Here is a 144,148-nt window from a genome sequence, read left to right as displayed (position 1 = left end):
CAGCACCATGTGGCAGTCCTTACGGGCACTGCTGGGGCCAGTGGGGGACAGAGTGCGGCTGGCAGCGGCTGGCCATAAGGGAGCAGCTCTTGGCATTCAGGTCACGTGGGGAGCACTGACAGTTGGGTTTTGCTTGGCCTCAATGTAGGCAGCTGTGAATCCTATGATTGCCAATTTAATGGAGATATCAACACAAGACTTTATTACAATTCTCTATTTTTTTAATGTTTATTTTTGAGACAGAGAGACTGTGAGCAGGAGAGGGGCAGAGAGAGAGAGGGAGATACAGGCTCCAGGCTCTGAGCTGTCAGCACAGACCCCAACACAGGACTCATGAACGGTGAGATCATGACCTGAGCTGAAGTCAGACTGAGCCACCTGGGGGCCCCACAATTCTCTATTTTAAATCACGGCCCAAACATGGGCATCATTTTACTAGTGAGAGCTGCAAACAAACAAATTACATCAACAAGTCCTAAAAACTGACAAACAGTTGGATGAATATTTACATTGCAGCTTATATTGTTTGATAAACAGTTTTATGGTATATATGTACTTACAATTTTGTATTATAGTAAAAAACACGTATCGTAAGTTTACTTTTGTCACCATCTTTACGTGTACAGTTCACTAATGTGTTAAGTATATTCACATTATCGCATAAACTCTAGAACTTTTTCATCTCGCAAAACCGAAAACCTATACCCATTACACGATAACTCACTATTTTCCCCTCCTTTCAGACCCTGACAAACACCATTCTACTTTCCATTTCTGTGAATCTGACTGCTCTGAGACACATCATGTAAATGGAATCACAGAAGACAGGTCTCTCTGTGACCGGCTTGGGTCATTCAGCACAATGTCCTCGAGCTTCTTCCACATTGAGGTGGTGGCAGGATCTCCTTCTTTTTCAAGGCTGAATGATATTGACATAAATCTTTTAATTTGGAGAAGAGAAACCAGTTTTGAATTTGTGATTTATGTTTATCTTTATTAAATATTCTGCACACCATCCCTACATACATCTTTTTTTGATACATACACAGAATATTTGGTTGTATTTGCTAAAAGATCATTTTCTTTCACGAAAAAAAAAATGCATCTTTTAAGACAAAATTTATAAGCTCTGATAGAACTGGTTTTCTCCTAAGTAAACTATCAAGGAACTAAAATGAATAATTTTCAGTTCAGTGTCGTTATTTCAAAGTATTTCATCCTAAGCTGATGTTGTGTTAGAAGACTTGCTCGTAGAACAAATCATGTATAATTAAAAGAGAGTCGTGATTCCAGAGGATGGAAAGATGATGCAGGTGTCATCATGGATGGTTCTTCTAAGAAACAACTTTCTTGGTGAAAGGAATTACACAAAGTCAGGATTCTATTATTTGAATTCTTTAATAGTATTGTTCAAATGGATGATGTTCCTTTAATGTGACCTTGAGACAAAATTACATCTATTTTGATATTTTTTTGGAGAAGTTATAAGAAATAGGTATTGGAATGAAGGGAACAAGCAGTTTCCTGCAATGTCCTAAATCATAACGCTAAATCTTAATCTTATGGCCATATAGGGTAGGAAGTATAAGAAACGAATGATAAACAGAACAGTTTAACGAATGATAAACAGTACATTCAAAAATGTTTCCATGAGCGATTTAAAGATTATAATTAATGTTCAAATAACCCTGGACCAGGTAAAATAAAAATAAATCAAGTATCAGAGTAGCACAGCAAAGAAGAGCCAAGCACTACTGGAGTTATGTCCATAGCGTCCCCATGTAACAGGGAAAGCCAGCAGTAATGCTGGTAATTTTATTTACTTATTTATTTGCTTCTTGTTGGTTTTACCTTTAAAGGAGATTTTAAAGGCCATACTAAGAATTCACTAAGACTGAAGTCATTGTTTCGATCTCAAAATTGTTCACATTCCCAAGTCTTGGAACCTAACTTGCCCTGTATAACTAGAATAAACAAAAAATGTAGTCTAAAGGCTGACATACCACTTACCTGTCAAGACACCTTAGAATAATAGTAGTCTTTCCCTGGAAAGTGAAAAAGAAAGAATACTGTGTTCATGTCATCCACATGTAAAATTTTGTTATTCATAATTGCGGCCAAAAATAGCTTTTAATCACTCAAATGATAAATTACCTGGAAACCAGAAACTTTCAGAATTGTTCCTAAGTTTGATAAGTGGAAAAAGTTAACTGTCAACTTTCCATCACGGTGTAACTACACTGCTATTATTATAATTATAAAGTCCCGCAGATGACAAATACTAGCAAATCATACCTCACTTTAGTGGTCAACTTGGCAGCTGTCTGAAATTTTCTCTCTATTCATCAAGGCTAATTACTGGTTAAGCAGATGATTAGTGTCTTCTAAAATGTTTTAATTCCAATTGTTGAAGTGGAAATAAAGAAAAAAGGTAACATACAAATAAAGGACATACTGCAAATATGTTCAAAGTAGGCAACCCAGATCCTGGGTTAGAGTATTTTTTGTTTGTCCTTTTATTTGGAGAGAATATACTTTTTCTAAGTTTCTTGTTAGGAGTCAGAAAATGTAGGTTCTGGCCATCTCTGCCACACAAAAGTTAACCTCAAATTTGAGCCAGTGATTGGCTCGGTGGTTTAATCACTTTTTTTTTTTAATAGTAAGACTTAAAAAAAAAAGATCTCTTATAAGAAAACAGATAAAAAGTGCAGCAGGGAAAGTTCTAATGGAGAAAGCCTTTGGGTTCCCCGGAAAATAGTTTGGAAAATCCTGGACTCACAAAAAACATGAACATTTGACTAGGTATAGCTTTTTTTCCCTAAAAATCTTTAATTTTTTTGCCAAAAAAAAAAAAAAAGATCACAAATAAATTACTCTGGATTACATCTGGGATACGATCAAATTGAATGACTTTTTTTTTAATAATGGTAAACATAAATAATTGAAATAGGCCAAAAAATGTATACTATTGAAGGATGTTTGCTGGCAGGTGTTCTTTCAAAATAAAAAACTAGAAACAACCTAAATTTCCCCAAAAGGGGACTGGATAATTTAATTATGACAATCCTTCAATGAAACAGCACGCAGCTATTAGGAATGATGATATAGAAAGATACTTACTGACATGGTAAAACATTTACAACAGACTAGCATAACACTGTTTTCAATTTTAAAGTATCTTTCTTGCTTCTTTGAGAAATACATACATACATACACATACACATTCACAGAGTCAGAGAGAGACACAGAAACACATACACAAATAAAGAGATCCCAAGGGTTAGCACTAAGCTAATAGTAAATGTGTCTAGGTGATGGATTTGTTAATAACTCATTTTTTAAATTACTATTTTGTTTAAGTTTATTTATTTAGAGAGAGAGAATGTCAGTGCAGAGCCCAACTGGATCTCATGAACTGTGAGATCACGACCTGAGCTGGAATTAAGAGTTGGACGTTTAGGGGAGCCTGGGTGGCTCAGTTGGTTGGGTGTCCAACTTTGGCTCAAGGCATGATCTCACCACTTGAGGGTTCAAGCCCTTCATCAGGCTCTGTGCTGACAGCTCAGAGCCTGGAGCCTGCTTCAGATTCTGTGTCTCCCTTTCACTCTGCCCCAGCTCGCTCATGCTCTCTCTTTCAAAAGTCAATAAACATTATAAAAACATTTTTAAAAAAGGAGTTGGACATCTAACTGACTGAGCCAGCTGGATGCCTCTGGTAATTTTTTTTTTTAGAGAAAATCAGGATTTTCTAATTTTCCTCACTGAACATGAATCACATGTAGCATATTTTAAAAGTTTTAAATCAATGAAGACTGTAGTACAGTGGCCACCTCTTATCCATGATTTTACCTTCCACGGTTCCAGCTACTCATGGTCAACAGCAACCTGGGAGCAGCGGACCCTCCTCCTGACACACCGTCATCAGGTCAGGAGTGGCCCAACACTACGGCACAGTGCCTACACCACTCACCTCATTTCGCCTCGTCACAAGGATATTTTACCATCTCCCATCCAAGTACTAACCAGGCCCAACCCTGCTTGGCTTCCGAGATCAGACGAGATCAGGCACGGTCAGGGCGGTATGGCCGTAGACTTACCATCTCAGTCATCATAAGGAGGGCGAGTAAAGTACTGCAAGCTATTCTGAGTGACAGAAAGGCCACATTCACATGTATATTGTTATAATTGTTCTATTTTTAGTTATTGCCATTAATCTCTTACTGTGCCTCATTTATAAATTAAACTTTATCATAGGTGTGTATGTAGAGGAAAAAACAGAGTATATACAGGATTCAGTAGTCTCTAAAGTTTTAGGTATCCACTGGGGGTCTTGGAACATATCCCCCACAGATGGGGGGGAAGCTACTGTACCTAAAAATTATTGTATTCTATGTACGAGAAAGCACAGAATCAGAATTACTGTCTTTTAGGATTGGAGGGAAACTTAGATCTAACTAGATAATTTTCTCAAATTCTCATGGTCCCATAGTGTTAATTTAAATTTTGATTATAATTTCATGTAAATGTACTATTGGGTGGCAATTCCAAATAAATATAAACTCAGCTCTGGGCATTGAAATACCATTTTAGACTATCATTAAAATATGATCCAAATTAAAAAAAAATCACTAGTAAACTGCTGCCCTCTGAGACTCCTAGGTTTCCTGTTCAATTAACACTGACGAAGTACAAGTTCGTTCAGGGACTATCAAAATGAATCCCATCTTCCCTCTCATTACCTCAGTCACATCGGAAGTCTGGTCTTTTCTTCTAATCCGTGATCCCTGGAGCTCTAATTCCATAATCCTCCACACATCCCTTCATCTGGCACAATAATCCCCCCACTTCTCCCTCAAAACTCCCAGTATCAACCTCTTCCTCAGAATGTTCTCTCCATCTGTTGGCCTTGCTTAAAACATGGCTGCTTCTGAACCACTTCCCTGCATTCTTGTTAAAGAAGACGATTGTTTCCTACCGCCCCCTGTACTTCAGGGCCCTCCTTGCTCCCCGGTGCCACCTTTAAACAATTATTCTACTTCCCTCATTTTGCAAAAGCCTTACAGGTTTATACCAGTCTACCATGACGGCCGTTGTCATCTCTTCTGACTCAGTCTCCCTTTCTCTCTCAGCTGCTGTCACTAGTCTTGCTAACTTCACATCCATGTAGGCACAGGCAACCCACCTAACTCTGTGCTTCTGCCTCCTAAGACCCTTTCCTTCACTCTACTCTGCCGCATGTCACTTCCAAGGTTATATCTTGAATCACTTCACCGCTGGAAATTGCACCACTTCCAAAATCACACACGCAAACAAAACACATTTCTCCAACTACCTCTTTAGGAATCCCCAGAGTAACCACTTTGAGGCCTTAGTGAGAGGCCTCAAAAGTCCACTGACCTGCCAACATTTTTCCTTCTCCATCAGCCCCCTCCTACCCCCACCCCTCTCCTTTTCCATCCTAGAGTCCACAGTTTATTATTACAATCACCCTTGGAAATATTACCCCTTCCTCGGTTTTCTCGCTCCTTATTGCACCCACTTGGCAAAAACCAACTTTGGTAAACCCAATCACCTTCCTGTCTCCTCCGCGCCTGTGCCCGTGCCAAGTGAGTGATGACGTACAAAACCTATACACACTGTGCAGACTGGCGTCACCTAAACTCTTAATCCTCACCATCAAAACAGCAGTCAACAATGACAAGCAATCCTGTAAAGTTTGTCAGGTATGTTCTCTCTCCCATTTGTGGGAACTGCTGTTTCATACATTTTTCTTGATTTATCTCCTCAGAACACCCACTTGACCCTCTTCACCTGAACTCCCTCTCTTTCCTTACTTCTGTTCCTCAGGCTCTAGACATCTCGCTCTCTTAAGGAGGCTTGCCCAGTCTCCCCACCTCTTGGGCTGAGTGAAGAGCCCTTGTTTCCATCACAGATTTGTCTCACGCTGTTGCTACTGGTGATCAAGTAATAGCACCTAAGTTCCCGCCCAGCGAGTGCATGTCCTTCTTTTCTGTTCCCCCAACAGTGGGGAGAATACCGGGCACGCAGGAGACGTTCAGTGAGTGTCCACTGCATGGCCACACATCTGGCAAAAAGAGAGAGGAGGCAGCGAGTTTCTTTGGGGAAGGGTGATTACTATTAGCTGAACAGCAGAAGCGTTAATTGCTTGCCTCTATTTTTCAAAATAATGTGTTCTGTATAAAGCACAGAATCAGATACGTTTTCAAGAATATCCTCAAAAGTTCTACATATCTCAAGAGAGCTTGCCAATCTTCAAAAGCAAAATTAGTTTTAATTGACACAAGTGAAAATAAACAAAAAAGAGCATGTGTATGCCCAGTCTCCTATTTTAAGAAATGGGTGGTTCTTCCATAAACAACAAAGAAACATGAATGGTCTGTCACCACCACACAGTCCAGAACCACCGGCGCAGAGAGAGCCTTCTGAGCGTGAGCATCGGTGCGCGGCGGCGGGTCACCAGTGCTCTGCGCAGGCGCCACCCGAGAGCTACGGAAGCAGCTTCTGACGCACAATACTTTTTGTGACAGGAATTTACTTGTACCAGAGGACTAGTACTAGTTATTTGACTCATTTATTTAAATCCGCCTATTTATCTATGTGGCTGTAAGCAGGAAGTTGGTAAGGTGCTACATCCAATGCAAAAATCACTCTCCTCACAATAAACTCGAGAGATGAAATGTTTACCTACTATATTTGGGTTAACATTTTTAAAGTATAATGAGACCTATGAAAATTTCATTTAAACTAATTAAAATAGTTCCGATTTTAAAAAGTGGGCCAATAAGAAAACTTGGTAAAATACAGAAACTGAAAACAAATGAAAAACAGTGATTTAAATTTTACTATATGCATTTCTATTTTTTATCTTTGCATTTTTACAGAGCTGAGATCGTATTGTATATAAAATTTCTGTCCCTTTTTTCCTTTTTTTAAAATTAAAAAAAAAATGTTTACTTGTCTTTGAGAGAGAAGGAGCAGAGAGAGAGAGGGAGACACAGAACCCGAAGCAGGTTCTAGGCTCTGGGATGTCAGCACAGAGCCCAATGTGGGGCTCGAACTCAATGAACCACGAGATCATGACCTGAGCTGAAGTCAGACACGTAAACAACTGAGCCACCCAGGTGCCCCATATGTCCTTTCTTCAATTAACATTGTCTTTCTTCCTTACATCACTAACAACTCTTTCTGCAGTTGTATAATATTCCCCCCCTTACGATAATGTTGATATTCTATACAATCTCTCCCAGTGAAGGATGTCCATCTGGGGCCGGGGGTGGGGGGTGGTTCCAGGACACAGCCCAAGACAGAGGAGTGTTCTGGCTACCTGGACACTGACATCACCTGGTAAAGAAATAGCCTTGCTGATGCAGAGCTTAGATCCAGAAAGTTTCATTTGTCAATATGCCCTTCAATGGAAGCATGAAGCACAAAAATAAAAGCGTAATATGAACCCCAAATAGAAACGAATCATATTGCCACATAAATTTCAGCCTCTTGGATCTGTAAGCCCGACCTTTTGTAGACAGTGTCACCAGCAGTTCTGCCTTCCTGGCGAGAACTCTGTGAGCCAAGCAGAGCTGAATGAAGATACATCTGTTCTTGCTCGGTATGGCCACTTCCAAAAGCCTTTTGTGTCCTTGGTGAAATGAAACAGAAACTCACAATGAGTGGGGAGAGGTCTCTTCCTACCAATCAGTGGTCCTGGGGACAGGCTGCCACATTTTCTCCATGTTTTTCACAATAACAAATAACCTTTTGTCATTACATCGTTAGCATAACTCAATTATTCCTTAAACAACAATCGTAAAAGTAAAGTAACTAATTCCAAAATACAAATCTTTTATCTTAATATGTAAATATTAAGATACTGACTTATCAACTTAGGTGCTGACTGACATTTTTCTGACTTGGATAGTTATTTTTTAAATATTTATTTATTTCAGGGAGAGCACCGTGGGGGAGGGGGACAAAGGATCTGAAGCAGGCTCTGCACTGACAGGCTGACAGTAGTGAGCCTGATGTGGGGCTTGAACTCATGAACCAAGAGACCATGACCTGGGCTGAAGTCTGACACTCAGCACTCAACCGATTGAGCCACCCACGTGCCCCCCTGACTTGGATATTTAAATGAATCCTGGGGGCACCTGGATGGCTCAGTCAGTTAAGCATCAGACTTCAGCTCAGGTCATGATCTCAGGGTTCATGAATTTGAGCCCTCCTTCGGGTTCTGTGCTGACAGCTCAGAGCCTAGAGCCTGCTTCAGATTCTGTGTCTCCCCCTCTCTCTGCTCCTACTCGGCTCATGCTCTGTCTCTCAAAAATATAAATGTTTAAAAAAAAAAAGAATCCTGGTTTTTATACTCAAATGAGATAGAAAAACTGAATGTTTTCAAATTATGAAATAAAAACAATAGTCAAAAATGTTTAATTTTGTTTACTATTAATTTTTCTTAGATTAATAAGTATTTTCTAGTTCCTGCTAAATATAATAGTAGCTAAGAGTGAGTTTACCAACTTCAAATTCAATAGCTCTGATACCATGAATTTGAGCAAAATGTCTAAATATTATTTTTAAAATTAGTTATTATAACATTAGATGATAAAAACAGTAAATAATTAATTCATTTTATTTTAAAATTCTTTTTTCTGGATATTTTTTAATCACATGTTTTAGTCAGAATGTTCATACGGTGATCAAAATTATTTCTTAATTAAATTCCCCCTTATGGTGCACAATATTTAAAGTCCTCAAAGGACAAAACGTGGTGTTCCATGTGAAATCCGCTCTCTGTTCATCAGAAGGACGTGCTGTGCCTGTGCATGTATCACCCTACGGATCTGGGCTGACTTCTCCTAATTGTGTGGTGACAAATGACATTACTAGAGTCGGGGATGATAACCCAATTTACCTCAAGTGCCAACACCTTCCTGGAATGTTATGGATCAGAAGTCATTTTTAGGCTCAGTAGAAAAGGGTGCTGTGATCAATAAAATGTGTGTGGAAGCTGTGGAATTAGTATTTGCTATCTCTTAAAGAACCCTGGAAAGCATCTTCCTACAACCAGATTGTGGAAACTGGAAAAGGACAAATTTAGAAGTCAAGACATTTCCTCCCACTTTTCTCCTATCCAGAGATTGAAGTTTGGGAGGAGAGTGGAAGCTCTGGGAAGTAAATGCTAATCAATGACTACGTTTTCTGGCCAATACCCTGAGAATACTTGATTACACCTGGTAAGAAAAGAAACCTATGTCAAGAGGATCATAAGACCATGCCTAGACACTTGACCATCTACATCTGAGTGGAGAGAACCAGAGAAAAACATGCAGATAAACTGCAATGTCATTAGGTATGACATTAAGAAAAATTTTAAGACCCTAATGGAAGAGGGCCCAAGTAATTTACAAGAGAAAATAGCCAAGACAAGGCCTGGAAATAATATTCACAGGAACAGATGCACAAAAGTACAGGTAATAAGAAGTGCAGTATTACCACAGGGGAGTAAACAACCTCATAAGAATTACCAAAACTGTGGCATGAGACTTATGAGTGCAACATATTAAATATTTTTTTAAGTTTATTTATCTAGAGAGAGAAAGAGAGTGGGGGAGGGACAGAGAGAGAAGGAAAGAGAGAGAGAGAGAAGCCCAAGTAGCCTCCACACTGGTGTCTGGAGCACAATGTGGGGCTCAAACTCACAAATTACGAGATTATGACCTGAGTCAAAATCATGAGTCAGACGCTTAACTGACTGAGCTACCCAAGTACCCCATGAGTTCAATATATTTTTTTGAAAAAGATTTTTTTTAATGTTTTTATTTATTTTAGAGAGAGACAGAGATAGCATGAGCAGGGGAGAGTCAGAGAGAGAGGGAGACACAGAATTTGAAGCAGGCTCCAGGCTCTGAGCCGTCAGAAAAGAGCCCAACAAAGGGCTTGAACCCATGGACTGTGAGATCATGACCTGAGCTGAAGTCAGATGCATAACTGACTGAGTCACCCAGGTGCCCCAAGGATACCAGTTCAAAAAGTGCCTCCATCAGTTGAATGGAGTTTTCTGTCACTCCCAAAGGAAACTATCCAGACTCAATAGAAACTAGAACCAAAGAGAGAGGTTAAGTGACTCATTCCAACACAGAATTCTATACCCAGATAAACATTCAACCCAGAGTGAGGGAAAATAAAGGAAGTTTTAGACATGCAGCATCTCATAAATTTTACTTCCCATGTAACACTTTCCCAGGAAACTACGAGAGAATGCGCTCCACCAAGATAATTGAGTGAAGCAAGAATAGGGAAGAAACTGGATCCAGGAACTGAAGTTCCAACTCAAGAAAGAGGCAAAGAGAATCCCCAAGATGTTGGGGAAGGGTGGTGGCCATGCAGCCGCTCCTAACAACAACAGTGCAGACTAGTGCAGTGGGTTCAAAGACGGCAGGACTCTGGCTGGGGAGGGGAGATTGCAGATGGTCGGATACAACTGCCTAGATGAAAATTGCACTGAATGTCTGGGGGCAAGGGTGGATTGTGGAAAGAATTAGCAATACAAACCCAGGGAGCCAGCTGCAAGGATGGTCCCAAAAGATCCCTACTTCCTGGTATTCACACCCAGGTGAGGTCCCCCATGCTGTACCAGAGTTGGGTCTTTGTGACCAATAGCATTTGGCAGAAGTGTTGGCACATCACTTCCAAGATTAGGTTATAAAAGGCTGCAGCTTCCATCCTGGATGCCCTTTCTCTCTTGGATTTCTGGCTCTCGGGGAAGCATACTGCCATGTTGTAAACAACCCTATGGAGAGGCTTCTGTGGTGAAGAATTGAAGACTGGTCAATAGTCAGCAAGGAGCTGAGGCCACTAGCCAACAACCAGGTCAGTGAGCTTGGAAGCTGATTCTCCAATCTAGCAGAACTGTGAGATGACTTAGTCCCAGGTGACAACTTGACTACAACTTCATCAAAGACCACGGAACTAAGCTGCTCTCAGATTCCTGACCCTCATAAACCAGGTGAGAGATGTTTGCTGTTGTAAAAGCTGCTAAGTTTTAGAGTAATTTATTATGTAGCAACAAATAAGTGATGCATATTAAAACTGAAGTACATCTAAAAGCTAAGCAAATAAATGAACAAGGCATTTTTACACTTTTGGGAAAAGTTACTCAAGGAAAAGAAAGTAATCCACTTGGCTCAGTAGCACACAAGTTTTAGAAATAATAAATTAACACTGAATATTGATTTTTTTAGCCCAAAATTATAATAAGAATTATGTTGCAGACTAGGGCTAGAGGTGAGCATTTAAGAAACAGAACTACAGACTTTGTCCTGAGAGCGTGGAGCCTGGTTGCGATTCTCTCTCATGCTTTCTGCACCTCCCCCATTTGTGCTGTCTCCCTCCCTTCCTCCCTCCCTCCCTCTCTCTCTCTCTCAAAATAATAAATAAACTGTTATAAATAAATAAAGGAGATAGAACTAGGAGCACCTGGCTGGCTCAGTCAGCAAAGCCTGCAACTCTTGATCTCGGGATTGTAAATTTGAGCCCCACGCTGGATGTAATGATTACTTAAAAATTAAAAAATCTCAAAAAAAAAAAAAGAGAATGAAATACTCTTTTATTATCAAAAATTCAACAGATAAGGTCTAACATTTTTAGCTATTTCAGAAATTAAGCGATCAATTAAGGAAAAAAGTAAAAGATATTAAGGAGCCTGCTTTAAGAGAGGCTTTTAACAATGTGGAGAAGTTTGTTACTTTACTTTATGTGCCTTTTGATTATCGTTGAGCTTATAAACCGCATATGTGAATCACCCTCACAAAAATAATTAAAAATAAAAACAGACTGTAACAAAGGGCCCGATCTTAGAAAATTAGGGATAAAACAATGTAAATGAAAAAGGTTTACAGATCTCAAGTTCAACCTTAGTGGATAGGATTACATGATCATTAGGATTTTTCTATGCAGTAATAGGAGCACAGCGTCTAGAAAAAGAGAAGGCACAGACCTAGTTTACTGCTGCTAAGCAAAACCTAAAAAGCTTTGTTCCCTCCGGAGAATAACCCAGTAGAATAATTCCAGGTGAGAATTACTAAAATCCTGACAGAACATCTATGACTGATACGGAATCCATGACACAGAGGCAGAACTGAAGGAAAAGAAGATATTGACGCTGAAACAGACTCAGGGGACCAAAATGGTTGCCTCTAACTATTCGAAGGGCAATTTAAAAATACTTAAAGGTGTGACAAGTAGAAGAGAAATCAGAATTATTCTTATACTTCTATAGATCAGAATTAAGACCAAGGATTAGGCCCGGAGTTATAACGTTGGAATTAGAAATACCAAGTTTTTTTGTGTACTTTTGTAGGTCAGAGTTAGGAACGTAGGATGGTCCAATGAAACAGGTTTTCGAGTAACTAGAAACTGACAACATGAACCAGCCTGCTTTGTGAAAGAGAGCTCCCCCATTGCTAGAGATATTCAAACCACAGAGCTGCTCTTTAAGTTACTCGTAAGCTTTCTGAGGTGCTGGAATCCCAGGAGAATCTAATTTCCCATAAAAACGCACTGATACACAATCACACACAAATCTGCATACATTTCTAGAGAGTTCCCTGGCCCCGAGAAGTCCCCCCATGGGCTTCGCCGCTGTGGAAGACTAGGGTAGTACCAGGTTTCCTTCAGTTCCTAGGACGCCAGTTAAGTAAAGGTTAAATGTATGATATTCTACAAGGTTCATGTTTTTATTATCTCTATGCCTGTTTCAGTTGTACAAGTTACCAGAACTATCAGTCATCAGATTAGTATTTTTTAAGTAGTTTATTGTCAAATTGGTTTCCATACAACACCCACTGCTCTTCCCCACAAGTGCCCTCCTCCATCACCACCACCTCTTTTCCCCTCTCCCCCTTCCCCTTCAACCCTCAGTTAGTTTTCAGTATTCAATAGTCTCTCAAGTTTTGCATCCTCTCTCTCTCCAACTCTCTTTCCCTCTTCCCCTCCCCTGGTCCTCCATTAGGTTTCTCCTGCTCTCCTGTTAGACCAATGAGTGCAAACATATCTGTCCTTCTCTGCCTGACTTATTTCACGCAGCAGTCATCAGATTAGTATTTACAGTGCCTCTGGGTAGTCTAATTAAAAACAAGTGCTCCTTCCTCCCGGCTGCAGTGGCTCACCCTGGAGCACAGGCTGAGGCTAAAGTTAGTCCCCATTCACCTCTGTGCAGCCCCCGCCCCCCTCCAGGGAGGGTACAGCCAGCAGGTAACCACAGCACAGAGAGCGGTCATCTGGTTGAAGAGTTGAAGAATCCAAACGTTTACCAAAGTATTAAAATAAATTTGACCACTGGTTGCTAAATCATCCTAAGACTTCAGGGGGAAACAAAGTAGGAAAAAATGCATTACCCCATTTTTACTTCCAATGAAGAAAACAGATTTTTCTCCAATTTCAACTCCATCACCTTCATCTCCACTGCTTCCCCGTTTTTCCACTTCCGCTTTTGCAATTTCCCAGAGAGTTTCACTGTGAGAGGCAGAAAAACAAAATTCAAAGAGAATCCTTCCCAATATCTAGCTCAAGCTCAGGGAAATTTTATGTTAGTTAAATTTATAAAACAAATCAACATCCTTTTCTGGGGGGCAAGAGGCTGATGAGCCTCTGAGGATTGGCCATTTTCTTTGTACTGGTTCATACCCGACACTGAATAATAAGCAGCACCTTTGCCACAAAAATGTGAGGCTGCCTTAGTTTGGATTTCCGGCTGAGGCCGAAAGCTGTATACGTTAGCTTCTCAGACATGTACATGAATGTAAACAGAATTCTAGAAATCTGAAAACCACCAACGTCTAGAAAATGGGGAGCCAAATAACCTTTGCTTTCTGAGACAGTTCTTTTTTGTTTTTTAAATTATATTTCTGGCTCAAGATTCCGTTTTAATATATATAATATAAAGAAAAAAATTACTTAAAATCACATTTTGAAAATCATCCTTCCGTTCATCTCTCTACAAACATATGTATTTCCACGAATAAGATTCTACCTTTTATTAAAGCAAAAATGAAAAATGGAGTCTTGAACTAAAAAATACAAATGCAGACAAGATCTAATGCATTCTAAGCCAGAATCCGCTGCTTTCTATGAGGCAAAATTACCCAACCTCTCTGGATCCTTCATTCCTTTCATTAATTCAACAATTATTTACTGAGCACCTAATACAGGCAAGCGTTTGTGCTTTTCCCCAGGCTCACTTCTGTTTCTTCATTTCAAAACTGCCAAGTAAAGAAAAATACAAACCTTATAAGATTGTCACAATTGATTGTTAAAATGGGATACTTTGTTTCATTTAGGGCTTGATCTATATAGAATTATCTAAAATTATTGGGAGCTCATAATAATTATTATTCAAGAAACAGGGATGAAGAAAGGCGCTATACAAGACCAATATAGGTTTCCCTAAGTGCGCTAAATGCATGCATTTCTTTCACACGTGAATCCCCAGGAACTCAGCCCAGGCCTCTCTGCTCTTCATTTACACACCTCCCTCCCTCCCTTCTTTCTTTCTTTCTTTTTTTTTTTAAATGTTAAAAAATGTTTTAAATGTTTATTTATTTATTTTAAGAGAGAGAGAGAGAGAGAAGAGATTGAGAGAGAGAGAATCCCAAGAAAAGTCCTACTGTTAGCACAGAGCCCAGTGACACGGGGCCCCCTCCCGGGAACTGATAGCTCCTGACCTGAGCAGAAACCAAGAATCAGAGGAATAACCCACCGAACCACCTGGTGCGGATCACACCATTCTTTCAACCTGTGATGATCTGCTTGCCGAGTTCCCAGCAGAGAGGCAAGCGGGTGGCACAGCCATCGGTCATGCCACTGGGGGAAACTTGTAAACCTATAACCGTAACCTTACAACTGCAACCAACTATACCCCCATGGGAAGGAAGCTGATAATTTTCCACATTACGGTTCATAAATTCATCAGAGACCAGGCCGTGATCCACAAGCTGAGAAAAACAGATTCACCCTGCTCTGTGCTGAACTCCAGAACCCCTCTCTCCCTGACGGCCATATAGAAGTTTGTTCAGAGAAGGTTTAGCGTCATCTCGAGAGCAGGAAATTAAATCTGCCATCACAGAACTGAAGAGCTCAAATGTATTTTACAGCCCCCTTTAAATGTCATCTTACTCTTCACACAGCTTTCTCAAGTTTCCCTCATTTATTGTTGTTCTGAACCCCAGCGCCAGGAGAGGAGACGGGGACATCTCCGAGAAGGAGGCTTTGTGGTCTAATTCACCGCCTGAACGGCTGCGTCTAGAACATTCCTTGGCCTGCAAGAAATTTTTACTAAGTGAATGGTTGCAAGTTGAATGATCTTTCAAAATCTTTTCTACCTGGGAACTTTTCTACCTGCTTGTGGCCGCACCCGCATGTTCAAGGGTAATTCCTACGGATCCCTGACCATCCGGACAGAGGTTGCAGACAAAACGGACTCACAATTGTTTTCCACGAGCAGCTCCCGCCCAGATTCCTCTCCCTAAATATACCCGCAGCTACCCCCCATCTCCTGCCCCTTCCTGGCTGGGATGGGGAAGAACGGAAAGCTAGGCTATGGAGGGGAGCGGAAGCCGAACGCAAGCACGGCTGCGGGGATACCTGGGCATCTTGGCTCCACCACCCCAGTGTCGTAAACTCAGCGTTGGGACCCGTCTAAGATAAGGAGGCCCGTGATCTCCGAGGCGGGCGGGATTGCGCGGACTCTTGGGTTGCCATGGGAGCGAGTCGCAGGCTGGGTTGCGTGCACACGAGGTGCTTCATGGGAAATGTAGTTCTCGGCGTTGCTTTTCAAGTCATGCTCAAGGGCTTGAAGCCTAGGATGTGACAGAACGAGGTGACACGTCTGACGAACCTGTGACCTAAAAGCTCTGGACTGAAAGTGTTCTTTTACTTAAAACATATTCTAGTGAGTACTGGACTATATGCCGGAGATCTCTGCTCTCTCTTCAGTTACTTTTCTCTCTCCAATAGCAATGCTTTGGGAATGGAAGCTGAATCAAATTCCTGAGCTGTTTTCTAGCGATTTACTAGAGGCAAGGGTATTTGTGATATTAGTATTTTCCAACGTTATGTTTGTTAGTTGTTTCGGGTTTTATGCAATAGCACGCCATTTATTAATAAGTTAATAAAGCAAATGCATCCCCACAATGCTCCATTTACTTTATCTCTGAATCAATAACAAACATTGAGTTATTACTACATGCAAGGCTGTGATACACAGAGTACGGAATGAAGTGATGAGTACGACAAGATCCCTACTCTTGAGAAAGATGTTCACAACTAAATATAATAACCCAAAGGAAGCCAGTGACATAAGCCATCATAGAGAGGTACAAAAAATTACAGAAGAATAAGTAATTATGCCGAAGGGAGTTGTTGAAACTTTCATGGCAGTGACGGTATTTGATCTGTTTTGAAGGCTGGGTAGACCTGGCCTCTGTAGCCCAGGAAGTCTTGAATATTTGAAGGAGATACACTCCTTCCTCTCTTCTGCCATTTGGCTTGATGTGATGGATGGTTCAAGAGCATGGGCGTTAGAGCGAGATGGACTTAGACTTATGTCTTCACTAAGCCACACTGGCCAAGTTGCCACAGTGGGCAGATTACTCAATATCTCTGAGCCTCAGTATCTGATCATGTAAACCAGGGGAAATTTATGAGTTTTAAATGAAATGAATATATATAAAATGCAAATTGTGCATGGGATACTTTATAAGTGCTTCATGCTTATTATTATCTTGTAAGCTACTGATCAGCAACTTTGAACAAAGACAAAGATCACATTCTTGGAAATGAAGCAGATTTTTAAAAATTAAAATAAATGTTTATTGATTTTGAAAGAGAGATGGGGGGGCAGGGAGAGGGACAGGGAAAAAGGAGAGAGAGAATCCCAAGCAGGCTCCACTCTGTCAGTGCAGATTCTGGCCCCAGGCTCAATCTCATGAACAATGAGACCATGACCTGAGCCAAAATCAAGAGTTGGATGCCCAACTGACTAAGCCATCCAGGCGGTGCCTGGCAAATTTTTTAAAGGGGAACAGAAAGGCATTTGCTTGAGATGAAATCTTTAGAACAAAATCCTCCCAACACCTAGATGCATTTTGAAGACCTAGAAGACTACAGTTGCACACAGAAAGGAATATGACAGGAGTGTGGTTCAACAGAGAGAGGGTGATCTCAGGTGAGATTGGTACATCTATCACGGAATCAGCATCTAACTAAATTCTGGACTGAGCTTGCCTCTAAGCTTATGAACTGACGTCGGACAGACTGTAATAATTTGGGTTCTGGAACTTTGGAACCCCTTTGCATGTTAATTAGGAATCCCTGTTGATGTGAATAACAAATGTGGTGGCAGCTAGTATTTTTGCTTGCTATGTGCCAGGCACACTACTAGCATTTTTAGGAAATTTTTTAATGTTTATTTGTTTTTGAGAGAGAGAGAGAAAGAGACAGAGTGTCAGATGGGGAGGGGCAGAGAGAGAGGGGTAAAGAGAGAGACAACGAATCTGAAGCAGGTGCGAGGTTCTGGGTTGTCAGTCCAGAGCCAGATACAGCTCGAACTCAGAACCTCGAGATCATGACCTGAGCCGAAGTCAGACGCTTAACCAACTGAGCCACCCAGGTGCCCCAACACACTATTAGCAGAACTAGGATTGGAGGTTGAAGAAAAGTGCATGGTAACAAGGAAGGTAAAAGTTGTCTCACTGGGCCTTGATCACCAGTATTAGCTCAGAGGTGAGTCAGTGGATTCTGCTGATCTCATTGAGCAGATGAGTTCTTTTTTTTACCCTTATGCCTCCTGAGACTTCATATTCAAACAAAGAAAGTGACCTTCCTGGATAAATGGAAACTGTTCTTTATTTTTTATTTTATTTGAGAAAGAGAAAGAGCATGAATGGGAGAGATGGGGAGAGAGAAAAAGAATCTGAAGCAGGTTCCACATGCTTGGGACTCAGCTCCATGCCCCTGGGATCATGACCTGAACCAAAACCGGCAGTTGGACACTCAACTGACTGAGCCATCCAGGAGCCCTGAAAATTGTTCTTAAGGCAGAAATATATAAAGATTTGCACTCCCCTACTGGACCACTCTTAAAAGACTCAAGGATTTCAATGGTGGTGATAGAGGAGAAGACAATATTGTGGTGCTTGCTGGATGGAATAAACAACCGTGCAGAAGAATAAGGATGTGTGCAGAGTGAATTTGGTGGATTGTGAATAGTTGAGGTCCAAGCACATAAAGTGGCTAAGGTGGAAGAACAAAGTGGGCAGGGAGATTGGGCTAGCTGAAGTCTCTTACAGTCTGGATTTTACTGTGTTGGTTATGAGAAACTGAATCAGATTCTAAAATAGGGGTGTTCCGTGACAGGACCGGAGTTTCAGTGAGATGATTTTTTGCAGCTGTGTGAAGGATGTTTTGCATCTGGAGGTCCCTATGGAGGCTATTAACAATAGCCCAGACAGTGACAGAGGTTTCACATTTTTCCCTTGTTTTCAAAATTATATAAGCTTCTTGCAGAAAAAAATAGCATACAGAGAAAATGAAGCACACCCCAGAAGTAATAACTGTTAAACACTTTGGTGTATTTCATGCTAATCTTTCATCTTACAGTTAAGATTTTACTGTAAAGTTACCTAATGTTCTGATTTTTAACATGTATTTCCCCATATCAATTAAAAAATTCTTAATGTTTATTTTTGAGAGAGAGAGACACACACACACATACACAATACAAAGCAGGCTCCAGGCTCTGAGCTGTCAGCCCCGATGCGGGATTCAAACCCACGAACTGTGAGACCAGGACCTGAGCCAAAATCAGACACTTAACCAAGTGAGCCACCCGTGTGCCCCTCCCCATTTCAATTTTTAAAAATCCATCATAAACATAGCTTTGGTGGCTGCATAATATTCCATGATATAGATTTCTTATCACTTACTTAAGTACTCTCCTCATAATGAGCATTTGAAGTGGTTCAGAGTAAACACCTAACATGAGTTGGGCCAGCTAGAGTCTTTCTCTGGGAGTTTTCAAACTAGAACTGGGAAAATGAAGCCACGCCCCACATCTGGAGAAAACTGGCATATTTCTGCCAAATGAAGAAACTATTTTACAGATACATGACTTAGAATTATTTTCTCCCATTCTACAGTTTTCCTTTTCACTCTGTTGTTTCTTTTGATATGCAGAATGTTTTAAAGTTTGGAGTTGTCCCAAACTTATCTATTTTTTTATATCGTTGTCTTTGCTTTTGAAGAGTTGTCTGATTTTAAGAAAGCCACCAATATAACCCTACCAGCACCCCAATCACCCCCACCCCCACCGATTAGATTATGTTAGTGAAGCACGGAAAGGAAGGGTACCCTGTATCAAGTGCTGCAGTGAACATTTGTGTCTTGTTTGGGATTTATTTGCTAATAGATGTTGCCCTATAAGTACGTTTTTGGTTCCTATTATTAGGCCTAAAAATACTTATAAAGCATATGATAAAGATTTTGGATGGGTGTTGATTATAAATATGCCTCCAGAATCACCGTGACTATGTATGATATGGGTAAAATTAAGTTCGACAGGTCAAGTTATGGTACAGAGCAAGTGTGTATCACATCTCCTGACCCCACATTCTACCCAGGTCCCTTCAACTCTTCACTGTAGGACTTACCTCCCCACGTAAGTGCCCAAGAGAAGCTTGAGTCCTGGTTCACTGGACTATGGATGAATGTTCCGTCATGTTAAATATCTATGTGTGGACTTTAATTTGGAGCTTAAAGTAATTCCGATAGCAATAAAATTCCTTTCTTCTTTCAGGAACAAGAGAATAGGGAAGAAATGTATGAGGAGATACCATTTCTACCAGAGCTGGTTAGCAGAGAAGCTTCTCCACGCTGTTACACCTCCTCACTTACCTTCCCTTGGTCCCCATATTCCTAGAGCTGTTGATCCCAAAGAATCAGCCCAGAGATTCCTCACTGAGGCAGTCCAAATTCCATGGCGGCTAGGGGAGAGGTGGACAGGTGGAATATGTCCTTGGCAAGCCAGGAACACGTAAAGTGCTTGTCTAGAGAAATATGATTATCTGTGGTGGCTAATTCCACAGGATTATACCATAGTGCAATTATGGGTTAAGTGTATTGTTCTAGGAACCTGGCCACTATGTATTTTTTTTCCTTTGGAAAACCATTTTTGGATAGTCAACTTAAAAAACACATTTTCAGAACAAAGACTCTTTATAAGTCGTGACTAACTTTTCTTGTCAACTGAGAGTTAAATTCATTTCCAAGCCATGACATTACTTGGCTATAAGAACACATACATAAAAGAACCAGAATATTTAAAATAAAATTTTAGAATACAGTCCGTCAATTCAGCTGTATGAAATCAGCTACGTATGGACATATTATGAAATCACAGGAGAACCCCATGATTTATACGTATTGTATATGTGTCAATATGCACACATACATCTTTAGGTTACAATTTGCCCAAACAGCTTCCTTTTATATGGATAAAACAAAGCAACACTGAAGACAAAGCATGAGTGCAAGAGAAGGAGGGAATAACTACCATTTTCACTAGTAGTACACCTCAGCTTTGACAATGAAAACATTAGGTATTTCTCAAAGATTATTCAAAAGATAATGCTCAAAACGGGTTTTGTAAATCATTTATTATGATTGAAAGGGAAGAAAATGATAGGAGACAAATATTACAATTAAACATGTAATGTTATTCTCTCGTAACCAATCATAATAGCATACTTTGAATTTTTTAAATGGCTATATAAGTAATTTCCCAGAAAATGACATTTTCACATCATCAGTTAAAGAAAATTGATTTCTTTCCATCAAAATATTTTATCTCTGTTCTATCAAAAATAAATGCCACCATTTAAGCTGAGCCTTCACTACTTGTTCACATGGAAGATTTGGAGGGGGGTGTGCTTACCCGATGGTGAACCGAATATTGCCGGAGAACAAAGATCTCACACGTGTGTAAGCTCTGGTCAGTGTCTGGCTTGCCAGCTGGGGATTACTGAACAGTTTCCTGGGAATTAAAAAAACTCTGTTGTGTGTCAGCCAACAGATTCCCAAGAGTCATCCCAAACTGGTAACTAGTTTATTCTCAAAAATCGATTTGCTTATGCAGTGAGTGATTGTGGCTCAAAAGAGTCAGGGGAAATAGGAAATGGAAATCTATTTCTAGGATGTTTTTTGACCTTCTTTTTGTGATTCCCAATAAAGCGAAAATCTTAGCTGAGCGGTGTTATTTCTTGGCTCTGCCCCTTTGAAGGATGCTAACATGAGATGGACTATTTTTAAAAGGCTTAGTGTGACAACAGTCCATTGCCATAGGGAGAAAGCAGCAAAGAAGAAACTATGAAGGCCCTGCCCACAAATTAAATCAGCAGCTAACATTTTTTTCAAATTGGTTAAAAAAATACCACACACAAAGTGATAAATACATATCCAAAAAATAAATACAAACATTCTCTACATAAATAAAATTAAGTATACTCATGATTACTATTGCAATGAAACAGTTTTGTAATAGAATTTTCATGTCTTATCACAGTTTCATTTTGATCCTGGATACTAATTTGTTTTGACACCAACTGGAATGAACTGACCACAATGTAATCCAGCAAAGTAACCCATTTCTAGACTCTCTCTCCTACAAGTTTACCTCCTTTGACAGAAGAATGCTTTCTCTTTTCTTTGAAAAAATACTTTTGGGAAATCTGTTAAACCCATAATTAAAAATGACTACATGAGGGCAAAATTTTAAGAATGTGTTTGCTTCCAAAGATGTTATTTAACAACATAAGGTCAGGATGACCCAGCATCAAATGCAGTGAAAGGTGGGCAATATTCCAGGGAACTCGGGCTGTCCAGTAACGGCCAAGGAATGTGAGGAATCACTGTCTCCTTTTAAACTTTACACTCCAGTGATCTGAAAAGGTGACAGGGCATACTTTCTAATACCATACAGCAGGCTCCGGTTACCTAACTCTCCTTTTCTCACAGTGAGTCATTCCAATCAAGTCCCAGATTTACTGCACTCGCTCTAAAAATAAGCCCCTAAACAGCGCCCTGCAGCTGTTGCCCCCACTGTATACTTTACTTCCTTCCAAACACCGTATCATTAATTAAAAGCACATTTAATTACAGTACTTAATTTTTTGGCAGTGCGCATTTCCAAATAATTAACTGGCTTGCCAAGTGAGAGTTTGGTATCTCCCTCTGCCAGAGGTTTTTTTTGGTTTTTTTTTTTTTTGGTCTCTTCCAAAAAAAAAAAATGCCACACCGCATGTGTCTGATGGTGAGGGACAAAAGGGGTGGAAAAAATGACGAATTCTAACCCACTTCATCTGCGAGAATATCGGCATGTGGGCAAACTTCGTGTTTATGGTTGATTAGTAGTGTTCATTTGAATATTTAAGAGTCAAATGAGAGAGAGAAGCCCCCACATTTTTGAACTTTGGAACACCCGCGTGGGGGCGCCATGCTGCCAGGGCGTCAATGCACTTATTTGCAGCGGATGCAGCCACTGCCTGGAGGACGGGAGTGAAAGTTGGGATCCGGAGCTTTCAGAGCAGAGTGGGGCCTTTGGTGGGTCTGCTGCCCGACGGCAGGGGCGGGCCCCCCACTGTCCTGGCTTCCGGCGGCCCCCGGGCCTGGGCTGAGAGCAGAGCTGGCGCAGAGAGGTGGTGGAAGGCTGCCTTTTGCTGATGGAAGTTGTTTATGTAACTGGCGATCAAAAGAGTGATTTCGAGAATCTAGAGCAAGAAAAATAGAATTGTTAATGCTCAGGAGAAGTTCTCGTCACTTCCACAAGGGGAAAGGGCTGGCCGTCTCCGTGTGCCAGTGTCGGGGCTACCAGACGCCCTCCCCTCCAGATCCGTGAAGCACTTACAGGCGCAGCGCCATCAAGGCACTGCTCTCCCGCCGCTTAAGCCAGCAGAAGAGCGGATCTTAAAAAACAATCAAATGGAGCGGCAGAGTTAAAAACTGTGACAGTTGCACAAGGCTGTCAATTATCTTAAAGCCACATGTGTGCATATGTGAATTAAGAACTTTGGTGCATAATATCAACTTTTTATTGAAACTAAACGAAGTCCTGGGTAGGTCTCAATCTCCTGCACTTACTGGCCTTTGCCTAAATGTTTGTCATTAAAAAAACAAAAAGTGTCAGGGGGCGCCTGGGTGGCTCAGTTGGTAAGCGTCAGACTTTGGCTCAGGTCATGATCTGACGGTTCATGGGTTCAAGCCATGTGCTGTGCTGACAGCTCAGAACCTGGATCCTGCATCGGATTCTGTGTATCCCTCTCTCTCTCTGCCCTTCTCCTGCTTATATTCCATCTCTCTCTGTCTCAAAAACAAATACACATTAAGAAAAAAGTTTTAAAAAGTGTCAGATTCTAAAAAAGTAGTCTCTTTTAGTTGACAATTTTAAGACAGTTAAAGTTTTAGGGAACTTGATGCTTCATTCTTTCTCCTCAAACTGGGATTACATACTAAATGTAGCCCTTGTATTTATTGTTTTTAGTTATAGATGTTAAAACTATAAAAGACAAGTAAAGTCTTAATTATAAAACCTTTCTCTTCCCACTGAGTCCATAACTTGAATTACCCCGAATATGTATAAGGAACCTGAGAACAACTTACATCAAGACCACTTCTTTTCTTTTCTTTTTTTTTTTTTAACATTTATTCATTTTTGAGAGACAGAGAGAGAGCACAAGTTGGGGAGGAGCAGAGAGAGAGAGGGAGACAGAATCCAAAGCAGGCTCCAGGCTCCTAGCTGTCAGCACAGAGCCTGATGCGGGGCTCGGACTCACTGACCATGAGATCATGACCTGAGTCGGATGCTTAACCAACTAAGCCACCCAGGGGCCCCTTGAGACCACTTATTTTGAACCTTCTGTACACCAGGCACTGGGCGAAGGCATTTTAACCATTCCATCATTTAATTCTTAAGCCAAAAAAAAAGTAGGTAGCATCCTGTAATTTTTTTAGATGAAGAAACAAAGCTTAGCAAGATGAGGTAAGCCAGAATTTGGACCTAGGATTACTGATTATAATAAGTCTGTTTTCCCATTTGTCACCTAGTTTTCGCACAATAAATGTGTTAGCATAAAAAAACTAGTATAAAAATGTTGGTAGAAAGGCTTCTACTCACCTTGGGTTTTGCCATGGCAAAAAGTAATTTCTCTGTCGGTTTGTCCTTTGAATGTGTACTGTGAATGACTATCATAAAATCATCTTGATGACCTCCAAAGGTCATTAGACTCTTGTACACATAGCTGATTATTAACCTCTTCAAAGAGAAGAAAAAGTTAATATCTTATATACTCTTTACTTGCAAAGAAAGATGAGAAATGATTAATAGATATATTTCAATTAAAATGCTGATATTAATGAAACTAATTTAACATTATATAGTAACTATACTTCATTAAAAAAGAAAATACTGGTATTAATTAATTATATTTAATACAAAAATTATTTTCTAAAAGAAAATCTGTTATGATTTAAAATAGATAGTAATGTACTAATTTTGTGCAGGCATCACGTATGTTTATAATTAAAATATAGCTTGATTCTGAAGCTAATAACTCACTGCAGACAAAATAAAAAATACGAAAAGAAAATAAAAAGGACCTATCTTCCAGCCTCCAGTAAAAGACCACTGTGAATACCTTTGTAAATGTTCTTTAAGATCTCTCTATATATTAGGTTGAACCATGTGAAACCTATCCTTTTTTTTTTGAAACTGATACTTCGTAAGGTAAAAAATGGTCAGATATCAGCAAATCCAAATGGTTCACCTGATATATAGATTTTGATACATAGAAACAGAAAGAGTATCATGCATATTGTGCAGGATTCTGTTTCTTTCTGAATTTCACAACAAATTAGAAATATCTTTCCATGACAACGAATATGCTTGTATAATGTTATTTTAAATGATTTTATAATCCTTTATTTAACTGATTGCAGGAAATTGAAATCATTTTTTATTTGTTCCTATCTTAAACAATACTTCAGTGCATATTTTTGGACACATTTCATAATACACATACCTAATTATTTCTTTAGTTGTAAATCTCAAATAGAGGAATTTCAAAAAAGTAAGGACAATTTTGAGAATATTTCCAAACTCTCCTCTGGTACAGTTATACCCAGTTACATTCCCAGGACTGTAGTCTTGCTAACACTAGATATCATTATTCTTTTATTTAGTTTTTATCTGTTTGAAGAAAGAGAGAAATAGAGAAGGGGAGGGGCAGAAGGAGGGAGTGAGAGAAAAATCCCAAGCAGGCTCCATGCTGTCAGTGGGAGAGCCCGACTCCAGGCTCGATCTCATGAACCATGAGATCATGATCTGAACCAAAACCAAGAGTTGGGTGCTTAAGTGACTGAGCCACCCAGGCGCCCTACATTATCTTAACGATTCTCATTTTACACAGGACACAATCTTCCTAACGCTATAAATGAATAGTTGTTTTATGAATACAATTGTGGTTGCAATTTAGTCATGGTATTTAGTATTTTCCTCATATGCAATTTAAAACCATCCAATCTTGTTTTAAAAGGTTAAATTATGATCACAGTTATGTTTGTAAAATGACTATTCATTATAGTATTAGAAAGAACATTATCGGGGTGCCTGGGGGGCTCAGTCATTTAAACTTCCAACTTTGGCTCAGGTCAAGATCTCATGATTCGTGGGTTCGAGTCCTACGTTGGCAGCTCAGAGCCTGGCGCCTGCTTTGGATTCTGTGTCTTCCTCTCTCCCTGTCCCTCCCCTTTTCGTGCTCTGTCTGTCTCTGAAAAAAAAAAAAAAAGTTAAAACAATTTTTTTAAAGGAAGACTGTTAATGGTGATGAGCAAAAGCATATGAAGAGATCATTACCTTCTGTGTACGTACCCTGAGCAACACAAATAATTGACTAAATGTGAAATTTAATCTTACCATGGAGTTGTATTCCAAGATGCTTAAACCATCCTCATGGATAGCCAGCCACATGAAAGTATTTCCGAGTGGCGATGGACTTACGGGCTGTGAAGAGATGAAAATACACCATATAATAAATGCTAAGCAAAATCATATAAATAGATTTTAACCAAAATGCAGTGCAATGTTTGCAACAACAACAGCAGCTTATTATTATTATTAAAAATATCTCTTGGGGGAGAAAAAAAGAAGAAAATAAGACCGACAGGGGAACAAAACCTCTCCTGGGGCAGAGGCAGTGTCTTCTAGCGGCAAGAGCAGACAACCTGACAGCAGGAGCCCCGGGCCTGCGACCCTGATCTGCCGCTCGTTAGCTGTGCAACTGGGCGAGCTACGGAATCTCTCGGAGGCTTGGTTTCCTCATCCTTAACATGGGCAACAACAATGTTTACATCTTATTTTTCTTTTGTGTTAAGAGGCTAATAGTTAATAAGCTTGTAGGTTTTCCATGGAGACCAAAATCCTAGTGAAACAAAATACATGTGCATTCTAAGGTGTGTGTAGTGCTATTATAAATGCACACCTTTTCTGAGAGTTTATGAAATCTGTTATTCAATGACTAATAACGAGAGAATAAAAAGAAAACATGAAACTGTGTGATGCATGGTAATAAGAAACACCAAATTTTCTACTAAATTCCTTATTATAAGAAACAATAAAATTATATTAATAAAAAGAATCTCTCACCACTAAGCCCCAATTAAAACCCACGAATATTTTGGAGCATTCCACAATGATTGCTTAACAATAACTGAATTTAAAACTAACTAAAATTCTAACAGAAACTTAACCACTTCTCTTAAATCTTATAAAAGTATGCTGAGACCATAGAAAAGTAACTGGGATGAATCTATTGTATCTATACTATATTTGTATATGGTAAAAGTTATCAGACTCTCATTAAAAACCCTGGGTTACTATCTATTGAGAGTCTGGTTGCTAAGGATAGGAAAGCATTAAAAAGATGTTGGGGTGCTTGGGCGGCTCAGTCCATTGAGTGTCTGACTCTTGATTTCAGCTCAGGTCATGATCCCAGGGTCGCCCTGCATTGGGCTCCACACCGTGTAGAGCCTGCTTGGCATTCTCTTTCTCTCTTTCCCTCTGCCCCTCCCCATGCTCATGCTCTCTCTCTTAAAAATTAATATATATATTAATTAATGTATATATAACGAATATACTATATAATAAATAATAAATAGTAAAGAGTGTGTGTGTGTATAAAGGCTGTCATTTAACCTCAGCCATTGAACCCCCTAGTCCTTTGACAAACAAAATGTTGTTTTTATTGTCCTTTGGTCAAACAAAATATGGCATATACATGCAATGGAATATCATTCAGCTTTTAAAAAGAAGGTATTTTGACACATGCTACAACACTGGATGAACCTTGATGACATTCTGCATAGAAAAATAAGCCAATCACGAGGATGTGGAGAAAGAGGAACCCTTTTGCACTGCTGGTGGGAATGCAAACTGGCACAGCCACTCTGGAAAACAGTGTGGAGTTCCCTCAAAAAGTTAAAAATAGAATGGCTCTACAACCCACCAATGTACTACTGGTATTTATTCAAAGGATACAGGTGTGCTGTTTCGAAGGGGCGCATGCACCCCACTGTTAATAGCAGTGCTATTGACAATAGCCAAAGTATAGAAAGAGCCAAATGTCCATCAACAGATGAATGGATAAAGAAGATGTGGTATATACGTACCAGGGAATACTACTCAGAGATGAAAAAAAATGAAATCTTGCCATTTGCAACAATGTGGATAGAACTAGAGTGTGGCACGCTAAGTGAAATTAGTCAGAGAAAGACAAATATCATATGATTTCACTCATATTTGGAATTTAAGATAGAAAACAGATGAACATAGGGGAAGGGAAGCAAAAATAATATAAAAACAGAGATGGAGACAAACCATAAGAGACTCTTAAATACAGAAAACAAACTGAGGGCTGCTGGAGGGGTGTTGGGGGGGATGGGCTAGATGGGCGAGGAGCACTAAGGAGGGCACTTGCTGGGTGTCACATGTAAGTGGTGAATCACTAAGTTCTATTCCTGAAATTATTACTACACTATATGTAACTAACTTGGATTTAATTTAAAAATAATAATTTAAAAGAAAAAAATAGAAAAAGAAGCCAATCACAAAAGGACAAATATTGTATGGTTCCTCTTACATGAGGTTTCTAGAGCAGTCAGAGACACAGAGCTGGAAGCAGAATGGCAGTCATGAGGAGAGGTTGGAATGTTATTCAATGATTTGAATAAGGAGAATGGCGGTTATGAGGGGAGAAGGGAGAATAGAAAGTATGGAGGTTCAATCTGGGAAGATGAAGAAGTTCTGGAGGTGGTGAGGGGAGCATAATAATGTGAATGTGCTTAATGCCACAGAAGTGTGCACTTAAAAATGGCTAAAATAGGGGAAAAAGTTAACATGGTGTATTTGATAGGACCACCCCCAATGGACACTAGTAAGCAAACAAAGCAGGTGTCTGCGTCATATAAAGAAAGTGAGTAAAGAAAAGAGGCCAGTCATGCAACATGCAAATACTACATCATTATTTAATAATATTTCTGTGCTAAAAAGCACAAAACATATAATCAAAGAAAAATATTTAATATTCCTTCCAATGCTGAAATTCGAGTTAAAATTCAGTGTATAATGCTGATCTACAGTTTAAATCTAGTCCTAAAAAACATATTTCAACTCCTTGCAAATATATTAGTTTCACAGATGTTTAAGCACAAGGACTTTATCACCCATTTACTCACTAGTATACAGATTTCAGTACCAGCAGCAATATAATTTCTTACATCACAATGATACAGTCACTCATGGAATTAGAATAAGAAGATACCCTAGATTTTACTTTTCTAGTCCGAGTTGTCACAGATGATAAAAACTGAGGTTTGGAGAGGTTAACTGACTTGCCCAAAGTGGCACAGCTGTTCAGCAAAAATGCATTATTGATATTTATATGCAAAGCATAACAGTGCACACGAGCAGAGGATTTCAGGATCGGCGAGTCTACACCCTCAAGATGTCTACAACTTATTAGTGAGGACAGACCAAACACACACACAAATATAGCACAAGACAAGGAGTATTTAAGGAGCCAGAGAGATTATAAAGTGACATGCTTCCAAAGAAAGAAGAAGAATTCACAAAGTACAGTTCTTCCCTTGGGGAGTGCACTAGCCACCCGCTGGCAGGGCTCACCTCTCCTTCCTGTGCCCCATCCCTGTCACTCTTAACCGTGTTCACTCTACAGTACTTGTGTGCAGGCCTGTTGCAATGCTGGACTGTGGGTTCCTGGAAGTTTGGGTACAACCCACCTAAAACCATGGGCTTATGTATCCCTAGGTACATAATGTTTGGCAAATAGAAGTCACTACATACTAAAAAAACGAGCAAACAAGTGAGAGAGTAAATGATGAATGGGTGAGAGGATGCACGAACGGGGACAAGAAGGTGGAGTTCAGCTGCTGCCTTCCGTCTAAATGATGAGCCTGTGGAATGTAGGTGACTTAAGGTTGGGGACAAGAGGGAGAAGCTGGCGACACTCCTGTCCTTTCCTTAGGGTCTGCATTGTTTTCTGTTCTTTAATTCTTTAATTTATTTCAGAGAGGGAGAGTGTGAGCAGGGGAGAGGGGCAGAGGGAGAGAGACAGAGAATTCTAAGCAGGCTCCACGCTCAGCTTGGAGCCCAATGCCGGTCTTGATCCCATGACCCTGGGATCGTGACCTGAGCTGAAATCAGAGTCAGATGCTCAACAGACTGAGTCACCCAGGTGTCCTGCCTTATTTTCTTTTTAAAAGCTGACTATACAAAATTTGAGGTCACCGGGGTCACTATTTTACTTTAGCATAGAGTCAACTAAACAGGTGAACATTTCTATTCTGCATCTGCCTCCCATCCTTTCTTACTTTTGCGAGAAACAGCTTGGCACCAAAGAACGGCCACTTCCTGGCTACTGTCAAATAAATGCGCACACAATCAGCAGCACTGTGTCCCCGGAGGGCCATCCATCTAGTTGACAGTCGCTGGCAGAGCTGCCTAAGAACAGAACAGAAACAAAAATGCAACAGCAGAAACCTAAACAGTGTATCTTTTTCCCAAGGCAAAGCTCTCCTTGAGCCAATCCTAGGGAAGCCTGGGGTACCAAGGCGTCACCCAGGAGGAGCTGTGATCCGGTGACTCCCATCTCGCCACTGTCTACCCCTTATCCTTTTGGGACATTCCTCTCACCAAATCCTCATACTATTAGTGCTTTCGGCATGACCGAGGTTCCCCACCTCCGGCCCCGTGTGGGGCAAAGTTAAAAAAAGTCTGATAAGCTAACATCGAACCTTAGTATAAATTAATTTAAAAAGTAATTTCTCATTGGAATAGCTTCAATTTTTAAAGAGAAGTACAAGAAATTGAAACCAAAGAATGAATCCCTAAAGGGGAATTTTAGGTACTACCACCCCTGGTTTAGAGAGATGTTGGCTCCAAGGGAGATGCTTTAAATAAAATCACAATGGTGACCGCTTACTTCTACAGAGACAAGAGACTGATCTTACGTGTGTCTATTTTGGAAAATTCATGGTGAATTGGATTTCCACTATTTTTCAATGGAATCAAATTTTCTTTGTATATTCTCTAAAATCAAAATTCCAAGTCTGTTGAATTTAATTAAAAATTTATATTAAAATATCTTGTGTAAGAAGTTTGTTTGTTTTTATTTTGATTTGTTTACAATAGAATACCCCAAGAGATAAAAATTTTTGGTAAACACTTCATAAAATTAAACACAGTACTGGCCATTTTTTTCTTTTTATTCGTAGGGTTAATTTGGACAAGAATGAGTAAGATCAAATGGAAAGTAGATTTTCTAACTTAAGGTAAACATTTTTTCCTTAAAACTTTAAATATAGATTCTCAAGTTTCTAGGGCCATCTTAAATAAAAAGATCAATACCTCTTGGTATTTGATGGTATTAAAAAATCTTAAGAAAATCATCACGTATAATTTTCATCTTTAAAATTTTAACAGAAAAATATCACCAAAACTCTACCCTTAAAGAGTCACAAGAGCTTCCTTACCTTAACTGTTCTTCAGAAGAGTCATCTCTGTACCTTTTAGGATAAAATTTTTCTATGACTTGTTTTAGAGTTTGATTTGTTTTGCACTGATTAGTAACATGCCCTGCTGGAGTTGAAAAGGGTCTTTCAAAATCTCCAATCTCCACCTAATTGGAAAGCCAAAAAGAAAATAAAGGATATTGAAGAGTTTTTTAAAAAATCAGTTTCATTGTTTCTTAACATCCTTTGGAATTTATAAATCTACTTGTCATGATTATGTGATTATGGAATTTATAATCATACATAAGTATTAATAAAATCTAAATTCCATTTGAATTCTAATTTAGAACAAAATCTATCATTCAAACATTTCAATTCCATTTCTACATAAACCACTTTTGGTTAATGTTGCCGTCTAGTAGTATTTGCTAAGGACCACTAATATTATTAGCTATAATGGCATAGGATAATTTTTGTTTTTAGGGTACTATTTTAATTGCTAATAATAAAGAAAAATGGAAGCTATTAATAAAAGACAAAATAGTTATAAAGCTATAAGAAATCTCAAAAAAGTAATTTTTGTACTTCTTAAGGGTCTCTACTGAATATAATGCAAGTAAGAATTACATTCTCATTTCTTTCTAGATTTTCTGCATAAACGGTTCTGTGTCCATCCCCTTATTCTATTATTCTGAGGAGAGGGCCCTGTATTTCCCTTTCATCTTGAATGAAACAATATTCAATCCTTATCTTTATTAACAGGCTACACAGATGCTATTCTCTACCTACCCGCCCATCTCTCTATCCACTCATCCACCCATTCATTCATCCAAACCTATACGAAGTCTCCATTATATGTTTTAGATGAATTTGAGGAAAGACTAGAGAGGTAAGACTATATGTACACCTAGAAAATTCTGAAATTCTGAGAGTAATCATTTGTTTCTGCTTCACACCACTGACTGTAGCCTCCCAGAGGGAAAAAGCCCTCCCTACTCATCTTTGAAAGGATCCAGTATTGTCCTCAGAGAGTCTTTGTGAAGAAATTTAAATACACTAATCTGAGATCTGTAGAAGAAAAGCTATTTCTGCTGAAGGTTTGAATATCTGTAGGCCCTTGTTGATATTCTCCATCTTGGGAAATTCTTGGAGCTGATCGTTAATCATTGTCATGTTGATGTGAGTCATACTGGGAACTCTCCGAGTTGATTTTCAGTTATCCTGCAGACCTGTGTGCGCTCATTCTGTGCCACACGGTATGCCAGGTGCCCGAGAGGGGACACCGACCTTGGTGATTCCACTGTAGGATTCCCTAAGAGGAAAGGTTGCCTTGACAGGCCTATGTTTGTAACTATAGTGTGTCCAACTGCCCTCTCCTTGGGGGACAAAGCTTGCTCTGAGGTTCACAGGCAGCTATGCTGAGTGGGATTGGATGCCAGGTGAGGACAGTAAGAAGCTTGCTCTGGGGGTTTCCGGACGTTTGAAGAACAGATGGACAGCTTGTATTTGGTGTGGAAATTAGGGAAGGAGGAGGAGAGCTGAAGAGCAGGGCCGAGCCAAGGAGCCAACAACTAAGAAACTAGGTTGCATGAGGAATACTGTCTCAGTTGACATCACCGTGGTTGCAGCAATTCAGAGTCAAACTGTAATTATAATGCCTGTAAGTTTTAAGGTGTTAATCATAGCAACGTGAATTCAAAGAATTACAAGATCTATTGTTTAAGTCAATGTAAAAATTAGATTCTTACCTTTACAAAATATTACTGTATATAACACAGAAGTTACCTGAGCTAAAAGAGCTGCCATTTCTAATGCCAGGTCCTTGTTCAGAGGAAAAAGTCCGTTTATTATTTGATCATTTGTCTGATACATTAACAGCAACTTTTCTCTATCAGTCTCTCCACGGGCTTGCATTGAGAAATACAGTCTTAAAAGAAGAAAAAATCTTTCGTTACAGGCTATTAAAAAGGAAGAGAGGAAAGACAAATCCACAGGACTGATATAGGGTTATTCTAAGGTAGTTTTCTAAATGATATAAACTTAGAGCATGATTCTCTGTCATCTCTCTGTTTCATATTAACATTTTCAGCAAACAGAGGAAAAGCCGCTTTGAGGTTGAGGAACACTTCTATGCTATTTTTTATGCCCTAAATACCCAGTCTTTTCCTGAGGAAGGACCTAAGGTGCTGAGCGAAATTAAATATGTCCTCCCTTGTAAGGAATGCTGAGGTAACCCTTCATTTCAATGGGCTGTATAAAAGCAATTTTCTTTCTTTTTTTTTAATTAAAAAAAATTTTTTTTTACTTTTGAGAGGGAGTGACAGAGCAGGAGTGGGGGAGGAGCAGAGAGAGACACAGAATCAGAAGCAAGCTCCAGGCTCTGAGCTGTCAGCACAGAACTCGATGCAGGGCTCGAACCCATGAACCGTGAGATCATGACCTGAGCCAAAGTCAGCCATTTAATCGACTGAACCATCCAGGCGCCCCTATAAAAGCAATTTTCAAAACAGTCATGATCTTTCCTAAATATCTTGGAAATAACAGGGAATAGAAAAATGAAGATTTGAATTCAAAATCAACATCAGGGGTGCCTTTGCCTGGGTGGCTCAGTCGGTTAAGCATCCGACTTTGGCTCAGGTCATGATCTCGCAGTTTGTGGGTTCACACTCTGCATCAAGCTCTATGCTGACAGCTCAGAGCCTGGAGCCTGCTTCGAATTCGGTGTCTCCCTTTCTGTCTGCCTCTCCCCCACTCATGTTCTGTCTCTCTCTCTAAAATAAACAAACATTGGAAAATTTAAAAAAAGTCAACATCAAGTTGGGGGGTGGCAGTTTTCCTGGGGGAGGGTCTAAAAGATGATTTGTACATTTAAATGTTTTAACTTGTTTTTCTTTGTGCCACATCCAGGTAAGCATCTTTAGGAGCTGAAACATAGTTTACATGTTGTTATTATTACTTGTTGAAATAGGTGGGTAAGCAATACGCTGCCAGTGGAATATCAGCAGGACAACAGAGCGACAGGAACAGAGATTTAGGTCCAGATTGTGTTAGGAATGTGCCCAATTAGCTCTAAGTGGATTTTCAGCCTTTTCTTCCCAATACCCTTGCAGGAGAGGACACGCTGGCATCAGTTACAATATCCTTCACACCGATTATCTCTGTTGGCAGGGACCGAGAGGAGGGCAGGGAGTCTCAGGGAAGCGGGGTGGGTGTGCTCTGAAAATCTTGTCCTTCCCAAGGTTTTGATCATTTCCCCACCCACCACGCTTGGGAATCACCGGCCCGTGCAGTCATTCAGAGTGGTCTCTGGAAAAAAACCAATCCCAAGCCCTACTCATCTGTGACTGCATGATGATAAACTGTTAACTCACAGAAGACGATGGCTGGGCAAGAGAAACAGATTCTAAATTCAAAATGCTACCAGGACGCCTGGGTGACGCAGTCAGTTAAGTATCTGATTCTTGATCATGGCTCACCTCATAATCTCACAGTTCATGAGTTCGAGCCCCACATCAGGTTCTGCACTGATGGTGTGGAGCCTGTTTGGGATTCTGTCTCTCCTTCTTTTGGCCCTTCCCCTGCTTATGCTCTCTCTCTCTCTCTCTCTCTCTCTCTCAAAATAAATAAGTAAACTTAAAAAGAGAGAGAGAGAGAACAAAATGCTATCCCCAAAGTGATATAAAACAAAAGGGAATCAAGTTTAAGAAGAAAGCCCTCTCTTTTTGGCATAGCTTATTTCCTCCACTTGAAGTCAAGAACTATGTCTTACTTGGGTTTAAGTAAGGTTCTTAATAAAAGTTTGAACTGATAATATAGGTAGAGGGAAAAAAGGGCCAGATGTGCAAGCAGGTGCAGGCAAGAAGACCTAAAATGCATTTTCTATTCTTTCTGGCATGCCGGAAAGACGGATCCTGAAAGAGGAAATGAAGCACTATGAGCAAAAAGGGGAAAGCACTCCCAGGCACGTATATAGGAAGATGATGTGTACAGTCGTTGACTCAAGCCTCTAAAGAAGGAGTCTGGCCTCCAATGACTGTACAGGGACTTGGAGAGAATGCGGAGACGAAACAAAGATCCCAAAAATGATCAAGAGTCAGAAACTCAAATCCAGTCTTGGACAGATGAGGTCCCAGGGGAATGCGATATGAGTGTCCCCAAAACGACCAGCTTCCAGGCACTCCCCGATCCTAAAGAGGCCTGCAGCAGAGGAAGTGGGCTTCTGCCTGCAGGCAGGGCTGGGTCAGACAGCAGGGGATCTGCAAACGTCCACCTCCTCGCTTGATACCGGGAAGCAGACGGGCTGTGGGATGGAAATGTTCAGGACCAGTCTGACACCTGGACACTGCTTCTGAACGCAGGAGGGCTCTCAGCACTGCTGGGGAACTCTTTGCCTCCAACTGGGTCCGTATTTCATTCCTAGGAGCAGACTGTGGTCTGTCTCCTCTTGTTAACTTACCGAAGGAGCAGGCTGTCTTCACCTTCCATTTACCTTCCCTTCACTCCTCCATCCACCATGGTCTCCTGTTAACACTACTGAACTGCAGTCGTGACCTCTAGCCCCTTGCCTGCTGCCTCGATGGCTATCATCTCAAGTCATCTGCTCAGAAAGGACCAGTCTGCAAAGCCTTCCTCTATGGTCCCACAAAGTCCTGTACATGTGCCTGTTATATTCTGGCGTGGTCCCACAATGGCTTGCATATACCCATGTTATATTCGTGGTAAGAGCCAAGATTGATGGGTATTTACTGTGTGGCTAGATCCAAGTACTGTACATGTGCCAACATACAGTCCTTCAGACAAGCCCTCGAAGTAGGTACTGTTTCCATTTCACAGAGAGGGCACAGAGGTGGTAAGTGACTTACTCAAGGCCACACAGTAAATGGGAGAGCCAGGATTCTAACCCAGGCAGATTCTCTCCTGAGGCCCTGTTCTCCACTACTCTGCTCTACTGTTTCTGTGACAGCATTAATTACACTGCTAAGATTTCATGTCTGTCTCTCCCCATAAACCCTGAGCTTCTAAAGGGTAGGGGAATCCTATTCACCTTTGGACCCCCAGGGCTCCCACGAGGCCTGGCACTGGCACATACTGAACAGATGTTTACTGCATGAATGGGCAAGTGCATGGTAGTGAGAATTGCCAAACATGGGAATTATTTGCCAAAAAAAGCCTGAAAAATCCCATTCTGTAGGCTGGGTAGTTTCCTCCACCTGTAAGATGGAGAGCATAGTGATACTGGTCTGAGCGGTGTTGTGAGGATTCTATGAAAAGATGAAACAAGGAGCTCAGCACTGGGCCTGGTGTGTGGTAAGTAGTCAGTGAATGTTGGTTGTTATGATTACTAATTACCATTATCTTATTAGGGTTCTTCTCTAGGGGCCTTTAGAGTCACAAGAGTCTCTTCATTCTGGAATTTTTTTTTTAAAAAGATATAAAAAGGGTTTTTTAAATCTTTATTTTTGAGAGAGAAAGAGAGAGAGAGAGAGGGTAGGGGCAGAGAAAGAGGGAGACACAGCATCCAAAGCAGGTGCCAGGCTCCGAGATATCAGCACAGAGCATGATGCGGGGCTTGAACTCATGAACTACAAGATCATGATCTGAGCTGAAATAGGATGCTTGACTGACTGAGCCACCCAGGCGCCCTTGTTTTGCTTTGTTTTGACTTTTGTTTTACGGTACAACAGCCTTTACTGTTTGCTTCAGGAAGCAGAAGGGCACCAGGGGCAGTTTCAAAGCCTACTGTCTCTGTCTCCCAGAAAAGCCAGTCTGGAAATTTTTTAGTGAACATGGCTAGAAGAAATTGGTTAAACTAGATGACTTGTCAAGATGCCTCTTGGCTTAGTAGCTAGTAGGTACAGGTGGTAAGGGCGACAGAGATGGGAATGTTTATCTATGCTCCAGAAAGTAAGAATTAAAAAGCAGTACTGAAAATAATCTTCTTAAAACTTATTTATTTGAGAAAGAGAGAATGCACTAGCACGAGTGGGGGAGGGGCAGAGAGAGAGGGAAAGAGAGGACCCCAAGCAGGTTCCATGCTGTCAGTGCAGAGCCCGGCATGCGGCTCCATCCCGTAAATCGTGAGATCATGACCTCAGCAGAAATCAAGAGTCAGATGCTTAACTGACTGAGCCACCCAAACACCCCTGAAAATAATCTTTTATTTCATAAGGGGTGGGGGAAGGAAAAGTTGTTTTCTTCAGGGAAGGACCCTTGCCAGTTTCAGTTTGTTAAAAACATGTCAACTTTTGCAGTTTCAAATATTCAATAAGAAAGCAAATTAAATAAGCATCTTAAGCACAAATAGAATTCAAACATTAGTTTCCAAACGGTTGTCTATGAGAATAAATTCAAATGCTATAAATTAGATCTTTAACCTCTGAATAAAAATGATTAAAATTCCATAACTTACTAAATATAAATACAAATTCCATGATCGAGAGCTGGTGTTTAGTTTCGCTTACTACAGCACTGCGGGACAGATGAAGAATCGAGTCCTTGGCTGCATGATAGTTCACAGCTGGTCCCTCTTCTAAGTGTGTCAATGGAAATTAGGGCTCATTGTCTAAGCTATTTATACACATATGCGAAGCGCAACCACATTTAGAAACATAGTACTTTCTCATAGCTGTGGCGAGCCAGCCATTTCAGACTTCTGTTAAAAATTAAACCTTTTGGTTGAGTTGCTTTTTTTCCTGATGTCAAAGATATTGTCATGGGACTTTTTTTTTTTTGACAAGGCAATCTTTATTATGTATTATTCATAGCTCTCTTTGTCCTTTCTAGTGCCATTTGCTAGCCTTGGATTATTATTCTTGTATCTGTTTCAGACTACCTTTCTGCATTTCATTCAAATGTAATTTGGGTTCCAACTGTAGATATCACAGACAGAAATTAGTACGTATTAAGCATTCATAAGGTATACATTATTAGGAATAGTCTTAGACATGGAAATGATTCCATTCAGTTCCAATAAAACCAAATGAGAATTCCTGAACCTCTCTCCATAAAGGTGTATGGCAGATCAGGCCCTGGAGCTGGCTCTCTTCAACAAAAGGTAAGATTAAGAGGGCAGCAATGGGGACCTCCAGATCAGGGCTTCTCGAAAGTGGGCTTGTGTAAGAGTCACCTGGAGAAATGCTAAAACACAGACTCTTTATGTCCAGAGATTCTCCTGGACTCGGTAGGTCTGTTGTGGTGACTAGTAATTTGCATTTCTTATCTTTTTGAGAGGTGGGGAGGAGGCAGTGGGCAGAGAGAGGGAGAGAGAGAAAGAAAGTCCCAAGCAGACTCCACACCATCAGTGAGGAGCCTGACGCGGGGCTCACACCAACAAACTGTGATAGCATAACCTGAGCTGAAATCAAGAGTCAGACACTTAACCAGCTTAACCACACAGGTGCCCCAATACTTTGCATTTCTAATGTGTTTCCCTGGGATCCTGAAGTTGCAGGTCCAGGGCCCTCTCTTTGAGAACAGCTGCTTTGTCAATCACAGGACTAAAACAAAATCGTCTGGAAGGTCCAAGTCTTCCAGCCTGCTATGCTTGCAAGGTACCAAAGGACCACAGATGAAGGCTACCATCCGTGGAAATGGATGTAGGAGTACAGCCTACTAGAGCTCCATTAGCTATGTAACCCTGCTTATCTCCAGGAAGTAGGGTTTTATTTTATTTTATTAAAAAAAATTTTTTTAATGTTTTATTTATTTTTGATACAGAGAGAAACAGTGCATGAGAGGGGGAGGGGCAGAGAGAGAAGGAGACACAGAACCGGAAGCAGGCTCCAGGCTCTGAGCTGTCAGCACAGAGCTTGACATGGGGCTCAAACCCACGAACGTGAGATCTGACCTGAGCCAAAGTCAGGCTTAACCGACTCAGGAGCTTGACCTAAGCCTCAGGAGGCTTAACCAACTGAGCCACCCAGGCGCCCCAGGAAGTAACATTTTAAAATCTTAGATATCAAAGCTTAACAGTCATCTTCTTGTTACTCAGAACTCGTGCAAATTACCATAGTTCATGAGCCCCTGAACAGAGATGCTCCAATGTCTCATGACCACCATTTATTTAGATCAAAGGAATCCATTCAAATGGTGGGTGGCCTTTCGTGGCTGACTGTAGGAGAGGAGTCCTCAAAAGGAACTTGCCACGTTTATTTATCCATTCCCCTAAGGCCCTTCCAACACTTAGTTTTCATTGTTATAAAATACATGGCAAGGAAGATACTGGGTTATACTGGAATATTCTCATTCGTGAATATGGATATTTCTGTGGGACAGATCATTAGAAAAAGAAATCCTAAATTGGATCAAAGGCTATCACATTCTTTATGTATACAGTGTCTTTATTTCTTACATTCCAGTGCTCGGCCTATGACCATCTTTCAAGTCTCTAAAAGAAGTTACTACTACATGAGTAATTCCATGAGTAATTCTTTCATTCTAGTATTTTGGATTCCTTATTTTATAGAGTATAAGATCCAAATAAAATCATCACAATATCTTTTCATTTTTTTTGTACAGTTAATGTCACCTGGTCAGTGAACACTGTTTACTAAATACCATCTTCTGCTGATACATGGAAGAAAAGAAGATATTTTTAAAAAAGAAACAAAATCTAGCTTCTGATCATATGCCAAAGTATATTAAAATTGTATCTGTTGGGGGTGCCTGGGTGGCTCAATCGGTTAAGCGTCCAACTCTGATCTTGGCTCAGGTCACGATCTCACAATTTGTGAGATCAAGTCCCACATCGGGCTCTGTGCTGACAGTGTAGAGCCTGCTTGGGATTGTCCCTGTCCCTCTTTCTCTGTCCCTCCCCTGCTAGCTTTCTGTCTCAATATAAATAAATAAACTTACAAAAAATTGTATCTGTTGGGAAGATATGTGCTCCAGTCCCACTGAGTATTTCCCGATTCCTGAAACCCTCTGAGCAGCTTTCCTCTACAGGCTTTGGAATATCCTTTTCTACTCGTTTCCACACTACCACTTCCAGCCCCCTCCTGACCCTGGCATCATTTCTGAAAAGAAGCCTCCTGATGCCTCCAGTCTAGGTCAGGTTTCTTCCTATGTGCTCCTATAGCACCACACTCTTTTCTTTCAGAAAACCTGGTATGTAATTATGTATTCATTAGAGTTACTGTATGATTAACAAGACCGTAAATTCAAAAGATCAGGGACCGTGTTTGTGTCTGCTTTTGGTACCATTTTGACCAGAGCATCTAGCTGAGTGTCTGGCTTATAGGTGAAGCTCAATAATTACAGAGAGAAAAAGAGAGACTCTGAAAGAATGAGCATAAATGAATAGGAATACGTGACTTCTTAAAAGTCTTGAGTAAACAGAAATACTTCTTCTTTAAAATTTTTTTTAAGTTTTATGTATTTAAATAATCTCTATATCCAACATGAAACTTGAACTCATGACCTCGAGATCAAGAGTCGCATGCTCTCCTGAATGAGCCAGTCAGGTGCCCCAGAAGTATTTCTTCTCACTATAGATCTTCAGTACAGTATTTGAGTACTTAGTCTTTATGAAAAGAAAAAAATGTAACATTAAAGAAATTTTTGGAAGTGAAAAACAATTCACCCTTGTACAACCACCCTAAGAGAGAAGCTATTCTTTCTTACAGTTTTTTAAAATCTTTGTCCAAATGCATATTTTATAAAATACCGCCATTCATGACATGAAGAGGCTAGAGCTAGAAACAAAATTTTATGTGACAGTTTCTTCTCAGAGAAGTAGAGTCTCCTTTTACAGAAAAGTGAACACAAAGATAAATATCGTAACTTGCAAGGCTATTCAATAGAAAACCAAAGGCTCATGATTAGAGCGTAACGGTACACCTCCACACCAGAGTTTGGGTGTGGCATTACACACCTGTTTTTATAAGTTAGACGAACAGTTCTCGAACCTTCCCATTTCCCAGGCTGCTGTTCTTTGGAAGCCTGTTCCCACTTAGAAATAATGTCACAAATCTAGAAGGGAGGAGGAAAATGGAGATTTACAGCCATTTTCAAATCAGCATTTTTGGAAGACAAGCGTGTCTGCAGACTGAAAAATTTCCAATGAATATGACCAAACCAAATGGACTGAAACCTTTTGTTTTAAGCTTCTGGGGACCTTTGGTTTTAGATTTAATTATACATTGCTCTTTGGTCCACTTATGCTTTTGGACACCCATTAACTCTGGACTGAAGCCATGAATTTCTTACTCAAAAAGGAATCTTAATGAAAGACTGCATGAGAAACAAGAAGATTCCAGGAATCATTTCATAATTTAATCACCGAAGAAGCAACTTTTCCATCTTCTGAGTTTATAAGGATTGGAATTACTGAAGTTATCTCAAAGAAATTTGAAATACAGTCTTTAGACTCCTTGATTGGGAAAGAATAAAAATTCTTCAGGAACCAAATAAATATTTGCTTATTTTTTAACAGGTCATTTAGAGAATTATAAATAAAAGTCTTTAAAACTATGTGATAAGCAGTTATTCAGCTACCCCCTACTGTTTGCTCAGCTCAAATCAACCAAAACTACTAGCTTATCTTCTTGACTAATTATTAACAACAGTGCTCTAGGAATGTGTGTCTCAAAATTTACATTTGAATTTGCTAAACTAAATCGGATGTAGCTGAGCTAAAGAGAAAAAGACATTCACTTATCTAGATTTCCCAATATGTAGCCATATAGCAGGTGGGCAGGCGTGGGAGGCAGGGAGCACACCTACTAGCCAACATTTCTGATGAACTCCATATAAGTATGAACCTCAATAGTATTCTATGGAACCCCTTCAGGCCCCAACAGGCTGATCTGCAGGTGAAACTGAGCTTTGATAGTTTGATGAAGTAACTGACATTTTATGTTCTCTGAACTTATGGGAGCTATTACTTATGAGTCTACTTCTTCTCCTATTCTGCCCCAATTCTTTCATCTTCAAATCACAGGAATACCTTCACCCCATAACAAGGCACTTATTTCCAAGAGCAACAAAAACCATATCAAGTAGGGAAAGGGGCCAGACCCAGTTCTAGCTGTGTGATCTGGGGTAAATAAGTTTCTCCTCTTGGGCTTCAGCTTCCTCGTTTGCAAAATAAGTGGGCTAATTCCTATCGGGTTCCTTATGGTTCCGTATTCTCTATTTCTAACTGTTACCACTGTTAGATCGGAACTTTATCAGTGTCATTTTACTATGACCTAGAAAAGATTTTTTTTAAGTCTTCCAGTGTTCCATTTTTGTTTAAGATTTTTCTGTTTGCAATTCCTTCTTTATCTCTGTAGGTCCACTTTCTACCCAGCCTTCAATGTCCAGTTCTACTCTTCCTTATTTTCTAGTGCTGACCGTCTGTGAAACATTCACAGCACCCATAAAACGTGTATCACTCTCAACTCGAGGCTACGGTCATCAGTGGATAAGGCTGTTCTTCCCCAAGCCAAGTTATAAGTTTACTGCGGACAGGGACCACTTCTGGTCCTTCTTTGCACTCCCCACAGGGTCCAGCCCGGCTCCGCTGACATCACAAAGAAATATTGCCTTGTGAATGAATACAATAAAAAGCTATTGTATTAAAGCGTCCATTCTTATTACCCTACTGGTCAGGGTATTATTACTATTATTAATCTTTCTCCTGTCTTAACAAGGAATATATGTGCGTGTGAGGATTGTGTACCAAGAATTCTATGACTTCAACAAAGTCTCGCAACCTTTTTTTTTTTTAATTGGGAAGATTAGATACTTAGAATTTTAAAAATCTCTTGAACTAAGCATTTTGCAAATAGCAAAAAGTAGCCTCTCTGCTGTTTGCGGGTCTGCCTTCTCAAAAGGAGTTGGCTTTACCTTGATGTTTCCTTGAAGACAATGCTCTAAATCCCGGCCAGAGGGATCATCTGTGAATAACGCAAAGCCAGACTGTGTTGGCTTTCTCATTCCTGTATCCTGGTTCAAAGTATTCAAAAACTCTTCCACTGTGGTGGATGCATCAAATCCAACTACCTAAGCAGGAATAACAACATTGTTCTCTTAATAAAAGGAACGATGTACATTTCAAACTTAAATTTCAAAAAGGAGTTAAAGGAGAAACAGGCTATATTTGATGCATGATTAATGATAACGTATATTTATCTAGGTGCTTAAACTCCCCCCACACCAAAGCTCCACTGGAGAAAATTAATGTCATCTTAATTGCTAGCTTGCTGTAAGAATTTAGAAATCTTGGCTTCAGCCAGCAGACATGAATTCAAAATACAAAGATCATCTGACAGCTATAAACATCTTGCAGAGGTATCATGCCTACCTACTAAAAGCAAACCAAGAACTACAGTACAATACAAAATCTTTGAGCAAATGAAAAAAAATTGCAAGAGAAATGCACTTAAACAGTCACAGGGATGTAAGTGGAGCATAGAGAATATAGTCAATATCCTTGTAATAACTTTGTATGGTGACAGGTGGTGACCAGACTTATCTTTGTGATCATTTAGTGATGTAGATCAATGTTGAATCACCCTGTTGTACACCCAAAAGTAATTAACACTGCGTGTCACCTGCATTTCAGTTAAAAATGAATAGAAAAAAATACATAACGTTTGTTTCTGTAATATGCAGTTACTTGTGTGAATTCTGTGATAAAAAGCTCTGGCCAGAAGACTGTCAGCTTTGGAACATGTTTGCTTCAGGTAATAAGTGAACATCTGTATCTGAGAACTGCAAGGGCCTGGAGGAATTTTCCCACATAATTCCTGCAATTTGGAGACTTTAAAAAGACCAAACTTGTCCACACCCACAGTCAGTAATTATTTTCTCATTTAGCAAGTGCACTGGTTAGGAAAGGTGTCAACCAAAGTAGTTTTGATTTTCTTCAGGAGAGGGGCACCTGGGTGGCTCAGTTGGTTAAGCGTCTGGCTTTGGCTCAGGTCATGATCTCACGGTTCGTGGGTTCGAGCCCCGAGTCAGGCTCTGTGCTGACAGCTAGCTCAGAGCCTGGAGCCTGCTTCACATTCTGTATCTCCCTCTCTCTCTGACCCGCCCCTATTCCCACTGTCTCTCTCTGTCTCTCAAAAAGAAATAAAGAACATAAAAAAAATTTTTTTTTAATTTTCTCCAGAATTAGAAGGGCCGTAAAGCTCCTCCCTTATTTGGCTCAAGGTGGATTCTAGTTTGAATCCTTCTTAGAACAACTGTTTCAAGACTCAGCTGTTCTAATGGAAGCCATAATGTATTTGCACATTGACGGTCGCTGCCGGGTGCTGACGAAGGTAGGCAGACAGTCTCGCTTCTCTGCTCCACTCAGGATTCAAGGTTAGGCAAGCAGGCCTTCAGCAGAGCGTGACCCACCTGATATATCCCATTCATGAAGTGCACGGGGATACTGAAGGGCAAAGAGTGATGATAAGGGTTTCGAAGAAGGGTTGAAAGAATTTCCATTCTTGACGGTCTTGCTTCTCGGTCTCCATTTTGTTGTGTTCTTTCTACACACCGCTGGCAGTAAATCGCGTATTTTCCAAATTCTGTCCTATAACATACAACCTAAGATAAAGTCTAGGAGTAAATTTAAGACAACCTAATATATTAGGTTGGTGTACATTACAATGTCTTCTGCTAATTTTGACTAATTTTTCTTTCTGAGTGATAATGTTAAAGTGTTACAACTTTTCTCAAATTCTCTTTCTTTACTTTTGCAACTGACTGAATCAAACTTCCCCACAAAGCATTTCCCCTCTTTGTTGTATTATTATCATCACAAAATGAATTTAAAGTTACCAGTCATTATATAGTCAATAGACAGTAATCATATTAACAAACACAAAGGAAATAATTGTATAAAAATAGTATAACTTAGGAAACACATGATGTAGCAGAGCTCTCTTTTGAGGTACATGGAGGTCACTGCTTGATTGCTAAACAAGGTAAGAAAATATCTCCAAATAAATACATGTATTTTCCTTCTTTACCCTATAAAACATGCACTTCTTTAAATCTTTTAAGCATTAAACAAAACCACTGGTGTAAATAAATACAAAAGCTGGATGGAGATTCTATTTGTCCTCATTTGTTACATATAATTTTTATAAAAACAGACTGATAATACCTTCAAATATGTTTGTATTGTGAAATGCCTTCTAGGTAGACTTTAAAATGTCACCCTTTAGGGGCGCCTGGCTGGCTCAGTTGGTAGTGTGTGCTACCCTTGATCTCGGAGTTGTGAGTTTGAGCCCCAAGTTTGGATAGAGATTAATTTTAAAAAGTCTTTAAAATGTCACCCTTTGTCTAGGGTGAAGAGTCAGTGACTGCAACTAAAATCACATGATGTTGCAGCAGCTGGCTGGCTCAGCTGGGAGAGCATGGGACTCTGGATCTTGGGGTTATGAGTTCAACCGCATGTGGGGTGTAGAGATTACTTAAAAGCAAACTTGGGACCCCTGGGTGGCTCAGTCGGTTGAGCATCTAACTTCAGCTCAGGTCATGAGCTCATGGTTTTGTGGGTTTGAGCCCTGCATCGGGCTCTGTGCTGACAGCTTGGAGCCTGGAGCCTGCTTTGGATTCTGTGTTTCCCTCTCTCTGTCCCTTCCCCACTCATGCTCTGTCTCTCTCTGTCTCTCAAAAATAAAGAATAAAAAAAAGATAATAGTCTCCAAAATAGAATATGAATTGGGGAATACTTTCCCACTATTTCCAGTTTGTTTTGTCTCATTGTGTTGGTCTGTTTTAGACCCAGAGTCTATTTAAGCAACCTAATGTGAACTTGTTGCACAAAATGATCCTGATAACACTTGGTTGAGTGCCCTGGGTCTTACTGTAAGTAAGCCATTCTGATAGGTGGATTTTAAACATCTTTTTGAAGGGAGTAAAAATTCTGAAGCAATTCAAGTACACACAAGTACTAAAGGAGGGAAGACCATCAAGGAAGTTTTCCTACATAAAAGAAAAATGTAGAGATGGGGCGCCTGGGTGGCTCAGGGGGTTAAACATCCTATTTCAGCTCAGGTCATGATCTCTCAGTTCATGAGCCGGAGCCCCACATCAAGCTCTGTGCTGACAGTTCAGAGCCTGGAGCCTGCTTCAGATTCTGTGTCTCCCTCACCCTCTGCCCCTCCTCCACTTGCGTTCTGTCTCTTTCAAAAATAAATAAACATTAAAAAAGAGTATTCAATGTAGAGAAAAGTAGCCATCGGGAAAATGAAGGTAACAAAATAGTCGCTTTTATCGAATGAGCACCCACAAGTGCTAAGTCATTCATCCCTGAAAAGTACATAGACTTTTCACTTAAAAATCACTCTTTGTCATTTTTTCAAGCTCTTATTGCAATCTTCTGTAAGAGACTTAACATAACAAAGGAAGTATTTGGCAAGCCTCACATGAATGACAACCACGGGCTTCCAGTGCCCACATTTGTTTCACAGGCTTTCCCACGAATGTACCTGGCAGGTTACTAGATACTTATGACTTATTGTAGACTTTCAGAGACCACATAAACGATCCAGCTGGCTAGTTTTCTGCACACCTGGAATCTGCATTCCTCTTTAGATGGAGTCTGAGGAGCCACAGGAAAGGATGGTGGGGAAGGAAGAGCCCAACACAGAGAGCCAAGAGCTGCCAGCCCTGGGCAAAGAGAAGCACCACAGGTTAGACACCACCTGGCAGTCAGAGACCCGAGTGAGAACCAGTGTGACTGACGGAGGTGATGAAGAAAGGGATGATGGGGTCGTTCTTGGTCCCCAAATGTTTGTGTTTGCTTCCACATCGACATTATCTGCTTAGAGCATTTATAATACATAAAAACACAAAACCTCCACATTCCATAATCTATCTAAGTTGTATACGCTATTGTCCATAACCGAGGTACCAAAGGTCATATAGATGCGGCAGTTCTTTTTGACAACATACTCAAAGATTTGGGACACAGTTCCTTTTTTGTTAATTTATGTATTTTCTCATTCACTGAAATATAGTAATGGCTGTGAGGAAAGACAGACTGAAAAACGGGAAAAATTCATATACCCCAAACCAAAACCAATCTAATCGCACATGGGTGCATATATACATGCATATGTATATGTAGCAAGTATAAAGCTATTAACAGAGGTTATCTTTTTATAATAAGATTGTATTTTCTTTTGTTTTGTTTTGTATTCTCTTTTCTCCTTTATTATTTTGGATTAAGTATATCTTCAATCATTTTGTAAATGTTACATAAAAAAGAAGGAAGAGCAAAAAGATCCTGTCCCTGTTCTTGAGTTCCCTACAGTCTAGGAGAAGACATTATACGTTTTACAATAATTTACAATACAACACAGTTAATACCATGTCATAATTGTTTTAAGTATGCCCAGTGCAAGGATTGACTTAACTGCTGTGGGAGTCAGTAAGAACTCACTGGAGAGAGGTTGCCTGGGCTGACGGTAAAGTCTGCAGGATGGGAAGAGAGAAGGAGAGGGAGGTCCAGGTAACAGGAAAACTGGCAGGTTCAAGGTGAAGGGTGTGTAAAGGCACGGTGTGTCTGAAGAATAGGGTGCGTTTATCCTTCCAGTGTGTGCTGGATGCGGGAGGCATAAAATGAAGTGGAGAAAGAGGAGCCAGATTATGAAGGCTTCTCAACACAGATGAAGCTTAAATTCCAACCCTGCTCAGGCACCGGCCCCCCAAGGCCTGGGAAAGACCTTATGGAGTGTGTTTACGTGATTCTATGTTCTTTTAAAATGTGTGAAAGTAACATTTAAAAAAAAATAACACATTACTAATGGTATAAGCTTAAACTGTGCAAGCTTCAAGTCCTGTTAAATCTGGATCCCCTGAGAATACTATTAGCTAGGGGAAAATTTTCTGTTTTATTCTGCAGTTAATAGGGGTTCATAAGCAAAGATTACAACAGGTATTCATGGAAGAGTAAATATCAGTGACCAAAGCCACCTGAAAATACATGCAACTGAACTAATAGTTAAAGAAATGTATCCTAAATCAATAGCGAAATACTCCTCTTTACCTGGGGAGAATTTAAAAGAAGAATTACATGGAACATTGTTAAAGGCATATGGAAATTCTAGAAATGGATTCAAAGAAATTCGGTGGACTTTTACACAGGGTCTAGGTTCAAAGTTGTCTACTGTAGGGGTATGTGTTATAAGAAAAATGACTGGAAAAACCCAAATGTGTAGTAATTGATATCAATGCACCATTAATGTTTTTGAAGAATGTGGAAGGATATCAGGGAAATGACTACATTCTACGGTTTTACAAAAGTAGTGCACGCTGCAACTTTAGTAATGTGAAAAACTGAGTGTGCAGATAAACATATAAACGGAAAGAATATACATCAAATATTAATAGCTATTTTTCTTTTTCATAAGTTTTGTATGTTTCACATGTCTATATTGACTATGTATCATTCTTATGGTGAGGAAGACAGCATCATTTCAAATTGCATGTATATCTATTGATGCATACCTGCAGCGGTCCTGGTTGATTCTGAGGCTGTCTCCGTCTTGTCTGTTTAATGAGCTGACAGCAAATTTCATTCTGTAGCTCAGGGTGCGTCAGACAGATTTGCAAAGCACTCTGGGCTAGAGATATGTGGTAATCAATCGCAGGCGAGTCAACGGCTGCATTTATGAAAAGCTGGCATGTCTGAATTTAACCAAAAAAAAAAGACGTATTCAAGGTGAGACATGATTAGATTTATTCTGCATGAATTATATTGATTCTCTTAAAAATTTTTTTTACATTTATTTATTTTTGAGAGACAGAGCACAAGTGGGGGAAGGCCAGAGAGAGAGGGAGACACAGAATCCAAAGCAGGCTCCAGGCTCCGAGCTGTCAGCACAGAGCCCGATGTGGGGCTTGAACCCATGAACCGTGAGATCATGACCTGAGCTGAAGTCGATGCTTAACTGGCTGAGCTACCCAGGCACCTCATATCGATTCTCTTCATAGCAACAGTTTTTGTTTAAAAGTATGGAATGAGATATATTATGGTAACACTAACCAAAGAAATCTAGAGTGGCTGCATGAATATCAAAGCGCAAAAAAACCCCACAAAAACAAATCAGATACAGTAGAATTCAGAGCAAGGAATTCTGCAGAGATAATGAGGGTCATTTCATAATGATAATGGGGGTCAGTCCTGCAAGAGAACATGACAGTCCCATACATTTACGTACTTAATAACACAGCTTCCACATATGTGGAGCAAAACCTGACAGGATTGCAAGAGAAAGCAGCTAATTCCACAATTATAGGTGGAGATTTCAATATCCCTTTCTTAATAATGGAGAGAACAGTGGATAGAAAAATCATTAAAGATATAGAAACTTGAACAACACTATTAACCAACTTGACCTAATTGACATTTATAGAAAATTCTACCCAAGAGCAGAATATGCATTCATTTAAAAAGTATACAGAACATTAATCATCTGTCACCACCAGACTATAAAATTCATATGAACAGTAACCGTGTCTTATTTATCTTTGTATTCTCTACACAGTGTAGGGTGACACAGTAAATGTTTCATGAATTAATACATTGAAAATATGATTAAATAAATATAATACATATTAAGGGTTAAAGGGAAGTGTTCATAAACACCAATGGTTGGCTTTAACTATTGCGTTGTTATATAGTAGGTAGTCTTTACCTCTTCTGAGAACAGAATAAAATCAAATCAATTTACTCTCTAATCTAAAGCACTGCTGCCCGAGAATTACACGAAATACTCAATGAAAAAAAGATTTCCACCATTAAATTTCATCATGTTAAGGAAGTATCTATCATTATTTTATGAATGTTGAATTTGTCAAACGCCTTTCGGCATCTTTGGAGCTGCCTGCCTGCCTGATAATAAATACTAGTAATAGCCTCCATTAGGGATGCTGGTTTCTGTTTACTAAGATTTTATTAGTTTTTGCAGAAAATGCTCTGTTCTGGGGTTTGGTACAAAGTAAAACTCACTTCACAAAAAGAATCAGGTGACTGAGAATTGCTTCAGAGTAACCCAATGTTGGAGAAGAAAACAAAACCAGCCATGTGTGGACAACTGCGGACCTGGGTGCCAAGTCCCTTGGAATATTTTCATAATATTTTCTCTACTGTTATATATGTTTGAGATTTCCCAAAACAAAAAGTAAAAGAAAACATGAGAATTGGGGAAGTTTTCTTCCTTTTCTATGCTTTGGGACAGTTTGAACAGGATTGACATGATCTATTCTGGCAAATTCATCTATTATATTTCATTCTCCATTCAACTTAGGCCATTTATACTTTGTGATAAAGTTCATTACTTCATCCAGATTTTCAAACATATTTGTATGGAGTTTTTCCTCACTGAAGTGTTTGTGTATTCCACAGAAGGATATATACATATATTTTTAATTTTAGAGAGAGCGAGCATGAGTGGGGAGGAGGGACATAGGGAGAGAGAGAAAGACTCTTAAGCAGGCTCCATGCTGAGTGTGGAGCCCTACACAGGGCTCGATTTTGCGACTCTGGGATCACAACCTGAGCTGAAATCAAGAGTCAGCTGCTCAAATGACTGAGCCACCTAGGAGGCCCTACAGGAGGATTAAGATGTTCCAGGGGCACCTGGGTGCTCAGTCTGTTAAGTGACTGACTTGATTTTGGGTCAGGTGATGATCTCACACTTGTGAGACCGAGCCCCACATTGGGGTTCCATGCTGACAGCATCGAGACTCTTGGGATTCTCTGTCACCCTCCTTCTGCCTCTCCCCAGTTCATGCTCATGTGCATGCTGTCTCTCAAAATAAATAAATAAAATTAAAAAAATAAACAAAACATTCTATTATGGTAATTTTAAAACATGAGTAAAAGTAAAAAGAATAGTATAATTCCCTTCTACCTTTTCTCTGGAGTATCATGTTATTTTTATCAATAAATACTTCCATATGTAGGTGACTGAGTGGCTCAGTTGGTTAAGCATCTGACTCTGGAGTTCAGCTCAAGTCATGATCTCATGGGTTTGTGAGTTCAAGCCCCATGTTAGGTTCTGGTTTGAAAGCACAGAGCCTGCTTGAGATTCTCTCTCTCTCTCGCTCTCTCGCTCTCTGCCCCCTCTCAGCTCATATACACTCTTTCTCTCTCTCAAAACAACTAAGTAAACTTAAAAAATACTTCAGTATAGATCTCCAATTGATAAAGGCTTCTTTCCCATAATCACCATATCATATCATACCCCCAAAATAATAATAATTTTGTTATCTAACAAACACGATTTTTTTGAGATGGGGAGAATATAGGCAAGAAGAAGCCAAATGAAAGACAAAAATTGAGACCTTAAGAAACTAGGGCAAAATGAACTACTAAGGTCATGATGTGGAATTAAGACCGTCATCCATGAAGGTGCATGAGATTCTGAGACTTGAGGAAAGGAGAAAATAAACTAAAGAATGTCTGTTAGCAGAGAATCTGGGTGGCTCAGTCAGTTAAGCATCCAACTTTGGCTCAGGTCATGATCTCATGATCCATGAGTTTGAGCCCTACATTGGGTTCTGTGCTGACAGCTCAGAGCCTGGAGCTGACTTCGGATTCTGTGTCTCCCTTTCTCTCTGTCCCTCCCCTCCTCATGCTCTGTGTGTCTCTCTCTCCCTAAAAATAAATAAACATTAAAAACTAAAAAAATGTCAGGGAGAGTGATTTGAGATGTTCATGTTTGATGCCCTCTAATCTTCTCAATGAAATAGAAGTTTGTTGGGTCACCTGGGTGGCTCAGTCAGTTAAGTATCTGACTTTAGCTCAGGTCATGATCTCAGTTTGTGGGTTTGAACCCCACATCAGGCTCTGTGCTGACAGCTCAGAGCCTGGAGCCTGCCTCAGATTCTGTCTTCCTCTCTTTCTCTCTGCCCCTCCTCTGATCACACTGTCTCTCTCTCTGTCTCTCAAAAATAAATAAAATATTAAAAAAAAAGAAGAAGAAATAAAAGTTTATTATGAAGAACATTACTGAGTAGGGCATTGGAGGGTGTGTGTGTGTGAGACACAAGACAAGCAAAAGAAGAGGGAGTCAGCTCTAAGGGTGAAGACCATGGATTTATATTGACTCTAGTTCACACATGGTGTTTGATGGTTTCTAGCCATGTGCACGCAATCAATGTGGAAATGGACAGGACACCAGCAATGATCTATGTTGGCATTTGGCTGAAGAATGCATGGAATTATGGGTCCCAAAGAACTATAAATATTAATGAAAGCCATCCAGACTGGATAAGGAAAGGAGAAAAGTGAAGAGATGGTTCCCATGCTCTTCTTTGATCTCAAAGAAAAGAAATGACTCAAAACAAAGGTCTTAGGATAAAAAATGGAAGAATAAGAAAATAAGAGAGCTTATAGGCTAAGAAATTATGATTATAGAAAGCGATATTCGAATTGAAGCTTTTAGAAGTGGTGTACTTGTAAGGACTGGTGGGGTCAGAGAATGGGTAGATGAAGGTAACTACAGGTGGCATTAAGAAAGAAGGTCAGGAATCTTAAGTCCATGGCATTGGTGAGTGAAGTGATAATGAAGTCATTCACCATCCTTAATGAAATCTGAAGAGTTACCAGAAAGTGAGTGAGAGATGAGGGGATAAAGAGCGATATAGTTGAATGGCAAATTTCAAGTGATTAGGGATTTCTTTTTTTAAACACTTCATTTATGTATGTATGTATGTATGTATGCATGTATGTACTGAGAGAGAGAAAGTAAGTGAGCAGGGAAGAGGGGCAGAGAGAGAGGGAGAGAGAATCTTAAGTAGGCTCCATGTTTAGTGAGGGGTCGGACTTGGGGCTCAATCCCATAACTGTGGGATCACGACCTGAGAGAAAATCAAGAGTCAGATATTCAACCGATTGAGCCACCCAGGCACCCCCTCAAATGTTCAGGGATTTCTAAAATAAGTTGAGTAATAAGAATTCGAGAATAGCACTGGAGAAGAAGGATGTTGAACCCTCTCCAATACTGAAGAAGGTACGATATGAGAAATCCCACCTTTTGAGGTGTGGAAGAGGAAATGATTCTTCTGACATTGTTTCCCACTGCCCAAACCATTTATAGTTTATTTCAGTAAATCCCAAATCCTCATTCAGAAAGCAGATTAAATTCACCTAATTTTATTTCAGAAGATTTTCTTAATGAGATGAAGTTTTGAATTTTTAAGAGTGAAAACTTACAACCAAAATTATTTATTTTTATTTTTTCCAATTAAAATTTTAGCAACATATAAGCCCATACAAAGTTTTACCTTAAATAATTTAATAGCTTCTGTCTGTAGAGCTTCAGAGGGTAGGGTTGTCAGTGGGGAAATGATTCCTTCTTTGCTGTGACACAAAGTAGGGTGTCTCCATATCTGAGAGGCTACATACATAATAAAATGTGGACAGAAAACAGAAGAATCACTTATTTTGGCCTCCCATTAACTAGCCCTTTAAATTAGCTTATTCAGGCCTGGCTCACAGCTTTAAGTCATACAGGTTGTGAAAAATCTTTGGTAACATTGTTTTATTTTAGTTTCCAGGTCATTGGGATTCTCATGTTTCTGTTTTGGATAAACTAAATCTAGGAGAGTTTGGTCTTAATATTCTAGGCTACCAGGGCACTATTACACACCTGAAATGTGCTAAGGATCAGTGACCTGGCTAGGGAAATGACTCTGAGAAGGAGCTGGAAAGAGACAGAGAGGAGAAGCCAAAGTAGAAGGAGACAGAAAGATAAACAGAAACTTGAAGACATTCCTAAAATCAACATTTATTAAATTCTTATGCTAGATATTGCAAGTAAAATATAATCTCTGTATTATATAAAGCATAGCATCGAATCTAGATTCCCAATGGGGATACCTGAGCTGTAAAAATTAATCTCAATGCAAAGCAATAAGTGTTATAAAAAGGTTAAATGCAAAGTGCATTGGGATATAGTTTTAACATTCATTCAGTACCTTTTATGAGTGAGACGCTGATGTGAAGTGGGCTTGCTAATTAATGAGGGGAGCTCCTGGGGTCGGTGGGAGGTTTTCAGGTTAGTGAGAAATGTGAAGGAAGGGGAGAGTTTCAGGCAGAAGGAATAATGTGAGCAAAGGTAGAAAGGTTACAAGACATGGCATATTGGGGAGTGATGGTGTCCCTGGAGCATAAGAACCAGTGAGAATCTTGGCCGATGACAGACAAAGCCAATGAAAAGATGACTAGATTGCAGGGATGCAGGGAGACAGGAACTCACAAAGTGAAAACTCCATTAGGCTAAGGGGTCTGTTTTATAAATGATAGAGCCTTATATGCTGTAAACTTACAAGGTTCTCCTTCAATATTGAGCAGTTTGCAAACCAGTTGTTCAAATTCAGATCCAACATTTACATTGTTACTTCCTGCTGCAACAGTCAAATGATAAAGCCAAGTGTCCTTAAAATCAAAATACATTAATAGAGATGTTAACTAAGATATAATTTTTGATGACTTAAAGGAAAAAAATAACTTGCATAAACCATAAAAAGCTTTGACAATGAAAAATTCTTTAATTTTTAAATAATAGCCAAAAGCCACATAGTCAAACAGTTCTGAAGCAGGCTCACTTGAATTACGTGCATAGTACCTTTTTCCATTGTTCACATTTTTATTGTTTTCTATAGAAGTTTCTTATAAAACCATGATAAAATTAAGTAAGTTAGTATGATGTTAAAAGACTAGAATAAATATAACCAGTTCATTTTCTTTTAAGAAACACAATAAGTCTATCAAATTGAAAGTCTGCCTCACAATACGTATGAATAACACATAAAAAATACTTGGGAAATCCAGAAAATTTAAAGAAGAAAACAATGCCCAGAAGGAACTTACCTCAACACAGTAAAGGCCATACTAGAAAAGCCCACAGCTAATATGACACTCAATGGTGAAACTGAAAGTTTTTCCTCTAAGATCTGGAACAAAGCAAGGATGCCCACTCTTGCTACTTCTATTCAATATAGCACTGGAAGTCCTAGCTAGAGTAATAGGGTAAGAAAAAGAAATAAAAGGCATCCAAATTGGGAAGGAAGAAGTAAAATTATCTGTTTGCAGATGATATGATCTGACACATAGAAAACCCTGAAAAGTCCACAAAAAAACATTGTTAGAACTAGTATGTCAATTCAGCAAAGTTGCAGGATACAAAGTCAATATACACAAGTCCGTTGCATTTCTATACACTAACAGCCAAGAGAATAATCTCATTTGCTATGGCATCAAAAAGAATAAAATATTTAGGAATATACTTAATCAACTAGGTGAAAGACTTGTGCACCAAAAACTATAAAACACTGATGAAAGAAATTAAAGCAGACACAAATAAATGGAAAGACATCTAGTGTTCATGGACTGGAAGAATTAATATTGCTAACATGTCCATACTCCCTAACCTCCAGATTCAGTATAATTCCTATCAAAATCCCAATAGACTTTTTGTACAGAAAGAGGAAAACCAATCCTAAGGAGTCACAAAAGACTCTACATAGCCAAAGCAATTTTGAGCAAGAAGAACAAAGCTGGAAGTATCAGACGTCCTGATTCAAAATTCATTACAAAGCTACAGTAATCAAAACAGCATGGAACTGGCATAAAAATACACATATAGGCCAGTGGAACAGAACAGAAAGCCTGGAAATAAACCCATGAGTATATGGTCAATGACCTCTGGCAAGAGGCCAAAAATACACAATGGGGGAAAGAATAGTCTCTTCAATAAATGGGGTTGGAAAAACTGAATATCCACATGCAGAAGAGTGAAATTGGTCCCTTATCTTATACCAAACACAAAACTCAACTCAAAGTGGAATAAAGACTTAAACATAAGACCCAAAACCACAAAAGTCCTAGAAGAAAACATAGGGACAAAGCTTCTGGGCACTGGCCTTGCTGATGATTGCTTAGACATGATACCAAAAGTATAGGCAACAAAAGCAAAAATAGACAAGTGTGATTAGACCAAATGAAAAAGCTTCTTTACAGTAAAGGAAACAATCAACAGAATGAAAAGAAAACCTCTGAAATGGGAGAAAACATTTGCAAACCATTTATCTGATAAAGGGTTAATATCCAAAATATATAAGGAACTCCTATAACTCAACAGTATAAAAAACAAACAACCCAATTAAAAAATGGGTAAAGGAAACAAATAGACATTTATCCAAAGAAGACATACAAATGACCAACAGATCCATGAGAAAGTGTTCAACGTCACTAATCATTGAGGAAATACAAATCAAAACCATAATAAGATATCAACCTGCACTCATTAGAATGTCTTTTATATATATTTAAAAAAAAAATGGGGAGCCTGGGTGGCTCAATCGGTTAAGTGTCCTACTTCGGCTCAGGTTCATGGGTTTCAGCCCCATGTCAGACTCTGTGCTGACAGCTAGCTCAGAGCCTGGAGCCTGTCTTCGATTCTGTGTCTCCCTCTCTCTCTGACCCTCCCCTGCTCTCGCTCTCTCTCTCTCTCTCTCTCTCTCTTTCTCTCTCTCTCTCTCTCTCTCAAAAATAAACAAAAACATTTAAAAAAAAGATAACAAATGGTGGAGAGGATGTGGAGAAAAGGGAACACTTATCCACTGCTAGTGGGAATGCTAATTGGTACAGCCATTATGGAAAATAGTATGGATGGTCCTCAAAAAACTAAAAAGAATTACCATATAATCCAGCATTTCTACTTCTGGGTATAAATAAACAAATTGATATCAGGATCATGAAGAGATATGTGTACTCACACCTTTTCTCTGGTATTATTCACAATAGCCAAGACATGGAAGCAACGTAAATGTCCATTAACAGGGGCGCCTAGGTGGCTCAGTCGGTTAAGTGTCTGACTCTTGATCTCCGCTCAGGTCATGAGCTCATGTGTTCATGAGTTTAAGCCCTATGTCGGGCTCTGCATTGACAGTTGGAGCCTGCTTTGGATTCTCTCTCCCTTTCTGTCTCTGCCCCTCCCCTATTTGTGCACATGCTCTCTCTCTCTCCTTCTCTCAAAAATAAATAAACATTAAAAAAGAAATAATTTATAAAAGTTGTTTATATGTTAAAAATATAGTAGCCATCCATGAAATATTTTATTTTTTGTATTGTTCTTTTGGTTATGTTTGTGATTTTGTTTGATATAGACAAGTATTTCAATTTTTGTAGTTAAGTCTATCAACCATTTCTATTGTGATTTCTTACATTGTTAGGTTTCTTTCAGAAAGTACTTTCTATTCAGAGATCAGATAAAGGCTCTTTGAAAAAATAATTTCATTTAGTTCTTTAAATTCATTTGGAAATGATTCTGCTATATGTGTGAGATGACAAACTAAACTAATGTTTTTCTAAAGAGCTGATTTCCTCAATATATAATGAGCATACCATATTATTTACTGAATAATCCATTACCTCCCCATTAATCTGAAATGCCTCTTTTATCTTATAATTTTTATATTTTAATTTTGTATTATATTAACTGTTTTTTGAGAGAAAGAGAGCATGAATGGAGGAGAGGGGCAGAGGGAAAGAGAGAGAGAGAGAGAGAGAGAGAGAGAGAGAGAATGAGAATGAATCTCAAGCAGGCTGCATGCTTAGCAAAGAGCTGGGTATGGGGCTCTATCCAATGACCCTGGGATCGCGACCTGAACCAAAACCAAGAGTTCAACTGATTGAGCCATCCAGGTGCCCTTTATTTTATGTTAAATTTTATGCTATTTGCTTATTACATATACATATAATACACATAATAATTCATTTCTAATTGTATCTAAACCAAAATTTTGTTGAAAATGAGTCAAAAATATAAGGGGAGGCCTTAGAGTCACCCTGAAATATTCAGTCTGAGAGATCCACATTTTGATCTAACTAAAGTAAATGTACTAATTTCAGCCCTGAGATTACTTTTAAGGAGAGGATGGAGAAATGACACATTTGAACAAGGCTCATTTCCAGGGACATGAAGAATCTCTGTAAATAAAGCTTGAAAGTCTGACAAGTTCTCTTCTTTGTCCACAAAATGGATTTGAAAATTATTACCAGTTCTTAATGACATCAATGTATTTCATTCAAAAATCAACCAGTAAGTCCTTAGGTACCTTTTCATGCTTGGATCCGATTAGGAGGTAAGTGGGACCTTGGTCTTTGGGATGGATCACGATGGTGTAATGTGTGGATAACAGACTTCGCCCACTGGCTTCATAGTCTTCATCTGAATCACAGGATCTGTCAACCTCTTCAACTTTAGCTTCCCAGAGTTTGATCTGACCTAAAGGAAACTAAAGGAAATGTTAATAATTTTGAGGAAGGCACTTTCTAGGTATTTTCCTACCAAAATTTTTCATAGTCCTTTTCATTCTTACCTTTAAAAGTATACCTTTTTTTTTTTTCCCAATGAATGGCCAACGGCAATTGGGTAACCTACATTGTTACAGAAGTGGTGGTCACAAGTAAAATACCCAATTATGATATAAAAGAACAGTTTAAATAGTAGACAAGAAGCTACTTCTGTACAGAGGTTCGGATTATTCATTACACTGAAATGACCCATTACCTAATCAAGCAATTATGTAACTCAGTCAAAATATTCATTTGACTCTTCCCCCACATAATTGATGTTATTAAGGTACTGGATCAAAAGGACAAGTGTAGTCAAAGTTTCAATGCTCTTCATAGGAGAAGTGACAAGGTTAGGCAGCTGATACAAAGAAGTGTGATTAACCATCATCTTAAACCCAATGCGTTATGGGGATATTTATTAACATATGGAATCTATCAGAGCAGAGCCATGATTTCTTCCCTCTTACTTTGAGTAAGAAAAACTTCCTAAAACTGATTTACATTAAATTCTACCTACTTTTATTGACAAGCGCCGCCTTATGTGCTGTGTTGAATATTTAGCATATTTGTTTTAAAACTTTTGTTTTAATTAAGTACATCTATTCCAGGAAAATACACGGTCTGCTTCAGATTTGCAGCTTCGAAAATATGTTACCAGGTTTGCAAATGCAGTCTGAAAATGTTCACTCTAACCCAGGGGTATCTCCCGATCTCCATCCTCATGCTCAGGCCCAGGGCTCAGTGTGGGGCTCTCTTCCCACCTGCACTCACTCTCCAGGTGATCTCGTCCAAGCTCCTGGCTTTCGTTGCAGCATAATGAGCTGCTCTCATATTTAAAACTACAGATTCACTATCTCTACTTAGCCCTCTAAGAGCATCTCAGACAGCCTGCTCTTCCCAGTCTTTTCTAAGTTGTTGGCAACTTTATCTTCCCAGTTGTTTAGGTCCTGACCTTGGCATCAGCATTGACCATCTCACTATTCCTCAAACACACCAGGCATGCTCCTGCCTCAGGGCCTTTGCACTTACTATTCCCTCTGCCTGGCATGTTATTGCCTCATATATCCAGATGGCTGCTCTTTTACTTCCTTCAGAACCTAATTAAAACATTAGCTTCTCAGTGAGGTCTTACCTGGCTATCTTATCTTAACTGAAGTATTATCTGCCTAATAGCTGCTTAATAGTAAAAACTTAATTCATTTCATTAAATGTGTTGTCCTTCATGAGAAACTGACTTCTCATTAAATTAGTAACTATTTTCTCAGTGGTTACTCTGTGCAAAGCACAAGTCTGGGCACTGAATGAAGAAAATTTACTTCTGAAGGAAAAATGCAAAACTAACTTCCCTACACTTTCAGAAAAAGAAAGGCAGTAAGAGAAAAGCCAAATAAATAAATAACAAATACTATTTTTAACTCATTTAATAAATACAATTTTATTTATTAAATATATTTATTATACATTTATAGCAAAATATTTGTAATGATAAGTAGAAAGTTTTAAAAACAGGAAAAAGAAAACTAATTCCACTGTGATAATATATGGCAATCCTGTCCTAATTGTGTGCTTTAGACATATCCCATCATATGAAAATCAAGGTTTCATCCATCCCAGTATTTAAAGATGATTATTCATTTTACCAAAGGATTCACCAAGCTTCCATAAATAGTAAATAGACCTAGTGCTTTTAAATATTTTGACTGAATAAAAGAAGACATTGATCCGGATTAAAAAGATTGTTTCTGGTGTGCCTGGGTGGATCAGTCAGTTAAGCATCTGACTTCGGCTCAGGTCATGGTCTCATGGTTCATGGGTTCGAGCCCCGTGTCAGGCTCTGTGCTGACAGCTAGCTCAGAGCCTGGAGCCTGCTTCATATTCTGTATCACCCTCTCTCTCTGACCCGCCGCTGCTCACACTGTCTCTGTCTCTCTCTGTCTCTGTCTCTCTCTCTCTCAAAAATAAATAAAACCTTAAAAAATTAAAAAAACAAATTGTTTCTGAAACATCTCCAGCACACAATGAAGTAGGTTTGTATGGACTCATAAGCATTCTCAATACTTGTCTAGTGATTACAATGGATTTCTACTCATCCACCTACATTCTTCTGACTTGTTTCTTCTGTGACCAATGCTATCCACTTTTATTATATTATTTTAAAAAATTTTTTTAACGTTTATTCTTGAGACAGAGAGAGAGAGACAGAGAGTGAGTGGGTAAGTGGCAGAGAGAAAGGGAGACACAGAATCCAAAGCAGGCTCCAGGCTCTGAGCTGTCAGCACAGAGACTGATGTGGGGCTCGAATTCACAAACTGTGAGATCATGACACTAGCTGAAGTCAGTCAGACACCCAATCGACTGAGCCATCCAAGCGCCCCTACGTTATTATTACTTACTAGTGAGAATATTTAAATTCTCTTTTAACAAAATATATATAAATTTCTATTTTGAAAACACATGCTTATTATGGGAAGTATAGAAAGGTATCGGGAAAGAGAATGTAAAAAATCATCCATAAATTCTACCATCATAGATAATTACTCGACATTGGATACAGTTTTTTCTGATCATCTGCTATACATATTTTTACAGAGATGTGCCAACCTGAGAATTATAAACTCAGCATCCCAGCCCTCCACTCCTAATATCTCCCCGTAACTGCAGAACGGAAGTTGGAAACCATCTCTGTCAGGGTCCCCTTCCCTCCAGGGTTCTCAGTTAGAGCCCATCTCTGTGAGCATGTACGTGAGGTGTGGGAGATGAGGGTGAAGGAGAAGTTGTCACTCTCTTGAGACGCTTGCCGTCCAACGCGTGGGCTGATGTGAGAGTCACAGAGCTTTCTCCTAAGCTGAGGACCAGCTGCCTCTGGGCTTTGGGTCGGGGTGATACAGAATGTACAATTTCATATTGTGCTTATTTCATGTTAGCCTCTTATGTAAGCATTTTCCTACATTACTTCAGAGGTATAATTTTTAATAGCTTGTTAATTCCCATCCCACGAGCAACACCGGGAATAACGGCGTGCATATTAAATATAGCTGCTTAGAACCGAGAGGGCAGTCTGAGAACGGAGCGGAGACGTAGCTAACTGACCTACATGACGTGGTCTCTGGACCAAGAAGTCTGGTCTCACTGATGCAGAGATCAGCCACATGCTGCCATTCTGTGGGGCTCACATCGATAATTTATGCAGGTACTTTGGCATCTGTTGATTCAATTTTTAGTTTCAGTAATCCAAAGGTGATGTGGCGTACCCATAATAATAACCAGGCATACACTTCACCTTTGAAAGCTGTCCCATCTTTCTTGTTTTTAATTATTTTATTATTTTTTAAAGATGTTATTTATTTATTTTTGAGAGAGAGAGAATGAGAGAGAGCAGGAAAAGGACAGAGGGATAGAAGGAGAGAGGGAGAGAGAGAATTCCAAGCAGGCTCCACACTGTAAGCAAAGAGCCTAATGTGGGGCTTGATCCCATGAACCATGAGCTCATGACCTGAGCTAAAACCAAGAGTTGGATGCTAAACCAAATGAGCCACCCTGGCACCCTTCCCATCTTTTTACTCTGAAAGTGAAGATAACTCAAGCTCTTTTGGGGAGGAGATGAGTTTAAAAATGAATACAAGGATATAAACGGGTAGAAGATGGATAGGTAAGTCATATCTAGGGATCTGAGAGCCTGGGACAGGACCGGATTATTTTCCTTCCCCAAATTTTCTTTCCTATCTTGTTGTTCCCTTCATTCAGAACCTGAGCAAATATAAGAAATTGACAACTCAGAATGAGGCAGATTTTTCTCTTCTAAGACAAAGATACATTAATCAGAAGTTGCCAAGAGTTATAGTTAAGAATCAAGGCCCTTGTAGGTATGTGGTTACCTCAGTAATAAATTTTTCAAGATTTCAACCTTATCAAAAACTCTCAAGTTTTGGGTAGCAACAGAAGAGTGAAAGAGAAAATTGAAGCCACAATACACAAAAAAATGCCTCTAATTAGCTTATTAAAATTACATACTTACCTTATCTTCTTGACTACGAAAATAGTACAGTGTTTTTCCTATAAGTGTACACCAGACTCTCTTGGAGTAGCCATGCTTTACCTGAAATCATATTTCAAAGAATTACAAATGTAGCTCGGAACCCTGACACCTTGGAGTATAGTATCTACACTCTACCTGAAACTGCATATGTATCCAGTTTGCTCAAGGTCTAAGTGATAGTCCATCTACATTGTCCAAATGCAGTTTAAGATGTACTTGTCTGGCTTTAGTGCTCACCATTCAACACAACAAATTTTGGCTGTATGTCAAGTATGATACCTCTAGGGCTGAGAAGTCAAAGACAAATAAAACAAGATGCTCATTTCACAAGTAAGTGTATTTCATAGATTTTCAATAATCCTGTGGCTCTCTGGGTTAACCCCCTAATAATGTTAGAAATAAGAAGATTAAAACCTAAAAAAATTCTAGTGCTTTCCCAAATATTAAAGATCCACTCTTCAAAACATTTGATGCCGTCTCCAGGATTCATACAAAATATTAAAAGCTGTAATTATATACTGAGTACTGCCTGTAATATGTCAGGAAACATGTCAAGTGAGTGGGACAGAATCTGATTCTCCCTCTTGAGTCTGAATAGTCAGAGACCGCTCTAGGGTCTGTGCATTTTGTGATTTAAGAGAAGGGGCCGGGGAGGCCCTGCTGACCCCGAGTCAAGCCCTGGAGAAGATGGAGGAGCCAGGCGGGCAGTCATCTGAGGGAAGAACATTGGACAGAGGGGGAAAGGCCTAGGGATGGTGTGTCTGAGACTGAGCGAGTGGGGGGAGAGGGCACGGTGGAAGGGACAGGAGGGGCGGGGCGGGAGGCACGCATGTTTCCCAGGGCCCTTGTAATGACTTACGCTGGAGGGGACTGTTCTGAAAGGAACACACTGAGAAGAAAACAAATAACTGCTCTGACAGAGTTTACAAGGAGGCACGTCACCGTAGTGGGGGAGTGCTGCTTTTTGAGGTCAAATGGACCAAAGCTTCAATTCCAGTTCTGCCTCATGCTACATGGATGTCCTCAGGCCTGACCTCTCATTCAGCCTTTTGGTCTATAACGTGGAATTATTGTATACCTTACTGGGCTGATGTGATGACCATGGGAGAGAAGCAAACTACTCTAGTATTTATCTACAGCTCGTGTTGTAGTTACTCAACAAACACTTCCTTCCTCACTATGAATATGGAGAAGTAAAACACATGGTATTTAAACCCACCCATGCAGCCAGACTTTGGGCTGTGGTTTAAGCAAACACCACCATCCAACAGTTTGATGGATTTAGAATCCCCTTGAGCAAAAACAAAAAATATTTCATTTGGTAAGACATACTTCGTTTTAATTAAATATAGAAACATATATTTACAGATAAATATCCTGTAAGTCTTAAATAGTTTGTGCCACTCAGTTTTTTCTTCCTTTCTTCTCTTTCTTTTTCTTTTCTTTCTTTCTCCTCTCTCTCTCTTTCTTTATTTTATTTTTCTTTCTTCCTCTCTCTCTCCCCTCACTCCCCCCCTTTCTTTCTCTCTTTCTCTCTCTCCCTCTCTCTTTCTTTCTTTCTTCTTTTAAACAAAATCCCAGAAAGGCCTCTCATTAAAACTGAACTACACTTCATCTGGCTGCAGAGAGCATACTTTTGAAATGATTTATCTTTAAAGTAGAACAGTGTGTACCTTTGAAGAACTACAAGTTAACAAAGACCTTTGCCAATTCACTGTAAAAATTGTGTTTTAAAAACACAGTCTATCTTTCTGTGCATGTCTGATTATATTAGAATTTCTTAAAACTCTGACTTATTCTGGAAAACTCATAGTAAAGCAATTATTCTTGAAGAATCCTCATAAAAGCTTAAAGGCGACCTCCAATCCCTAGGGCTTTGGCAAATAAAATAACTGAGTCGTTTTTTACCTTGAATCTATACCAAAGGTCCCTCCTATCAGTTCTGTCTGAAACTTTGAAGACACGATGCTTAGCCTCTGTCATCAGACAAAATATAAGCTACCACAGTTGTCTCTTTTTTCCTAAATGCTCATGCCTGCAGCCTTCTCCACTGTAAATCCTGCCACCAGCATTGCTGACTTCCATATGTAGGTGAAAGTCTTGTGATAATAATGGCTAGCATTTTGGGAGTGTTTATGGTGTTCTAGACACTGTTCTAAAGCACTTTATACACATGAATAGTTCATTTCATCCTCAGGGCGCCTCAGTGGCTCAAACAGTTAAGCAATCGACTTCAGCTCATGTCATGATCTTGCACCTCTCCTGGGTTTGAGCCCCACATCAGGCTCTGTGCTGACAGCTCAGAGCCTGGAACCTGCTTCAGATTCTGTGTCTCCTTCTCTCTCTGCCCCTCCCCTGCTCCCATTCTGTCTGTCTCTCTTAAAAATAAACATTAAAAATTTAAAAACTTTTTCATTTCATCCTCCCAACACGCTGTGAGGTTGTCACTATGATTATCCTCCACTTTACAGATGAAGACAGTACGGCACGGAGCCTGCTAGCAGCCTCTTCAAGGTCACACAAGGGTAAGTGGCAGAGCCAGGGACTGCGCCCAGGCTCTTGCCCTAGCCTCTTTCCTCACTGCATCTCTACATCCTTAACTCACAGCTTCGTGCTCTCTTCATTGCCACTAACCTGTGTTGTCCCTGTTTTTGCCATCTATCCCCTCCACTGCACCCTCGATTTTTTTTCTTCACTGGAAATTGCTCCACTTCTGAAACTGACATTTTATTCTCTGATCTCAACCTTCTTCCCCTCCTTCCGTCTCTACTTATTCACACTACTCCTCTTCTTTGACCTCTTTCCAAACGTGAAGTCCCCTGATCCTTCCATTTTATTTCTGTTTATCAGTTCTCTCCTTGCCTCTCTTCTCTTCCTCCCAACCTTGGATCCTGGGTTTGGTCACAAAACACCTCCAGCTCCAAGGCCTGGGACTGTGTCGCATTCTCTGCTTCTAACATACACACTCAATAACATTTCACCTTCATTTGCTTTTAGGTAATCCAGTGAAGAGTGTGGGAAGAGAGAGGGTAGGTTATGGGGGGCTTTCTGATATAACATTAGCCATAGTTAATACCTTAAAATTGGTTTATAAATATATGAGGGTTCGTGTTATTATTCCTTCTATGTTCACACATTTGAAAATGCCCAGAATGAAACATCAATTTTAAATCATCACCTTGAAGGTATGTGTAAAGCAAGAAAAGTTACGTATAGAATCTAGGTGGGGGGAATATGGGTTTTCGCTGTAAAACAGTCTTCTAACTTTTCTGGGTCACTGAAAATTAACATAATAAAATGTTAGAAAAAAAGTGACTATCTTCACATGGCTACAATGTAAAGTCTCTGCTCCTATTTCTGGGCATCTGAAGATGTGAGAGAAAAATAACAAACTCTAGTGACTAAAGTCAAGTGGGCCCTGACTAACACTTAGCAATGTTTCTATTTGCCTTTGAGTGTATATATCCCTATGCTCCTGATTATTCTCAATCCTTTCCCTCATTCTCACTAAATAATTTTGTCTTATGGAGTAATCTTCATCAAGAAAATTTAGGCATATCAGGCATGATCTCATTCAATGCCCTAGAAACTTAGATATTCATCCTTTCTTGCCTTCCTGCCAGTCTGGCCCTTCCACCCTACTCACCATGCCCATCCCCCATGCCCTCCCACCATGCCCTCCTACCATGCCCGCCCACTATGCTCGCCCACCCACTTCTTCTGAGCTTCATTTCCTACTTCTCCCCTCTGCTGGTTTCATCCTTTCAGTGTGCAAACTCAGGGGATGTCTTTCTGGTCCTAAAAATGCCTCTCCTGACACCATGCTCCCTTCAGCTTCATTCTCTCTGATGTGCTAGACCATGTGGACAGTACCACAAACTCAAATACCCTTTAGCCTTCAACGCACTGCACAGTAGCTTCCTTGCTGACCACTCCACCCGCTCTGACGCTGCGGACCCCTCTCACCGGGTCACACACTCCTCTTCCTGGATCCCATGACTTACTTTCCAGGGTCTCTTCACACATCTCCTTTGAGTCGTCTCAGCTCTTGTGAGACCCCAGTGTTCCAGCAGCAGGTCCCCCACTCCTTCAACACACACGTGTCCCTGGGAGACTCTGTCACCATCATCAATTCAACCACCACACACATGCTGAGGATTCCCCAAATCGTCTCCAACCCAGCCTCCCTCTCTGAGGTAGACTTGCTAGCACTGTTGGCCAGACTTCTTAATTCTTAACTCAGGTATCCTCAAAGTTCTAAAAACAGGCATGGTCCAAAATAACCTTCAAATCATCCTAACACTGTTCCTCCTCCCTGAGCTGTCTTAGGTAGCACTATCTTTTACTCAGCCAATCTGTTTTCCCCACTTCCTAACCCCAACTTCAACCAGTCTAACTAAAGATTTTACCTCCTCTCTTTACTTAAATTTGCCCTCCCCCCCGCTTTCCCTGTGACCATTCGAGAGACCCATGCTCTTCACGAGAATCACTTCTGCTAACTGTTCTTAGAATTTCCTTCCAGGTTGCCCCCTGAAAATCCACTTTCCTCTCAGTGGGGTGAACTATTAAAAACATGAATATGCCCCTGCCTCTCTTACAAAGCTGAAGGGTTCCACATCACCTTCAGGGTGAAGAATAAAGTCTTTAACAAGTTAAAAAAAAAATCCCTCTGTGACCAGGCCCCTCCACCACTTCTCCAAAGGACTTGTTTTCAGCACACACAGCAGCGCTTGGAGATCCTCTGTCTTTGTTCCCGCTGTCTCCTAGTCCCATTTCCATTTGGTGTAACTATTCCTTCTCTTCCCTGAACTCAACATAAGTAAATCTTCTCTGAGAAGTTGTTCCTGATCCTACAGCCTAAATTAGATTTCTCTGTGACCTTACCATGCATCTCATAATTGTACTTTGTACATATTATAACATGCTAAGTCCCTTTCTTCCCCAGTAGATTATGTGGCTCTCTGAGGAATGTGGCAATAGTCAATTCATCTTGATGTCTTCCAACCCATTGGCTGGCATGTGGGAACTACTCACTAAATTTTTGTTTTTTTTTTAAATAAATAACTTCTTATAGAGAAAATGCTCTTCCTAAGTATTAGAAGTTGCAAGAGTGAATATCCAGAGACAAATTAGTCAAGTTCTTAATATCTACCTACATATTTCTGTACTTAATAACAACCTGACAGACTGAAAAAATGTCGTCCCCTCCAAAGTATTCAAGTGCTGTTCTACAGTATCTTAAATTGTAGCCTGAATGTGAGCTCGGAACAAGTCACTCAGAATAACCGAAGAAGTTTTTCTCTTATAAGGCTCTGAGGGTGAAAATATGGGGGTGGACATGAAAAATGGTAGGAAGGAAACCTAATAAGCATCCTGTCTATAAACCCAAATGGTTTAGTCATCTGATAATCACATCCACTTATACTCATTTAAAACGCCATTGTGAGGTGGGAGGCAGGGAATAGTAGAAATGTAATGTGCAGAAACTGACAAGGCCATGTGGGAAAAGTCAAAACAATCAAACAAACAAACCCTTAGCCACTGGATCATATTAAACTCTAAGGGTTTGATACACATGGTCCTTGAAATCAGAAGACAACTAGTTATTATGAATTCTAGTAAGAATATCATTTAAAGTAGTGCTGTGTGCACCAGAAAATATATATTTGTACAATACCAGACAGTTTCTAAGTCATCAGTAACTGAAAAAATATTTTCATGGTAATGTAACATTTTGGAAAAAACAGCACAGCTCTTTGTTGAATGTATTGGTGAATTTCTTCTCTTACTTTTGGTGTAACTGGTCAATCTTTGTAAATATTACTGAATAGTACCCATATGTTCCCACTTAATGGTAGCTATGGTGACACAGCTCTTCTAAATCTAAATTTTTTACTTCTAATGTAAATAAAGTGCATGAAGGATGAGTGATTAATCAGAAGCTATTTTGTATGTAATACTTTATGTGTAAATATTATATTTTTCTAAAAGTGACCAATTTTTAAATTTAAAAATAATATTTATCTTAGGTTTCTTTTTTTTATTTAAAATTTTTTTAATGTTTTATTTATTTTTGAGAGAGAGAGAGATTGACAGCATGAGCAGGGGAGGATCAGAGAGAGAAGGAGACACAGAATCTGAAGACAGGCTGCAGGCTCTGAGCTGGCTGTCAACACAGAGCCTGACGCAGGGCTCAAACCCATGGACCGTGAGATCATGACCTGAGCCGAAGTTGGATGCTCAATCGACTGAGCCACCCAGGTGCCCCAATTTATCTTAGGTTTCTTACTCTTTCTAAAAAGGTTAGAAAACAGAATTATGCAAGAATAAAATAATATAGTGTTAAACCATATATCTTGGTATATTTCATATTCAGACATCTTTCTATAGATGTATATAAGACCTATTTTATCACCTAACAATGTGTGTAACAATATAACATATTCCTATAGCACTAGATATTCTTTCACGATGTTTAAAATGGCTGCATAGTAGGAGTGACTGCGTGGCTCAGCGGGTTAAGCTTCCGACTCTTGATTGTGACTCAGGTCATGATCTCATGGTTCATAAGTTCGAGCCCCACATTGGGCTGTGAGCTGACAGCACAGGGCCTGCTTGGGATTCTGTCTCTCTCTCTACCCCTCCCTCTCTTGCATGTGCTCTCTCTTTCTCTCTCTCTAAAAACAAACAAGCAAACAAACAAATAAATAAAATGCCTGTATAGTTATGCAATATCTGATTATATATACTTAATTAAACTATCCCCTACTCCACATTTAAGTTGATCCAGTTTTTCTTTATTATAAACCATGCCATGCAAGTAATCTTTCTGGGGTAATGAAAACATTCTGTATCTTGATAGAGTGACTGTAAATATTTGTCAAAACTCATCAAACTCTACATTTAAGATCTGCATTTTAGTAAGTGTTAAATACATCTCATTTTTTAAAAATAGGAATAAGACCATGCTGTAAGTATTTTGCAAACGAAGACCATTTCCTAAGCATAAATTTCTTGGACCGAGACTGCTGGATGAAAAGGTCTGCATAAATGTCTTTGAACATTTAATATTCATTCATTTCTTCATTCAAAAGCATTGACCGAATTAATACTTGGGTCAAGACACTGCCAAATTGTCTTTTTTGTCCCCCTAAATTGCCTTCTAAAGTAATATGTTCACTCATTTTGTGTCAATATGATGTTTTGTAATTTTAAAAAATGTCCTCCCTTTGACCAGGTGTTTTTTTAGATTATTTATTTATTTTGAGAGAGAAACAGGAAAGGGGTAGAGAAAGGGAGTAAGCTGGCTCCTCACTGTCAGCGCAGAGTCCGATGCAGGGTTAAAACTCACAAATCATGAGATCACGACCCTCTGAGCCAAAAGCAAGAGTCGGACGCTTAACCAACCGAACCACCCTGGACCTCCCAGATTTTTTAACACATAATTTGTATTTTTTCAGTCGACCAGCTCTACTTCTTTCCCACTGCATCCTTCCTTCCTTCCCCCCACATTGGTACTTGTCATTTACTTACGGATGAGAAAAGCTTGGTTTTCACATGTTTCAAATGCTTTCTCAAGCTTTTCAGCTGTCTTTACAATTCTGCTTAGGGAATTTTTGATAGTAAGAACACTTGGTAACATAAGTAAGACTCCCTTCCCACCCCAAGACAATCTAAGTATTCAATACACATGTTCTCTGACACCCCCTTACGATCGGTGGGGCTGACTCCCCAGCTGCCTAGGACGCTGCTCTATACAGGAAGTTCCTACCTTGGTGAGCAATCCCTTCACCGTCGGTTTGCCCTCAGGCTGCAGAAAAAGTGGGTTGGCAGCTTGTACTCGGAGAACATTCTGCAATACTTTAATCCACTCTTCCAGTATATTGGGAGAATCTGCAGTCAGATAGTATGTGTGTTTTTCAGTGGTCAGCTAGAATGGGATGAGAAAGAGATAGGAAAGGAAACTCTGAAGGTTTAGGATTATTAGCATTTCCCTGTCTCTCCTAAAGACATCATTAATTAACGTGGAAACAAATAGGCCATACCTCAAATCCTAGGTGCTAAATAAGGACTCCACAGATAATTTAGAATAGTTTATCCAGTTTGTGAGAATGACAACAACTAACTTTGTGTTGAAATACTTGTTTGTACTTCAGTTGGCTTTAAAAGTTTTCAGAGTGTTAAGCTTTTGCATCATGATTTTTTATCTTGCTTACTAATTACATTTTCTTTTTCTCCTTTAAATGTGCTATAGTCTCCTGGCTTTTGAAGTGAGCAGTAGCATGACTGGAGACTGTGATACAATAATATATTTTTTGCAAATAGAGAGGAGTTATTTGTTATAGAAATAAAAAATCAATTATAAATAAAATAAGAAGTCCTTGCTTATAAAGAAGAGAAATTCTTACAACTAGCATGTGATCAGATATTATGAACTCGCAATTTTTCAGTCTTGAATGAACCACATTTTTAAATTTCCAAATATTTCAGGAGTTTGTAGATGGTTCTTGTCTGCCATACTTCCAGATGAAGCTTTCCCTGACTCTCCCTTCTACTTTCTTGGGCAGTTCTCAGGTATTAGCTCCTGAAACATGAACAATGAACCTTTGTGATAAATGTTCATTCACCTCTGAAGGAGCAAGATAAGAAAATAATAATTGTTTAAAAAATTTTTTTAAGTTTTTTTATTTTGAGAGAGAGAAAGTTGGGGCGGGGCAGAGAGAGAGGGAGAGAAAGAATCCCAAGCAGGTTTTGCACTGTCAGCACAGAGCCTGACACAGGGGCTGAACCCACAAAACACGAGATCACAACCTGGGCTGAAATCAAGGGATGGATGCTTAACTGACTGAGCTACCCAGGCACCCCAAGCAAATAATAATTATTGAAGGTATTTCAGGGGCGCCTGGGTGGCTTAGTTGGTTAAGCATCTGACTTCAGCTCAGGTCATGATCTTGCAGTCTATGGGTTCGAGCCCAGCCTCCTTCAGATTCTGTGTCTCCCTCTCTCTTTGTCTTTCCTCTGCTTACACTCTGTTCTCTCAAAAATAAATAAACATTTAAAAAATTTTTAATAATAATTATGAAGGTATTTCAGATAAAGTATCTGAATTTATTTATTTTTTAACTTTTTTTAAATGTTTATTTTTGAGAGAGACAGAGAGAGACAGAGACAGAGTACAAGGTGGGGAGGGGCAGACAAAGAGGGAGACACAGAATCTGAAGCAGGCTCCAAGCTCTGAGCTGTCAGCACAGAGCCGGACGCAGGGCTCAAACTCATGGACTGGAAGATCATGACCTGAGCTGAAGCTGGAAGCTTAACCGACCGAGCCACCCAGGCGCCCCGAAAGTGTCTGAATTTAAATCACATATGCCAAACTAGCTCAACAGCCTGTGCTTTAAATTTAACAGATTTCTAGCAAGACTGGCCTGATGTGTGGGTGAATGGCCAGCAGCTACATCTGGGGTGTGACTCAGTAGGAAGCAGGACAGCCTTCTCTTCACCAATATCTTTCCAACTTAGATGTTGTAATAGCTGGAGTTCATAGAAGAATTGCCACTTTCTGGCTCTGTACCAATATGCAAACCTTCCTGAATTTAGTAGTACCTCAAATTAATAACATCTTATTGGAAATTCATTTCTCAGATAAGCCTTCCCTAAAATAGCTGGACAGGTTAAGAGCTGAGAATAGCCAGGAAAGAAGAATGGAAGGGCAAAGGGAGTGTGGCGGACAGTGACTTAACACAAACCTAGCTTATAATGTAGTTTGAACTGAGGAGGCCAGGGGTTTCACACATTTTTGAGTCATCACACTTAATACAAAGTAAATAAACAAACATTGAATCAGCCAATCTCCTCTCTATTAGCATGGATAATCAAGAGTTGAATTTTCCATAATACCAAAAAAAAAAAAAAACAGTTAAAAAAAATACCTGAACTGTTTGCTTGTTATCTCCTCTTAAAATACTGCAGGTTGCACTAAGTTCAATATGGCCCTGGGGTTTTCTAATTACATCGCTCTGTAGGAAAGGAAGAAAAACCAAACGTAAAGTGATTGCTTGTAATAGTTATAGTAAGAAATGCTCTGCATAATTAATTGCATTACAGGGAAGAAGATCAGGAGCCTGATTTACAGTTTGGGGAATTCAGTTCTAAAGGGTAAACACTTTCCACTCACCGGAGACTTATAGTAAAGTAATTCACCGCCTTTGAGAACAAACCACCTCCTCTTCCAAGACTTGACTTTACCACTCATTTTTAATAAATAGCCAGATTTTTCCAGGGGTTCCTAGTTAAAAAGAAATTTTAAAAATTTAAGTTTCCTTTTGGAGGCTCAACCTAATAGGATTCATTGATTTTTTTTTTTAAACTTGATTCAGTATTTACATTTTTCCCGTTATCACTGGAAGATGAGCACGTTTTAGGAAGCTTCTGCTCCGGCTGTGAGTGTTCTGTGTCTGTGGGGTACGCGTCTGGGGGAATGGCGTAATCACTTTCAGAAGCCACAGAAGAGAGAGACACACCTAGATGAATAAAAATACATTAAGTCAATATTTAATAATCAGGTGGTCCAAATGCCAGCTGCGAGTTCTCCTAAGGAATACAGCTATTCCACAAAAGCATCAGCCCTCCTCAACCAGATTTATTCTCAAAGCTTTTGACATAAAGAATTTTTAAAGCAAAAAACTAGAACTAGAGGGTAAGGATTATCATGCAAACCTCTAAGGAAGTCACAGGAGCATGAATAATATTCTGGTATAATTATAAGTACAGTTAATTTTACATACATAAATTATGAGCAATATATACATAATAAAATACACACAAAGATACTAATGTATCTTTTATTAAAGATTAAAAACCATGTGTATATACATATTGACTTATATAAGGCAAACAAATGTTTGATTTTAGTTCATTAAGATTTGTACAATTTTAAATGACTTAGTTGTTGAAGTCACTTTTAATTTATTTTTAATGTTTATTTTGAGAGAGAAAAAGAGTGTGTGTGTGCACACTCGTGCGCGTGCATGTGTCCATGCACAGGGGAGGGGCAGAGAGAGAGGAGGAGACAGAGAAGCCCAAGTAGGCTCCATGCTGTCAGTGCTGAGCCTGATGCAGGGCTCAACTCACAAATTATGAGATTATGACCTGAGCCATGATCAAGAGTCAGATGCCTTAACCGACTGAGGCACCCAGTGATCACTTCTAAAGTAATTCACATTAAAAAGAACTAAAGTAATTCACATTAAAAAGAACTTCACAATTTCAGTAGTGTTTTTCATGTAAGTCGATACTATTAGCTTATAAATTTAAAAAATCTTCTGTAAAAGAGAAGCAATAAGACTTAAAGATATAAACAGATGATTTCATTTGCAAGCAGCTACAAAGTAAAAATCAAGGGAACATTTTCATAATAATTCACTTGCCTTTTTCAGAAATTGACTAGCAAGTCGCAGCCACATATGGAGAGTCATTACAATAGGAGATTTTGAATATAAGTAAAATCAAAGATTTACATCATTATTCATCACAATATCTGGCCATTTTTTTAAATATTTATTAACATTTAAGGGACTTTTTAGGATAATGACACTGTATCAATATTCTTGTCTATTTGACTAAGACAAATGACAGTTGTTATTATAGTAATGTCTTTATATTTCATAGAATAACAGAAATACAGATTTATAAGGGACCTCAGAGATCATCCTGCTTCTCTAAGTAGACTAAGGTACAGAGATTAAACTAAAACATTTATCCCAAGTCCAACACTGGGCAGGAGCAATGCTGGAGGACTAATCTTGGGAGCCCAGCCCCAGGGCCAGTGTGCCAGGCACCCTAGGTGTTAGGGACAGAGCAGATGACAAAAGAAAATAATCTCTGTCCTCATGGAACATAGATTCTAGTTGGGGGAGACAGGCAAAAAACAGGCGGTAGCTGCTATGAAAAAATAAGACATGGAGCAGACTAGAGGGAATAAAAGGACTAGCAGTTGGAGAAGAGCAAAGGATTGCAATTTGATGTTGTGCTCAGGGTAGATCTCACTGAGAAGGGCAGCATCTGAGCAAAGTGCCGCAGGATGCGCCCAAGTTAGCCCTGTGGACATCTGGGGGTAAGAATAGCAGGTAAAGGACGACCAGTGTGAAGGTCCTGAAATAAAAGCATGCCTGGCCTGTTCGAGAAACAGCAGGAGGGTGTAAGAAAGGAGAAAAGAGATGAGATCAAAGACATAAAATAGTCAGGCAACACCTTACAACCATTATGAGTCTTTGCAGTGTTTTGAGCAGAAGTGTGAGGTAACCCAATACCGGGTGTTGGGAGCTCAGACAGGAGTAAAGAGACCAATGAAAGCACCGAAGCTTAATAAAACCTATGGAAGCCAGGCAACTCTACTTGAAGTTGAGGGCTTGGAGATTACCCAGGGGTTCCGTGGAACATGGTCTAAAAACCAACAGAGTGCCCTGCATTATTTTTGTAAAATTCAGGAGTCATTCAGTGTGATTATGTCTCTCTGTAACCTCTACTGACACCAAAAATTTCTTCAAAATCCACTAAAAATCATAGATATGCCCAAAGTAAAGTTTGTGTTGGTTTCCACCTTAATATCAAATTAACCACCAGATTTTCAGGTGTATTTTCTGCCATTTAGCAGCATGACAAATTTAGCTGAAATTAAATCTATCCCATAAGTTATCTGAAATGCCACACAGTAACTATAAAAGAGAAGCCTCGCTTTGGCCAGTTATTTCACTCTATTCCCATAATAAAGTGATCTCTCTCTTACAGATAAGGTGGTTAAAAAAAAAAAAAAGATCATGTGGCTTATAGGAATCACAAAAAGAATTAAGAAGAGAATTAGGACTAGACTCTAAGCATCTCAGTCCTGGCTAATTCTCTTTTCACTTTGGTTTGAAGCAAATACTTTGATTTTTTAAAAAAAGTCCTACTATGTAGATGAAATTCCTAAATATCCTGAATGAAACGTCCTGATTTATGTGGAGCTGGCTTGCGTGCCTGCGACTCTCCCTCACCTCGTTTCATGGCTCTGGGGCTGCCTGGCCCGCTGCGACTGCGCGTGTCCGACTCCGACGTCCGGGAGCTGGACCGGGAACTGTCTTCTTCCTCTGACGCAGAGTCGTCGTCCAGGAACGGGCTGCTGCTTATTTGGGTCGCCTTCTAAAGAAAAGCACAACAGCTATCTGTGTCTCTCTCTCAAATCACCTCTCTTTTTAGGTATAAAAATGTTTTACCGGAAGTCACAGAATAAGATTTTTTTTTTAGGGAATACAAGAATATCTTTTGCTATTATCAAAGTCATGTGGTTAAAATCCCAAATTCTAGTTAGCAAGGCATTCATCAAATATAAAAGGCTCCTGGAAACATAGGCTGTTAATAGTTGAAAATACTTATTTTAGTTAGGTACTTAAAGCAAGGGGCGGGGGGCGGGGGGCGGGGGGAGAGACCCTGACAGCGCCAGAAAAATCTTTCCAAATTAGGAATTTCGCTACATTATTAAGAGTGGTACTTCCTTTAGACAATTAACCACAGTGGAAGGGGTGGAAAATCACGTGGGGTGTAACAAAAATGGGCCCAGACCTCTAGTACTCTGAGAAGCATAAATATTTTCTCCAGATCTTTCCATTTCTTCTCTTATGATATATTAGAGTGAATGTCTAAAACTCCCTATAAAGGGAGAGTCTGTATAAAATGTCAAGAACAGAATCTGGAGCTTGAATAAACAGTTTTCATGATCGCCATGAAGAGAACCACATGTTTAGCAGTAACGATAATGACTTACCCCCTTCAAAGTTGTATACACTGGGGTTGTCATATTCTTGTATATCAGAGACGTATAGAGTCCTGATGTGGTATAGGAGAGCAGAGGGGCAGAATCTGAAAGAGAAAACAAAGTGATTTAAAAACAAGAAACAAAAAAACTTCTCTCTAGCACTTTAGGTCTATTTCTTATGAATGTGAGCTAGCAAAAGTTCCAATTAAAGAGAAGCTGGATTAACACCCATGACTGTTCTTACCTAGTCTGCGGTAAGGATATACTCTTTTGCAAGGTTCATTACTGCCTCACGGATGCTACTTCCCCAACTAGACTGTATACTCTTTGAGAGTAAGGATCGTAGCTTTTAGTTCTTTGGCAGGCATCTCCATCCAGCTCAGGCTGGGCAGAAATAGCACAAACACCTGCCGAATCAGTGAGCAGTAACCTTGGAAGATATTCTCCAATTATTCATAGCCCTCTTACTGACATGGTGTTAAAATATCATCGGGCTTAAGCCTTTATCAGGTGAACCTCATGTTGAAAGCTTAAGAATATAATTTCCTGAGTGGTAAGAACAGAACATTGCTGAGAAGAAATAGAACATGAATAGTTGCCTCTAGGACATGGTTTACTGGTAGGATAGGAAGGGAACTAGTAGAAAGAACCACAGGACAATTTCTCTTTTTATTCCAGACAGTTCTTTGTTGTTTGGTTTTACTTTTTATACTGGGAATGCATTGCTTCTTTAAAATTTTTTTGAAGAAATAGAGAGAGAGAGAGAGAGAGAGAGAAAGGAAAGGGGAAGGGAAGGGAAGGGAAACAGTGAGTTTTATATTCTGGAAAAAAGGATGTAGAGACTGATATTTTTACAATTTTAAACAGCTGAAACTCACAGTTTCTTTGCTTAACCCTCTTTTAAATAAAAAACAAAAAGAGGAACTTTCTGCATCAGAGTTGAACATATATGTGCCCCTATGTTGGGTAACAGTGAATTTCAATTTTGGGGTGCCTGGGTAGCTCAGTTGGTTAAGCGTCCAACTTTGGCTCAGGTCATGGTCTCACAGTTTATGAGTTCAGGCCCAATATCTGGCTCTGTGTTGACCGCTCAGAGCCTGGGGTCTGCTTCTGATTCTGTGTCTCCCTCTCTCTGCCCCTCCCCCACTGATGCTCTGTCTCTCTCGGTCTTAAAAGTAAATAAAACATTAAAAAAATTTAACATGTAAATCAGCAACCTTAGAAATCATTTTCTGAGATACATAATTCTATCTCCTCCAATGACTTCATACATTTAGGAAATTCTTGGTTAGTGAAATGGCAATACAAAAATCACTTATTTGTTTAAATATGTTTTATTGCAGTAAAAAACACAACATAAAATTGACCACCTTAACGATTTTTAAGTACAGTTCAGTTAGCATTAATTATAGTCACATTGTTGTGAATTAGGTCTCCACAACTTTTTTATCTTGCAAATATTACAGTCTATGCCAATTAAGCAACTATTCCCCACCCCATTCAACCACCACCACCACCCAGCCCCCAGGAGCTGATAACCCCCCTTCCTGTTTCTATGAATTCGACCACTTTAGACATCTCTTAGAAGTACAATCACACAGTATTTATCTTTTCATGACTGGCTTATTTCCTTTAGCATTATGTCCTCAAGGTTCATCCACATTGCAGCATGCAAAATCACTTACTTTTATTAACATTCTCCACACTGAAGGCCTCAGACATTCGAATCCCTGATTTGGCTACAGCATAAATTCTGCTCTCCTAATGTAAAAGAGAGATTTAAACTGGATATTTAGAGCAAAGAAATGATTACTTTCAATACACATGTTTTTCATTTGTTCTTCATTTAATATTCACCAGAGCAGAGCATTATTATAAAACTGTCATGGGTGCCAACTCAAATATGCCACCGTGAACAGCACTGCAGACGTTTTCCATCCATTAGTCATTCCATTATTTTTCTTTGTTCCTTAGTTTTTGCTTGGTATTTTGAGTTCTTTTCAAGAGATAGGAAAGAAAGTAAGAGAAAACTTATTCACAGTCACTGATTGCACATAAATGCCACATTTTGTATTCTACCATTCTAAACACGGTTAAAGAAAAAACCCAGAAAACTTTGAATGGCTGTAACATGAGGTTAGAAAGCATCATAATCATCAACTACACATAAATATTACCTTTAATATTCTACTATTCTAGAGTCTGGTGAAAGAAAAGAGAAAAATCTTCAAGTCAGAAATCACTTGCAGCTTTAAGTGCTATCATCTTATTTCAATGTCCATTTCAATCAAGTACAAAAATACCTGAGGCCAAATAATAAATGAATTTGAGAATGGCAATGGAATTTATCATATTATCTTATTCCACAAGCAGGTTATTATTTTGCTTTCTCTTCTTTGAGAGAAATCTCTGAAACGGATACTGGAAAGGTTATTCGCTCAGTCCTCTGCGAGAAAAGGGATTGATTCCAGGCTGTTCTTCAGGGATAATCACCGTGTCCTGAATTGAGCATCGGATCTAACCTGGACACAGTTGCCTGACCAGGGCAGAGCAGGCTGTATGTGCTTCGGGACTGTGCTGGCCAGTGGCCTGCTGGGTCATGGGCATGAGATCCTTAACTATCTGAGACACATTCGTCTGGAGAGTGGCTGCGTGAATGAACCAGACGCGGTTTCCTACAGAATGTGATCCTGAGAGGCACACACAGAGACGGACAGAACAGCAAGAGTCGGCGGAACAGAAAGGTACCTAAACACAGGGTCGTAAGCAGGAGATGAGAGGCAGCCGGAAGCATGACAGCGTGGAGAAGGGTAGTTAGCAGTAGGGAGGCAGGGGGAGTCCCCGCAGATGGGACAGGACAAGTGGGGCTACTGGGCCAACAGCAGTGGGTGCTGTTTCGAAGGAGCTCGTAGAGGTGCTGCCGACATCACATGTTTTCCCACTAGAGTGACTACTGTATTTTGAATGATATTCCAGTTTGGTGAGGATGGGCCCTGCCTTCAAATAAACTCTTAAAAATCCTTAAAACTAAAAAACAAAACAAACAAAAAAAATCCTTAAAACACACTCTCATAAACTGAGGTAACTGGAACACATCTTTTTTCCTTGAAACCTGAAAGTACCTTACAAACACCGAAATAAAACCTCAAACTTGGCCAGCCTGCCAGAAGGCTTTGAAAAGCAATACTATTTTTTCGGGATACAACAGCATTGGAAGACAAATCGAAGAGAGAAAGGCAAAAGAGTAGAAAAATGGTTTGCCAAATAAAACGAACTTGAAAAGGCTAACCTAAATCTCTGAAAATCTCAACATAATAAAAGAAGCAAAAATTTCAAGTCCTCACTGCCTCAAGGATAACATAATTGGAATTCCAGAGATTCACATGCCAGTAACGTCCACTTTTTTGTGCTTTCCAGAATTTAATAATAAACTGCAGATGGCTTCATGTGGACACCACAATGAAATGTTCTTTAGAAAGTAAGTAAGAGCAGACCCATCTCAAGGTCTGAATTTATAGTCGGAAAGCATGGCTGCCATCATTGCTTAAAATCACACTGGTCACTAAACAAATAAAAATAATTAAATAAAAATAAATAAATAAAAATAATCTAAATAAAAAATAATAATCACAGAAAATTACCCCTAAACCAAAAAAATCCTGCATCCCAGAATCTTCTCTGGAGGCCAGACTATGTCAGTATGTGAAGAAAAAGTGAAATCTACAAAACAGATAATTTCGGTTTGTTTCAAATATACGAATACATTTTGTTCTAGTGATGTGTAGATAGTCCTATAAAGAATCATACAGTTGATGGCCTAACTATTGCATTAATGGTCGGTGTCTCAATGGAAGAAATTTCAATCTACTCTAGGAAGATGCTTTTGATTAAAGCAATGGATTTATAAGCTCATGAAGAGTAACATTAAATTTCTCTTAAAGCCAATAAAGTAAACGATTAAGTACAACAACGGATGACCAATAAGAGTTAAAGGTCCTGGTTCCAAATCCGTCCCAAGTATCACACAGGTAGGAGGAACACTTCTTCTCCGCCCCCTGATGTTTCCTTCCATGTGCAGGGAACTCTAGTAATTGAACACTCCAGGTCCCTCTCCAACCATTCATTTCTCCCTCCCAAGGAGGAGGGATGGCTTAATGTGACTGGCTGGCTTAGAGGGAGAAACTGGACAGGCAGAGCCTAGCACCTTCCTCACTCCTTTCTCTTGAGAACTAAAGGCATGCAGGAAACACCATTTGTTCTTTCTCTGGGCTGTAAGCTACTTGAGAGGGGCAGACGTCTAGTGGTCCAGGGCCACCTGGGACTGGATGAATAAATCTAGCGAATTCTGAGTTCAGTATCTGAAAAGTCATTTGCCCACCAACTCTCTAAAATCAGCTTTATCCGTAAGAAAGGTAACATTTTGATCTCCCACCTGTCTTCACCTTCCCTTATTTCTCAATTGACTCAGAACTAAGTAGGAAAAGAGAAGACTAGACTTTTCAGAACACCTAGACTTTTCAGAACAATCTGGATCTTGAAAAGAAATAGGAGAAGATAAAGTAAAACCCAAATGCAGGTTTAGGAAACAGCCAGCGTGCACGTGTTGCACACAGCAATGCCATTTACCCAAGAGGGAAACCGGTGCAGGGGTGGAGTTGGCGGTTTGCTGCACGCCGGCTTCTTGGCTGAGTCACAGCTTTCCTGGTCGTCAGAGCACGGGGACTCCAGGGAGTCATAGGAAAACAATCCGTCATCACAGCTAGTATCCATATTCTCTAAAATTTCTGTACCGTCATCATCAACTAGATCAAGATCTGTTTCCTGAGGTCTGAGCGGCCGGATCATGCTGATGGCATTTCTGTTTGTAGCAAACATCCTGTCAGAACTTAACTGTGGCTGGCTCAGGTGCCTTTTGGCTAGTGCCACGCTTATACTGAAAACATTAGGGATCCTTAACTTCGGGGGTGGCAGGTTTGATGAAGGCACTAATTGTGTTCCTTTTCCAGGGAGTGAGTTAGGATGCTTTGGAGTCAAAGCTGGGGTCAAAATAGGGCTTGGGGTGTTGGCCTCGCTGGATGAAGATGAATAATCCAGCCTTTGAGACTGAAATTTTTTATTCAGTTCATCCGACGAGCTATCGTGCTCCTTTTTACCTGATTCAGAATTGCCCTTTCCAAGAGGACAGTTCTGAGCTTTCCACTGAGCCTCCTGTTGCCAAGAATACAGCTTCTTGTGTTCCAGTCTCTTCATGCCAAAAGTCTCTTCCTCAAATATGGAACTGCTGTCATCAGAGGCTGTCAGATACGCCTCACTGCCCATTCTGCTACACTGGACGCCTTCCTCTGACGTGTGACTGGAAAGGGTGGACGTGTACCTGCACTTGGACCTTCCTTTGCTCCCGCCTTCCTCGTCTGAACTCCAGTCACTCCCTGGAGCCCCAGAATTCTGGGATGTGCCACCATCTGCTGCAAAGCTCGTTCTTGTTTTCCGATTCTGTCCTGAGACACAAGGGGTCTGATGCAATATTCTCGGACTCCGGGTGTTTTCCTGGATTTGGTTCTCGCCCGACTTTTCTGGAATTTCCATTTCTAGAAAAGCACATATCATATTGGCATGTTGCCTTTAATAATATCATCTTTCTGTACGTGCAGCTTTATGTAACTACACTATAAAAACTGGAATTTTCACATGAACAAAGTTATATGCATTATCCTTTTTTAGTTGTATGTCTTGTTGAACCCAACTTTGAAAACTGTAAGCTCTATATAAAATATGAGCCCTAACACTTCAATAGAACCGTGTGAAAATGAAACTATTTTTTACAAAGAAACCCGTTGGGGGAAAGGAAACTGACGATGATTTAAAATGAAAGAAGCAAAAATGAAACAGGGCAACTCTGACTCTCAAAAGAAAGCAGCCACCAAAGAATATCATTAATTCTGTTTTAAAGCAAAGAAAAGGACAGATTTCTTTCAACTAAATTTTCAAAATCATCATAGGTAAATTTAAACACAATAAATACAAATCTATAGTTTAAACAAACCAACAAACTTTGTTCCCAGCCTTTAATACACGAAATATGCAAATCCGTGATGAAACATACACACAGAAAGGCCCTCCTCATGCTACTTTTGGTTTATTCGTATCTACAAATGTGTTTTTACAACAAGAACAATGCTTTTTTAACAATGTCTTTCGATAAGGCTTATTATTGCCTATCATATAATTAATAAAATAAACAACGGCTTCATAAACAGCGAACTAAAAATTTAGATTCAAGAGTGTAAGAGGGGGCACCCGGGTCGCTCAGTTGGTGAAGTGACTGCCTTTGTCACAGGTCATGATCTTGCAGTTTGTGAATTCAAGCCCCGCATCAGGCTATCTGCTGTCAGCACAAAGGCTGTTTCAGATGCTGTCTCCCTCTCTCTTTGCCTCTTCCCTGCTTACGCATGCCCTCTCTCTCCTACTCTCTCTCTCTCAAAAATATATAAACATTAAAAAAAAGAGTATAAGAGAAACTTTGAAACATAGACATGACCTTAATAACAAGGAAACAGAGACTGAACAAATAAACTCTATGATTTGGCATCTGGCAATTTGTTAAAGTTGCAAGTGAGCAAGAGCTTCAGGTAGGCACTCCCACTGCACTGAGTTATTCTTAACTGACCATTACAAAGTGGAAAGGAAATTAAAATGACTTCTCAAGGGGTGCCTGGGTGGCTCAGTTGGTTAAGCGTCTGACATCGGCTCAGGTCATGATCTCACATTTTGTGAGTTTGAGTCCCGCCTCAGGCTCTGCGCTGACAGCTTGGAGCCTGGAGCCTGTGTTGGATTCTATGTCTCCCTCTCTCTCTGCCCCTCCCCCACTTGTGCTGTCTCTCTCTCAAAAATAAGCAAATTAAAAAAAAATTTTTTTTAATAAAATGACTTCTCAAAAAAGAGAAGAAAATTGCAAGTAACGTCATAAAAGCAAGTGGCAGAGGAGAACTGCAATTGGAAAAACATTATGTAGTTTTCAGGATTTTATAACCAAGCACAGAGACAGCTTTTAGAGCTATCGCTTTTCTCCTTTGGAGGAAGGAAGCGAGAAGTGAAAACAGAGAAGATGAAAATTCAAGCCTCTAAAATATTTGGGCAAAGTCACACTACAGGTGGCAAAGCCAGCAGCTGACAGCAGAGCCAACTTAAAGGGGCTTTATGAACAAAAGAAGGGTAGAAATCTGCACACAGGTCCAGGACTTAAGCATCCATGCAAATACGTTCCTCTAGGAAGCAAAATGGAAAAGGGAAAATCAAAGCTAGTGTTCTCCTCTTTGAAGCAAAACGGGAAAGGGAAAATCAAAGCACTCACTGAATTGTTCCCTGGTGTTCTTTTTCTTCATAAGCTTGCTATGCCATATTTAACTTCATATTTAACATCAGGTAATTTTAAAAGATTTTAAGTAACTAACAGTAAGTTCATTGTTCTAATGTGAAACTCAGCTAAAACAAGTACCTTATAAGTATGACTGTGAACTTTTCAATTTTACATGTCACTGCTATCGGGGCACCTGGGTGGCTCGGTAGGTTAAGGGTCCGACTCTTGGTTTCAGCTCAGGTCATGATCTCACGGTTTCATGAGTTCAAGGGCCCCATCAGGCTCTGTGCTAGCAACGTGGAGCCTGCTTAGGTAGAATTCCTTCTTTCTCTCTCTCTCTCTCTTCTTCCCCTGCTCACTTTGTCTCTGTCTCTCTCAAAAATAAATAAATAAAACCTCAAAAAAATTAAATATCAATGCTACCTACTGCAGGAAAAAGTATCAAGAGGGGAAAATCAGTCTGTCCTATGCATTCTTGGCAAAGAATTTCAAAACAACACACAAGATATACAGATGAAAGGCTGATTGCTCTTTAAAAACATTTTCATAAAACATCAACTTGTCAAGAAAAAAAACACAAGGAAAATCAAGCTATATATATTTGGATGAATCTTAGCAAACTACTTTTCTTTTTAAAAAAGGTCAAAGTAGATTCCTCTAATCCATAAGTACCTTCTATGTCCTTTCCCTCAGTGAACTCAGGTTCTTTAGATGATATCTTGCTCATTTCCTCAGATTTTACCACTTGAGGAGGACTTCGTGCTCGGGATAAAAAGCACCCAAAGGTCAAACTGCTTAGGCGCTGGCCTTCCGAAAGCTTTGGTGCGGAGACAGTGGAGGACTTCCTCCCTTGAACTTCTATAAGAACATTAGTCAAAACCAAGATAGAAATTTTTTATAGCAGTTTATTCACACAGAACCAAAGCATATAAAAATCTGGACAAATCACTCTTTATACCAGAAGAAAGCCTGATGTTCTTTATTTATGCACAGTAACATGGAAACGTCAATGTCTGGTGTCACATGCTACTGTTTAAACCTGTTTATATATTTTAAATGTTCTAAATGTTTTTTAACTGCAGAGAGAAAAATATTGAATCCCTTTAAAAGTAGTTCTCAAACAAAAGCACAAACACAACTGGTAAAATTTGATTAGGCAGTAATGCTACTAATGGTGAGGAAAAAGGGAATGAGGTCCTGGTTGCCAAGACAATCAATGGAAATTAGGATCATAACTGGAGCAAACATCACATGATCATTGAAATAACTTCTGCTATCTTAGTTCTCACTTTGCTTCTTACAAGAAAGCAGATAGAGGGGCTTGATCTAAGATGACCACAATATGGTGAGCCTTCATCACTGCTTTAGAGGGAAAAAAGGAGAAGGGGCGGGTTTCTAGGCGGAGAATTTAGATAGCTCATGGAGTGATTAATCATAGATTTAATCCATCTCTTAGGAGTGAGAACATTCCTGCTTAAAGATTAAAAACATGGAGATCCCAGTGATAGTAAGAAAAGTTTCCAAAAAAATTTAAATTCTTACCTCTGGGAAAGCACTAAAGGATTACATTAAATAGCAGTTGATAACTGAGTGGAGCATAAGAAAAATAACTTTTTACAGTGTAATCTTCTGAGTGTACCTTTTATTATTTTCATGTTGATTATCTCTCACAGAACTAATCCAGAGTATTTTAATAATCATATATTTGCATATACATTTTTAAAGTACTATATTATATCTACATATTGTATCTATTCTTCTCCAGTCGAAGCCTAGGCCCCAAGGATTAAAATCCCTCAGTCTACAAAACCTAAGAGACTGCCACTGAAGACTAGAATTACAAGCTAAGAATATCAGGTAAAATATCAGCCTTTTCACAGTAGGCTTAGAATATTCAATCTGTGTCAGTGATTCCACATGTAAATATGGAATTCCAGACCAACTATGTGTATACTGACTTCTCATTATATAGGTGGAAGAAGTGTGTGATAGAAGAAATACATATCTTGCTCTATATCCATGGTTCTGGGCACTCAGCTCCTAAAACCCTTGGAATTTCCTAAGTGGTAAGAGCAATAAAAGTTTCTTTTGTTTTCATAACAAGCCCTTTAAACCACATCAGAGTTTATGTTGCTGAGGTGATTTTTGGAAAGCTCCTAGATAGCCTCAGGATGGATTGCCGGGGGAACCAACCACATGATTAGAGGGTTGGAACATTCAGCCTCAATCTCCATCCACCCTACCTCTGACCTCAGGGGAGTAGGGGATTGAAAATGGACTTAATCACCAATGGTCAAGGATTTAGTCAGTCAAGCCTACATAATGAAGCCTCCATAAAAACCCAAAAGGATGGAAAGGATGGGCTTGCAGGCTGATGAGCACTTGGAGGTGCTGGGAGGGTGGTATGCTCAGAGAGCATGGAAGATCTGTGCCTCTTCTCCAAGCCTCACCCTCTACTTCTCTTCCATCCGGCTGGTCCTGAGTTATATCTTTTGTAATGGACCAGTAATCTAGTAAGTAAACTGTTTGAGTTCTGTGAGCTGCTCTAGCAAATTATCAAACCTGAGGAGGATCATGGGAGCCTCTGAGTTATAGTCAGTTTGGCAGAAGTGACAACCAATGCTTACAACTGTGTTTGAAGTGGTATCTGATGTGGGGGGCAGTTTTGTGGGACCAAGGCTTTACCCTGTAAGATCTGATACTAACTTCAAGGAGATAATATCAGCATTGAGTTAAATTCATAGGACACTCAGGCAGTATTTTCTGGGAACCAGAGAATTGTTTTGTGTGGGAAAAACTTGCACACATCTGATGTCAGAAGTATTGAGGGAAAAGAAAACTGGGAGCTTTTTCCCTTACAAAATGAGAGCAATAAGTATTAACATGCATTAGACAGAACAATTTCATAGGTCTTAAAATCAACAACCTCCTGTGAAACCAGGAAGGCACTATTATCATGACCATTTTACTGATGTAAAAAAAAGAAACACCCAGAAATGTCACACAGTTATTAAATTGTAGGGCATTAAAGTTAACATCAAAGCCTATGCACTTCTATTATGCCAGTATTTTTCCAATGCATTCTGTGAAACCCCAGGGATTTGTGGAAATGTCACAGCGGGTGTAAGAAGAGGCACGGGTAAAGCTGAGTCTGCAAAACTATGGACCCATCACCTAACACTGCTTTCACCTGTTTTATCTCTTGAGATTCTACAGAAAATAAATACTGTTTTGAAAAGGGTTCTGTTACTAAAGAAGTTTGAAAACCACTAGACTAGCCCAGGGTCTAATAACCCTGTGGATTCACCTTGTCTTCAGCTCAGTGTGCACTTGAGTGCTGCTCACCAGAACAGCATATTAAGAAAATCTCTATCTCTAACTCTACCACCCCTCTTTAGCCTTTGAGGTTGAAAAGAAAGAAAGTAACCCAAAGCATCAAAAAATGCAAAGAGTTTGTTATTCTTACTATAAAATGTTGCTTAAAATATTCAGGCTAGAAGAATTTCAATCACTATTGATCACCACAATGCAAGTGAAAACAGAAAATAAAATATTGATTTTTTTAAGCAAACGCACCTGAAATTAAACATTCAAATTAATATTACCCCTTTTGGCTTATTTACAATTGTCTAGCTGTCTAATATGGACATGTGGCTATTCAAGTTAAAATCTATTCAAGTTAAATAAAACATAAAATTCAATTATTTGGTTGATTCCTATTTCAGATGCTCAATAGTAAAATTCCATATAGCTTAATAAACCCAAACCAAGCTATCTTGTATTCATACCTTGTAGTTTTGACTGTATTGTTCTTATCTCTTCGGTTTGATTTTGGTTGATCAAACGAAGATTCTGATTCTCTAATTCCAGCTGGAAGGACATAATCATATTCTTTTATACAGGAATAATATTTCTAAAATGTACTAATAAATTATAATATTTTAAAAATGTTACTACCTAATTACATGTAAGCAAAATACAAAAGAAATGATGAGAAAATAGCAGATGAATTTACAGCATGGTTATCAACCTAGATAATCACAGTTGTCAACCTAGATAATTAACCTTTAATATGTAGTTTTTCCAGAACTGTGACTTTTTTATTTATTTATTTATTTATTTATTTATTTAATTTTAGAGAGCGCAAGCCCAAGCAGGAGAGATGGGCAGAGAATCTCAAGCCCGCTCCATGGTCAGAATGGGGCTCAATCCCACAACCTTGAGATCATGACAGGAGCCGAAATCAAGAGTCAGACACTCAACTGAGCCACCCAGGAACCCCGAGAACTGAGAGGTTCAAATATTTTCACTCTCGTGCCTTTCCCATTGTAAAATTATCTTAAACCAAATTATTTCAGCATTTAATGTGCTATATAAACTAATGTGTTCCTCTCAAGATACTGAACACATTAATTTTATGATGTACACATATGTTTTATATCTATTTAAAATTAGTTAGAACTAAAATCAACTAACTAGAATGGGGCTACTTAAACTATTTACTACGAGCCTATCAATATTTTTATTTTAGAAATACACTGGACAGAAAAATGAAAGCTACTTGTCTCATGTTTACCAAATGACAGCAGCACCACCAACTGATCAGAATTTTGTTTCATTCAGAATGATCACATATTCTGATGACTTATCTATTCAAAAGAAGTAAAGGGTAAAGAAAAGGCAAAATATAGCAATAAATACCTCATTTAATTTAAGTGTTACCCATTCTTTGATCTTAGCTGCTTTCTCTTCTATTATCTTAGCTTCTTGTATCCTTATTTGTTTCTGAAATAACATTAGCAGTTTAGTTCAAACATAGGCTCAGTGATCCGGAAATGTCACATCATAAATATGAAAGACAAATCCCTTTAAAACCTGTTTCTGCATTAATATATTCACCTTCAGACTACCAAATAGAGTAAAAACTAAAACAATGGTCTGGCAGATACAATAATAAACCAAAGGCATATGAAATATTATTAGTTTTAACAACTGCTATTCTCTTTCTCTGAAAATATCATGCACTGAAATCCATCCACTGAGTTTATCAATAAAGTAAATGATTTCTGGAAATGGTCTAGGGTTTATAACAGTAGAACAGTGGCCAACCAGGCTAAGGAGAGGAAAATCAGAATCTCCTCTGGCGCATGGTTTGTTTTTCCCTCAAATAAAAGTTTCATTTATTTTTTTAATGCAGTTTTAAAAGATCAAGGGGAAAAAAATGAAATAAAAAAAACTCTAGCTCACATTTACCAACCTTAAAATCTGGTTATGGTCACAAAACTGTAAGAATGTGACTGTTATAAGATACCATGTGTTTGCACTCATAGGTCTAACAGGAGAACAGGAGAAACCTAATGGAGGACCAGGGGGAGGGAAGAGGGAAAGAGAGTTGGGGAGAGAGAGGATGCAAAACCTGAGAGACTATTGAATTCTGAAAACGAACTGAGGGTGGGAGGGGGAGAGGGAGGGGGAAAAGAGGTGGTGGTGATGGAGGAGGGCACTTGTGGGGAAGAGCACTGGGTGTTGTATGGAAAACAATTTGACAATAAACTATTTTTTTAAAAAATGAAAAAAAAGGAATGTGACTGTCATATAAATCACAGTAGTTGGGGATAGGGGGTGGTGAGAAGTTAAAAACCAATGACCTAAACAACTACTGATCCCCAAAGAAATGAAAGTAAATGCTTAAGATAAAAATAATTTAACATATTTAATAATTTCATAATGGTCATATTTAATGATGCTAAAGATGATTTAAGCAAATGATCCTTATTTTTTATGTTTTAGAGGTGGGGGAAGAGACGGGGGGGGGAGAGAGAGAGCATCTTAAGCAGGCTCCATGCTCAGTGTGGAGCCCATCATGGGGCTTGATTCCACAACCCTGGGATCATGACCTGAACCAAAATCAAAAATCGGACACTTAACCAAGTGAGCCACCCAGGTGCCCCTAAACAAATAATCTTAATGCACTTTATTTTCTTAATAAAACTTAAAATAAACTAGGAACTATACTGAATCTTAATAAAGTGGTTTAAAAACAGTATACACATTTTTAAACAGAAGGATTAGCATCAAACATACATTTAAAACACAATGTTCCATAAATATTCCCAACACCCTAAAAATCTAAGGCCAAAATCTATTTCAAACATTTTACAGACAGAAACACCTACTGATAACCTAGTGTTTTCAAGTTAAAACGCTAAAGTTTGAATATTAAGGAGCACAGTCACATCTAAAAAGCGTTAGATACCACCTTGGAATTGCCCAGACTCGGGGAGAATTCCATTTTCCTTGTACCTTTCACCAATAAATGTCATTAGACTCCATGAGTTGACCAAATAAGTGAGATTCCTGACCCAAATTTAGAAGTGTGGGCTCTCTTTTTAACCTCCATAAGAATGCATTTAAACGTGCATGTATTTAGACTGTGATGATCAAATTCTCCCCAACCTGTTCCTCAAGTTGAAGTTCCAGGTTTTGAATAATGTCATCTTTTTCCTGTATTAGGGTCTCCAGGTCTTGACACTTTTTATACAACCTTGTCTCTGATTCACTGGTTTGAATGTTAGCCGCTTTTAATTTCTCCTCCATAACTTGTACCTAAATTCAGAGGATATGAAATTAATACTATGCATGTAATTTTACGTTAACATTAAATAGATTCCTAAAAGGTATCATCACAAAAGCAAAATTGTGAACAGCACGTTTTAATGTATTTAATAATTATAAAATCTGAAGACAAATGTATTTAACAATTATAAAGTCTGAAGACTGTTTTTCCAAGTGGTGTTACCTTTGAGGCACACAAGGGCACGTGAGCGAAACTGCTGTCATCTAAAGTAATGTACACGTTTCCTAGAACAAGGACAGTATGCAAGGCATTTCATGTGAATATAGAATCAGAAAGTTTGCAGCCCTCAATTTTTCGTACTTTAAGGGAAGTAGGAGTATAAAGAAGGTGAGCAGTGAGAGAGGATCAGATTGGATGACCTTATATAACAACATATTTGGGGGAAACAAATTGAACTTAGGTGAAAAAGAAACACACACACAATGGGAAGGAAAAGGAAAACAAAAGAACTTGAAAGCCTCAAATGATGGAATCACAAAAAATAAAAAAGTTTAAGAAAAAACTATGAGAATCAAGATACAGTTAGGAGAGTGCATTCAGTGAGGGTTTATTGATTCATTTATTTAACATTCAGTGGAGAGCTGCCAAGGTCCGAGCCCTGGGAAGATATCAGTGAATAAAATTTCTGTCTGCATAGGAATTACATTCTAGTGAGTAAGAGAGATCGCAAAAATAATAAAATGTAAAAATCATACAGTACATTATACAAGGTGATAAAGGCAGTGGGAAACAATAGAGCAGGACAAAAGAGACTGGTGTGTGACCAGGGTTGAGTGAAGTCTTAATTTTAATATCTAAGAGGCACTAGCTTCTGCTCAGATCTGGGCATATGAAATCTTAGGAGGAATGTGTGAGACATTACTGATAGAAAGAAAATAAAGTACTAGGCACTGTATATTAAGACTTTTATTCCATATGCTCTAAATAGGTAAGAATGCAACTTTTAAATTTTTTACTTAGCTTGCAGGAGGCAAAGAAGAAAAATATGCAAAAGCATTTGAGAAATTAACAATGATAATTTAGATGAAAAAATCTTAAACTTCTAAAAACATCTGAAAAATCATGATGAATCCACTTAAAGTACAAAAATACTTGTCTAATGAGAGCTTCTCAAAGGAGGGCGTTAAGATTAGTTCGGTTTTGTTTTTTTAACCATGAATATAAGGTTTCATCTGTGAGTTCACTGTAAAAATGTAAATTCAACTGTAATGCCAAAAGTGTCTTACATAAATATCACATAGATATCTGTAAACTATAAAAATAAAAGTCGATTTAAAAATAAAAGAGGGGCACCTGGGTAGCTCGGTTGGTTAAGCATCTGACTCTTGATTTTGGGTCAGGTCATGATCTCACAGCTCTGAGTTCGAACCCCAAGTCAAGCTCTGCACTGACAGTGCGAAGTCTGCTTGGGATTCTTTCTCTCCGCCCCTCTCCTGCTCACATGCTCGCTCTCTCTCAAAATAAAGAAATAAACTTAAAAAAAATAGGAGGAAAAAACCTGCATTCTGCTATCCAAGTGATAATTTTAAGTTACTGTAAGATTTATATATTTAATGTAATATAGCAGGCTTTCTGCTGGAAGCAGCAGACCAAAAGGTCAAGGACAAAGGTCTACATCAGAGATGTTATCATGAAAAAGCCAGAGGAGGACATGGGCTTGACAGTAAATACCAAGGATCACTCTTAAGATGGTACACCCAGTTCCACACGGGGAGCTCTACAGCTGTTGGAAGCAGAGAGCAAAGAGCAGAGACCAAGTCCAAATGCTAGTTCTTCAGGGACAGAGTAACAGATGAGAAGCCTGAAAAGGGGTAGAACTGGCTCGCCAAACTGTGCGGCATACTGATTATTCTGAATTAAAGTTACCCGAGAAACAGCTGGTGTAAAAACGCCCTGATGCTCTTTCGTTCCCTTGAAAGCAGGAAATCAGTCCCCCTCCTGGACGGGGTGGGAAGAAGGCACCCTTATGACCAGAGACAGGGAATTTCAGGGCTGAGAGGGCTGTATAAACACACCTTGTTACTTCTTCACTAATTTACTACCCCAAGCCCAAACCCCCTTGCCTTGTCAATTCTTCATAAATGTATTATCTTCCTGTTAAAAGGTATAAAAGTTGCCTGCTTTGGTCACTTCTTTGAGTCTCATTTTCTTATGAAGCTCCTGTATGTATAAAATTAAACTTGCTTTACTCCTGTTAATCTGTCTTATGTCAATTTAACTATTAGACAAGCCAAAGAACCTAAGAGGGCAGAAGTTGTTCTGCCCCTACAAGCCTCAAGAAAAGTAACTGAACAAGAATATAAATAAATATTATCAGATCTATACCTGTAGGCTCCCATATTAACTTGGAGCAAGCCACCCTACAAACACAGGGCTGCCACATAAAATTGTCCTATTATTGGGGCACCTGAGTGGCTCAGTCAGTTGAACAACTGGCTCTTGGTTTGGGCTCAGGTCACGATCTTGCAGCTTTATGAATTAAAGCTCCACATCAGGCTCTGTGCTGGTAGTGCAGAGCCTGCTTGGGATTCTCTGTTTCCTCTCTCTCTGACCCTCCCCAACTCACACTGTCTCAGTCTCTTTCAAAATAAATAAAAATAAACTTAAAAAAATAAAAATAAAGTGTGCCTGGGCTGCTCAGTTAATTAGGTATCTGGCTTCAGGTCAGATCATGATCTCGTGGTTCATGAGTTTGAGCCCTGTGTGAGGCTCTGTGCTGACAGTTTGGAGCCCAGAGCCTGCTTCAGATTCTGTCTCCCTCTCTCTATGCCCCTCTCCCACTCATGCTCTGTCTCTCTCTGTCTCCTAAAAATAGATAAACATTGGAAGAAATTAAATATATACATACATAAATAATAAAATTGTCCTATTTTTGCTGAGGAAAGGTCTACAGTCCTAGAAAACTATGATTTGGGAGTGCTCTTCCCTCCTGAAAAATACATTCAGTTTGAAAGGTGTTCTCATTTTATGAATGAATGCTACAGTCAGTGCCCCTTGGATGAATCTTGGCCATGTGCAACTGTTTAATTCAACCATGACTATTAGATAAACAGAACTTTCCTAAGCAAGAAAATACTGGCAAAAATGGCAAAATCTCTTAGGGAGAGAGATCACAAAATAGTTACAGCCAACCTACTTGCCAAGTAGTCTTGTTAGGATCAAGTTCCACTACTAACCTTCCTTGGTAATTAGTATGAATAATTGATCTTCAGAAAAGATAGGAGGCCTACAGAAAAACCAAGCAGCCTTTATTTAAAAATAAAAATAGCCCAGTTCTTTTTCCACTTATTTAACCTAAACCATATAAGAATTTTAACTACTCAGAGACTGGCCACTAACAAACATCTATGAATTCAAATTGTTTGTTGAAGAAGCTTTTGCAATTACTTATATATGGATATCCTCTGGTGACAAATGCTTTGCACTTTTAGGCTACCTTTCTCCTTTTCCTTCAGGAGAGTGTCTGGTTGCATCCACACACCTCAGCACATTCCTCAGCCATTTTCCCAAAGCCTTTATTTCTTCTGAGGTCCTGAGCCATTTTTGTAGTAAAGGGTTAACTCAGCAGACTTGGGGTACTCAAACCTTGCACATTCCCAAAAGAGAACTGGTCCTTGATTAGGTCTTGGAAAAAATAACCTCTGGTAACATCCTGCATGGTAAGACTCCACATACCTGAGATATTAGGTCACACCAGATATTTTACCACCAGGATCCTGGGCCACATTATCTCAGTTTGACCTGGGCAGGGGCTGGAGACTGAGTAGCTAAGGTCAGTCATGCACGCATTCCATGTCTACAAGACTGACACCACCACCACCCCACCACCACTGCCAGGACAATAAAACTTCTGGACACCAAGGCTCAGGTGAGCTTCCCTGGTTGGTAGTGCTTTGTATGTTGTCACGTGTCACTGATGGGAATCAAGTGCAGCCCTGTGTAACTCTGCTGCAAGAGGACAACTGGAAACTCATATCTGGTTTCTCCTGGACTCTGCTGGATATGTATTTTTCCTTTGCTGATTTTATTTTATTTTTTATTTTTTTATGTTTATTTTTGAGAGAGAGAGATAGAGTGCAAGTGGGGGAGGGGCAGAGAGAGAGGGAGACGCAGAATCTAAAGCAGGCTCCAAACTCGGAGCTGTCAGCACAGAGCCCAAAACGGGGCTCGAACCCACAAACAGGGAGATCATGACCTGAGCCGAAATTGGATGCTTAACTGACTGAGCCACCCAGGCGCCCCTCCTTTGCTAATTTTAATCTGTATCCTATCACTGTAGTAAATCATAACCATGAGTGTAACAGCTTTTCTGAGTCCTGTGAGTCCTTCTGGTGAATCATTGAACCTTGAGGGTAATATTGGGGACACTGACACAACTCCTAATGCTGTTTTCCGTTTTCCTGCCCGCCCTGAAGAAAGCAGGAGTTGCAAATATTGGCCCTGCTGTCATTACCTACACCACTATTTGCTTCTTCCCATTTCTAACCTCATCCCTCCCTGCCCCACTACAGGTACTTAAGATGTGACTGTGTTTTTGAGTGGAGGTTTGAAAGTTTCTGTGTATATACATACAGCATGACAAGAGTACCTGCTCGTTCCAACAGACTGAAGAAAGGAATGACAAGGGCATTTTGAATCCCAGACCGTTTACCAGATATTTAAAATTTACTGCAAATTAGTTAATTATTCTAATCACATCTTTTTGGAGGGGAGAGCGCAAGTGGGAGAGGGGGAGAGAGGGGGAGAGTTGAAGTCAGACACTTAATCGACTGAGCCTCCCAGGAGCCCCAAGAGGAAGCTTTAAAATCCAGGTCCTACCAAGTCTGCATCAAACACAGGCAAGGAACTGACACCAAAAGGACAGGATGACAACACAAACTTCTGGAGGGAAAAGTATGTGCCCCTTTTTGGTAAGTATAAACTGTGCAACAGATTGGAATGTACACCTAATCAGATACTTGAGAATGGATCCTGTGTATCGGTCTCTCCCACACGTGCAGTGTGCTGCTTCTCCGTCTCTCAGGATGCCCACAAGTACTATGGGATTTATACATTCTGCTTTCAAAACTTTAAACAACTACAATAAAAATGTACTACAGTATTAAGAATAAAGACTGCCAAGATTTCTCTTGGAAAAACATATTATCCAAGGGTTGTACAGGTGAGGTAATGCCAATCATTAAAAACAAGGGGGAAAATGAACACCACTAAGGTGCAGAGTTGAGCTGGTTTTAGTTGACTACTGCTTTTAGCGGTGAAGTGTTCCTTTTTGGTTAATATAAATACAATTTAAGTCTTAGGATCTCACTCAGTGACAAAGGACAAGCTGAATTTAAGCAACATAAACAGCTGATGGGGCACAGTCCCACGGAAACTGTTAAAGATAGCAAAGGATTCAGTTACCCTACGTTAATAACATTTACTTAGTCTTGAGAAAGCAAAAAAAAAAGGCAATATAATTGGTGCATGAGATTCATTTGCTCTCTGTTTATATTTCCTGTAAACCTGTAGAATCATTATGTATATAATAAAGCATTTAATGTGTGATATATGTAATGTATAATATGTAATTTATGTAATATATAACATATAATGTATAATATATATTATGTACAATAATACACAGTGTAATAAAATGTATCCTTATGTAAGGAAAAAATACTTTCTGAAGGATAACGAAATAGATACTGAATAGATTTAAAGTGCTGTGATAAAAACAAATACCTACAGATTTTGCTAAATTATATAGAAATTCTTAGAGATTTATAATTCTCTTTATGGGAGGAGAGGTTTGATTTAAGGCCATTTAGCCAATCACAGTTTCTTTTTGCTTTAAAATGTAGCACACAGAATTAAATAGCTTTATTCCTGATATCCTCAAAGGGCAACTTCAAATAAGAAATTCTTCCTATTAGTTTATCAAGATCAATGGTTGGGCCCTAATGGCTACAAACAGCCATGGTTTGCTTGCTTCCTTTAAATTCAGACTAAAGATTCTTTTTTTTTTTTTTTTTTGCTCTTAAGATCTAGAAAATCACAGGAGAAAACCCCAAAAATCACAGATAAAAAATACTTAATTTTCAGAGCTAAACAATTATGCTGCACATATGAATTAAGAATTTTAATTTAAGAAAAGGCAAAACAGAACCAGCCTCAGTTTCCTTCTATTTTTCCTATACTGTGAGGTAAGGAAAGATAGGGAAGAACAGACAGAGAGACAAGCATGGATAGAGAGGTAAAGAGAGATGTCACCAAGGAAGGTCAAAGTCAGAAACGGAAAGGTAAAGAGACAGACAAGGAAGAGACGTAAACAAATTGCCAAATGTGTGCTGTAGGGTGTTGGGCTAAACAGGTACGTACATACAGAGCCTACAATAGAAAAAGACAAAGACATTTAGTAGAATGACAGTGACGTAAACATAGTCTATAAGTGACCTTTTATGAGTTTACTGGTAACTACTGGATTTTTATAGCTATAAGTGGAGATATTACTAATAGGTATTCCAGCTGAACAAATTAAAACCAAGCATAGCATAGATGTTTGCCATTACTACTCATACTTCCACCAATACCCAAATCTGAGGTTTTAAATAATTATTGGTGTGATGATGGTACTATAGTTGTGATTTTAAGTCTTTACTTTTAGATTAGTTGCTGATATACTTGGGTGAAATAACATAATGTCTACAATTTGTTTCAAAATAACTTGGTGTGGGGGTGGAGAAGCACAAAACGGATGGTGGTATAGATTAGCTTTGAGTTGACTAATTGTTAAAGCTGGTGATAGGGGTCCATTATACTATTCTCTACTTTTGCACTGGTTGAAATTTGTCATAATAAAATTTTGTAGTTTCTTTTAAGTACAACTATTTTTTAAGTGTACTTATTTTGAGAGAGAGAGGGAGGGGCAGAAAGTGAGCAAAAGAGAGAATCCCAAGCAGGCTCCACATTGTGGAGCCCAATGTGGAGCTTGAATTCATGAACTGTGAGATCATGTCCTAAGCCAAAATCAAGAGTCAGATGCCCAACTGACTGAGCAATCTAGGAGCCCCCTGAGTATAACTAATTAAAGAAAATCAAGGATTAGGTTGGATAGGGTTTATTTAGAAATTTATCAGGCCACTAAATCAACCTACGGTACAAAATTAAATCTTTTAGGTGAAAACAAGATTTGGTAGTACTTATGTTGAAGGGAAGAAACATGACAGACTTAGAGCATGTATAAGAAATTAAATATGTACTTCCTGGAAAAAAATAATTTTGAAAATCCTGATTTGCCTGAATCTAACAAAGATCTTTTCATAAAATATGAAGCTATGGACTGAGAATCATTAGACAAACTTTAAGGCTTCCTGGCGAGCTCATTGAAAACACTCATTTTAATATTGACAAGGCCCAGATAATGTTAAGAGACTTATCAAAGGTTTGACTTTTCTCTCACATACCTATTAACATACTAAGTAAAAAATTTTGTACATATTTTCCTATTATAACTCTAAGCATTTTTCCATATTAGTATGTCTTTTCTAATAATTATTCTTTAATGTTTATTTATTTATTTTGAGCAAGAGAGAGCTTGGCGCACACATGCATAAGTGAGGGAGGGGCAGAGAGAAGGAGAGAGAAAATCCCAAGCAGGCTCCATGCCATCAGTGCAGAGCGTGGGACTTGAACCCACAGACTGTGAAATCATGACCTGAGCCGAGATCAGGAGTCAGATGCTTAACTGACTGAGCCGCCCAGGTTCCCCTGTAATAATTATTTTTAATGGTTGTTTAATATTTCATAGAATGAATATTAGTTCACCTATTCATTCTCTTACAATATGGCATTCATATTATTTCCAACTCTTTATTTCTACAAAAGAAACTGCAATGAACATATTTATATTTAAAACTTCATTATGGTTAGGATTGCCATGAAAGTCAGATTTGGTTTTTTCAGAAGAGGAAACTTCTTAACAGAAGCATTTTTATCCTTTGGGAATGTGTTAATGGGCAAAAATAACACCGGACTCTCCATTTTCTCTATACATCCAGCCTACAGAACAGTCAAAGAGATAAGATGTAGAGAAGAACTGAAGACTATTTTGAGGACTGTTTGGGGCAAAACAAGGTTTATATTGGCAGAGAGGGAAAAAAATTCACTAGAACTATATACGCTACCTGTTGAAAAGCTTTTTCTGCTTGACGCTCAGCATCGATAACTTGTCTCTCAAGCTGTTGCATCTGTAAAGTGAGGAAAAACAAAATTTAAAAATTCATATTTCTCTTTTGAAAAGGACTTAAAAAATCTTGCAATGTCATAAAATTCTTTAAGAAGACTTAAAGTAGTCTAATGGATATGAATGACATACAATTTATCACATTGAAAGCTCTTTCAGTGCTATTTAAAAAGTTAAAAATTGATTAAATAACATACCAAATGTTTCATACTAGTACAATGTAATCTAAGCTACATGAGTACTCACCCATAGGATTTTCTTGACTTATGAGTTATTGGTCAACACATATTAGTAATTGTAATTTAAATCCAAGAGAATACTAAGACTTCAAATATCATATTTGATTTGTTGATCAAAAAGTCACAATAATATTAGAAAGTGGTGTAGTCTCACAAGCTCCATAGGTGTCATGTTTAAGTCAAAACTCTGGGTCATTTTTTTTAAGTTAATTTGTTTATTTTGAGAGAGACAGAGATAGCATGAGCAGGGGACAGGCAGAGAGAAAGAGAGAGAGAGAGAGAGAGAGAAAGAATATCCCAAGCAGGTTCCCCATTGCCAGCACAGAGCTGAAGAGCCAAACTGACGCCATGACAGGATTCAAATAAGCCTCAGAAACTAGAAGGCCTAAGGCCCAAATTACTGTTTTCCTAGCAGTGACTCAGTGCAGGGGGGGGGGGGGGATAAAAAACAACCCATACCCACCTATTGCCGGAGCGAGCACCACCCTTAGCCTGGGCCAATCATAAGATGCCTGATGTTCCCACTGTTTAGTAAGCCCCCTTAGTTTTAAATTAGCCAATCACCCCTCGCCACACCAATCTCTGTGATGCACCATCCTATCCTATTGTAATCCCTGCCTCTCACTCCATCCTTCACCCCATCCCTCTCCCCTACTATAATAAAAACCCTGCCCGACTGATGATCAGGGCTGTCAGCACGGATCCACTGCGTTGGTGAGGTCTGAGAGACCGAGCTTAAGCCCGAATAAATACCCTTTGCTTTTGCATACGTGATTCGGACTCCCTGGCGGTCTTGGCTTTTGGGGACCTCATGATCCCGGCATAACAGAGCCAGATGCAGAGCTCAAACTCATGAAACTGAGATCATGATCTCAACTGAAACCAAGAGTGAGATGCTAAACTGACTGAACCCCCCCAGGCCAATCCCCCCAAAATTCTAGCTAGTTTTAATTCTCATCCATTGTAATAGAGTACAGAAGAGACTCATGTTAACACACACATGCACATCCACCAAAGTTTAGGGCATAAGAATAAAAAAGAAATCTCGTTTTTTTAAATTTCTGTAGAAAATAAAAGGTTCTGAGATTTAACAAATTATAAGAGACTCTTAATGAGAGAACAGACTGAGGGTTACTGGAGAGGAGGTGGGTGGGGGATGGGCTAGATGGGTGGTAGATACTAAGGAAGGTACTTGTTGGGCTGAGCACTGGGCGTTTTATATAAGTGATGAATCACTGAATTCTATTCCTGAAACCAATATTGCACCATATGCTAACTAGCCAAAATTTAAATTAAAAAAGAAGTGAAAAAAAACTTTGGAGATTTAAAGTAAAATACTAAAATGACTATTATAAGCAAAATAAAGAAAAGCCTTAAAAAGGACCCAATGCAAATTAACATAAGAAACGTGTACTAGGTACTGAATACACAACTGTGCCGTCAAATTCATTTTAAAATTCTTTTTTCCTGAATGCTGAAATATGGTCAACATTATAGCTGGCTGTCATTCGATTTTTGCTCATTCTTGTTGTAGGCTAGCTTATAGAATGTAATGGGTTAACTTCTGGAATGTAATAGGTTAACTTACTTAAAGAATGCACTGGATGACTTGTTGCAAAGTGTTCCCCCCTCCCTTTTCTATGGTTTGATCAAGGCCACGCTTACAGAAAATTGCTTAGTCACGATCCCACTATGATTGGTCATTTAGAAGAACAAAGAACTAACTTGATTGGTTCCCACCAAAATTGGTGATTGGAGTGTCACAGTGTAATTGGCTATCACAGAATCCTTTGTATGCCTATATAATCTCAATGCATCCATTGTTCAGGGCCATTTTCTGCTCCTTACCATCTGGAGTTCTGGTTTCGTCAGGCCATAAATAAAGTTTTGCCTTGCTTCAATTCGGCTTTGGTGGTCTCTTCAACATCAGGCTACAACAATTCTCCATCTCATTGTTGGTTGGTATTCCAGAGCTTCCAACGCACCTCAAACCACAGCACCAGTGTCTCACCCCAGCAGCTGACATGCCTGGCTCCAGCCCCACCCATTTGTTGGAACCACAAAGAAGGGGCCTCCCATGGCTAGAGTGTCCCAGCTGAGAGGACGCCCTAGCTCCAGACTGGGTGGGCTGCAGGGACACAGCCTCGGGTGTGTCTTTCTACTTTTAAACCAGTATGCTGCTTGGGAGCATTTACTGTGTTCTGTCATCTATGTGACCAATTAACATTCAACACAGAGGTAAAGACTGACCACCATTATCTTCGCCCACCAAACAGAAAAGATTTCTTAACTAGTTCAGAAGTGCAACATGTGGATCTTAATAACAGTATCCGTGTTGCCTTGGAGAATCCAAGATGAGCATTACTGAAAGAGACTTGGACCAAACTATGGGACAAAGCAGAGCCCTACAGCACAAAAATGAGAGATTGTTAGGTTGTTTAATATTTTAAAAAATGACATGTGGAGGGCATCTGGGTGGCTCAGTGGGTTAAGTGATGGACTCTTGATTTCAGCTCAGGTCATGATCTGGGTTTTTAGGATCAAGTCTCCCTCTCCCCCTCCTTGGGCTTTATGCTTGTAGCACAGAGACTGCTTAAAATCCTCTCCCCCTACCCCTCTCCTGTTCGCACTCTCTCTCTCAAGATAAATAAATAGAACTTTAAAAAAATGACATGAGGACAACTTATAAATATGTCTTTGAAAAGGACAGTGACAACTACAACTGGCTCTTCCTTATAGTTGCACTTCATCTGCTGTCATTGCCAATTCAGCGTATTTTCTGTTTACCGGGGCTTTATCACAACCTTTCTACCTGGGCCACACTAGCAACCTCCAATACATGACTGTGGAAGGAGAAATTGTCAAGTATAGAATCTGAAAGACAGCTTCTTCAGTAAGTCTGAGAAGTGTGCAGCTTGAAGTGTCATTTATCTGAAGATATGTAGTTGGCAGTTGGCCTCGAAGAAGAAGCTGGAGTTCTTGCAGAAAATGCAGAGGATTCTGAAGGAAGAGTTGTATTTAATACAAAAGCAATGCACATCTTATTCAAGACAGCATGTGTAATAATTCTCAGGAAGTAGTACAAGACAGCTATTCAGATATGGCTATTGCTTTTAATGGATTGACACTCAAAAAGATATTGACAATGTATGGTGTGCACTGGCTCAGGACATTCATTATTTCAACAGCACACTAGTCTTCTTTCCTCCAAATGGTTCAGAAAGTGACTGACGGCTTGGGAATAACAGAATCATGCTGTCCAAAAGCACTTGAAATGTGGATCCACTTGAAGTGTGAATTGAGATGTGTAAGTGTAAAATCATACTTAATTCAATAATACATACAATATTTGAAGACCAATATAAAAAGTACAAACTATCTCAGTAATTTTGTATATTGACTCACATTGAAATAATATTTTAATATGTTGTATTAAATAAATCAAAAAATATAAAAATCTTTTTCATTTTATTAATTTGTTTAATAGAGAATTTTAAATTACATATGTCTCACATTATATTTCTATTGGATAACAAAAGTGTAAAACATTCCACTGTCACCATGGGTAGCAGTTTAACTGCCTGTCAACACAGCAGCAATTCAAAGACCATTTATTGCAGGGATCTAACTTTTAGAAGAGGTTTCAAGTATTTGGGTATATACATAGATATTTCCTAACTGCTTTCTCTGGACCCCAGATCATCTTTAATTTTTGTGAAAATATTTCAAACATTTAATAAGCAAGTACTGTTGTCTAAAAGCATTTTATTGAGTTACTGTTATAGACTATGGCACTGCATAGAGGCACCTGGAAAAGCAGTGCCTCTAGGATATTTTTTTGTTTTTTTGTTTTGTTTTGTTTGTTTTGTTTTGTTTTGTTTTTTATAGTTTATTGTCATGTTGGTTTCCATATAATACCCAGTGCTCATCCCAACAACTGCCCTCCTCCATGCCCATCACCCCCTTTTCCCCTCTTCCCCACCCCCATCAACCCTTAGTTTATTCTCAGTGTATGAGTCTCTTATGCTTTGCCTCCCTCCCTCTCCCCAGCTATTTTCCCCTTCCCTCCCCCCATGGTTCTCTGTTAAGTTTCTCCTGTTCCATATAGGAGTGAAAACATATGGTATCTGTCCTTCTCCGCCTGACTTATTTCACTTAGCATAACACCCTCAAGTTCCATCCATATTGCTACAAATGGCCAGATTTCATTCTTTCTCATTGTCTAGGATATTCCTTAAACCAAAACCAAACCAAACCAAAACAAAACAAAACAAACAACTGGCAGGCACATGCCAACACTACATTCTTCCACTATGGACAGGATGCTGACAATCATCACCCCTAAAGTCTAACTACTTTATATTGTTAAGGAAAATTTTGCACTCATGGAGACTGAAGCTCACTTTTGAAAACCGTTGAGGTTGCCAGGAAAATCCATAGACAAGTTGCTGATCTGTAAAGTTTTGCTAGTGAAAAAAAGAAATTACTGACATACCTATTTGCATGGCTAAAATCCAGAACACTGACAACACCAAATGTTAATGGATGTAGAGCTGAGGATGTGGAGAAACAGGGACTTTCATTCATTGCTCATGGGACTGCAAAATGGTGTCACTTTGTAAGACAGTTTGGCAGTTTCTTACAAAACTCTTACCATACTCTTAAACATACTCTTACCATATGATCTAGCAATTGCACTTCTTGGTATTTACCCAAAGGAGTTGAAAACTTATGTCAACACAAAAACTTGCAGACAGAGGTTCACATCAACTTTACTCCTAATTTCTAAAACTTGGAAGCAATCAAGATGTCCTTCACTAGATGAATGGATAAATAAACCATGGTACACCCAGACAATGACATTATTTAACGCTAAAAGAAAATGAGCTATGAAGCCATGAGCAGACATGAAGGAAACTTAAATGCACATTATTCAATGGAAGAAGCCAATCTGAAAAGGATGCATATTGTAGGGTTCCAATGGAGGAGGGGATGAAGAAATAGGGCACAGCAGCTTTTCAGGGCAATGAAAATACTCTGTATGATACCCTAATAATGGATACATTTGCCCAAATCCATGGAATATACACCAAGAGTGAAACTATGAGCTTTGGGTTCTTATAATGTGTCAATGTAGGTTCATCAATTTTAACAAAGGTACCACTCTGGTGGCGGATGTTGGTCATGAAAGAAGCTATGCAGGTGTGGGGGCAGAGAATATATGGGAGATTTCTGCACCACCCAATTTTTTGTGAACCCTAAACAGCTCTAAAAAATGGAAGTCTTGGGGGGGAAATGGGCTGAATACTTTCTTAAAAGGATTGCTATGATCTGAATGTGTTTCCCCTAAATTCACCTTGGAATCCTAATCCCAATGTGAGGTGGGACTCTCATGAATTTTATAATTCTGTTATAGTAGAGGGCCCACAGAGCTCCCTAGTCTCTTCTGCCAAGTGAAAATACAAGGTGTCTAAAACCCAGAAGAGGGCCCTAACCTGGCCTTGCAGGCACCCCGATCTCAGACTTGCAGCCTCCAGAATTGTGAGAAATAAATTTCTATTGTTCATAAGCTATGCGGTCTGTCATATTTTGTTACAGCAGCATGAACAGACCAAGACAGAAATTGCTGCCAAGAGTGGAGTGCTGCTGTAACAAATACCTAAAAATGTGGAAGAGTTTGGAATTGGGTAATCAGCAGAAACTGGAAGAATTCTGAGGTACATGGTAGAAAAAACCTACGTTGTGATGAATAGACCATTTAAATTTCATTTAAAACAATTCCAGTGAGAACTCTGAAGGAGAACAGGAAAGCTGTGGAGAAAGCCTCAGTCTTCTCAGAGAATACCTAAAAGGTTGTGAACTGAGAATTAGTAGAAATATGATGGATGGTAAAGGCCATTCTGATGAGGTTCAGATGGAAATAAGGAACATGTTATTGGAAACAAGAGGAAAGGTGATCCTTGCTATAAAGCAGCAAAGAGTTTTGCTGAATTGGATTCTTGTCTTGGGGTTTTGTGGAAGGTAGAACTTGCAAGCGATGAAATTGGATATTTGGCTGAGGGAATTTCTAAGCCAAGTGTTGAAGGAGTGGCCGAATCCTTCTTGAATGCTTATAGTAAAATGCGACAATAGAAATGATTTGAAGATAATTGATCAAAGAGGAAATAGAACCCAAAAATCTGGATATTTTTCAGTGTTTCCATATTGAAAGAAATGGGAAAGCTTGTTCAGGAGAGGACAGGGTGTGGCCAAACTATCTTTTGATTAAGGGCTCAGTATGGGTTTGAACCAAAGAGTTAAGTAGTGACTGAAGAAGGAAAAGTCCATGTGAACTGAAGAGGAAGGAATGAGGCTGGCTGTGGGACTTGGATCGTACAAGATGGGACCTCAGAGCTATGGCTATGACTTTGGACTATTCTTTAAGACAAGGAGGAAGGATCCTAAATGCAATTCAGAAATCCTCAGAGCTGTGCCTTCAGTTTCACAAATTTGGGGTGCGGCATTTCCTTGGTTTCAACAGACCACACAACCTCCAACCAAACCAAAGTCATGTCTCCCAAAGCCATTAGGTGGGTGGTGGGAGGGGGGCTGACCCAGGCCTACCAGAGCCACTGGGAGCATGGCTACCTCCACCTAGATTTGGAAGGGAAGCTGCCCAGAGCTGCAAGAGCACAATCCAAGCACAGGGCCACCTCATGGGCAAGGCCAGCAGAGAACCCCAACCAGGGCAATTCCCAATGAAAGCCGTGGGGGTGGGGCTACCCATAGGACCCCAGACTGGTAGAACCAGCAGTGTGCAACTCCAACCCATAAGAGCTGCCCTGCAAAGCCATTGGGCTGCAAATGCCCCTCAGGGTCTAGAAGGTAAGGCCCCTCTCCCCCGCAAGTTGTTCCAGAAGGTAGGACCTCCACCCCAGAGGGTTGAACAAAAAGATTATTCTCAAGTCTTAGGATTTAATGTTAGTTGCCTTGTGGGGTTTTGAACTTGCTTGGAACCTGTTGCCCCTTCTTTCTCTCCTATTTCTCCTTTTTGGAATGAAAATATCTATCCGATGTCTGTCCCACCATTGTTACTTCAGAAACACATAACTCATTTGATTTCACAGGTTCACATCTGAAAGGGATTTCCTCAGAATAAATCATACCTTGAGACTTACCAATACATATTTTAGAGGAGACTCTATATTTATAGACTTGTAAGTGGATGCTGGAAGAGATATTAAGACTTTTAGGGCTGTTGGGAGGGAATGAGTGTATTTTGTTTGAGAGAAGGACATGAATTTGAGGGGCCAAGGATGAAATACCATGATCTAAATGTTCGTGTCTACCCCCAGAATTCACATGCTGTAATCCTAACATCCACTGTGGTGGTGTAAGGAGGTGAGGTCTTTGGGAGGTGATGAGGTCACACGGGTGGGGCCCTCGTGAATGGGATTAATTCCCTTATCCTTATCAGAGAGATCCCAGAATGCTCCCTAGCCCTTTCCACCACGTGAAGATACAATGAAAAGTCCACAATTTCTGAGAGAAGAGAGCCTTCACTTGGCTTAGCTGTTCCCCTGACCTCAGATCTCTAGTCTCCAGAACTATGATAAATGTCTGTTATTTATAAGCAACATAATCTGTAGCATTTTGTTATAGCAATGCAAATTAAGGCAAGGACTATAGAGATATCTGATCAGATTTCTCTTCCTGAAATTCTGTTTCTAGTGTTAAGAGAGTAGAAGCCTTGTCACTTTGCCTCACTATTACATATCCTAATACAGGTCTTTATATGCAGTAGGTATTAAATATATTATAGATTATTGAAAAGGATTTCATCTGTAAAGCACTATGCATATATGAAGGATAGTATTTTTACTGCTGCCAAATTACTTTTCTTCTGCTCCTATGTCATTGACTCTACCTTGTATTATTTTCCCAACTGAAGTTTCTTAAAGACAGACTTCATGTGTGAAGACCTTTTATATCCTCCATAACACCTTGCACATACCAGCCATACAGTAAAACTCTAAAAGCTCAGTAGCAAGCAATAAATAACCTTACCCAAGAAAAGGTCTTTATAATCTCCACTATAAAAGGCATCACACAACACACACACCATTTCTAAAGACTTGGGATATAAGGTTACAAATAAACAGGCTAAATGTGCTGGAAGTGAAAATTATAGGTGTATGACTGTACAAGTTAATTAAAAGCACCTACTCATAAAGACATTTTTGTTGTTGTTTTTAATTTAAAAAAAGGGTAGCCTTTGGGGTGCCTGGGTAGCACAGTTGGTTAAGTGACCAGCTTTGGCTTAGGGTCGGGCTCCATGTCAGGCTCTATGCTGACAGCTCAGAGCCCAGAGCCTGCTTCAGATTCTGTGCCTCTGTCTCTCTCTGCCCCCCTCATTCATGCTCTCTCTCAAAATAAATAAAAATTAAAAAAGAAAAGTAGCCATTGGAGCACCCGGGTGGCTCAGTTAAGCCACTGACTTAAGTCACTTAAGTCAGTTAAGCATCGGACTCTAGATTTTGGCTCAGGTCATAATTTCACAGTTTATGGGTTCAAGATCCACACTGGGCTCTGCACTTAAAAAACTTAAAACTTAAAAAACTTATAAAAACTTAAAAAAAAAGGGTGGCCCCTGAAATATTAATGTAGGGAAAAGTGGAAAGAGCACTGAAGTTAGAGGCAAGAAGATCTAAATTGGAAGCAATTCCACTACTTATGAGCTATGTAATGATGGGTAAGTCATTAATTCTCTGAGTCTCCATTCCTCATCTGTAAAAGAGGTAACATTTATCTCACATTATTTACATGAAGATTAGACAGGAAAGTGTCCAGCATTGTATCTAACACTTAATGGGTGTTCAATGGATATTTATGTAGCAGCATATTTCTACCACACATGTATTACTTTTATGAATAAATTAGCAAGGCTGAGTTTAAAATGAACAAAGTATATTCAAGGGATCTGGGTTAAAATTCTTTTAAGATTTTATTTCTAAGTAATCTCTACACTCAGTGTGGGGCTCGAACTTACAACCCCGAGATCCAGAGTCACATGCAGTACTGACTGAGTCAGCCGGGCACACTCTGGGTTCTAATTCTTACTCTACTATTCAACAGTTTGACATTGTGTTCTAACGTTCTTGTTTATAAAATAAGGATAGTATAACCTGCTCTACTTACCTTACAGGAAGTTGTGAGGATAAAAATAAGAAAACATGTCAAAGTGATGTGAAACAGCTGTTCATATTTCATTAATTAAAAATATATGGTTGTGATTGCTGTGTTATAATTTGAATGATAAAAATAAAAGCCACAAATGTCCAAAAATAGAACTATCTAAATATATAAACAGATATACCCATATATAGATAGATACCATACAGTCATTAGAAATGTACATAGATGGAAGAAATAATATGTTTGGCATTTGCTTGAATATAAAATAAGAAAGAAGTGAGTTAGGGTATAGATGAAACAGGACTGATACTGAATTAATAATCATTAAAGCTGGGTAATGTTTACATGGGGATCCATTATAATATTCTGCTTACTTTTGTATGCTTGAAAACTGCTGTAATAAAAAACATTAAGGGCACCTAAGTAGGGCACCCCTGGGTGGCTCAGTGGATTGGTTGAGCATCTGACTCTTGATTTTGGCTCAGGTCATGATCCTAGGGTCATGGGATCAAGCCCCATGTCAGTCTCCTCACTGAGCATGGAGCATGCTTCAGATTCTCTCTGCCTCTCCCTTTGCCCCTCCTCATTCTTTCTCTCTCTCAAAAAAAAAATTAAATATAAGTAATATATTGAAAGATACATGTAAGTAATATGTTGTAAGACAAATAATACATGCAAATATATGCTAATTTGGTCATTCCTAACCTTTGTGAGGTCAGCTGCAGTGTAGGGAAGCAAGGACTTAAGGCAGAATGCAAGAGTCTGAGGAATTAAAGTAACTAGTTAGGCTTAGATAGCTACCAGAGACGCCTACCATCAGTTCCTTCCTCCCTATGTGCACGTGCCACCTTTCCTGAGAGGTGAGGTCCAGTACACATACTTTATATTGTAGTAATAGAACCTGAAACTGAATGTGGTCCTTCCTTCGGACTTTGGAATGTTTTGTGACGTGCCGTGACCCACAGAATGCAGGGCCATTTTGGGTCTAGATTTCAAAATTGCATTTTTCGTTTTATAAAAACACACCTATATTATGAATTTTAAAAGTCTGCTGCTGTTGCAAAGCCAGCAGACGAGGTCATTGAGGGCTAAATTAACTTCCATAGATCTCCTTCAATTTTGTTAATCATCTCACTCAAAATGTGGTATCAACATACCCTGTTCCAGCCCATCTCCACACCACCGCAGGCCTTCTAAGGAGGTAGTTTTGTGACAATGATGGAAAAACTACTAGCTCTCTCTAAGACAAGATGGGACAATTGATTTCTTTCTGACTGCCTGACGTTTCTCCACTATATGGCTTCTAATGAATTTATACAACATTTAGCAACTCCTAGTATCCATTAAAGCTGAATAATTACCTAAATTTCAAGAGCTTAATCCAAAGTTTAAGTTGAAGGAGCTGTTTTTGTTCTAGAAAAGGCCCCATTTCTAAAGCCCATCCTCTAAAGAAGAATCCGTGCCGGCCATCCTAACGGTCTGGTACTTGCTATTTTGATGCTCAGCTCCCACGGCTACAGGCTTCCCATCCTTCCCCTCACGGACCCCCAGCACAATGCTCCCCTATACAGAGATCATGTTTTTGTGATTAACACCAACTCGGTAACATTTCCTTATTCCCTTACCACATTCAGTTTCAAGTTCTATTATTACAATATAAAGTATGTGTACTGGCTTTTCTTTTTAAAAAGAATTAAGGATAATCGCTTACAGAAATTCAATCTACAGCTTGCAAAGCATCAGAAGGGGAAAAAGGCATGGAAGGGGGGAGATAAAGAAAACTTCAGCAACATGATGTGTAAAAATAGAATGCATTTATTATGATTTTAGATATATTTAAAGAGGTTATCTCACTATTTGGATAAAGAAATAAGTCTAGCTACATAATATTTAAAGGGGCATACTAAAAAAAGGACACTAAAAGGTTGAAAGTAAAGGGACAGAAAAATATTTCAAGCAAGTATTACCTAAAAGCAATATCAAAATCAGACAAGAGACCTTAATGCCAAAAGTTGCATTAGCATTAAAGTGTTGATAATTATAAATGGGGTAATTCATCAAGGACATGTAATAATCCTGTCCTGACTGAATCTAACCTCCAAATAATATAACCCAGAAAGTCTGATTCCTTTTGATATACCCTGAAAACTCCAAATAAATTATTTTGTTTAGACAGTGATTTCATGGGAATATTCTATTATGAAGATTTCCCCCAAAAAGACTGTACAAGTCCATTTACTTCATAATTTGATTTAATTTTTCTTCTGTTTTTGTTTATCAAAGCCATAAATACACGTAAAGTACCAACTAGTTCCATAAGATTTGTTAATAAAAATAATTACACTCTTTTAGCCAATTCTTTTTCTATTTACTTTCATGTTCTAAATAACCTACTTCTTTTTCGTTGACTTTTTTTAGTTTATGATTTCCTATTTCCTTCCCTTATGGAGGACGAGGGTGTAGCTCTTTGATATCCTCACTATAAACACAGATTCACTTTCACTCTTCTAATACTTTTGTATCTTACCTTTGGTTAATTCACTATTCAGTATTAGTGTTACCGTGACCATTGGTGATATTCAGAGATGAACTATGTAGTAAACCATAGTTAATTTTTCTTTTGCTACATAACTTTCCCCCCTAGAGTTAAGGGTCTTGTTCTTCTATTTATCTAGCTTTCTATGAACTTATCAATAATTAAGCTCCAAATTAAATCATCTCTCAAGATATTCATTCATGCCTGATTTTCTACCAATTTCATCTTTAAGCCTCTCCCAGAGCCTCTGACCTGTACCCATCTGGACTGACTCCCCACTTGTCAGGACTCAGCTGTCTTCTCATGAAGGCCCTTCTGCCTTTCCCCACATTGGAGCTCCTGTTTCCTGAATCCGATGGCTTCCTCTCTTGGTTTGCTTCCTCCTTTTAATGGAGCACATTCTTCTGGAGATTCTTCAAGAAGGTTATATGGGAACTTGCATGTCTTAAAAAATCCCATTCTAATTCCTGATTGTTCACATATAATCTGTTTTTTACCTCTGGAAGTCTGCAGAATCTTTTCTTTGGTCTATAGTAAACTTTCATGATGGTGTGTCTTTGGGCAAAACTATTTTTATTTGTTGTGTTAGATGCTTGGTAGACCATTCAATCTAGAATCTTGTGTGCTTCAATTCTGGGAAACTTTCGTGCCTTGTTTCATTGACTTTTTCCACCCCACAGACTTCCTATCATTCAAGTCTTGGACATGCTGAACTAGTTCTCTTAATTTCTAATCTTTTCTCACTTGTTTTCCATCTCTTCAACATTTTTTTCTCTACTTTCCAGGTATTTATCTTAAGTTTATATTCCAATTTACCTATTAAGTTTACTATTTCTTCTACCAAGTTTTTTATTTTTTCAAGAGTCCTTATTTATTCTCTGAATATTCCTTGTTTCAGGGATGCAATATCTTTTCTCTCTGGGAATATTAAGTGATAGGATTTTGCTTGCTCTGTTTCATTTCCTTTTCCCTCCATTGGCAATGTCGTGTTTTGTTCTGTTTTCTGAGTGCTCTCTATCTTTTGCATTAGAGGCTTTCCTTAGATGTCTGGTCATTCATGAGCTGCCTACTTACATTTAAATGTAAGGTTAAGGGACTAAAAAGGTACCTAGATGTTTTAGCACATATATGGGGCTTATTGACCATGAACTTTAACATTAGGTGATCTGGCTGGGCTTTCTGTTGGGGAACCACTGATTGTCGGCACTACTTCCTCTTTCCTCCTGGGCTGAGAAGATTTCCAGAGACTTTTAATCTTCCCCCATAGGATAAATGTTTGTGCCAGCATTTTAGGAGCCACGTAAGAGAGGAAGGTTGAGGGGCACCTGGGTGGCTCAGTCGGTTAAGCATCCAACTTCAGTTCATGATTTCATGGTTCGTGGGTTCAAGCCACCCGTTGGGCTCTGTGCTGACAGCTAGCTCAGAGCCTGGAGCCTATCTTCGGATCCTGTGACTCCTTCACTCTGACCCTCCCCTGCTCACGCTGTCTGTCTGTCTGTCTGTCTGTCTGTCTGTCTCTCTCTCTCTCAAAAATAAATAAAAACATTAAAAAACATTTTTTTAAAAGAGAGGAAGGTTGAAAGTGGGGGTGGGACAAGCTCACCGTTAAATGTGCATATGTTCATTTAAACCCCTTGTTTTTGATGATGCAGAAACCACAGTGTGGAATTAGGACTGGAGGGTCCTGGGTTTCTCCTAGGAGCTAATTTCCCCACAGAATCCAGTAAAGACCTAGATCATGAGTGATTGGGGCGGGGTGAAAACAGGGGATATTAGTGAAAATATGTAGCCCTAGAGTCAACTAACTCCTGAAATCTTCTCACTTATCCCCATGTGCCAAATGTCCAGCAGCTAAGCATTTACTTCCTGTTGAAAATGGCAATGTTCTTCTCTTACAAAACTGAATAAATTGTTTAGAGGGCACCACTCCAACAACTGTGGCATTCATGGGCTCATGGTGCAATAGGCAGTCCCCCACCCTCATACCCTAAAGCAAAGATGGACAGTTGACCAGCACTGACTATTTACACACAATTGCTGGCCAACTTTTCAGATGTCCCATTTTTAAATATGAATGGATCACCAAAAATCATCAGAAATTTGAGAAAAGTTTACAACCTGAAAAAAAAAATAACATAAAAGTGGGAAATAATTTCACAGGAAAGAAAAATAACTTGGAGATTAGAAGAGAACTTTAAAAAAAAACTCTAGTTAGTGTTTAGGAACCAGAAACTTTCCACTATATTGTTTCACAGCCACACCATAGGACAGAGATTGTTATGCTCCTCATGAAGATTAGGACGTTGATATTCAGAATGAGTATGCCTTGTATTAGTTTATGCTCCTAGCCAGTGACATGGTTGGGATTTGAGTCTTCCTTCATGTTCTGATTCCCTAGTGCTTTTTTAGTTGAACTACAGCTGCTTTGGTATTTATAAATTCCACACAGCATATAGTTATACAGAACCATATGAAAATAAGTCCCAAATACGTAAAACCACAGAATTCTTTGTTGGAAAACATTTGTCTTTATTTCTATCCCCTTTATGCTATGCTTTTTTAAATTTATTTTTGAGAGAGAGAGAGAGAGCGCAAGAGTGTGAATGGGGGAAACGGTGCAAAGGGAGAAAGAGACAGAATCCTAAGCAAGCTGCATGCTCAGCACAGAACCCAGCGCGGAGCTCAATACCATGACCCTGGGATCATGACCTGAGCCGAAACCAAGAGTCGAATGCTCAACCAAGTGAGCCCCCCAGGCAGCCCCCATCCCTGTATGCTATTCTTTTAACATAGACGTCTTTTATGGGTAACTTAAAGTCATACTAACATTCATAGCAGGAACAATTTTAAGTTACATGCTCTCAAGTAACATACCACAGAACAAAGCACAGAGACAGAGGTATAGCCAAGAGAGGCTAAATTTGGAATCTGAGATTCTCACATAATTCTACCACTAGGTAGTAAGTAAGCTAAGAAGATTTTGCATGTATTCTTTACTTACATAACAATGGTTAAGGCAGGAGTAATGAATACCATATAACAGAAATTCAGTAAATAAATGTATGTTGAGCAAATGAATGGATGAAGGTTTCAACTTTGTCCAAAAGAAATTATTTACAAGCAAAGATAAACTTTGACAAAAGGAAAAAAACCTATGTTCCCGCAATCTGTATTACAGATCATAAATTCTGAGCAAATTCACATTGCATTTAGTAAATATATGTTAAGTGCATCCAACAAAATTTACAACCCTGTAACATGAGTTTAAACATAAGGGTGGCAGGAAGGGCAATCCTTTGATTTGGGGTGACTTTTTATAATCATTCAGGCTGGAAAATAACTTAGCAAAATACAAAAAGCAAAAGCAATGCAGGAAATATTCAAGTAAGTTTTACTTTCATAGTGTAGACTGTAATGTAAATCTTGGGTCCATTCCACAACCAATCCATACCAAGTCACTAAAAGAAACTTGAAATAATCTGCTGCCCTATATCAGGCTTTGGACAAACATGGGAATTTTTACAAACAGGTGATTTATTCAGTAATAAATGCAGTAGCAAATTCTAAACCTAGTGTTTGACTTACTACCGGAGAAGTGTCCTCTGTAGCCAGAGTAATTCCCCACCAGGTATCTCTTCCTGATTTTTCCCAACAGAACCCATCACTGTTAGAAAGACTCCATCACCATTTTTATTTATTTTCTTATAATAAATAATCTCTTCAGTCAGTTGCCAAAAAAAAAAAAAAGACATTTAAATTAGCCTGCAAAGTCTCATTGTTAGTATATGTATAATTCCCGTTAGGTACTAGAAATATTAGATAAGACAACAGAGTGACTGAGGGGATGTGCAACTGAAATAGGATGGTCATGATGCTGTACTGGACCATTACCATTAAATGAAGGCAAATACTATGCCGTCCAGGGACTCCTCAGTCCTTTGATTCATAGCCCGCCTCACGGGAATCAAATACACGAAAGGAAGGTCAAGGGGCAGTCATGGCAGGAAATCCTAGACAGCGATGCTGTATCAGGTGACAGCAGCACTAGTTTATGTGGCCCATGCCGATGCCTAAGATGCCCAAAGGGAAACATCTTCATATTTCCATCCCCCCCTTTTTTTTTTTTACTGAAAACCTAACCCATAGGAAATAGCATTCACTTCAACGTAAAAAGAAACTTTCTCTTTTCCCTCTGTGACTCAGAACACTAACCAGTAATACTGTAAAGTAGGAAAACTACTTAAATCTCAGCTTCCCTGAAGAGTTTATATTTGGCATACTGGAGATATTTCCAACACCATTCCTTAAATTCCTCTAAAGACCTCTCCCACTTACAGCAGTTTTTGCCCAAGACTTCAATAAGGCCTTTTTCTTCACAAGCTTCAATATCTGAAGCTACTTGGAAATTGTGATGGAAAAAAAAAAAAGGTGCAAAAATCGTATTTTTTTTAATCTCATGTATTCTCCTACTCCATCTCCAAAAAACATAAAGTATATATAACTGAAATTCATCTTTAATTATAAAAACACACAGATCTCATAAATTTTCCTAAAAAAAATTGACAGAGATGCTACATATTAATCAGTAATTACATTTGTTGAGTCATCTCCTTGTACACTTAAGCAGTGTGTTCCTTAAAAAAGATGTAGGAAAATAGGGGCAGCTGGGTGACTCAGTCGGTTGGGCATCTGACTTCAGCTCAGGTCATGATCTCACTGTTCATGGAATCAAGTCACATGTCTGGCTCTGTGCTGACAGCTCAGAGCCTGGAGTCTGCTTCAGATTCTGTGTCTCCTGCTCTCTATGCCCCTCCCCTGCTTATGCTCTGTCTCTCTCTCTCTCCCTCAGAAATAAACAAACATTAAAAATATTTAAAAAGAAAGAAAAAGAAATATGTAGGAAAATAATGACTTATTTCTATGTTCTAGTCACTGTTAGCTGCATCACAAAAAAATATGTAAGATCTAAGATTTATTGCCCACTCTATTATTTGTTAGCTCTATGATATTGGGCATACTGGTCAAATATTCTCAACCTTTTTTTAATGTTTATTTATTTATTTTGAGAGAGAGAAAACGAGAGTGCACACGAACGGGAGAAAGTCAGAGGGAGAGAGAGAATCTCAAGCAGGCTCCATGCTGTCATCACAGAGCGCAGTTGGGGGCTCATTCCCATGAACCATGAGATCACGACCTGAACTGAAATCAAGAATCTGATGCTTAATTGACTGAGGCACTCAGGCATACCTCAAATACTCTTCATGTTAACCTCCTGAGACTGGGGATAATAATAGGTATCTTATAGAGTTAGAGTGGGTTTTTTTTTTAATGTTTATTCATTTATTTTTGAGAGAGCGAGAGAGAGTAGGGGAGAGGTTGAGGGGGAGACAGAAAATCCCAAGCTGACTACTCATTGTCAGTGGAAAGCCTGATGTGCAGCTCCAACTAACAAACCATGAAATCATGACCTGACCTGAAATCAAGAGTTGGACACTTAGCCAACTGAGCAACCCAGCCGCCCCAAGTTACTGTGGGGTTCAAACTATCTAATGGTTGTAGTGAAAGCTCAGGAACCATAGTTGGCACCTAGCATAAGCTGCCTATAGCTGGTGCCAATAAAACAGAACTAAGAACCAGGACTTCTGGAAGAAAGAAAAGTTGGCCAGAATTCCTGGCAGAAAGCTGAAGAATCAAATTAGTATTCTCTCAAGAATCTTCAGCATTGGGCCTGCATCCATTTGAGGGTAAGGTCTGGAGAACTATTCGGGAGAAGCCTTGGGGCAGACTGGTCCTAACACAAAACCAAAGGTTATGGATGGGACCAGACCAGCCTCTGGAATGCAACATTGGACTCAAGTTGGCATGTAGAAGCGATGCAGTTGGGTTTGCTTTAAAAATATGTAGTGCTATGTAAACTGTGACTACACACATACGCACATCCTAACACACACAGATACCTGCTCTCAAGCAGAGATGGATTTGCATGTTGCATGGCTGAGGGGAAGACAGAATAGATGGGCAGCTAAGTGTATCAGAGAAAGCAAGGAGCGTGTTAATAGAACCAGATTAGAGAGGCCATGCTGGGTGATGGCTAAGCATTCAGGCTCTAATAGCAGAATACAGTTTCAATTCTTGTCTCCATCATTCACTTTTCACCACAAACTTGAGCAAGTTAAACAACTTGTATGCACCTAAGTTTCCTCTAGGATAAAAAAAGGATAATATTAGTACTTACCTCATAGGATTATAATAAGAATTTTAAAAGTTAATATATATAAAGCACCTTATATATTGTATAAATATCTAATATACATTTCTATAATTTATAACATACAAATAGATGTATATATCAACTTTATATACATGCCATATATATATGGAACTAACAATGTATGTATCAAGAAGATTGCCCTGCACATAGTATCAGTTTCCCAATCTGTAAAATGGGTACAATAAAATGTCTTACTTTATAGCTTATTATACAAAATAAAGAAATTATACCTATAAAGTGCTTAGCACATAATAAATCAATAAATATTTGGTATTATTCTTAGAACACAGGTGGGTACCAAAAATAATTTTTAATCCAGGAAAAAATATTTCATAATGGAATAGAACAGAAAATATCATTAAAAACATTTTTCCTATTTTAGTGGTGAATATATTTTCTGGGAAACCATGAGTAACTTGGCATATTTATCCACTTTCCACTGTATAAAACACATCTGAATAATCCCATCTCCTAGATCTGTCACAGGATCTAAGTCACAGTTTAAAAAAAAAAAAAAAGAAGAAGAAGAAGAAGAAGACAAAGAAGGAAGAAGAGAGAAAGAAGCCAGGACTACAAGAGCAATTTTGAAATAATGCTCCTCTCAATAGTCATTCACTGACAAAGAAAAAATGACATAATGACATAAACTAACAACCAAAAATCTGTTTGTAAATGTACTTATAGGAAAAAATGACACTTTTAAAATCTGAAAGATGGGCACTCCTAAAGAAATTTGTTGCAACATGCCTTCTAAAGGACAAGTGTTGCCATAAAATTTAGAACTTAAAGGTCAACTCACTGAAACCCAAATAACATAACTCCTGTTTAGTCCCCAAAGAAACCCAGAGAATACAGAATCAAGGGAATCAAGAAAATGTTAAGGAGGCTGTGGTCAATAGTGTGCTAACTGCTAAAAGGCTGATAAGGCAACACCTGGGAAGTATCCATGAGGTTTAGCAGCAAAAATATAGTTGGTGATCTTAACAAAGTCATTGTATGGAGTGGCTGGGACTGTGGAAAATACTAAATAAATCAGCACAATCTGGGAAATGATTTTCATAGAGAGGAACAAAAGACTAAGCATGAGTCACTAACTTTGAGTTAGAATAAACTTCCCTAGCTTGGGAGATCAAAGTTTGGATTTTCTTTTCAGATTATAATTCTTACTCTAATAGTGGTAAATAAAGCAAACTGATACTGGGGATTTATTCCACAGAGCTTATTACTGAATCATCCTTTGACTCAAAATAGTGAATAGAATAGTTTTAGCCTTTCCACCTAAAAGACGTTAAAGCACAAAAACTTAAGATGCCATATAGGAAAGTTTAAACTGAATGATGTTTTCCTAAATTTTATTAGAATACCTCTGTACAAAAAAAAATACTTCTGTACTAAGAGTTTCTCAGCTAGCAGGTGCCTGCCAAGCTCAGTTGGTGGAGTTGGTTGATCTCAAGGTTGTGAGTTTGAGCCCCAAATTGGGGATGGAGATTACTTATAAAAATAAAATCTTTTAAAAAACAAAACAGACTCTCAGCTAGCACTAGAATGATGATTTAACATTTTTTAAGTTGTTTTTTGTTTGTTTGTTTTGGTTTTGGGTTTTTTTTGTGGGCTTTTTTTTTTTGAGACAAAGGGTGAGAGTATGTTGAGTGGGGGAGGGGCAGATGGCGAGAGAATTTTAAGCAGGCTCCCTGGCCAGCCTGGAGCTTGACTCGAGCGAGGCTCCATCTCACAAAGGGGAGATCATGACCTGAGACAAAATCAATGGTCAGACACTTAACCAATTGATTTACCCAGGTGCCCCAAGATCTTTTTTAAAGATGTGATGCATGTGCCAGTCTCCATCCCAAAAGACAATGCTGACAAGGGTTTAAGAAACCACCTTGTAAGTTCTTCTGAGCAGTTATGGATGACCAGTCATATTATTTATCTATCCATCTAGACAGCACTACATAATGTAAGTCATCATATCAGAATGGCTAAAATCAAAACCAGAAGAAATAACAATATGGCGAGGATGTGGAGAAAAAGGAATCCTTGTGCCCTATTGAAGGAAATGCAACTGGTGCAGCCACTGTGGAAAACAGTATGGAGGTTCCTCAAAAAATTAAAAATAGAACTATCCTATGATCCAATAATTGCACTACTGGATATTTACCGACAGAATACAAAAACACAAAGTCAAAGTGATGTATGCATCCCTATGTTTATTGCAGCGTTATTTACAGCAGCCAAACTATGGAAGCAGCCCAAGTGTCCACTGATAGATGAATGGATAAAAAAGATGTTGTATACATATAAAATGGAATATTATTCAGCCATAAAAGGAATGAAATCTTGCCATTGGCAAAACATGGATGGATCTAGAGAGCATAATGCTAAGTGAAATAAGCCAGTCAGAGAAAAACAAATATCATATGATTTCACTCATATATGGAATTTAAAAAACAAAACAAAGAAACAAAGGAAAAAAAGAGACAAAACCCCCCCCAGACCTTTAATTATAGAGAACAAACAGATGATTAGCAGAGAGGAAGTGGGGGGGGGGGGCCGGTGAACAAAACAGGTGAAGGGGATTAGGAGTGTACTGGTCTCCGTGGGCACTGAGTGAGGTATGGAACTGTTGGATTATTATACTGTACACTTGAAACTATTCAACCGTCCTGGAATTAAATTTTTGTAAATGTTATAAATATCCTTTAAAAAAAGAAATATAATGTAAGTTATGTGTATAATTTAAAATTTTCTAGTAACCATATTTTTTTAACGTTTTTTATTTATTTTTGAGAGAGAGAGAGAGAGACAGAGTGAGCAGGGGAAGGTCAGAGAGAGAGGGAGATACAGAATCTGAAGCAGGCTCCAGGCTCTGAGTTAGCTGTCAGCACAGAGCCCGATGCGGGGCTCGAACCTACGAACCGTGAGATCATGACCTGAGCTGAAGCCAGATGCTTTGAGCCACCCAGGTGCCCCTCTAGTAACCATATTTAAAAAGCAAGAAGAAATAGATGTAATTAATTTTAATATATTCTATTTAATCTAATATCCAAAATGCTATTTCAGCATGTAACCAATGTAAAAATTATTGCTAAGACATCCTACATTCTTTTTTTCATACTTATTCTTTGAAATCCAGGTGTATTTTATTCCAACACATTTCAACTTGTACTAGCCTCATTCCAAGTGCTCAATAGTGATTTACGGCTATTGGTTGCCATATTGGGCAGTACAGGTCTAGAATCTAGATCCCCTGCAAACAGGAATATAAGTCTTCTTGTTCACAGATGTAATTTTGGCATACAGAAGAGCGTCTGGTGCAAAATGAGCCCTCAGTGAATATTTGTTGAATGAATGAACAAATGAATGAATTAATCCATGGGTTTTATATATATATATGCAAAAAAATTCCTATGACATAGATGAAATTTTAATTACATGACTAGAACTATTAAGAGAAGCATATAATTATATTAAACTTAATTCTAGCCCAGGTGATAGTTTAGCAATATACAGTTAGTCAATATAAATTATTAAATAGGTGCATACATTCAAATACAGTATAAACATGTTTTACTATCAATAGGGAACATTCTTCTATAACCACTTAAAACATGATTTTCTTAAACATTTAGTAAATTAAAATGCTGTCACACTCCTCTAGTAAAATCAAATAAATTATAGCTTTTCTATCTGGAATGAATGAACTTCACATTCATCAAATACACACAATGCTTACATATTTCATTAGATCTGCAAAGAAATGTTTTTTGGATTAACGTCCAATTCACACTAAAATTGGCAAAAGAATATGTCAAAAATAGCTTTAAAGCCCTGACAAAAAAGTGAAATTATGTTCTTTATTTTAAAAATGTTTACCCCCAAAAGTACTGAGATTATTTAATGTAAATGAAATATGCCCCACACAGGTCATGTTTAGTAGCAAAGGTTGCAGAAAAAAGCTTACCTTCTCAGCCAGAAGCTCTCTTATCTTGCTTGCTTGAACTCTAAACTTCATGAGCTGGGACTCCAGAGCCACACATCGTTCTTTCCAATCTACTGGTCCTTCCGTCTCAGTAAGCTCCGCCATATTTATTCTAGAAAAGAAGGCATCCAATGGCATACAAATCATTAGCCTTCAGGATAATTCATTGTGTCACCCTCTGTACACACTCACAGTACCATCTAATGATATGAACCATACACAAATTTTTGAATTCTAAGACAAATTCCAGAACTAGTTATATAGCTCATGGAAAAAACTTAGTGGGCGACAGAGGTCAGGTTTGGAGGCTCAATGTGTTATTTAACCTTTATATATAACGTATCCTTTTCAAGTGTCAGATTACCCAATCTAGAAAAAACAGGACACTGATAATAACAAACCTATATTCTTCATGAGTATGCTGTGAGGAAAAAATTAAATGCTGCTATTTTTAATAGCACTTTGGACAGTATAATAGCACCCTCTGAACACAGAGTACTAGTATTATTTTAGCTCTGCCTGATAGATAAACCATTGTTTTAATCTTCCCGCTTTACTACATTCCTAAAGTTACAGAATTATCACAATTTGATTCAATTGGTAGCATTATATAGAATAACCTAAGAAACTTCATTACTGGTGCTACAATTATAAGTTAGATTTACATTGCAATTATTACTTATCATCATCCTAAATATGTCTAGATCCAAAATCTCTTTTAAGCCAAAAATCCTTTGGCATATCTAACCAGGCAAAGTATTATGACCTTGCACACATTTGTATCATTTTTGTGGTCCAAGAAGAGAAAAGATATAAATATGAATTTGGACTTGCCTACAGTATGTAAATCTGGAATCAGTGTTTCCCTTAATATTAGCTTTCCTTTTGGGCGAGATTAATCCCAGGGAGAAGCACGGCAAGGTGGAAGCCAGTAGGCAAGGGAATTGGCTTTGAAATTTTGAAAGTCAAAAAAAACTACTCATTTTTTTCTGATTCTGAGATTCATAAATGTTGTTTTAAATGTGGATGTTTCATCAGGTCACTTGAATAAATGGCTTAATGATATATTTCTGGATTGCCCTTGCTATGAACAGGAAAATCTGTGTTAGGAATGGATCTCTTAAAGGAGCCAAGCCTTGGTCCCGGCGTACAGATGACAGCAAAGTTCTCAGAACCCCAGGATAGATCTACAGTTGAAGTGTATTGTTTTTTTGGTTCTAGAAACACGTGTCCCTCATACATTATCCAAGTTGACTTTCTCACTATTTAGTGTAATATAACCCTTCCTAAACCTACACCAGTTTGTAAAAATTTCATCTTGCTAAAAACCCACAGAAGATTATTTTCCTACTATAAATATTGTTTTATGCTTAAGCCAATTTTCATGTTAATACTGATATTATCATTCAATAATTTAGAAATAAATAAAAGCAGATTTGCTCTACAAAGGCTACAACTTTATTAAAAGCACCCCAACCATCTCAAAGCCTCCAGATGCTCCTAAGTTCTAGCCATAATTTAAGGGAAACTTATAATTGTAAAACTGGAAATCATTCTTTTTTTATTTCTTTGTTTTTAGAGAAGCCTCACAACATTGTTTTCTGTTTTCCCTAAGGACATTAGTCTTGTTAATGGTGTTTATCATCGCCCACACTAGCATTTACTATCAATGATTTAGAAATAGACAATGCAGTCAGTCACAAGGTTTTTCTCAATTCTGCTATGTCAGTTCTTTCCTCCTTAGCTTTAGAATGGACAAGGGAAAAAATATGGACTAAATATTATAAAATAAAAAGCTGTCCTGAAACAGACACTGGTAAGTCTTGAATCACTTGTATCTTTGTAGAGAAATGGAGAAACATTGTTAAGCAAGAAGAGTCTAATCCATGCTGGTGAGCTTTGCTCTACAATTAAAATAACTTGTGTATGTTCTATTGAAAATTTCTGCAGCTTTAAAAATAGCATAAAGGCAAAAAACCCCCCATAAAGATAGATATTTTACAACAGATAAAAATTAACCAATAATTTTTATTAATAAATAAAACCATGAACCATATTAATAGAATAATAGACCAAAACCACATGATCATTTCAATCAATGTAGGGGGAAAAAATCTGACAAAATTCAACACACTTTCATCACAAAAACATTCCATAAGCTAGCAATAGAAGGGAACTTCTTCAGCCTGATAAAAAGCACCTAGAAAAAGACCACAGCTAACATCACACTTAATGATAAATGACTGATCTGCCAAAGACCAGAAATAACACAAGAATGTCTGCTTTGCCACTTCTGTTCAACACTGTACTAGAGGTTCTAGCCAGGGCCATAAAATATAACAAAAAGAATCCAGTTTGAAAACTAAATCAAGGCATGCCTGGGTGGCTTAGACGGTTAAGCATCCAACTCTTGGTTCCAATTCAGGTCATGATCTCTGGGTTGTGAGTCTGAGCCCTGCATTGGGCTCCATGCTGATGGCATAGAACTTGCTTGGGATTCTCTCTCTCTCCCTTTCTCTCGGCCCCTCCCCTGCTCATGCTCTCTCTCTGTCAAAATAAATAAACAAACTTAAAAAAAAAAAAGAAAACCAAAGCTTTATTTTCAAATGTCATGATCTTGTATATAGAAAATTCTAGGGAATTCACAAAAAATCCTATTAGAACTACTTGAGTTCAGCAAGGTTTCAGGAAACCAGACCAATATACAATCAACCATATCAATGGTTTTTCTACTCATTAGCAAAAAAAAAAAAAAAATCAAAAAACAAAATCAAGAATATATTCCATGTACAATAGCATCAAAAGAACTAAATCCTAAAGAATAAATTTAACAAAAGAAGTGCAAAACTTGCACTAGGTAAACCACAAAATAACACTGAGAGAAATTAAACCTAAATAAATGAAAGCAATCCCATGTTCATCGATTAAAAGACTTAATGTTGTTAAGATGTCAATACTGCAAATGGATACAAACATTCAATTCAATCCCTCTCAAAATTCCAACTGTATTTTTGGGCAAAAAATGGCAAGCTGATCCTGAATTCATATGGAAATTCAAGGGATCCAGAATAGCCAAAAAAACAGAATTGCAGGACTCATATATCTCAATTTCAAAAATTGCAACAAAGCTACTGTAGTCAAAACTGTATGGTATTCCCATAAAGACAGACATATGATCAGTGGAATAAAATTGAGTCCAGAAATAAAACTTCAAATTTATAGTCAATTTTTTTTTAATTTGAAAGAAAGAGAGAATGTGAGAGGGAGAGATGGTCAGAAGAAGAGAGAGAGAAAGAGAGAGAAAGATTGAATCCTAAGTAGGCTCAACAATCAGCACAGAGCCTCATGCAGGGCTTGATTCTACAACCCTGGAATCATGACAAAATCAAGAGTCAGATGCTCTTGACTACCCAGGTACCTCTATAGTCAATTGATTTTTGACAAGGATGCCAAAATCATTCTGTGGAGAAAGAAGAGTCTTTTTAACAATGGTGCGAGACAGCTGGATATACACATGCAAAAGAATGAATTTGGACTCCTTCATCACAACATATACAAAAACTATCTCAAAATGGATCAAAGACCTGAATGTAAGAGTCAATGCTCTAAAACTCTTAGAAAAAAATATAGGCATAAATCTTTGTGACCTTAAATTAGGCAAGTTTCTTAGAGTTGACATCTAAAACATGAGTAATCAAAAAGCAAATAGATAAACTGGACTTAATCAAAATTAAAAACTTTTATTTCAAAGGACACCATCAAGAAAGTGAAAAGATGGGGCGCCTGGGTGGCTCAGTCAGTTGAGCGTCTGGCTTTAGCTCAGGTCATGATCTCATAGTTTGGGGTTTGAGCCCCACATCAGGCTCTGTGCTGACAGCTAGCTCAGAATCTGAAGCCTGCTTCTCCCTCTCTCTCTGACCCTCCCCTGATTGCACTGTCTCTGTCTGTCTCTCAAAAATAAATAAAAAACATTAAAATTTTTTTAAAAAAGAAAGTGAAAAGAAGCCACAGAAGGAAGAAAAGTATTTGCAAATCATGTATCTCAGAGACTTTTATCCAGAATATATAAAAAACTCTTACAACTCAACAATAAAAAACAAAACAGTTAAAAAGTAGGCAAAGGCTCTAAAGAGACACTTCTCTAAAGAATATATACAAATGGCCAAAAAGCACATGAAATGATATTCAACATCATTAGCTACTAAGGGAAACAACCACTGCACACAAATAAGATTGGTAAAATAATAAAGCCATAGTAACAAGTGTGGGTGAGGATGTGGAGAAATTGAAACCTTCGTACTTTGCTCTTGGGAATGTAAAAATGGTATAGATGCTTTGAAAAATAGTTTAACAGTTCCTCAAAAGTTTTAACATAAAGTTATCATATGATTCAGCAACTTCAATGCTAACTATACACCCAAGAGAATTGAATACTAAGTTCACACCAAAACTTGTACAAATATAAATGTTCATAGCAGCATTATTCAAATAGCCATAAAAGTGGAAACAATCCAAGTGTCCATCATCAGATGAATGGATAAAGAAAATGTGGTATATCCGTACAATGGAATATCACACAGCGACAAAAAAGGAACAAAGTACTAATACATGCTGTGACAATTATCCTAGATGCCAAGTGAAAGAAGCCTGACATAAAAGGGCACATATTACATGATTCCATTTACACAAAACAGGTAAATCCAAAAAAACAGAAGGTAAGTTAGTGGTTGCCAAAGGCTGTGAAGAGAGGGCAATGGTGATCAACAGCTAATGAGTTTGGGTTTCTTTTTTGAATTATCAGAATTATTCAGGGGGGACCTGGGTGGCTCAGTTGGTTGAGCGTCCAGCTTCAGCTCAGGTCATGGTCTCATGGTTCATGGGTTTGAACCCCACATCAGGCCACCAGGCTCTGTGCTGACAACCTGGAGCCTGCTTTAGATTCTGTGTCTCCCCCTCTCTCTGCCCCTCCCCTGCTCATTCTCTGTCTCTGTCTAGAATTAGATAGTGCTGATAGTGGCACAACCTTGTGAATATACTGAAAGTCACTGATACGTACACTTTAAAGGAGTAAATTTTATGGTTCACGAATTATACTTCAATTTTAAAAAGAGCATTTATTTACAAATGAGTAAAAGAAAAACAAATTGCATAGAGCTGATGAAATCACTATGTTGTACACCTGAAACCAATGTAATGTATCAGCTTTATTCAAATGAAAATAAAACTTTTAAAAAGAAGTAATGCAGATACAAATATTCTTATCGCACATTTATTTGCACAATTCTTCCCCATACATTTGTTGTCTTTTATAACCTTGTTTGTGATACAGACAAAGAAAAAATTTTATTTAAATATGTGGTAAAGTGTAACAGTCGTTTCCTTCTTGGAATCTGAGTTTTGTTTTACACTTTAGAAAGATCTTCCCCACTCCAAAATTAAAGAGTAAAAATTACTTTTTTTAAAGTAACAGTTTGTGTGAATGTATGCTCAACATCTACAAATTTAATGATCCATTGTTTGTAGTTATCCCTGCCAAGAAGTCCACCATCAACTCAAATAATTTCAAGGTAAATGTTAACCTCAAATATGGCAAGTTCATACATTTATCCTACCAAGACTACTTTGCTATGAAAATGACTTAATAAATAAATTCCAAGTTAAACATATCTATTCATATTTTTAGTTATGTTAATTATATATTCTACAATGAAGGAGCAGAACCTTAGTAATATTATTGAATTGGCATCTAATGTCTACATTCCCTACTAATAGGATCATAATTTAAAAAATTCAAAACTACAGATTGGCTGGCTAATGGTCCACCAAGAGGTCTAGACACCTGATTTCCTCATTTCATTCTGTAATTTCAGTTAGTACAAAGTAACTGTTGTGTTAATGCACCATCTTGAGTAAAGATTCTAACTTTGAACAACACCCACCATTCTTTTCCTTAACTATTGTACTACCTGTACAGCTTTCCTAAGTAACATTTCTAGATTTTGAATTTTAAAATAACCTTATCTTCACTGCAGTGCGGGGGGGGGGGGAGTCTTAGTTTTCCAAATACTACCCCACTCCCCCCGTGACTTTTGGAAATATTTACTGACACAAAATAAACTGTTTACAATTATGGAGTGAATGCTCTTTTCTCCGAATCTCTGACTTCCTGTTTCTCTTCCAAATCCCAAAAGAGAAAGAAAAAGAAAGGGAAGAATTCATCTATTTAGGCTTATCCTGATGAAGCTCAGTCTTAGCCCCTCACTTTCTTTAGTTCTCTCCTCTTACGGGATGGCTAACTTGGCCAGGTAACTGTATTTCTTTTCTAAAGCAGAAAGGCTGTCTTTCTTGACCACACTGAGGCATGCCTTGTTTAAGAAGCCTCCTGACCACCAAGCAGCCCCACTTGGGCTACGCCTGCCCTTCGGTGGCCCTGCATGGAGCGGCCGTGCTCCCCACTCCGCAGCTCCTCGGGGACACACGCGGCTGTGCGGTCGAGGCTCTCGACAGGCATTTCACAAAGAGAGCAGTGACCCGCAGGTAGCACAACACCAGAACTTGGACGCGTAAGTCGTTCACCTTGCTCTTTGCACAGAGTTTCGCACATCAAAATCGAGGGCTTCAACGTTCCGTCTAGTAAAAAGTGGTCTAATAACTTCAGGGCCGGCGCCGTTTCGCAGTAGGTCACCTAAGGGCACTTTGACATTCTGGCAACTCCAGGGAAAGAAAATGGTTCTTTCAACTCCTGAGAAGTTGCACCCAAGAGATCACAGCGCGGCTCCCAGGAAGCCGAGGCCGAGCCGAAGCATCCCCAGCTGTGCAAGGCCACCGGGTGCAGGGACGCGGGGCTGCTCGCGGGGGGCGCCCCTCCCCCCGCCAGGACCGCCCCCGCCTCGCCACACACCCTGCCCAGCGTTTTCAATCAAAATGTCACGGGAAACCAGGGGTCGAGGAGCCGCCGGCCACCGACCCCGGCCGAGACCCCCGTCCAGAAGGCAGCGAAGGGGGCGACGCCGACCGCTGGGGCTGCGACGCAAGGCGCGCGGGCGAGTCCCGCTCCATCCTGCCCCAGCCGGCTCCATCGCCCAGGTCCCTGCCCGCCGGCTCCGCCCGCCGCCCCCAACCTCCGCCCGCCGCCCCCAACCTCCGCCCGGCAAGCCCCCCGCGACGGCGGGCTCTCGAGGGGGCGGGGACCCTGGGCACTCGAGCCACTGGGCTCGCCCCTCAGCTCCGAGCCCTCCCTATCTGCCTACCTCTGCTGCGGGACCCCGGCTGCAGGGTCCCAGGTCGGCGCTGGGCTCCCGGAGCTCTCCGCCGGTGCCTGCCGCGCTCCGAGACCGGAGAGGGCGGGGGCAGGACTCCGCCTTCTCTTAGGACTGAAGGCCATAGTAGCCAATCGGATGCGCAGCCGACCGCCTGACGTCACTTGAGGGTGTGGCTACGACTTTGACTCCTCCTAGGCCCGGCCTCTGGAGGGAGTTCTGTCCTATACGGTCTGCCCCGAGTTTTCGCCATACCTATACAGCTCAGAGATTGTCTTAGCGGTCACCTCCCTTCCATTCTCTCTTCCCTGGCTCAGCATCCACCTGTTTGGTGTCCCAGCCTGAAGTCTCTCCTCTTGCCAATCCATCTTTCACCCGTCTTGCCAGGTTGACTGTCCTCAAGTGCCCTTTTGAGGTACACCCTGCCAAAAACCTTCATTGACTTTCTTTTGCTTGAATTACTGAGAACGGACTCCCCAGGCCTGTATTTGAGACCTACAACCTACTTTTCAAGTTTATTTTTCACAACTGCCCTTCACACCAGTCTTGCTGTGGACTTCCCCACCCCAGGGAAGACCATTTGGAAAGTTCACCTACTATTTCCTACGTCCCCTTTAAAAGTTCTCACTGTTCTCTAAGACACAGCGCAGATTATTTTCCCCATATAACCATGCCTGTCACTCCTCCTAGCAATAATCTCTTCTCTTGTTACTGCTCCCTGAGCATTTAGGTTTTTACTCCCCTTGGCACTTAGCTCATTCTGCTTTATGTACCGCTCCTTATCTCTCCATTAGAATGTGAGCTCTTTGAAACCAGGGCTTCATTTTCTTTCTTCTTGCAGCCTCCTCAGCACCCAGCACAGAGCACTTGGTAAGTAGATGAGTGATAATTTTAATCTAATTGGATTTTACATCCCAAGATGGGGTCTGGCAAGGACAATCTCAAGGGGGAAAATCAGAATACTAAATATCATGGGTAATCCTTCTGCAGGTCATAAAACTAGCTGAGACAAATTACTCTCTTTGGTTCATAGCTGGCCAATAAGAAATGTCAAAGGCTTTTTCCATTACCATCCCTTCTTCTTTTTAAAGCTTATCTCACCTTATATAGAAAATGCTTAAGAGATAGAGATTTACAAAGTTCCTTAGAGGGAAAGCAATAAGTGAGTACAACTAAAAGTCCAGTGAGCAAGTATCAAGCTTCCATATTTCTTCCAGATGAGCACTAATTTTGGACGGGATCCCAGACTACCCCCACACATCAAATTCCTTTTGCCTTCTGTGGGAGCTGATGATGCATATCATATGAAAAATTGTCTCCAAACAGCTTTGGCAAACAAACAGGCTGGACTGGGCTCATTTTACAGAGCATGCAGGAGTTAAATAAACAGAGTTTAAGTAACTTGCATAATTTAATGTAGCAAGTCAGTAGAGACCAAAGAACTAAGTGCAGGAGAAAGAATGCCAAAATAGAATCACTTCCGTTTGTGAGTCAGAATACTAAACAGACTAAGAGAGCTGAGTGAATAAAGTCACTCATGAAAAGAAGCTTTCTACACATGGCTGCCACCCTTGTAAATCTCAGCCAACATTTACTTACTGTCACCTTTTTCTAGAAACATGACAGACTGAATTTGTTTGGCTATGGTGAATACAGTGGAATGGCATCCTGTTTCTGGCTGTGCTAAGAAAAATACATGGTACAATGGAATATTATTTAGCAATAAAGAGAAATGAAGTATTTATAAATGCTACAAGATAGATAAATTTTGAAAGCGTTATGCTGGGGCGCCTGGATGGCTCAGTCGGTTGAGTGTTGAACTCTTGGTTTTGGCTCAGGTCATGATCCCAGAGTCGTGGCATCGAGCCCCATATTGGGCTCTGTGTTGAACGTGGAAACTGAGATTCTCTTTGTCTGTCTCTCTCTTTCTCCCTGTCTGTCCCTCTCCCTTGCTGACACACACTCTCTCTCTGAAATAAAAAATTGAAAAAAGAAAATATTATGCTAAATGAAAGAAGCCAGTCACAAAAGGTCACATTTTAGGTGATCTTATTTACATGAAATATCCAGAATTGACAAAGTTATAGAGCCAGGAAGTAGACAAGTGGTTGTGACGGGCTGGGGAAGATGGGAGTGATGGCTAAGGACAGAAGAGTTTCTTTGGGGAAATGAAAACATTTTAAAATTGGTGGTGATGATTGTACAACTCTATGAATATGCTAGTGGCCATCAACAGGTGCCGTTTAAATCAGCGAATTGTATGCTATGTGAATTAAATCTCAATAAAGCTGTTTTATAAAAGAAAAGTACATGTTAAATTTTATAGTTTTAGTATTAAGTAGCAGTAGTTGGAAAACATCTCTGACCAGCCTTCCTGAATGTTTATGGCATTCTGTACCTTCATAATATTTACCTCATTGTAATATAATATTTATTTGTGATTATGTGATTGCTTGTTTTCCCCCTCTTGAACTGTAATGAGAGCAGAAACTGTGTGGTTTTTCCTCTTTTTTTAAAAAAATTTTAGGGGCGCCTGGGAGGCTCAGTTGGTTCAGCAACCAGCTTCGGCTCAGGTCATGAACTCATGGTTCATGGGTTCGAGCCCCGCATCGGACTCTGCTGACAGATAGCTCAGAGCCTGGAGCCTCTCTTCGGATTCTGTGTCTCCCTCTCTCTCTGACCTTCCCCTGCTCAAGCTGTGTGTGTCTCTCTCTCTCTCAAAAATAAATAAAATTAAAAAAAAATAAAAAATAAAAAATAATTTAATTATTTTTGAGAAAGAGAGACATAGCATGGGGGGGTAGGGTGTAGAGAGAGGGAGACACAGAATCTGAAGCAGGCTCCAGGCTCTGAGATGTCAGCACGGAGCCTGACATGAGGCTCGAACTCATGGACCACGAGTTCATGACCTGAGCCAAAGTCGTAGGCTTAACTGACTAAGTCACCAGGTGCCCCTGGCTTTCCTCTTTAATATATATCCAGCATCTAGTGGATGGCATATAGTAGGTGCACAATAAATGAAATAAATGAATGAACAAAGGTGGTTATTAAGTACTTATAATATCCCAGGCACCATACTAGATTCTGAGGAATACAAAGATTAGCAAAACAAACACGGTTTCTGTCTTCAGAGAGTTGTGGTCCAGGGGAAGAGATGCACACTCATTAAATATTCACACAAGTAAATAATTACAAATTGCATTCAGTGTTCTAGAGGAAAAGCACAAAATGCTGCATGACTAATAAGGGGATCTTCCCTGGTCTTAGGAATCAGGAAGGCCTTCTTGGAGAGAATGACAGTTGAGCTGAGGCCTGAAGAAACCAGCCAGACAAAGGCAGGAGGATAATGGAAAGAGCATCCCAGGTTGCGGAAGCACGGGTACCAGGCCCTGTGGTGAGGAGGAGCCTGAGACATTGGAGGGACCTGGTGGAGGCCAGAGAGGCAGAAACAATGAGGCACATCGAGCAAGGGGAGAAGTAGAGGAGGAGGAAGCTACTGAAGAAAGAAGGCCAGACCACCTGGGGTCTCGAAGAACAAGACTTCTCAAACTTTACTGGTGATCTTGTTAAAATGCAGATTCAGACGCCAATAGGTCTGGGATAGGAAGCAAGATTCTGCAGTTCTAACTGGTTCCAGGACACACTTGGAGTAGCAAGGCTGTGACTAGAATTATTCCAGGAGCACTGGGAGTCCACTGTGTTTTAAACAGGGATGTGACAAGACCGGATAGGGCAAGAGCACGGAGGTAGATTAGAAAAAACACAAGTAGATTCAACGCAACCAGATGGGGAACTATTTCAGTCATTTGGATGAGAAATGGTGGCAGCTGGGTAGCCGAGGTTACAGAAAAATGTGGTAGGTGACCACAGCTGTGTTTTAGGAAGCTCTATGTAGCACACAGCAAGAAGAGTTAGGAGAGGGTGGAACAATTAGGAGCTAAGGGAGTACGTCAGTGAAGATCTGGGTGAGATCAGGATGAGAATGAAGTGGAGGCCATGGTGGAATAGAAAGGTTCTGGATGGAAGAGATAAAAATAGTAGGCAGGTGACACAATGCACCTAGCGTTCTTTCAAGTGCTTTAGCAAATGTAAACTCACGACTATTTTGCAATATGAGGACAGTTATTATTCCCATCTGACAGATGGGACAACTGAGGCACAAAGTTTAAATCACTGTCCTAAGGTTACACAGACATTATGTAATAGAACTGGGAATTCTGGTTTGACTGCACCCACTCCTGTATACTGCATCTAAACTTCTTTCAAAAAATTGAATCTACCAGGTCTAACAATTGATCTGAAGGATGGGAACAAAAGGGTCTGGGAGGTTTTGTGTAATCGGGAAATGATGGTACCATTAACCGAAGTAGAGAAGCAAGGAGAGAGGAATTAGGTAACAGGAAGAATAAGATTTGGCATAGATGTGCCAAGCACAACCTGAGATGCCAGTGAAACAGCCAGCAGGAGAGCCAGGAGAAAATTAGTCAGGCGAGGCTGGGGAGGAAGGTCTGGGTGTTCCCGTATATTTCAGGGTAATCTGCATAGAGGGGAGATTCTTGTGAATTTCAGAATGATTGCCCACTGCAGAGCCATTTGGCATACTGGGAGTGGAACAGAGAGGTTAGAAGGAGCAGGAATAAGGGAGCTGAGTAAATACTTGGGAAGAAAGGCCTGGTTCTTTAGTTTGATCACACTTAAAATCCTAAAGGGAGGAGACACTGACCCCCCACTTAGAATGAGCATGGGGCTGCTGGAACAGAGAAAGTGGAAACCCCAGTTCAGAAACTAGAATTCGCAGCACTTGGGGAAATATATCAATGACAAGGGGAAGAAGTTTGGGAAAAAGAAATAAAGCTGGCAGGAACAAGCTCTCACCAGCTGACTGGGATACAAGCCTGGAGCATGGGCTTGGACACTCCATGCTGTTTGTCTGTAGCCCAGGAAACCAGCAAATTCTGGGCACCAAAAAACCTGGCCTTCCTAGTGGAGATGGATAAGAGATGGCTGGGCTGCTGGTGTGTTCCCAGTACCCCGGTTGTAATGGCCTGCTCAATCCTTTGGGCCTGCAATGGAGGCAGGACCCTCTTCAACCTCACTTCACCTCACCAGGTAAACTGGACTCCCTGTATCATAGACTGGTGTGGGGAGAAGCTCACAGGTGGGTCCAGGTCAAGGCCAAGACTGGTGGAGGTAAGAATTTAATGGGCATCAGTAAGACCACAGAGAAAGAAAAAGTGTATACAGAGGAAAAAGAAAAGTGATGGGCAGAGCTTTGCAGATCAAGAGAAGAACCCCTGAAGCAGATTGAGGAGGGGTAGTCGGCCATGGCGTGGTCAGGACCCATGAAGCTGAAAACAAAGACACTACACATGAGAGTTACACAGGAAGACTATGACCCAGACAGTATAAGGGGCGCCTGGGTGGCTCAGTAGGTCAAGCGTCTGACTTCAGCTCAGGTCATGATCTCGCAGTCTGTGAGTTCAAGTCCCACACCGCGTCATCGGGCTCTGTGCTGACAGCTCAGAGCCTGGAGCCTGCTTCAGATTCTGTGTCTTCCTCTCTCTGCCCCTCCCCAGCTCATGCTCTGTGTCTGTTTCTCCCTTTCAAAAATAAACATTAAAAAATTAAGTCATCTTTATTTTTAAAGAAGCATTAAATGTGAACTGATGATTTATTCTTTTTGGGGTCAGTACCTACCAAGCAGTGGCAGCCATTCTGGTATAGATCCATATCACAACCAGTAACTAAAAATCTTCCCTCTCTCTTTTTATATTGCACAAAGGCTCAGCTTAAGCCAGAAGTAAAGGAACAAAAAACACAGCAAAACTGACCACGATGTCCCCTGACACTGACAATTAGAGCAAAGGACATTCTTGTGTGCTAGGTAATAATTGTACAATGATAAAGGATCCTTAGGGCACCTGGGTGGCTCAGTCGATCAAGCGTCTGACTTGGACTCAGGTCATGGTCTCCTGGTTCGTGGGTTCTAGCCTCGTGTCTGGCTGGCTCTGTGCCGACACCTCAGAGCTTGGAGTCTGCTTCTAAGTCTGTGTCTCCTCTCTCTCTCTGTCTGCCCCTCCTCTGCTCACATTCTGTCTCTCTCTCTCTTAAATAAAATAAACATTAATTTTTTTTAAAAAGACAAGAAAATTTTCCCTTAAAAAAAAAAAGGATCCTCAGAAGATTGGAAAAAGCAGAGGTGAACAGGATGGTAGCAAGCAGAGAATACTTAGTGAGAAGGTGGGGCTTGACCTGGGGAAAGATTTGGTGAAATCAGAAGGAACTGGTTACCTCAGTGGTGGGGTGGGGGTGGGTGAACCACTTGAGCCCAGGAGGCAATAGCCTGTATATGAATGAATGAATGAATGAATGAAGGTGGTATCCATGAGGTGGATTAAACCATCCTGCCCAACTGGAAGGAAAGAGGTTTGGCATCAGTTTACAGTCCAGTCCTGACAGCTGACATTGAGGTGTTGAGGAACAAGACCTACCACAACATTATCCAAAGTGTGTGCATCGCGTTTCTTCTGTCATTGCCTATGGGACAGGGGAGGGGTATAGCATGGATGTTTCAGAAACCCAGTGGGGCCACTGAAGAAGTATTTGATTGGCACTGAGCTGAATCAAGGACAATGGTAGTACACCCAGGCTATTGTAAGCTCGCGTGAAGCATTATTTGAAGGAGAGCAAATACGTGGCAGGAAAATCCCGAGTTGAATGAGAAGTGGGGAGATGAAGTAAGGGAAATGTACAAACTAGAGGGCTGCATATAGTGAAAGAAGAGGGCCAATGTTGTGTTGAACTCAAGAGGTGGGTTTACTCTGAGCCTAGTTGGAGTAATCTGAGATGATTTGGCAGCAACGTTTCGAGTGAACAATTGAAATGAAAAAGTAATTACTTGGATCCTTATCTGCAATAGTCTTTTCCTTCGCTTAACCAGATTCATATGGGACCCTGTACTTTGAACTTTAGTGCTGTTACCCTGTTGTATACTCAAATCAATATAAACACATTATTTTAGTTCCCCATAGCCATTTTTGTTTCCTGATTATAAAAACAATATACAGGGGTACCTGGGTGGCTCAGTCGGTTGAGTGTCTGACTTCGGCTCAGGTCATGATCTCACGGTTCGTGGGTTCGAGCCCCACATCAGGCTCTGTGCTGACAGCTAGCTCAGAGCCTGGAGCCTGCTTCAGATTGCGTCTCCCTCTCTCTCTGACCCTCCCCTGCTCACGCTCTCTCTCTCTGTCTCTCAAAAATAAATATTAAAAAAAGCAATATATATAAATTCATTTTCATTGGAAAATAAAAGAGGGAATCAAGAGGAAAATTTAAATAACCCATAATCCATCATTCATAAACACTATGATAGTGTTGCCTTTCCATTGGATGTTTAGTTCTACACACTACTTTCCCTTAATGAGATTTCCTTGTAAAAACTCTGCTGAATTCATTTTTGTCTTACTTTTACACTAAGATTCTATTGTGAGCGTTTTCTTTGTCATAGGTGTTGCTTAAAATCGTTTTTAATGACTAGCTAATATTCCACCATACAATTTTACCCTAATTTATTTAACCATTCTGTTGTTAATATTCAATTGGATTATTTCAAGTTTTCCCCTAGTATAAAAACATAACTGTTTCAATGTTTTTGTGTTTTCCAAATTTAATAGTCATTTGGTAGACTTTTTTCACAGCAGCTTTATTGAGATGTGCTTCTAACCTATTTAAAGTGTACAATTTGATGATTTTTAGTGTAGTCACAGATTTGTGCTGTTTAATTTTGTCTGCACCAAATCAGGAGATTCTGGTCAGCTCTGGATTAGCAAGAATTGGTGTTTGGCCCAGCTCTGGAGACACACAGCTAGCCAAGCTTCATTCTTATGGACCATTTCATCTTCAGAGGTTTTTCTCAATAGAAAATGGCACCTCTTCTAAGAGACACACCTGCTGCCTTCATGTTTCCTCCTTCTACACTAACTTGTACACTTAACTTACCAACTGGCACAATTTCACCAGGGACAGTCTGGAATACAGTGACCGATTTGGGGAAATTTTGACATGAATGAGGTTGTTCATTTGAGAAGCGCCTCAGAACAAAAAAAAGAAGAAGAAGAAAGAAATCTTCTCAAGGAGATTGACTTGTTTGTCGAAAAGAGAGAAAATTTTGTTTAACCTTAAAGACATTTCCTTCTTTATTTTTGTACTTCAGGAATTAATAAGACCTCACATTTTAATTTGTGGCTTGATAGCATTGCCAGGGAGTCAAGTTCTATCCAAACTGACTACATATCACTCTCTTTTGTGTGTATATATGTAACATTTATCTTTCTCTGTCTAAACTTTCTTCCCCCTCTGCCGAGAGGGAACCTAATTAGCTTTTTACAGGAATAGTTTCGCATTTATCTGAAGCTGGCTCCCTCAAGTTTTTTTTTTTCCTTTCTTTTCCTTTCCTTTCCTTTCCTTTCCTTTCCTTTCCTTTCCTTTCCTTTCCTTTTCTTTCCTTTCTTCTTCTCTTCTCTTCTCTTCTTTTCTTTTCTCTTTCCTTATCTTGGGAAACTTTAAAGATTCACTAATTTTAAAGAAGCATTCAGTTGTTATGTGCTCACCTCAAGAATATAGTCCAGGGGCTCCTGGGTGGCTCAGTTGGTTAAGTGTCCGGCTTCCAGCTTCTGTTTAGGTCATGATCTCACAGTTCGTGGGTTCGAGCCCAGCGTCAGGCTCTGTGCTGCTAACTCAGAGGCTGGAGCCTGCTTCAGATTCTGTGTCTCCCTCTCTCTCTGACCCTCCCCTGTTCATGCTGTCTCTCTCTGTCTCTCAAAAAAAAAATTAAAGAAAAAAAGAATATAGTCCAGATAAGCAATCAAAAGTATCTAAAAAAAAAAAAACAACCAGTAATTAAACTATGTTTCTTCTTGTTGACACTAAAAAGTATATTTACACAATAGCCTACATAATAGCTATGAGATGAGAAAAAAAGCCTTTAATTTTAAGATGAAAGAGTAATTTTTGTCATGATTGAGTCTTTAAAAATTAGTTTTCCATATAAAAATGTGAGCCCAAAAGTTTTGTTTGTTCAAGACCAGGATTAAATTTCTTATGATTCAAACTTCTTAAATTTTTTATGTTGGTTTTATGAATTAAGTAAATTACCACTGTTTCCACAACTTGCTTTAAGTTAAAAGTTATATGTATAAAATTGTAGTCAACTAAATAGAATGATAATAAATATCTGTTCAAAATAGCGAAATTCTTACAATGCTACAAATGATAGGGATTTAATGTGTTAGCTATGTTGTCATTTCCAGATTTTCAACTAACTTCAAAACCTCAGGCAAATCATTAATTTAATTAATAAGTAATCTCTGGATGCACAGACAGTTTTTAGAAGAAGAAACAAATATAAAGCCTTGGTCACTAAACATAGTTTTAAGTTACCTTTATTGCTTAAATTGACAGAAAACTAACAAAATATGCAAATACATTTGGATGATATACACACACATTTTAGTTATTTTTTTCTCCTTAAATTTGTTAAAAATTGTGAAATAAATATAGAAAGAAAAAAATTGCTAAACAGCATTTGGTTTTCAATTCTTGAGCTTTCTTTTGTGTCTGAAGAAAAAAGTTGGTTATCTTGGATAAATGTGACAATATAAATGTTTAATTACACTAGATACAGTAATATTTTTAAAATATAAATATATACACAATAATAATGCATATGCATTTCTGTTTTTAAGAAAGTCATGGTTTATCCATTTATTTTTTAAATGTTTATTTATTTTTGAGAGATAAAGAGAGAAACCATGTGAGTGGCAGAGAGAGAGGGAGACAGAGGATCCAAAGCAGGCTCTGTGCTAAGAGCAGAGAGCCCCACGTAGGGCTCAGACTCACAAACAGCAAGATCATGACCTGAGCTGAAGTCTGAGGCTTAACCTACTGAGCCACCCAGACACCCCAGGCATAGTTTATTTAGATGGTAAATTTACTGTGATATATACACTGTTTTATTTATTTATTTTGTTAAATTTTTTTTTAATGTTTATTTATTTTTTTGAGAGAGAGAGAAAGACTGTGAGCAGGGTAGGGGCAGACAGCGAGGGAGACACAGAATATGAAGCAGCCTCCAGCCTCTGAGCTGTCCGCACAGAGTCCGATGTGGGGCTTGAATCCATAGACCATAAGATCATGACCTGAGCCGAAGTCAGGTGCTCAACCGACTGAGCCATTCAGGCGCCCCTAAAAACTATAATTGATTTTGTTTTAAGGTCTCCATCAAATGTAATGGTTCACATGCTTTATAGACTCTTCTACTGATAGAAAACACTCATCACTTTTCAGTGGGTCACCCCCCAATTTTTATACAATATTGTATTCCCCTTTTGTATATCACTGCAACATTAATATAGCCACTGTCCTTCATTTGAAAAAAGAGATAACCCCTACCTAGAAACTCTCCTTGTCCCTTACAGACCTTGGAGAGATACTTTGCATATCCCTGACATAATTTTAAAATCATTTATACTTAAACTAGAAGTTGCCAAAGAGGCTAGGCTATCACAGATTTGAATTTACTCTGGAAATTTAAGTTTCTCACAGAAATTAAATCAGTTCAGTGGCCATATTAACTGCTCTTGCCCAGGCCTGCCAACTAACGAAAGATAAAATATTTGTACTGATAGTAGATATTGTTTGGGTTAGTCTATGTTTTCAAAATGCTTTAGAAACAAAGAGAGTTCCCGACCACCTCAGGAGCACTTATAAAATGGACTGTGAAAGAACCTTGAGATGTTTCGTTAGAACCTAGAGATAGACACAATAAAAGTGAGAGTTTAACAAAAATCCTTTATGACATTATCCTCAATAGCTGAGAGAAAGAAATAGCCACGATACAGAGGCAACGTTAGGGGGCAGTTTTAAGAAGTATTGCTGATGTTTCTATTGTATATCCTATTTGGCAAATATTTATAGCTCATTCCTTCATTTCCTTTGTGACTTTGCTCAAATACAACCTCATGAGTGAGGTCTTCCCTGACTATTTTATATGAGATAAGAACATGCCCCTCCCCCATCCTGCTTTTAGCAGTTTGTGTATTGTCTCTTTCCCAGCAGAATGTAAGCTCCGTGAGGTTCTTTGCTCTATTTAGTCTCACTATTTTCAGTGCCGGGAGATGCCTAATACCTAATGGGCACTGAATAGGGGTTTGTTAAACAAATAAAATACCTTCCTAACTCTTAGCAGTTCTCATTTCGTCATTCAACAAACAGTACCTTTCATCTTTTCAGCACCGAGCTCAGATCTGATGATGAACAGTGAGTGATCTCTGCCTTCAGGGAGTTTCCAGTATAGCCAGAGGCAAATGACAAGTAAATTGGTCATTAAAGCACAGTTTAATAAAGCGCCATACATAAAGCAAAGTATAATAACGTCACAGGTAGATGTACTACCGGACACTGTGGGACCATGTGGCGGACTCATGCAGCCCAGTTAAAAAAAAATTTTTTTTAATGTCTATTTTTGAGAGAGATGGAGTCAGAGCACAAGCAGGGGAGAAAGAGAGAAAGAGACAGAATCTAAGGCAGGCTCCAGGTTTCAAGCTGTCAACACAGAGCCCAACACGGGGCTTAGCCCCAGGCACCCGTGAGATACGACCTGAGCTGAAGTCGGATGTTTAACTGACAGAGCCACTCAGGCGCCCCTGGTGTACCCAGTTTTGAAGGAATCAACCAAGAATTCCTGGAGGAAGTACAGTTCTAACAAAGACACAAAGGACAGGGAGCTAATCCAGATGGGCAGCTTGGAGAGTCAAAGGTGTTTTGCTCTTAGAAAACGGTGTACAGTGAGAGAGGATGTTGATAAACTGAAGACTAACCCTTCCCAAAGGCACGATTTCTTTTTTGCCTTGTAGTGCTCCCTCTGCTGGGCGTGGCTGGAAGGCCGCCTGTTTACCGCCCAGTCCCTTCTCCGTCCTGAAAACCCTCTGGCTGTGTGACTTCTCTTGCTTCACAGAAGCCAAAGCAATCACTTTCTTCTTTGTCCTGCCTCTGTGACCAGTGTTTCCTCCGTTCCGGCCCTTAGTAATGTTTTTCCTCAATGCCAGATGGAATTCCTTAGAGAACAGAAAATATGTCTCATGCACTTTGTATCATTAGGTACTAGGAACCCAGAGGGCCTGACACAAAGTAGGCACTCACTAAATATTTGTTGAATGAATGAGTGAATAATTTGTTCTGCTTCTGAATGTCATTTCCTGATTCTATTACTTGGAGGGAGGAGTAATGACTGGAAAATCCCATGACTATCCTACATCAAGGAAAAAAAAAAAGAATGACTGCAGACTGAAAAATAATCTAAATATAGACATAGACCTATTAGTGTATCTATTTTGTTTATCTTTCTATCATCTATCTATTCATCCATCCATTTGTCCATATATTCATGTTCTAGCTCTTGCTTAATTAGTAAAAGAGTTAAAGAACCACAAACGTGTCTTATTCCATAAGCTTGTTAATATATGCCTCCAATTAGTTCTGTGAAGACATCTGTGTTCTGTGAGGTGGGACTTGCATTCAAGATATGTGTTAGGGACCACCTTTCTGTTGGAGGTGAAGCTGTAGGATTGGAGAGAGAACTGCGACGAAAGCTCGCTAAAGCCTCAGGAAATGCCAGGGGGAGTCCTAGAGCACATACGACCTCAAATCGAGTTGTCCCGTAGTGACCTGAAATATGCCAAGAATGCTATCAGTTTATCAATAGCTGCATGGAAGGGTGTGTGCGTGACCATGACAATAGTTTAGGGAAACCCTGATTGGAGCGATAGCTGGAAGGTATCTGGCCACCAAATTCCAAGCAGCCTGGGCAGTGCATCCTTCCTTGAAGTGGGACATCTGTGCCCGCTGCAGTATTCTTCAATAAACATGCCGTCACGATTTCAAGTGAGGAAGGTTATATTCAAATTTCCCTAACAAGAGTGTGTATATTTAAACAGGTGTGGAGAGCAACAAAGATGCATGATGGAAATCATTATATTGGAAATATAGTACAAACACATTTTTCTCAGAGACTGTTGGAATTGAAAGCATTGCCGTGTCACTTTCTTTCTTAAAGTTTGATGGGCAATACTTTTATGCCAGAAGTTTGGTTTACTTTATCCTAAAAGACATCTAACATTTTCCATGGTAGATTGCAGATCACTCTCTCCTTTGAGGTACTATGATTTTCATATTTTCCATCCCTTTTCCATGACATCAGGAGCCAAGTATCCAAACAAATTTCACTTAAACTGATTCATGTGGCAGCTCTGCACTTTGAAGATTAGTGGTATGTGCTCACTTCGGCAGCACATATACTGAAGGTTAGTGGTAATCTTTTATATTATAAAATAATTCTTTAAATCTATTTAAAAATGTTTAATGTTTATTTTTGAGAGAGAGAGAAAGAGAGAGAGAGAGAGCGAGCTTGAGTGGGGGGAGGGGCGGAGGGGCAGAGAGAGAGAGAGAGAGAGAGAGAGAGAGGGAGACACAGAATCTGAAGCAGGCTCCAGGCTCTGAGCTGTCAGCACAGAGCCCAATGCAGAGCTCAAACTCATGAATGGCAAGATCATGACCTGAGCCGAAGTCAGATGCTTAACTCACCAAGCCACCCAGGCATCCCAAACTTATTTTAAAACAATGGAACCAATTGATCTCTTGGTACTTTTTCTTTTTCTTTCCTTTTTAAAAATATTTATTTTTGAGAGACAGAGACAGAGTGTGAGTGTGAGAGGGGCAGAGAGAGAGAGGGAGACACAGAATCTGAAGCAGGCTCCAGGCTCCGAGCTGTCAGTATAGACCCTGATGTTGGGCTCAAATTCACAAATTGTGAGATCATGACCTGAGCCAAAGTCAAATGTTTAACCCACTGAGCCAACCAGGTGCCCCTCTTGGTACTTTTCAATATAACAAATATTATTGAAGAATTTTTGACATTATAAGAATTACCTTTTAGTGGGAGAAAAATGCCGCTTTCCTTCTGACCTTAAGAACTTTTTCTTTCATGCTCTACTTTTCTACCTGTGTCATCCTAGACCATTCTATTCTATTGTTGCTCTTCCTTTCTCGCTGCTTTCTTACTAGTTCTGATCAGTGCTTCATATTTTTCTTTCTTAGCTGTTTTCTTTCACAGTTTATATAGATATTGCTATCGATAGGATCTAAAGGTCATCAATAACACATTAAGGGTTATCTCTGCAGTATAAAGCATTAGACTCACAGACAGTTGAAAAACTGCCAGATCCTTAAGCTTCAAGACTTGACACTCAGCTGTATTGCCGATGCCCTTACATCTCTATCCGTCACTCGAGGTTGTGTTCTCTTTCTCTGTGTTTTCCCTGTACTGTAACAGAATGGCCTTCCGGTTAGTTCAGCTCAGTCCATTAGCTGCCATTGGAGCACTTATTTGCCACAGAAGGTAAACAGGGACTAGAGGAATAAAGATAACCCTTCCAGGATCCTGCCATCTGATGGGGTGGACGTTTATATAAACTGATCACTTCAGTACAAAGTTAAACGCTGACTCTATATTCAGTGTGCAGTGGGAAGACAAAGAAAAGGCACTTAGCTCGGTCTAGAGGTTTGAGAAAGGTTTCCTGGCATGATGACAGACGATGTGAGTGTTAAGGATGTGTAAGATCTGTTCCATCCCCTAGTACCAGAGCACCCTGTGGAGCAGACAGGAGGGGGCTGGAAAGGGAGCATCTCTTGTCTTCTGTAGTCCGTGGGGACGCAGGGAGAGTTAAGCAGAGAAGTACCTTCCATTTTGGAAGTACCATTCTCACTGGCACATGAAGGAGGCTTGAAAGCAGTGGTTCTCCGTGAGCCTTGGACCAGCAGCCTCAACGTTATCTGGGGACTTGTTAGAAATGCAAATCCTTAGGCCCCACCCGCCACGTACCGAATCAGAAACTGCGAGGGGAGCCCACCAGTCGGCGGCTTCCCAAGCTCCCCCAGGTGATTCGGATACTGGCCAAAGTTTGAGAACCATTGCTCTAAGTCAGCAGGGAGCATGTGAAGAAGTCTCAGATTAGGGCTCAGGAAGCGAGGAATTCACCTCAGGAGCAAAATTTAAGAGGGGGCCCGAATCCTTGGTAATCAAGATAAATGGTATTTTAATGCAATATTAAAAAAATCAAAAGTGACACCAAGAATTCAGTGTTGTTTGTTCTAGGACGCTGCGTTGTTGTGCAATGGAAACAGTTGTTTCCAATCAGCTTAGGATTCCCAGGGCCCACACAGCTGTCACATTCCCCATCAGGAAGGTTGGGTAACATGGGGTTCAGGGCAAGCTTTGTGGAGCAGTTGACTGGGGGCCCATGTTCGGAAGGACCCCACACTCAGAAAGGCCCCACCCCTGGTCTAACATTCCTCTGTCACTGTTTTGAAATCCTTCATCATTTTTGAAGGAGACCTGTATTTTCGTTTTGTGCTGGGCCCTGCAAAGTTTCTTGCGGACGGGTCTCTGGATCTCTTCTTTTTGTCGTTTATTTTCCCTTTTCAATTTTACATCAGGATAGAGTGAAATCAGTTTTTTTTTGTTGTTGTTGCAAAACTTTCATTAACTTTTTACACTCGGTTCAAAATCTGAGAGGACCTTTTGGTGAGTGTACATAGGGCACACAGTTTCCCTTTCACTGCAGGCTCCAGCATGGCTCTGTGTGGTAGAGGTCTGAAGACATTTTTGATCATCATGACTAAGGGGTGCTACTGACATCTAGTGGGTGGTCAGGATGCTGCCAAACATCCTACAATGCACAGCGTGGTTCCATAAGGAACGATCCCATCCCAAATGTCAACAGTGCTCAGGGTTTGAAACTGCTCTCCAGAGACAAGGAAGGAGGTTGTTAGCCATGTCTTGAACTGGGACAGTGGCAGCAAATGTGCAACTGTCTAAAACCCGATGATTAACCGGCTGGGAGGGAGCGGAGGTTGAGGGAAAGCATGGCTCCTATTTACTTAGTCACTTACTTTGGCGCGAGCTGGAGGACAGATTCAGAAGGAGCTCGTGAGGTAGAAGCGAGGCAAGAGAGGAGGTGGTAACAGGACATTAAACGGGCCAGCACCTGAAGCTCTGAAGAGACGTTTGAGAACTGTCAGTGGTACCCATGGTGGTCCTCTGCTTCACCCTTACCTTTGAGACCCATCCCTCCTAGCTCAGAGAATGGACAC

At 39.4% G+C, this 144,148-nt stretch overlaps 3 protein-coding genes and 1 long non-coding RNA gene across 7 annotated transcripts in view; 2 read left to right on the top strand and 2 right to left on the bottom strand.

The window, feature by feature from the left end:
* DYNC2LI1 (dynein cytoplasmic 2 light intermediate chain 1) overlaps positions 1-15,764 on the bottom strand; it is a 38,762-nt gene extending 22,998 nt beyond the window's left edge. The window contains exons 1-4 of one of the 4 annotated variants that reach the window (XM_029937266.1): positions 15,658-15,762; positions 15,190-15,332; positions 13,413-13,530; positions 2,011-2,045 (exon numbers count right to left, since the gene is read on the bottom strand). In XM_029937266.1, the coding sequence (XP_029793126.1) occupies positions 2,011-2,045; positions 13,413-13,530; positions 15,190-15,266 (230 nt within the window). In that variant the 5' untranslated portion in view covers positions 15,267-15,332; positions 15,658-15,762. Of the gene's footprint in view, positions 1-2,010; positions 2,046-13,412; positions 13,531-15,189; positions 15,333-15,657 lie in introns of those variants that run through there. The other 3 variants (XM_029937267.1, XM_029937269.1, XM_029937268.1) reach the window with 3 other exon arrangements.
* Positions 15,765-22,506: 6,742 nt separating this feature from the next.
* Positions 22,507-120,788, bottom strand: PLEKHH2 (pleckstrin homology, MyTH4 and FERM domain containing H2). The gene is made up of 29 exons (XM_029936217.1): positions 120,666-120,788; positions 98,426-98,488; positions 90,080-90,229; positions 88,325-88,408; positions 87,412-87,493; positions 84,296-84,481; positions 80,893-81,854; positions 77,952-78,027; positions 76,276-76,370; positions 75,509-75,653; positions 72,861-72,997; positions 72,652-72,762; positions 72,407-72,493; positions 70,249-70,407; positions 62,457-62,537; positions 58,201-58,380; positions 54,409-54,517; positions 53,365-53,477; positions 48,580-48,759; positions 46,640-46,737; positions 44,473-44,650; positions 42,976-43,131; positions 41,018-41,115; positions 32,932-33,073; positions 31,168-31,313; positions 30,007-30,136; positions 26,036-26,122; positions 24,239-24,376; positions 22,507-22,835 (listed from the first exon to the last, which is right to left on the bottom strand). Exons 1-29 carry the CDS (start codon positions 120,786-120,788, stop codon positions 22,647-22,649), a joined length of 4,485 nt encoding a protein of 1,494 aa, XP_029792077.1. The 3' UTR covers positions 22,507-22,646.
* LOC115288979 lies at positions 36,401-39,767 on the top strand. Its single transcript, XR_003907309.1, has 4 exons — positions 36,401-36,453; positions 38,156-38,200; positions 39,504-39,556; positions 39,664-39,767. It is a non-coding gene; the product is annotated as an uncharacterized LOC115288979 (long non-coding RNA).
* Positions 100,205-101,954, top strand: C1GALT1C1L (C1GALT1 specific chaperone 1 like). The gene is given in 8 exon segments (XM_029938381.1): positions 100,205-100,272; positions 100,858-100,968; positions 100,970-101,151; positions 101,409-101,462; positions 101,465-101,585; positions 101,587-101,753; positions 101,756-101,893; positions 101,896-101,954. Coding segments are annotated over 8 exon segments (900 nt in total).
* Positions 120,789-144,148: the final 23,360 nt, after the last annotated feature.

Source organism: Suricata suricatta, chromosome 4 (assembly GCF_006229205.1).
Source record: "Suricata suricatta isolate VVHF042 chromosome 4, meerkat_22Aug2017_6uvM2_HiC, whole genome shotgun sequence".
NCBI lineage: Eukaryota > Metazoa > Chordata > Mammalia > Carnivora > Herpestidae > Suricata > Suricata suricatta.
Note: the sequence above shows the minus strand (reverse complement) of the source record. Positions and strands in the feature narration are given on the sequence as shown.

Bases quoted from the DNA above. Each gene is read 5' to 3' on its own strand.
- PLEKHH2 (XM_029936217.1), bottom strand. From the start codon at position 120,788: ATGGCGGAGCTTACTGAGACGGAAGGACCAGTAGATTGGAAAGAACGA. The intron at 81,855-84,295 runs GTACTTATGGAT...GTGCTTTTCTAG, and splicing joins TGAGGGAAAGGACATAGAAG to AAATGGAAATTCCAGAAAAG. The intron at 75,654-76,275 runs GTAAGTCATTAT...GCTTTTCTTTAG, and splicing joins TGTATACAACTTTGAAGGGG to AAGGCGACCCAAATAAGCAG.